We start from the raw sequence: 140,303 nt of genomic DNA on the forward strand, positions 1-140,303 counted from the left end.
GCCAATTCAAATTTCACTTGTGATATGATCATGAAGAAACCATTCTGGTTCATGACGTGCCATAGTGTTTGTTCTTGATTCAAAGAATCTAAATTAAGAAATAAGAGAAATTAAAGAGGTTAAACATTTGAGAAAAACAAATAATTTGTTCCTTTATTTTTTTTTTTGCTTTATGATATGGTGAAACTTGCCGGCATCTTTATATGAAGTCACAACATTAAAATCATCAATTAAATGTAATCTAGCTTTTAGATATATCCGAACTGATCATTCATTTCTCCTTAACAATTTTTCAAGAGTAAATTATTAGAGCTATCAACATTTGGAGGATGCATGCTTGGCGAACCCTACAAATAAGAGTTACAAAAATTCATGCGAGTCCAAGCTAAATACAGATTCCGGTTCTTCAAAAGTGTAGACAAGCAACTATAAGGGTATTTGAGAGTGTTTTTGTGATTATTTTTAGGTGCTTTTTTAAAAATATTTTTAGTTTTAAAAAATATCAAATTGATTTATTTTAGTGTTTTTTTAATGGTTTTGATGTATTGATGTCTAAATTGAAAAAAAAAATTTATTTTAATACATTTTCAAAGAAAACCTTATTTTAAAAATCACTCTATACCTCAATCTCAAACATACACTAAAAGCAATAACAAAGTCGAACGACAAGGCAATAACTCTATCATTAATAATTCAATACTACCAACAACAGGAAAATGATTTGCTCATATTACACTCTGGTTATTATAAGATAAAAAAATTGATGGAATTTTAGTTTCGTTTGATATGGTTTTTATAAATTGATTTTTTAATATTTAACTCGTAAAAAAATCATAAATATATATATTTGATTAAAAATAAATTTTCATCCAAGCTAAATACAAATTCCGGTTCTTCAAAAGTGTAGACAACTAACTGTAAGGGTTTTTTAGAGTGTGTTTGTAACTGCTTTTAAGTGTTTTTAGTTTGAAAAAATATCAAATTGATTTTTTTAGTGTTTTTTTATGGTTTTGATGTGTTGATGTTAAAAAAATCTATTTTAATGTATTTTCAAGCAAAATATTATTTTAAAAATTACTCTATATCACAATCTCAAACACACACTAAAAACAATAACAAAGTCGAACGACAAGGCAATAACTCTATCATCAATAATTAAATACCACCAACAATAGAAAAATGATTTGCTCATATTACACTATGGTTATTATAAGATGAAAAAATTGATGGATTTTCAGTTTCATTTGATATGATTTTTATAAATTGATTTTTTAATCTCTAACTCATACAAAAATCATAAATATATTTGATTAAAAATAACTTTTCATTTATTTCAAAAGTTTGTTACAAAATCAAGTCAAAATTTCTAGGTGACCAATCACGGTATAAAATTTAAAAATGATGGGTCAAAATTGTTAAGTTACCAACCTCAACATGAAAAAATAGATCCAAATTATTAGTGGCCAATCTCAGCATGAGATTTCAAAATAATTGGTCAAAATTATTAGGTGGCTAACCTTAATATGAAATTTGAAATAATGGGTCGAAAGAAAGTTGTCATCGGACTAATAATCTTTACTAGAAATAAAAATAATGTTCGAAAGAAATTTGCCATTAGATTGATAGGCTAAGCTTAAAAATGTTGTTAACTTTGGCTAATGTATAGGTAGAAATATAAGGGAAGATTCCAATCATGACATGTAGGTAGGTTGGCTAATGTATAGTCTCCATTTTCACTTGGGTAAATATATGCAAAATAATTTATTAATTTATCATACAATTCAACCCCCTTTCCTTCGAGTACTAATTAACCAAATTTTAAAAACAAGCTACACACTGAAAACTTTATCATACTAGGTTATAATGATAATTTATCTTGGAAGCTTATAATGACCGGACTTCTGGTGATGTAACTTATGCTTGCTTTTTATATGAGTTTATTAACTTCATTGACAATAAAATGATAAGTATTTTTCTATGTTGATTGTCCTATCACCCCTCTATGATATTTTATGCACAACAAGTTTGCTTAATGATATTATAAAAAGACCCTTAGAGGAAGGTTCTAGTCATGATATATAGATAGGTTGGCTAATGTATAGTCTCAAAAAAGGTCTCTTATCACTCGGGTAAACAAATCTTAAAAAATTGACCTAATATTTAAAAGGTGTAAAGAGTATAAATGAGATCAATGCCATATTAACTACTAATCATAATCATATAGACTTTTAATTAGAGTCCAAGGTTTCATGAATGCTAGTATGGGGTGGAACCTATTGGGACACCACTAACTCTTCATTTCTAACCTAAAGCAATGAAAATGGCATGTAGTGGATGCGTGAGCATAACTTCACATCCAATCCACATATATAATAAATAAAATGTATAAAATAAAATGCAGGAAATAATAACACATAAATAGATGATTATTGAATCAAACAAATTATGTAAAATAAAGAACCACAAAACAAATATTAGAACAAAACACATCATTTTCTTATACAAACAAACATAGCCTAACACTTACTAAGTCTCCCCACCATTCTATAGCAGGGGACATCTTATAGAGCCAAATATAAAAAGGGATTAAATTAGAAAAAGAAATCACCAACTAGTTTTATAGTAACTAGAAAACCTTAGAAGGTCTTTTAAAGATTCTAGGTAAGGAGCTTGTTATGTAATAAAAAAAAATAATATAATTCCCCTATACATCCTACCTAATGTCGCACCCGGATATCTCGGCAACCCTAAAAATTTTGTCAATTATGAAAAAAGAACAGATATCTGGCATTCTTTTAGGGGAAAACGTCTTGTTTAAGGAGTCACCACCTAGTATTATAGTCACTAAAAACCCTAACTGGTCAACAGAGATTCTATGGTACGGGACTAGTTATATAAAAGGGAAGATATTATCACCCCTTAAACGTTCTGCTTGAGGCAGGCTGCATTGCTGGTTTTGTCTTAAATTGCTAATATTTTGTTGGTTTATGCTATGATGGTTTACTTGTAATATTCCTGACTCTGACACCAGTGAATATTCAACTACGGATACTTTCAACTCTGGCGTTGATAAATATTACGTGGCTATAAAATAAATTTAGATAAATATTTTTATTCTTGACTCTAGCGTCAGTGAATAAACAAATAAAATAAATTTATTTTTACGCATGCACATATTTTTATTATTTTTTTAGCTAAATAAAATAAAATACAATAAAATAAAATAAACATAAATTTAAAATAGTATTTTTATTCCTGACTCTGACGTCAGTGAATAAACCAATAAAATAAATTTATATTATTTTTCTTCATGCATATTCATATTTTTTATTTTCTATTTTTTTTATTATTTTTTTTGGCTGGAACCCAGCTCAGCCCATAAGGACTGGGCTAGTCCAGGCAACCTGGCCCGGTCATTGGTCCAAGCCAGCGACCCTGCTGGGCAACATGAAGCACGCGTTAACTAAATCACGCGTGCATGAGCAGATAAAGGAATTAAGTTAGAGTGTACAGTAGGAAGTGAATTAAAATGAAAAGCGGGGAAAGAGAAGCTTACTTACCTGGTTCTGGAAACACCAAAGGCAGTGGCAACAATGGTTCTGGTCTCGGTGGCTTTCCTCTGCTTATGTTCTTCCCTTCTGCTTGTCTCCTCCTTCCTTTTATGCTCACTGTTTTCTCTCGGTGTCTCTCTCTATTCTCCTTCTTCGTCTGCCTCATGCTTCGTTCATCTCTTCTCTGCTTCTGGTCTTTTTTTTTTAGAGATGAAGGAACGAAGGTGATGATGATGCCGGTTCTCTCTGGTGGTTCTTCTTTTTCTGCTTGTTTTTTTTTTGTTTTCTTGCTCTGTTTTTCTTCCTCTGTGTTGGGTTCTTTTCTGCTTGTTTTTCTTTCTTTGTTTTCATGCTCCGTTTTTCTTCTCTGTTTTTGTCTTCCTCCTCTCGGTTCCGCTCTTTTTTTTTTTCCAGTTCTTCCCCCAGTCCTTTTTTTCGTGTTTTTTTTCTTCGTCCTTTTCGTCTGTCCCTCTCCTGATCTCTCTGTTTTTTTTAGCTTCCCCCCCCTGTTTTTCGTCCTCTAGTCCCCCCTGTGACCTTTCGTTCTCTGGCTTTTATAGCCAGAGAACAATGCCGTTTCTTCCAACTATTGATTGCAGGCGTAATGGTGGCGGTGGGCGACCGTTGAAGAAGATGAACAGCGCATCCCCTCAGACGGCGCCGTTTTGGTGTTAATGATTATTTGCTTTTTGGCCCTTGAAGTTTTAAAAGTTTTGTAATTAAGCCCCTAGTTAAATTGTGATTGGACCCCTGCATTTCGGAGCCTTTTACAAATTAGTCCTTGGACTTTAATCTGTTGCAATTGTGCCCCCAATTAACCCAAACTTTGGTATTTCTTCAATTAAGTCCCTGAATAAGTTAATTCCAAGCTCAATTAAGTCTAAAACTTGTCAACTCTCCAATTAAACCCTTGATTGGATTAATTAAATTAATTCCAAGTTTAATTAAGTCACAAAACTTATCCAATTAAAGCCTTGGCTGGATTAATTAAATTAATTTCAAACTCAATTAAGTCTAAAAACTTATCAATTCTCCAATTAAACCCTTGATTGAATTAATTAAATTAATCTCACGCTCAATAAAGTCTCAAAACTTCCAATCGTGTTGTCTTTAACCCAAATTTTAATTTTGTTCATTCATTTCATTTTTATTTGTTTTTCTTTTTTATCATTATTTTTTCATTTTGTTTCATCATTCATTTTTTTATTATCATTTTTGGTAAATAAAATAAAATAATAACGGTCAAAATTGGATTATGACACCTAAGATAAGTTATATTGTTGTTTATAAGAAAATGAGAAGTGTTTGTTGTTCTCCAAATTGTCTAAAATGACATTTTATTATAAAATCTAAACTAAAAGATTAGTTTTGGATTTAGGCTTGAGAACAATATGATTTTTTTGCTTAAAAATTAGTTGGGCATTAGATATGTATGGATGATTAGTTATTAATAGGTATTGAACCCACAAGGATTAAATGGATTTGAAGGCATCGCTCGTTCTTGACGGGCCTATGTTGGATCACATTGATCTAGCCTAAGTCCGTTCACAACATGAATACATGTCAATATATATTCACCAATTCAAATATTTAATAGTCAACATTCAAGGATATAAGCCAATAACAGGTCATCTATCATAGGTTGATCTCTAAAAATAAATAATAGCTTATACATTATAGGAAATATAATTATACATGCATAAAAGTTGTAAATTAAGATTGCAACGTTGATGAAAATATTTCAAACAAAAAGTCAATTCATATAAACAATGTAAATATGTATTTGTGGATTCAAATATGTGATAGTCATCCAGAGATTAGAGCTGATAAGAAGTCATCTATAATGGGTTCAGTTCTCAACAATGGATGAAGCTGAATGAAGACCGTCTCTCACTATTAAATAAATAAGTAAATAAATCAAAAGACTTTGTTCTCGTCTTCTACAATGGACTAACCATATAGTTTGAGAGTTGACAGCAAATGTATTTCACTTTAAAGTAATAAATAGATAGAAGCACAAGTGCCATCTAAACCATTTTCTTTTTAGTACTTATTTTCCTTGATACAAAAGATGATGACAATCTCATATAGCACATACTAGATGAATTCTAGGGTAGAGTTATAAAAGAGATCAAAAGAGAAGGGTCAGTGGGAAATAGGGAGATGGGTGTGTGGATATCCGAATGAATTTTAGGATTTTGGTCTTTTAAAGATAGTTTTCTATTTCTACCTCTATTAAGTTAACAATATATTCTAAAACCAAAATCAAACCAAATCAAATTAAGTTTTGGTTTTGTAATTGTTTTTTTCCTGGATTTCTTAGTTTAATTGTTTTTTTAGTTTTTTTTTGCTTAACCCTAGTTTAGGAAAAAGTTAGACTCCTGGTAAAAAACAATTTAGGACACAGGGAAGGCGAGTGCCTATTAGAGAAAGTTCTAAAGGTGACTAAGTTTTTTTCAAAGACTATTTTTTTTCATGGTCTTTTTTTTTATTCAATTTTTTTATTTGACTGTCTATGCCCCATTAAATTCTTCTTTATCCCCATTGGTGAATTGTGGAAATTATTTTTTTGATAAGGTCCACACCTTCCCATATTGCATCAACAAGTGATAACCATTTCCAATGAATGAAAATATCATGTTTTCCTTTTTGAATTTTGATCTAAGATGGCTTGAGGAAGGTATAAAGTTTCAACAATATCATTTAACTTTAGAAAGCTGAGTTTGGATGGAGTTATTAGACCTAATCATTTTATTTGGAAAAGAAACATGAAACATTGGATAAATATAAGACCTCACTAGTACATAAATTAAGATTATAAGCTAATGTACAAGCTAATGTACCAATATTTTAGAACTATGACTGGGCCATAATACTTTGTAGACAACTTGATATTTCTCCTCATGCATACAAATAATTCCTTATAAGGTTGCAACTTAAGATATACCATTTACCCAATAAAGAATTATTTTTCCCTATGTTTAGAATCATTTATTTGCTTCATTATGCATTGAGCTTCTTTGATTCTCTCTCTAAGCACCTTGATAACTACATCTCTATCTAGCAACTCTTTATCTACTAGTGGAAGTCTGGATGTTCTAAAAACATAACTTAAGAGAGTGGGAAGAGGTTAATTAGTCTTAAATTATTATTAAGTATGGTTTTTGAGAAAAATCATAGATGTGAGATTTATTTAGAATAGAAATTCACAAAAAAATATTTTCAAACAATTAAAAAGAATAGTGAACCGCTAGATTTAATTCACTTGAATATTGATGATTTAAAATTAATGTGAACAAGAGGTGGAAAAAAGTAATACATTACTTTTATAGATCATTATACAAGGTATTGTTATACCTATTTGCTTAGATGCAAATATGAAGCTCATGAAATGTTTAAATATTATAAGAATAAAGTTGAAAAATCAAATTAATAAAAAGATAAATGTAATAAAAAAGTAATACAGGTGGAGATTACGAAGCACTCTTTTGGTGAATTTTGTTTTCAAAATGGTATTATTCACCAAACTACTACTTATTCACCCCAACAAATGACATTGCTAAATGAAAAAAATAGAGCCAAAGACTAAAGAAAATAATGAATACCATGTTGGTTAGTTTTAAGAGCATCTTAAAACTTGTAGGGGGAGATGATTTTGAGTGTTAATTATATACTTCATATGAATTGTGAAAAGGTAAAAACCTTCATATAAATGCCTCAAAATGTGAGGATGTCTTGTAAAACCTACAATACTAGATCTCAAAAATACAAGATAGGACCTAAACTTATGAATTGTGTTTTTATTCGATATGCTTACAATAATATTGTAAATCAATTTCTTGTATATAAATCAAGTATTAAGGATATTCATCATAATGTTATAATGGAATAAAATAATGCTACATTCTTTTTATATGATTTTCCATTTTAAAAAGCACAAGAAATTTGTTCATTTAATAGAATGATTGAAGTTAACTCAAGTAGTCATCATCAATTAGAAGATCATGAAGTTAAGCAAAAAATGATTAAAATTAAGAAAACAACCTAAATATCTATTTAGACTTTATAATATACTTGTTAGAAAATGAACCTCGGAGCTACTATAAGGCAATTTCTTGCCTTAAAACTTATTAAAAGAGGGACGTCAATAGAGAAATTAAATCCACTATGCACAATCATATATGAGAACTACTAGACCTTCCACCCAAAAATAAATTATTAGATTATAAATGGATCTTCAAACAAAACATGAAAGTTGATAAGACTACTAATAAAAACAAAGTAAGATGTGTTTTTAAATTATATAAATATTAAAAGCCCAACCCAAAATACAAGCACGAGCCAAGCATGACTTAATCCCTAAACCTACTTTTCTTAGGTTATCTGATATCTAAAAGATTTGGTGTTCTTTAAGTCTAATTTTAACTCTTTATCTTTTTTCTATCTAAACAACAAGAAAATTTTGTTTATTTTCTATGAAATTGAGGGTTTTGAATTTCACAAAAGCATTTTAATTAAGAGTTTTTTAAGATCAATTTCTCATTTACTCATAATTTATTTTAATCATGTTAAAGAGTTTTTGTTGAAAAATAAATTCTAATAAAGTTTCAACAAGTGAATTCTACTTTTAATTTGATTTCAAATATGCTTATTTACCATGATTTAAAATAAAATTTCCAATGGTTTTAGGCAACATGACATTTGAGAGGGAATCTTATTGTTATTACTAGTAGTGATCTCATCAACACCAGGGAAATCACACCTGCAACAAAGGAAAAAAAGAGCACACACAGAAGAAGATAAACAAGCATGGATATAATAATTATATCCCAGCTAATGTTTTATTTCTCAGTCTTGTTCCAACCTTCACGTACCACCATCTTCATTTATAGCTAGCTTCTTCAATTCCACTAGCTCATGCATGGTGTTGTTTTTACTGATAAAAATTTTCAACCGCATACTGGTGGCCAAATTAAAAGGCATATGCCGCTGCAACAACCTACGTCGCCGATTAAGCATGGAGATGTACCTGGAGGGAGGCACTTGTCTGCCGATTTAGGCATCATCACATTTGAGAGGGGAATGTTCTTGGTATTACTAGTAGTGATCTCATCAACGCCATCAGAGGTGAGTGGGATTTCCCTCATAGAGAAAGCGCAAGGAGAAATAGTCGCCATGAAGAGTAAGGATACTATCAGAAACAAACTCACTTTCTTGCTATCCATCTCTCCCCCACACTCGCACACAACCGCTAAGCTTTTAATTTACTCACTCACTTGAAGAGTAAGCTTTTGTTCTTGAATGCATGATAGATGTTGCATGCAGAGACTTTATTATATAGCGGTGTGATGATTTTTCCGCTCTACAAATTGATAAAGGCACTCAGCTCAATAGAGCAATTCTGCAGCCCACGTTTAAGTGATATATACAGCAAAGTCATCTAGAAGAGGTTTCATTTCAACTCATTGTTATACTTATCTAGTTAGTTATACAGAAAACTATACAACGTCGACCTAGCTGCCTCAATAAATTCACTATGCTTCAATAAATTCTTTAATCAAGTATTTGATAAATATTAAAAATAAATAAGATTTTATTAAAAATTAAATATATTTACATAAACGAAATCAATATTATATATAACTATCTAATTGACTACATAGTATATACACTACCAGTTATTTGGTTATTGTAATTTCTCATTGAAAACAAAGTTACAAGAATAAATCATCAAATAATAATTTTACATCATTGGGCTAGATTTTATAAATTTTACTAATAAATAATGATGTATTAGTAGTAATTATATTGTGGACAAACCTTAAGCAGCCGTTCAGTTTTTGTGTTTGGATAAATTTTTTGCATCAACTTTCTCTCAAAAAAAAATATTAATCTCTCAATTAAGATATTTTGCCAAACAAATTTGACAAAAGAATGTTATATTTATTTATAATGATGCAATTTTTTCAGTAAAAAAGGATATAATTTGGATGGAATTCATGATAAATATGGATGAAAATAATTAATTGAGAATTTTAAAAAAAATTGAGGATCAAAATTTACACTTAAATTTGTTTGGAAAAAGAAATCAAGATTAATTCATTCTGTTTGGGAATGTGGTTGCGGCTGTTTTTTAAAGTGTTTTTCGTGCCGAAATGCATTAAAATAATATTTTTTTTATTTTTTTAAAATTTTTTTTAAGATTAGCGTATCAAAACGATCCAAAACATAAAAAAAATTATTTTTAAATAAAAAAAAATTAAATTTTTATAGAACACAATTAACACACAACATTATCAGAGACAAACTCACTTTCTTGCTATCCATCTCTCCCCCCAGAGTCCCAGACTCGCACACAACATCAAGCTTTTAATTCACTTGCAAAGTAAGTTTTTGCTGTTGAATGCACGAGAGATGTTGCATGCAGAGGCTCTATTAAATAGCGGTGTGATGATTTTTCCGCTCGACAAACTGTTAAAGGCACTCAACTCAATACTGCAATTCTGCAGCCCACGTTTAAGCGTTGTCCACCACTGGTCACCATCACTTCTGGACCACAGTAATATATACAGCGAAGTGATTATCTCGTTTAAGTTATGCCTCGAATATTTCAAGAGGTTTCATTTCAACTTACCTAGTTATACAGAAAACTATAGACCCTAGCTAGTGTACACCGACCTAGCTGCCTCCATAAATTCACTATGCTACTCCTCATTTTGTGCAAGGGAGAGATATTAACAATAGATGTGGGGGAAATATTATTCCTTCACGCAATATAAACACGTACTCATGGATATTGTGAACATGAGTTTTTTTTTTCCTTTTTTAATTTAATTTTGCACTTTAAGGATCTAATTGAAGGCTAATTTACTTAAAATAATTAAGAATAGAAAAAATTAAGAGATAAAAAATCAAAACAAAATTGTTGGACCCTACTTGGCAATAAGACCCATCAGTGATGGATCTTGCTGTCCAACACGACCCAACTTTGAATATTTTTTTTTTTTACTTTAACGTGGGTATCCGGGCCAGCTTGCGCGCACCTCGACTAATCCCACGGGTCCTGAAGTTAACGACTATGTAAACCTCCAGTGACCATCATATGAACAACCACATGGCTCGAACCTGAAACCACAGAGAAAGCAAATCTCTTGATCCCAAGCTTTTACCATTGAGTCACCACCTAAATGGTTCCCAATTTTTGATCTTGTTGCTTAGCTTTGAGGTCTAGCGGGAAGTATGACTTATTAGCTTTGGATGCTGCTGTCCAACAGAACCGAATAATGTTGGACTTTGCTAGGAGTGGGACTCGTTAGTGATGAATTCTGTGGAGTACGAACCAATATTCTAATTCCTTTAACATGTATCCAGTCACTTAAAAAAAAAATTAACACTCACAACTTTGAATTGTTTCAATAAAAATATTTAATACCAAGAACCTGAATTTTAAATTGAAAACGATCAACACATGTTTCATTAGTTTTCAACCTATCTATGCAAACTTCCAGCAAGGGTTTGATAAGTTTCTTAACATAAAAAAATATTTAAATGTTATTAATATATTTTTTATATAAAAATTAATTTGATGGGATCTGATTGACTTAGCAAATTTAAAGACAATACAGATAATTGATAAAAATATATGACTTAAAAAAATCAAGGTGATATTTTAAAAAAATTATTAAAACGATAACATATTAGATTGACTCGGATTAACTTGGGTTAACTTGTCATATCTAGTACCTAGATCATAAAACCCTGATAACTTAATATGAATAAAAAATTAAAAAATTAAAAAATCTAAATTAACTTAAAATTAAAAAATAAAATAAAAATAAAAAAACAAGTTAAATCAACTCAAATTAACCAATAAAAATATAGATCAGTAGGTTAGCCTTTTCTTGTAACAAAAGGAATCAGGCGCCTTTCTTTTGTACCACAGTATAAATAATGTAGATCCAATTTTGCTTGTCAAATTTGGCTGCTCTTCGCTTTTTCAACTAGCGAGTAAAATTACTTGATTTTTCACAAGGGTATTCTAAACATGAAAAATATTTAAGGAGAATATTTATAGTAAATGCTTGTGGAAGAGACAATTAACATTCATGAATTGGACTGGATAAAATAATGAATTGAAAGAAATAATTTTTTTATTAGCAAAAAGTAGTGTTTTGTAGCCCAAAATATTAATATACTATAAACCCAAACTCATACCCAGGCCCAAGCTTGTCCTAAATCCTACGCATGAGCACAAGCACGAGTTGGGTCGGTACATGCGTGTGTGAGTTTAAGTTCAATACTCGTAGAACTTATCCCCTCTAAAATAGTTTTTCATAATCCAAAATATTAATTTCTTATAAACCCAAACTCACATCCAGGCCTACGCCTGGCCTAAATCCTAAGCATTAGCACAAGTATAAGTCGGGTTGGTATGTGCGTGTGTGAGTTTACGTTCAAAGTTTATTTTGTTCAGAACTGATCCTCTTTAAAAACTTAAATACTTAACCATATGGTGACCCAGTGATAAGAGTTTGGGACCAAGAGGTTTGTTCCCTCTGTGGTCTCAGGTTCGAGCCCTGTGGTTACTCATATGATGGCCACTGGAGGCTTACATGGTCGTTAACTTCAGGGCCCGTGGGATTAGTCGAGGTGCGCGCAAGCTGACCCGGACACCCACGTTAAACTAAGAAAAAAACTTAAGTACTTTTTGAATTTAATTTTAACCTTTTATTTTATAAATATCAATAAAGTCTCGCATCGACCCACTAGACAGAACAAGTTCCTTAACTATGCTACTCACAACAAATTGCCTCTAGACTTCAACTCTTGATCTCCTTTTCTATCTTTTTTTCACATATTTTGAGGACAAGTTTCATTCTAGCTGGTGAACAATGGTTGCTTAGTTGCCCGTGTCGGATCAAACAAATGGTGCTCTTGGCCATAATCGTTCCAATTAATTCAACCCCTGCTTCCGCATGATTTCAAAGGACATGATTCCATAATGTTATAACTATCCTCACTGCCATATGAGATTAATTCTCATGTATTGAAGGAGCACACCACTTCTCTCTTTCTCCGATCCCTTTTTTCTCTCCTTGAGTTCAAAAACTTCATGCCATCATTCATACATCAAAATTAAATTCACTCTTCCAATTCAGTAAACAAATATATATATATATATATATATATATATATATATATATATATGCAAGTTCTATAAGAATTAAATTAAGTAGAGTGAGAGCATATTCGATCGCTCATATATTGATTTCCGTCGGCCGATAAAATTTTGCTAAACAACATGACATTTGAGAGAGAATATTATTTTTATTACTAGCAGTGATCTCATCAACACCAACAGAGGTGAGTGAAATCACACTTCCAACAAAGGGAGAAAGCAAAAGCACACACAAGAAGATAAAAAAGCATGGATATAATAATTATATCCCAGCTAATGTTTTATTTCTCAGTCTTTTTCCAACCTTCACGTACCACCATCTTCATTAATGGCTTCTTCAATTCCACTAGATCATGGTGTTGTTTTTACTGATACGAATATTCAAGCGCATATTCCTGGGAAAATTCTAAGGCATATCCCGCTGCAACAACCTACGTCGCCGATTAAGCATGGAGATGTACCTGGAGGGAGGCAGCTGTCAGCCGATTTAGGCATCATCACATTTGAGAGGGGAATGTTCTTGGTATTACTAGTAGTGATCTCATCAACGCCATCAAAGGTGAGTGGGATTTCCCTCATAGAGAAAGCACAAGGAGAAATAGTCGCCATGAAGAGTAAGGACACTATCAGAAACAAACTCACTTTCTTGCTATCCATCTCCCTCACACTCGCAGACAAACACCAACCTTTTAATTCACTTGTAAAGTAAGTTTTTGCTGCTGAATGCATGATAGATGATGCATGCAGGGACTCTATTAAATAGCGGTGAGATGATTTTTCCGCTCTACAAAATTGATAAGGGCACTCAACTCAATAATGCAATTCTGCAGCCCACGTTCACGTGTTGTCAACCACTGGTCATCAATATGGTTAAAAACACATTTTTCATATGCATAGAAAATACAAAATAAATTCAGATCATAAAATTATAAAATCATAAAAAATTTTAAAATATATTAAAAAAATAAAAATTCATACTTTAAATAAAAATGCATACATAGTTCAAGAACCTTAAAATACATGCAGCATGGTTCAAACACCCACATTAATTAAAAAAATAAAAAATAAAAGTTGGTAAACTCAAATAGAATAAATAAATAAATAAATGCTCACAAAAAAATGTTATTAACTCAAAACTAAATAGGTGAGCATCATCAAATTATATAGAACTATCATAAATAATGATTTTTAAATACAAATAGAAACAATGATTGATTGAAAGTGGTGTTTTTTTTTTTTTTTTTTTTTTGCAGTTATTTAAAGACATTTTGAAACCAATTATCACATACCAAAAGCAATTATACATCGTAGATTCAATCGAGCGTGTTTGACAGTGTGGTTACGGGTGTTTTTTAAATAACTTTTCGTGCCAAAATACATGTCAATGATGTTTTTTCATTTTTTAAAAATTATTTTTGACATCAGCACATCAAAACGATCCAAAACATACAAACCATATTTAATTTTAGTAAAAAAAAAATTCAAATTTTTTGGGAACACAGCCGCAGCCGCGTTCCCAAACGTTCATTAAAGGGTTTTTTATCAAGAGGTTTCATTTCAACTTATTGTTATACTTATCTTATACAGAAAACTATAGACCCTAGTGTACACCGACCTAGTTGCCTCCCATTTTCAAAATTTCAAGAAAAATTAATTTTTGTTTTTTGTTTTTATTTTTTAGTCTCTGGTTTGAGAGATAAGAGAAAAATTTATCACATTCAAGCGATAAAAAAAAAATCATTGCTGATACCGATTCTTGCCATCAAAATAATCGGTCTTAGTGTCAACAAATTTTATTTGGTGAGAGTAGTTCCACTTAAGTGTTTTTTTACCTTCAAATTACCTAAAAGTCATATATAAGCCCGAGAAGATTTTTTATTTCGGATTGATTTTTATTTTTTTATTTTTTGAGGTCATGAAAAAATTTATCAAGGTGTCTAAGGTGTTTTCTAGGTGTTTTAAATCAAAAATAAGTTCTATAACAAAAAACACCTCCTCTAATTTTCATGTCATCATAGTGGCCGGAGTTTGGGAAGGCATGAATGATGCGTCGTCTGCCATAGCAGGGACGCATCATCTGCTTACTTTTAAAACAAAAAATAAGGACGGACGATAAGTCTTCCGCCCTTTAAAAAAAATTAAAAGAAAAAAGATTTAAGTTAGCTCAAGCGCCCTCCACCACCCAAGCCAAGTCTGCGTACCTAAACCTCTTTGTTTTTTTTTGTCCATTAATTATTTTTTTTCTTTATAGTTTTTTTCCTTCCAATTTCATCTTTTAATTTTAGTTTTTTTATTGAATTCTTTTGTTGGCTTTTAAAAAAAAAACAAATTTAAAAAAAGGTTATGATGTTTTTTTTATAGAGATTAAAAAGTTGTTAAATTCAACAGGGTTCATGACACGGATCGTGGGTTTGGTTGGATAACATCGATTATCCTAGGGTTTTTTTTAATTAAATATTTTTAATTTTAATTTTATCTTTTAACTTTGTTTGTATTTACTATCATAAAACATGTAGGAATAAGCCTATAATTTTTTTTTTTACTAAAAAAAAATATTCAACATGTGTGACTCAAATAACTAGTAAAAATACTAGTAAGTGTTGTGCATGTGTATTGAATCATACCTCAAATGTACATTAGGGTGTGTGAATGTATTGAATGGCATGATGAATTAACACCGTCATTGCTAAAAAGCTTGTAATTCACTCGTAAAGTATGTTTCTGATGTTGAATGCATGATTAACGTTGCATGTAGCTAGAGACTCCATTTATTTATATTTGTTTCTACAAATTGATAACGACTCAATAATGCAATTCAGCGGCGGTCCACAAGTGATATACACGAAGACGTTGTCACGGTGCTCAATTTCCAATGGCTAGCACAGATCTCGAGGAGATGGGAGAAAGGAGGAAAAGAAGGAAGAAGAGGCACTAACGACACACGTGTCTCCTCACATGGAAGCAGGTGTCGCGGTGCTCCTAATACTGTTGCAAAAGCCATTGCTCCACCAGCGAACGGCGCTTCACACACTGGTGACACATCAGATAAGCTAGTTTAATAACTTTTGTTTTTAAGAATAATTCAATCATTTTTAAGAGTAAATCAGTGATTTTACCATGTTTAAAAAAGTAAAAAAAGATGAAAAAATTATTTTAACCCCGACCAATTTAATAATAATAAATGAACCATGGTAAAAAGATTGTTCTACCCCTGTTACCAAGTTTATTGAGTTTTTTTACGAGGAAAAATGATCATTTCCCGTTCCAATCTATTCCTTTTAGTTTTTTTTTTATTTAATAATAACTAGGTCCTTGACTATTTTTTAAAAAATATTTTTTCTTGGACCATATTTTAGTTCCCTAACCAAAATAGGTTTTTTTACCCCTGACCAGGCTTGATTTAGGTCCCTAACCAGTTTTTCAATCTGTTCTTTAGGTTCGAGTTTAATATCGGAGCTTAAAAATTGATTCAATATTCAGCCAAGCTGAACAATGACACAAATCATCAATATGTAGAGTACCAAATCCATGTTTGTTTTTGGAGAGTGGTTTTCAGAAAATCACTTTCTAAACTTTCCTGTGTTTGTTTGTTATTAGAAAAGTTGATCAACAGAAAATATTTTCCAGTCAAAGAAAAATTTGGCTTGGTTTCCAGGAAAGTGTTTTCCTGTAAAATTTGAGCAGAAAATACTTTTCGGAAGTTATGAAAAAATTAGAAATGTCATATTATTTGCTGATTATATCAAATTTGGTCCTCAAACTTTTGATTGCTATATATATTTTTTAAAAAATATTTATTTTTCAATTTCATCTCTTAAAATTTAATTTTTATATTAACTTTGGTTCTCATTTTTATAATTGTTATTTGTTTTTCCCTTATTATTTTCTTATTGAAATTTTTTATCTATCAAATTTGGTCCTCATTCTTTTGACTGTTACTTATTTTATTTGAAATAATTTATGAAATGTTAATTATTATTATTTTAATTTCTTCATCTTTTATTTTTATTTTAGTTTTTAGATTTGATTTCTATTATTTTGATTATTATTTATTTTATTTGAGATAATTTATGAAATTATATTTTTTTTAATTTCATCATCATTCAACTTTTTAATTTGTAAGATTTGTTCCTTATTATTTTAATAAACTTGAAAAAATAAAACATTAATAAGTTATTTTTCAGCTCATTTTTCATGACATAACCAAACACTGGAAAGTGTTTCCAACTTATTTTTCATTACACTACCTAACATCGAAAAATAATTCACTTTTCTGGAATTCACTTTTTAAAAAAAAAACTACTTTCCAGTAAACAAACGGTCAAGTCTCCGGAGCAGAATACAACCTTGAAAAAATTCGCTATGGAATCTATTTTGGTTATAACAAAACTCGAGAATTCAAAGACAAAGCAAAGCATAAACTCAAAACTTGTCACTCCGAAAACAATGTGATATGCCTGGCTTAATCACGAAGCTATTGAGCACTTTAATCCTATTCTATAATCCAAACATCAAGATTCAACAATAAAGGTTTTCAGAGGTTTTTAACAATTCTCGCAAGCAAGTACACCAACTGTAGGGCCAATTCCTACACTGACATAAGCATCCTTGAAGAACGACAAAGTCCAGGTTGCAAACCACTTTCAATAACGACTCATTAGCTCCATCTCCTCCGGTCTTCCTCTTCATCCACCGGACTATACCATGCTGGTCGACGTTTTGTGTTGCTCAACCTGTAGTTCAGGAGCAACTCTTCATTACAAAGCGCCCTAGTGGCAACTAAAACCAGAGTCTTGAGAACAGGAACATCAGATACGCTATTTTTGGCACTAGATTTGAACCAAAAACTGCCAAATCTTCTCATATTCACTTCTTCATGATTTCCAAAAGATACGTTTGGTATAAAGGTCCTCATATCCTTCTCAGTCAGTGGGAAGTCATAGGGGCAAATCATAACATTTGGATCCATACCCTTCGCTGGGTGGTTAGCAAAATGAGCCAATGCTAATGGGTTTCTCCGCTCCAAGACATCACCAATAGAACCAACTCGTGTACCTTCCAAAGGTTTACTCAGCATTCTCCAGACCCGGTCTTGACCTTTCTCAACACTTTGCACATTAGACCTGATTTCTGGCACAGTTAAGCCATCCCACACTTCGCGACTTTCACCCCCAGAACCCCAAGGCAGGGCATTGATCACAGTCCCATCATATCTAGTGATCAAATATGGGTTCTGGGCATCAACTCTTGGGTACCCTGGGATATACCGGTAATAAGCAGGGCTGTATATGACACCAGGGTATATGGCAATCACAGTGCCCACATCAGCCTCACCACTTAAAAACAAACCTTCTCCAGCTTCCTTGTGGGGTATCAGAGATGGCTTGAGATCAAGTGTGTAACCAATTTCACCCCTTAAACTCTGTGATACTTTGCTACGACTTAACTGCTTCGTCTCAGGTATAGCTGTTCTGAAAAACATCATTAATCAAAATTGAATGATAGAAGTTTAGTTATAAATAAGCGTTCATGCTTCTGATAATATTATTATCCCTCAATTTGCCCCATTCTGTTCATGTCACTGAATCACTCTTTTAGGAATCAGCATTACATAACTTGTCAATTGTTTTTACTGGATGAAAACTTTTTGCTTTCTATTATTGAAATCATCTCAGAACCACACCATTAATATGATAAAAGAGAGAAATAAAACGGCATAAATAAACAGGAGACAACAGTTGTCTGGAGCACCGAGCCAGAAACAGGAAATTAGCAAAGTGACAGGCACAATGTAATATCATCTGAATAATTTAAGTTATAAGGTTGCTATTATTTCATAAATTAACTCTGGAGAGGACTATCTGTAAATTAACAAGTGGGATTGCTCACATAAACTCACCAGGACGGTCAATAGGTGGACCACTCTTGCCAACAGCAAAACTAAGGCCACTACGCCGAGGAGCAGCATTTGATTGTGCAGGAGCTTCATCCTTCTTGCTTCTTTTTTCCAAATCGGGAAGAAGAATTTCATTCATAGCTGAGCAGAAGTTTGTAATTTGAAAGTGGATATTTTCTTGAACCTGTTTCTGCTGATCAGCAACAGAAGCTTTACTGGCCATTTCAATGATCTCCTCCGCGTCTGCCTCCTCAGCATTTTTCCCCAAACGATTGTAGCTGAAAATTTTAACTTCATTAACAACTCAAGGTACTCAATAGAACAAGCAATTCCAGGTTTAGATATAATAGGTGATGTTGGTCGCACTTAGTAAACATAAAGCTACATGGTCTTGAGAATGCAGCGATTCGATACAAAAAGAGAATCAAAGCATATGAAACTTGAGAGTAAGAAAAAGCAAAGAAATCTCAAACATAAAATTCAGCAGAAAACTTCTCCAACATTTCAAAGAAAGAAAGTCCACCAACTATCAAATTTGAGAATAAGATCAAAACAATTATGAAACCTGAGAGTAAGAAAAAGCAAGGAGATGCACTAATTTTGAATTTTTTGAACTTCAACTTCCATTATGAATTTTAAGACTTTCTGATAATATTGCTTCTTGAAAACAAAGACTTAAATATTTAAAAAAAAGAAGGAAAAAGGTAAATCAGATAATCTCTAGCAAAGATTTCAGGAGCCAATCTAATGCCCACAATATATTGAAAGAACCCTTGTTCAGGCCTGCAAAATCTACACTAAGGTAGCAAGATACACCCAATCACAACTTGGAAAATAAAGAAACACACTAACCTGGTAAAAAGAAAGAGACGATTCATGTCCGTTTCAAATTGAAACTCCCTTGGATTTCTAGCAAATGTGGGACTTTTGGCTAGAGTTTTCACAAACTGTAACAAAAACACAAAATGAAACAACCTTGTTGTATCAACATTGAACAAAGCGCAGAGCAATTCCATGACACTCCATTTTTAGTCCCACTAACTAAAGACCAACAACCTCAAATGTCAATTGACAACCCCTCTACTTGAATCCTAACTTTCTTCTAATTCAATCATTTGTTATCAATCTTTACAGATGTTACTACGCATTCATTGACTAAATGTTCCATAACAAACAAAACCCATAATTATTTATCTCAATTCACACAGTTTTTTTTATACATTTCCAAAATGGGTTATTCTAAAATGTCTTGATTATTCAAAATCTAAAACTTTACCTCCATCCTTGTCAATAAACATGACCCTGAATCTACCCAATATCTAACAAGACAATCATTGAGAGAAACAGATTAAGTTATGCCAATGGAGAGAAAGAAAGATAGAAATTACCTCTTGAAATTTGTTAAAAAGAGAAGCCATTGAAGAAACTGCAGCAGCAACTGAGGAACACTCGCACTCTTGCCTTCTGCCTTGTTGAATGAAAAAATCTCAGGCCGAAGTTGTGTCCATACATGCTGGGCCAAATTTCTTTGGTAACCGGAACCCCAATGAGTAGGCTTTTCAGCTTGGGCTTTCCTTTCTTTCTGTCTTTTGTTTGTTTGGTATGTTTGTTCGACTACACGCGCATGTTAACACTTTAATTGAGCCAAACACAACCTTAAACCATCCACTATTTTTTTTCTTTTCATTGTTATTAATTTTATAGTTTAGTTTTTTATTTTTTCTATTCTTTTAAAAATTACACTTAATATCATGGGTCAACTCAATTTTTAAATTTAAAATTTATCCTCATATATAATATAAAATTAAACAACTAAAATTTACCATTAAAAAAAAAAAACTTCATCAATTAAAATCTAATTTATTTCTTCTCTCATTTCTAAGAATACCATGGCGAACCATTAGTCATCCCCTTCTCCTCCATTCTTTCTGTCACCAACCAAATCCCCCCCCTCTCCTTTACTGCCTAAACTGCAGAACCAAACTCCCCCCACTCTTTTCTCCTTCATTCTTTGCATCACCGACCAGACCTCCTCTCTCCCTCACTACACATCCTCAAACCATTCACAGCCTATTTGTAAATATAATCTGCTTTGGAAGCATTGTAAACAAGCCTAGGGTTTAATGCATGCTCTGGATTGATATGACAAGATCCATAAGAAAATTCAAGGTCAACATGCTTCTATGGGTCCAAGAGGCTAGAAAAAATGACCAAATTAAAGGTCAATGGGCTAGAAAAAAAAGACCAAATTGAAGAATTGATAGTTCTATCAGTATCTTTTTTGTAAAAAAAAAAAAAAATGTTAATACGAAGATAATATATTTCTCACTTGTTGTCATCAGGGTAGATTTAATGGCAGCAAGAGGCTAATTAAGATGGGAAACATTCATATAGGCAACAACACCACTAATATATGGACAAGACATGGATGTACCAAAGATAATTTTGAAATTCGCACTCCTAATATCCATGTGGTTGTTAGAAATGAGATGAATTTGAATTATTATTTTTTTGTTGGAATTGCTTCTGCAAGTTTTCCGACTAATAATTTATATAAGTTTCCACGATATTGGTGTGAGTTTGTTACATTTTGCACATTCTACACATGTTATAATAAGAAGTTGCATGTCATGAAAATAAGAAAAAAAACAATAACAATAATAGTAGCAGTTGTTATTGCTATTATTGAAGGATTGAAGAGCAAAATCAACACGTGATTTATGTCGTTAAAGTAGTTAAGCTAAATTAGTTAGTCAATTGAGATTAGTTGGAAGTCAAGTTAGTTGAAGATTTATAGTGTATAAAAGTTGTAACATGCATTTTGTTAGGAACAAGTAATAATAAAACAATACATTTATCTTCTTCTTTGTTCTCTCCTATGTTATCTTCTTCTCTATTTCTCTCATTTCTTTCCTTGTTAGCCAACAACTTAACAATTAGTATCAAAGCCTAACTTGGGCATAAAGTAAATACCTTGACTCAAAATGGTAGAAAATAATAAGATGAAGATTGTTGAAGAACATTGTAGGAGATTTGAGAAAAGATTGCAAGGCCTTCACCAGGAATTTCAAGAATCATTGGTTGATCAACAAAGCAAATGGAAAGAACAGTGCATGGAGCAAAATAAAAGAGATGATCAAATCAGTTCATAAATTGAAGCATTATCAAATCAGTTCCAACCGCTTCTTGCTACTCAAATGGTAGGAAAAGAAATTAGAGCCAGTTCTAGAGGAATCTTAAATACTCCAACAATGAAAAAAGAAATTAGTACCCACAACAATCAAGAAAGAATGTTACAAGAGATCAAGAACAATGTAATGGGAGATTAAATTAATAATCAACAACATCACAAGATAAAGTATAATCCATGTTTTCCAAGGATTAATCTACCATCATTTTGGGGAGATAATCCAAGTGTTGGTTAAGAAAATGTAGGAAATTCTTCAAGATCAACTTAATTTCTATACAATATTGGGCTGAGATAACATCTCTTTACTTAAAAAGGAAGACATAAATTTGGTTTGAAGTTTACATATGTAATATTGAACGCTTGATAAACTAGGATGAATTTTCAGGAGCTGTGTGCAATAGATTTGGTAGTAGAGATGATATAGTATAGGAATTCAATGAGTTAGTGCAAAAAGGCAATGTGTATGAATATGTAGTGAAACTTGAGGAACTAAAATATCTGATGCATGCATTGAACTCTTCACTTCCTGAATTCTACTATATTTCTAGTTTTGTTAGTGGATTGAAAGAAGATATTAAACTAATGTTGAAAATACTTAAACCAATGGCATTGATGACAACTTTTAAACAAGCCAAATAGCAAGAGAAATCAAACAATGTTTTAGCAAGGAAAAATAAGTTTGTGCCAAGAATTGGTGTTGCAATTAACATAGGAAGACCACCATGTAATTTTCCAATTAAACATGTTAACCAATACAAGAATGAAGGTCAACATAAACAAAAGAATTACATATGATTGAAGGTAATGAGGATGAAGGTGAAGAATTTCTAGATGCTTAAGTAGAAAATAACATTGAAAATATAAGAAAGAATAATAAAATTGAAGAATATGGCCTGTCCGTAAATTTTTTAGTTGACAATTATGCTCATAACACTATTAGAATTAGAGGAAGCTATCAATGAAAAGAGTTAATTATTTTGATTGATAGTGGAAATACATATAACTTCATTGATAAGTAGGTTACTAAGGAAGTAATAACTTTCATTGCTAAGTCTTTAATATTAGTAGTAATTGTAGCTAATTACAGTCTTATACTCCTAGTTTTAACTTTTAACGGCTTATGCAAAACTTAATGCTTTGTTTTCCCCTTTATTATCTTCTTTTTTTTTTTTTTCTTATTTCTTTCTTTGTTAAGCCAATAGCAAAGCTTAATTGCAATAATGTTGAGCCACGATTGATGGGATTATTAAGATAGATTTTTTTTTTTTTTTAGTTTAAGATAGCTTTTAAGCATACGCTTAATGTGTTGTATAAAGTAGGCCATATAAAAGAGGCATGGGATTGTTAACAAGGGTAAGGAAATTCCAGGAAGAGTTTGAACTATTCTAATCAATGCTTTGAGGAAAGCAGACAATGTAGATCTGGCTTTGAAGTTGATGCATAACAAGATTAGGATTAGGTATTCGAGATCGTTGAGTTTAGAGAGATTATTTGATTACCCGAGCTTCTTGAATATAAGATGATGCAATTGAATTCAAGCTAGTGACTAGGGCTTCATTTTTGTCAAAGAAAAGAAGAGTTTTTTTAGTGCAGTTTCATTCTTTTAATGTAATAATCATTAAATTGAATATAATTGTAAATCTGTAAATAATTCAATATTTTTGTTTATTTTTTTTTTGTATGCGTGTAAAGTGTTATGAACTTATAAAGTTGAGGATGTTCGATATAATTTTTGAAATAATAAAGACAACGTGTAAAATAAAATAAAATATAAGATGTTAAGGGTAATTTTCTCATGATTTAGTATATTTATCCATTCTCACTATGAAGAATTAAAAAAACCTATTGCAACTAAAAGGACCTGGTTGTAAAAAAAATTAAGGGAAGTTTTTTACTGATAATAATTATCATAGATTATGGAAATTTTTATTATTAAATCCATAGTATTATATCATATTCAAACCATAACTAATAATAAACTAGATTACCAAAAAAAATATTTAGAGATGTAATATCTCGCTTTTTCTTATTTAAACTAAAGTTTGAGTTTTTTAAAACTTTGATTTTTTTTTTAATCAAATAATGCTAAGTTTCAATGTAAAATTTTGAAACAATGATAATATGGTAAATAAATAAATTACTTGCAGGAGAAGTCACAAATTTGTTGACAAGAAAATATATTTATTTTCTCCTCTACTAAAAACAATATAAATATTTTCCTCTCTGCTAAAAACATTTTGATATTAGAATATAAAGTGTTTTTTTAAATATTTTTTTGTTTGAAAATATATTAAAATAAATTTTTTTATTTTTAACAGCAACAAATCAAAATCATTTTAAAACATTGTAAAAAATTATTTAAATCATTTAATATTTTTTTTAAGATAAATTTATTTTTTAAAAAAACACTCAAAAAACAAAAATCACCAAACTTCCAAAGAGTTTTAAATGTGTAAGCGTACTTGCTTTTCAATTAATATTCTTTTACATGACTAGTATTGGAACTGCTGCATTTACCAAATTCTCTCAGTAGTTCTCCATTTGCAATCTCATTGACTCTTTTAAAATGACTTTACATGAACAGATGAGTTCTTTATTGGAGCTTGACATGAGAATGTCCCACAGCTTGTGGTTCCAATTGCAAGGGCTACGAAATCTCACTAGCATTTTCTATATGATTATTAATTATCGACATATTAGCACAAAGGAATTGTCTCTAGAGATACATGGATGGAAGGATGATAAGATGGAATGCGATCTCCCACTTGGGGCACTACAAGGACATGCTCAAGAGCCACAGAGGCTCCAACTCTGCTGGTAATTTTGTAACTCAAACTATTATATATTGTCTGAAACAATTTTGTATTTTCAGTGTATAATCATAACATGTCAAGCTTCTACAATGTAGTTTTTTATGAGGTTCAACACAGAAGCTTGCTGGTACGCCAAGGAAAAGTCTAGCTTCTCTTGAAACCCATTTTCGATATCGACTCATGTTCTCCATCACCTCCGGTCATTCACAGGAGTACACCATAGTGGCTAACACTTCATGTTTGTCAACCTGTAGTCTACGAGCACTTCTTCATCACAGAGTGCCCTAGTAGCGACTAGTACGAGAGTCTTGAGAACAGGAACATTGGATTCACTGCTTTTGGAACTGAACCAAAAACTGCCATATCTTCTAATATTCACTTCTGGATTTGCAAACGATACATTTGGTATATAGGTCCTCATATCCATCTCGGTCAGTGGGAAGTCATAAGGGCAAGCCATAACATTTTGATGCATGCCCACTGCTACCTGGTTGGCAAAATGAGCCAAAGCTAATGGGTTTCTCCTCTCCAAGACATCACCAATAGAACCAACCCCAGTACCTTCCAAAGGCTTACTCAACACCCTCCAGACTAGCTCTGGACCATCTTTACCAGTACTTTGCACATTAGGCATGATTTCTGGCACTGTGAAGCCATCCCACACTTCACGAATTTCACCACCAAAACCCCAAGGTTGTGCATTGATAACTGTCCCATCATGTCTAGTGATCAAGTACCGGTTCCGGGCATGAATTCTTGGGTACCCTGGGATGTACTGGTAATAAGCAGGACTGTGTATGATGCCAGGGTATATGGCAATAACAGCGCCAGCATCAGCCTCACCGTTTATGAGCAAACCTTGTCCAGCTTTTTCATGGGGCATCAGAGATGGCTTCACATCAAGTGTGTAACCAATGTGATCCTTTAAACTCTGTGATACTTCAGCATGACTCAACCGCCTCATCTCAGGTATAGCTGTGCCAAAAAACATCATTAATCGAAATTGAAGGATATAAGTTTAGTCACAGATAAGGGCTTGTGCCTCTGACTGTACCCCTATCCGTCAATTCAGTCCTTTCTGTTTCATGTAACTGTACTCTTTTAGGGATTAAAAGCTCCAAATGGCATTGGGTATGGTTCCAGTGATATTGAGCAATACATAACTTGTCAATAATATATACTGGGTACTCTATAATCAAAATTATCTCAGAGCGACACCATTAATATGGAAAAGAGATTACCATAAAGGCATAAAACAAGCAACAGTAAGCCAACATCAAGAAATGAGCAAATATGTGACAGGTGCAATGTAAGATCAGCTGGGCAATTTAAGTTTCAGGGTTGGTATTATTTTATAAATTAATATGGAGACGACTTTCAGTAAATTAACATGTGGGATTGAGCTCATAAACTCACCATGACGATCAGTAGGTGGACCACTCTTGCCAACAGAAAAAGCATTTGATTGTGCAGGTGCTTCATCCTTCCTACTTCTCTTTCTCGCATCAGGAAGAAGAATATCATTCATAGCTGTGCAGAAGTTTTTAATTTGAAAATGGATGTTTTCTTGGATCTGTTTCTGCTGTTCAGCAACATAAAATTTATTGGCCATTTCAATGATATCCTTTGCGTCAGCCTTATCAGCATTCCTTCCCAAACGATTGCAGCTGAAAACTTTACCTCTCATTAGAAACTCAAGATACTCAAAAGAACAAGCAATTACAGATCTAATGTTGAGATAAAGCTACATTGAAGATGAACCAATTTAATACAAAATAAAAGAACCAAAGTACTTGAAAAAGAAGTTTCAAAATTAAGTTTTAGAATATTTCTCCAACACTTCAAAGAAAAGAAAGTCGAACAATTGTCAAATTTGAGAGTAAGATCAAAGCAATTACAAAATTTGAGAGCAAGATCAAAGCAAGAAAAAACACTAAATTTGAACTTCTGAACTTCGACTTTCTGATAATATTACTTGTTGAAAACAGAGATTTAGATTAAAAAGAGAAAAGAAAAAAAAATCTTGCAAATCAGATGGTCTATAGCACAGACTTCAGGAGCCAATATAATTCCAACAATATTTTGAAAGAACCCAGCCTACAAAATGTACACTAAGAGAAGCAGCATACACCCAATGACAGCATAGAAAACAAAAAGACACACAAACCTGGTTAAAATAAAGAGACGTTTAAGGTCCTTTGTACTTGTAGCATCTGTGGGACTTTTGGCTAGAGTTTTCACAACCTGTAGTTAAAACCCAAAAAGGAACAACCTTTAATCATTTTATCAACAATGATCCATGAAGCCACACCTTTCACAAAACAATGCATGGAGCAATTCCATGAAACTTTATTTTTAGTTCTGCTAACTAAACACTAACAACTTCAATCATCTATCTCCCTCACTTACAACAACAAATGTCAATTATCAACTCCTCTACTTAGATTCTAACTTAAAATTAATTCCATTATATGTAATCAAACTTCATGGATGCTACAATGCATTCAATCACTAAAATATTCCAGAAACCAACAGAAAACATAAAGTAATTTCTTCTATACATTTCCAAAATGGGTTCTTCTAAAATGTCTTGATTACTCAAAATCCAAAATTTATTTCCACCTTTATCAACCATCAACCAACATGATCCTGAATCTACCTAAAAAAAATCAACTTTGCATACAAACAAAGAGAAATGGGTTAAGTTATACACCAATTGAGAGGAGAATAGAGAGATGTATGTAATTACCTCTTGAAATTTGTGAAAAAGAGAAGTCATTGAAGAAACTCCTGCAGCAACTGAGTAACACTTGCTGTCTGGTATTGTCTTGTGCTTCGTTGATTGAAAAACCTATGTGGGTTTTGGAAAGGTGATTTCCTTATAGCCATTTACATATTTCATTATCTGACTGATGTTCATGATCATGATTAAAAAAAAAAACACAAATTTGATTGTTTGTGAATTAGAGATATTTTGATATTTTTAAAAATCTTGTGTGTGTGTGTGTGTGTGTGTGTGTGTGTGTGTGTGTGTGTGTGTGTGTGTGTGTGTGTGTGTGTGTGTGTGAGAGAGAGAGAGAGAGAGAGAGAGAGAGAGAGAGAGAGAGAGAGAATTAAATGTGTTAATAAATAAATAATAAATAATAACTAAAATAAAAAAATAAAAAAATTAAGAAACAAATACGAATCAAGATATTTAATCTCGCAAAACATATGTTTACTTAGTTGTCTTTTCTAAATTTATTTATTAAAATAATATTTTTATTTAAATAAACGATAATAGAAATAGAAACATAAATTAAATTAATTGAATAAAATAGAAGAGAAAAAAACATCAAGGCTACACATATTATAAATATTATCTAAAAATAATTTTTTTATTTTCAAAAATAAAGTTCATCTATATAAAATATTAAAATAAAAAATTATAGATGAATCATAAAAACTGTATAAAATTTAAATGCATAACCTAAAAAATATTTTCATTTAAAAGAGGTTTTCTAAACAAAATAAAAAAGAGAAGAGTATTAATTTAAATATAAATAAAAAATAAAGAAAAAAACCATATATAAAAAAGCATTAATTTTAAAAAATAATTAGAAAGAAAGAAAAAAGAGCAAAGATCAGATGCTACTAGGTCTGACCCATTTTGTCAAGGCCCATATGCGAGACTGCCCTCACATGCTCGTGCAACTAGGCTCTCATTTTTTCTGGGTTGCAAATGGAATGGACAACATGTCGTTCGCCCAATTTTTTCTGAAAAAACAAACTACGTATCGTCTTATTTGCCCATATTTTAGTCATTCTAGTGCCTGAAAAATTGGAGCTTAACCTTTTTACCCAAAAACCAGTTTTTCAACTCATTTTGACCCAAAACACCTTTGGAATCATTATAAATCTGTCTATGGCATCAAAAAAACCAAAATATCGTCCCAAAAACCAAAATCAACCTGAAATAAAAAAATCAAACTAAGCTCAAATATGTTTTCTCATGAACTTAAAAGGTTAGAAAAACACCTAATATAAACTTCTCTTGTCAAATGAAAGCATATGACATAAACATTGACTATTTTGGTGACATAAATCAATGTCAACAACTTTTCTCTCTCTACCGTAAAGATCTGGTCACCTCTCTCTCTCTCTCATTTCTCAACCAGGAACTAAAAATAACAAAACTGAACTTTTATATCAAAATTGAATTTGAAAAAAAAGATTTAGGCATCAAAATCGTATAATTTATATTATTTTGAAAGTTAGATTATCAAAGTGTATCTTTCCTCAAACTTCTAGAACGCCACCTATATTTGACGACTTTTTTCATTTCGATCTCTAATTTAAAAACATCTAAATTTAAAAACACCTAAAAAAATTGATTGTTTTTAAATTAGAGATATTTTAATATTTTCACATGGTGTATTAATTATTATTAATTTATTTTGTATTATTTTTTCTATTCAGCATTTTAATAAATAGTAAAATAACTAAAATACTTTCAAGAGTAAAAAAAATTAAAAGTTTCAGGTAGGGGTATTTAGGTATTTTTCTTTTTTATACATAATAGAATTACACAAGTAACCTTAGATCCAAGAAATTTTATTCAATAGGGTTAAGGTTATTAAGGTTCTTTAGCCTCGTTTTTTTTTTTTTGTTAATTGTTGTTTTGGTTGAGGGTAGTAACATAATTTAAAAATAATATTTTTAATTTACAAAAGTTGTCGGCGCGTGCTGTTACGCACCAATACGTTGGAGTCGTCGTGCACTTTGGGTGGCGTGTGCGGCAGCTCCTGATGGAAAAAAATTGGCTTCAACCATATCATTTTATTCCTTGTCATCTCTTCTTCTATTATAAGTTGCGCATATCGTCCAAATAAGTTGGTTTATCACTCGTGATCCTTTCTTTTCTTTTTCCTCTTCATTTCTCTCTCATACCATGATAAATACAATATGGTCCTCATTGTTATTGGTATTTTAAATTCAATCCTTTCAATTTTGATTTTTGTATATTTATCATTTTTTGGTTAAATTTTTATTTGTTTTCAATTTAACCCTTGATTTTTAATTTGTATATATAATGTTTTTCGATTTGGTCCTTCTACTTTTAATTTTTTTTTCTTTGCTCTTTTATCAAAGTTTTAATGTCTTCAATTTTATCATTCAAATCAAGTTTGTGATTATTTTTTTCAATGATAATAATGATTTCAATTTGGTCCCTCTTCTTTTCAAGGATAATAATGACCCTTTTGTCAAAGTTTTCATATAGTTTTCAATTATGTCTTTTTTTGTGTTAGGAACATGTTCTTCTCTGTCAAAGTTTATGTAAGAGAGAGAAATTTTAATTGTCTTATTTGTAAAAAGAAGCAGTCTAGAAAATGAGTAAGTAATATGGTTTGTGTATGCATTCAAGAACATGTTTTAGAGATAAAAATCTCATGAGTAGTCACAAAGACTAAAGAATGATTCCTGATCCTTTTAGAGATAAGTGATCACATACACCTGTAAAGAATCCTAAATCCTTTTAGAGACAAGTGGTATTGAGGAGCTAGTTATGGATCCCTGATACTTTGAAAGATATATGGTCATAGAGACCAGATGAAGGATCCCTGATATTTTTTTTTTTTTGAGATATTGGAGACACATATAGAGATTCAATAGATACTTTTCCTAGAGGCACATTTAGAGATTTTAATGAAGATTTTTTTAAAAGACATTGGAGATATGGAGAAAAATTATTGTTTTTATTGAAAAGTTCAAAAGATAGAGATACAATTAATAGAGATTATTTAATCTTAGGCAAATCATCAAGTGTGTTAACTTCTTTCCTTTCATGCTTAGGTTTTTTTTTTCATGAACTGCTGAAGGTAATCTCATATGATTAATCTTTCTATTTCTTTTTTTAGAACATGACATTCATCGGCTTCATGTCCACGGTCACTATAAAAAAAAGTCAGAATTTATTTGGACTCTTTATGTTTGCATCACTTTTCATGGAAAAAAGGATATTGGATATTTTTTCCTTTTAATAGTAGCTAGCACCTTGGTCTGTATGATCATCAATGAAGTAATCAAAACCTTACGAAATGTCAAGCAATCATTAATGTGTCCTTTGACGCTTCTTTAAAATGCTCTAGTTAAATACTATTGATATTAGAGAGACTCTACTTGATAGAAGTGCGGGTGACCTTGGATGGTTAATGTTCAATCTTAGAAGCTGATCTTGTCTTGTGTCTAAGTTTTTTTTCTTGTTAGGGAGCATGAGAATAAGAGTTAAAGGAGGATTGATGGAGATAACCAAGTTAATTACTATTATTTGTGGATGAGTTCTTTCTATAGTGAGGGCAGCTCCTTCAAAGAGTGGGAGTATCGTGCATATTTTGCATACTATTTTGTTTTATTCCTTCATGAAACCAAAGTTATCTTTGTGCATCTAGCGCATGTAATGGAGTTGTGTGTTGAATTTCTTATTGATGGAATGAAGGAGTGTAAAACTATTATTGTATGGCCAAAACAATATTTTTTAACACTTGCACTTGGTAACTGAGTTATTAAAGATTTTGGGGGAGTTGGGGTCCATATGGTTGGGAGATTAGTTACTTTCCCTTGTTCTAGAGTATATTCAACCATGAAAAGAGTTTTTATAAAAAGTGAAAGGGAATGAACTAATTTTTTATTCAATTTCCCATAGATGGTGTCATTGATGACATCAAGAAAAACTTCACATAGAAATTGGATTTTTCACGATATGTGAAACTAGACCAAGAAGTGGGAGTTGGGCTTTGTGTTTTGGCTTCTATCTGAACTTAAGTGTTCCTAAAAAAATAAATCCCTCATGAAATATGGAACTCTCTGATGATTAAGTTAGTAACTATATAAGAGAAATAATATAAGAGAAAATTGAGAGTAAGTGTCATGTAAGAGAATATATGAGTGTAATGTAAGAGAAAATTGAGAGTGAGTTTTGTGGCATGGGAAACTTGTTCAGTTTACCTGGTGATCTAAGGTATTTATAAACCTTGATTATGTTAACTCACCTTGAATGTGGAGAGTGGGGTTACAATTGATTTATGGAATGTTGGTGTCCACTATCGGTTATAGTGTGTGACACTGTTATTGGTTGAGAAGTTGGTGAATGTCAGTGACATGTTGACGAGAAATCATCATTGAAAAAGAAAAGAAGCGCCTGATTTTCATATAACATAGAGCACGTTTATACCATGACTATTGGTTAAAAATATAATGATAACCCTTCATAAAAGTTTGTACTTGCATAAAGTTTGCCGGTAAAGCATAGAAAATTTTGTATGTATGGGCAATGAGCGGTTTACGACACCACATTTTGATTTCTTGAAACTCAAGAAAATATTTAATGTTGCATATTGAACCATTTATAAAAAAAAAAAGTGAGGAGAAGGATAAAAACTAGTTGGTGAGGCAATGTATAGCCATTTGAGCTTTGGCCCAAAACGATATTATGTTGGTGGTAACTATGTCATGCATAGGATATGTAAAAGTCCCATGCATTGTCATTTACATTCCTAGCCATTTGTGTCTAACATTTCTAGCCATGAATGGCTAGGATGGCTTAGAGCATCCCCAATGGAAAATGCTATATTAAAGAGCCAAATTGATAAAAATGACTTTTTGAATAGTACAAATATAATTTTTTTGTTTATGTGCATTTCAACGGTAAAAAGCTATTTAGAAGAGCCAATTATATTTTAATATATTTTTTGTTAAATTAATTTTAATATAATTATATAACTAATTTAGATATTTTTTATATAATATAATTATGATGTTATTAATTATATAATTAATATGAGTAATTTATAAAAGTAAATATAAAATTAATGAAGTAATATGAAAGTTAAAAGATATAATTTTAAGTTAAATTTAAAACTTTTAAATTTAAAATTTATTTATATAAATATTTTTAATTTTCAGTTTTATATGTTACTGTTAAAATTTTAATTTTTTAAAAGTAAATTCAAATTCAAACTTTGAAAAAAACCGCCAATATTTAAAATTTTGATTTTCAAATTTATTTAAAAAAATTCAAACTTTAAAAAAATGACCACCAACATTTTAAATTTTAAAATTTTAAATTTTGAAAAAATAACCGCCAACATTCTAAGATTTCAAAATTTGAAAAAATAATCCATCTATAAATATTCTCATATACCTAAACATTGTTTCTCATCATTTTCTTCTCTCCAATCTTTATTATATTTCATTAAAATCCATCATGCATCATTCTAATTTTAATTTTTATGATGCTTTTGATTTTGATGATGACACTCTCATGTTCGACTTTCAAGTTGCTACCGTAGTGGTTGCTGAAGAAGAATCGAATAATCAAGGGCGAAGAACAAAGTATCGTGGCTCTTTTCTTGGTCACAATATTGTCAATCATAATAGAAAGGAAGGTGAGTTAAGGCTATATAATGATTATTTTGCTGAAAATCCTAAATTCACTTAAAGTCAATTTCGAAGAAGATTTAGGATGAGTGGTCGTCTTTTTCTTCGGATCGCAAATGCAGTGAAAGCTCACAATCCATATTTCAAACAAAGGACAGATACTCTTGGTGTTCTTGGTTTATCTTGCCTTCAAAATGTAACTGCAGCTCATAGGATACTTTCATATATATGGTATTCCTGCAGATCTTACTGATGAATATCTTCAAATTGGGGAAACCACAGCGACAGAAAGTCTTAGAGCTTTTGTCAAAGCAATCGTAAAAGTTTTTAGTGATTGGTATCTATGGGCACCAAACGAGGCTGATATTTATCGATTATTATCAATTGGAGAGCAGCGTGGATTTCTAGGGATGTTAGGGAGCATTGACTGTATGCATTGGAAATGGGAGAAATGCCCAATTGCATGGCATGTGATGTATACTGGTCATTATCGTGAACCAACTATAATTCTAGAGGCAATGGCTTCACAAGATCTTTGGATATGGCATGCTTTTTTTGCAATGCCTGGATCATTAAATGATATTAATGTTCTTGATCGGCCACCTATCTTCGCTGCACTTGCTGAAGGTCGTATTACTCCTGTCAATTATACAATTAATAGGCATGAATATACAATGGGATATTGTTTAGCTGATGGGATTTATCATAATTGGTCAACATTTGTTAAGACAATCCCAAGACCATTAGGAGCAAAGAGAAAATATTTTGCAAGAAAGGATGTGGAGCGGGCATTTGGGGTGCTCCAATCTTTTTTTGCAATTGTACGTGGACCTGTTCGATACTGGGATGAAGAAACGCTTGCAAATATTATGAAAGCTTACATAATAATACATAATATGATTATTGAGAATGAAGGAGCAATGAACCTTGGATTTGACCATGAACGTGAAGTCAATTCCTTTATATCAATGTCACATGGTGAAATACCAGAACTATATGATTTTCTTCAAACTCATAATCGAATCAGGGATAGAGCAAGTAGCTCTCAACTACAAGAAGATTTGATTGAACATTTGTGGGAACAATATGGCAACGAGTAGAATCATTAGATTTGAACTTCTTATGTTATCATAATTTTCAAGTTTTTTATGTTTTTTTTCATTATGGTTGTTATCTTTTAAGTTAATTAATCCTACTTATTATTGTTAAGTGTTAGAGGAACTTCAAAAAAGTATTATGAATTGATATCAATTTTATAACAATATATTTAAAATAACCAAGAATTTTCTACATATTTAATTAAAAATACATTAATTACAATAAATCAATCAAGTTAATTAAAAATTAAAACCTCTCTTTGGCATAATTTCTAACTTTCTATTTTGAAAATACGTTGCAGAAATTGGATCCAAATTAGAAATATCCATTTTCATAATATGTTCTTCTTTTTCAATCCTGTCCAATTCTTGTTTCTCTTGACTTTGTTGAATCATCATGGCTTGTTGCTCTAACATAATTTTCCTGTCTTGTTTCTTCTGATCCTCAATTTCAACTAGAGTATCCCTTAATTGTTGTAAGAGATTTGTTACAGTTACCTCCCCAACTTTATCTTTTCCTTGTCTACGTTTAAGTCGTTCCTTTACAGCCTTTTGACCGATTGGTCTATCTTGATAAATCAATGGTTCACTATCTTCTCCTAAACTAACAGAATCAGGGGTAGATGGAGTTGATGAAGTCGAACTTGCATTGCCATGACTTTTTTGTTTCTTGTTTGACCTTTGATATTGACTTGCACGCTCAAATTGTCATTTAGGTTCTTTTCTTAAGATACCCCAACAATGTTCTAGTTGAAATCGTTTGCCAACGCAAGAAGCATACATTTGCCGAGCATCATTAATCTAGTAAAAAATTAAAGAAATTCAATAATATTAAAATATGTGTTAAATAATTTAACATAGAAATGAATATTAAAATTACCCTTGATTCTTCGGTCATTCCACTTTGCTGACAATTTTCACTTTGAGTAACAAATCCAACAAATTTACCGACTTCTCTATTTATTTCTTGCCATCTACTTGAGATGCTTATTTGGGAACGATTATTCAAGTTTTCTCCATTCTCTACAAAGTAAGCATATACTCGAGCCCAGAATTGTTTTGTTTGTTGTTCAACTCCTGTAATTGGATCCTTGCTTGTATTTAACCATGCAGAGACAAGTAAACAATCTTCATCTGGTGAGAAGTTTTTACTTCTTTGTGATATTTTTATTGTATGGACATTTAAATTCGAGTATGTTAAGTCATTAATTAATTGATTAGAATCACTTGGTTGAGAGAGAATATCTTCTGACTCGCTCATAAAAAAGTTGGTAAAAGAGCTTGAAAAATTTAAATTCATCCACATTAAAAAAAAAAAAAAACTCAAGTTAAAACCTTATAAGAGGGTGTAAAGGAAGCTTACATTCAATGTCTAGCAATTTTGTAGTTTCCATACATGTGAATTAATAATAAGAATTGTCTTCTACTTGTTCTAACATTAATCTAATCATACAAACATTACAATTTGACCATTTTTGGGAACTAAAAGAGGATTGATATATTGGTTTAGTTGCATTTTCAACAAGAGAAAATATAATTGACCTCAAATTAAAACAGGCAATCAAAAATAAATTTAAGATATGTCACTCCATGTTTTTATCATTATCAGCTACTATCATTACTTCCTTTCAATTTTGTCAAAGATAACAATATAAATAAAAATTGTCTTCCTTCACCCATATCAAAAACATAAAATAACAAAGAAATAAAAATCATCACAAATAGCAAATTAACAACAAAAGGTCTCAAGAATCAAGAGATGCAAAAGAAAAATTAGAAAAAGTCTTTAAGCAAACATGCCTTTTGATTTCAGCTAATTAACACAATCGATGTTATTAATTAACCGGGGGACAATTGATTCTTGTTTTTCTAAATTAGAGAGAAGGGTGAGGCACAATGCAAGGTTTTGAAATTTATAGGTAAGTTTTCTTCCTTTTGTTCTGCTTTTAAAAGAAAAAATTAAACGTTGTTCTCTTCCTTCTGTTCGTTCTGCTTTTAAAAGAAAAAAATAAACGTTGGCCAACGGATATAAACCAAATGAAAAAAACGGTAGCCAGTACTGTCATTTACTTTTGCCTTTTGCTACAGAGAAATGTAGAAATGCCACTTCCTGTCTTTAACAGCTATTTTAGATGTTCATTTAGCAGACCGGTTGGAGTGTTTTAGAAAAAAACATAAAAGCTAAAAGTACAAAAAACAAAAATTTACCTATTCTTTTAGCTGCCCGGTTGGAGATCCTCTTAGAATTTCTAACTAATATTTTTTATTATTATGAAAGAATTGTGCACCATCACATACATAGCTTGAATAATACTCACATTCAAGGCATACGCTATGATTCCTTAAAGAAAATATGTTCTCTCTCTTGTGCATTCTCAGATGTCAGATTGGGGACATGGTTTTGCCTCATACCAGCCTGAGAGGTCAATTCTTGCCGATGAAAGGGTGACATGGTCACGCAGGTAGATTTTCTTGTTGGTCTAAAAAGTTCAAAGGAAACCTTAACTTCTCATCAAATTATTCTAAGTTATGGAATTCCTAATCTTGTACCAGCCAGCTTATTCCTAATAGTTAAATAGTACACGTACTTGCTAAGTTTTAATATCAAAAGGTATGATAATGGAATTATTTTTTATTGTTTATATACATCAGCTGCTTATTCAATTAGGTACGTTATTTAGATTATTTAAAAAAAAAAGATTAGGTACTATGTTAAGCCATGTGGTTGGAGTGGATCATATTATAACAAGATAAACCTATGTTGTAGCTCTTAATTAGGTCTTGAAGATGACCTAAATTGAAATTACTAAGTGGTTGGATTTGATTTTGGTAGGCCCTTTTCAAACTTATTCAAGTTGAAATTTACAAAATCTAAAACCAAAATCCAGAAAATCCACAGGTTCAAGTTGTCTAGACGAACTACGTGGGGCAATAAACATGGACATGGCTGCTGATGACCAAAATCTATGTGCTCATCAACCCTTTTTTTTTTCTTTTTTTGTGATAAGTAACTTGCTTTAGTGAAGCTGGGAAAAGCTAGAGGAAATAGTTGTGTTTAGGTTATCGGTCACCAACAACTTCCTAGCCTCCAAGAATTCTTCTTCCCTCGTAAGAGTTTCAACCCTATTTGTGACACCATTCGCTAGAGGCCAAAAATATTCCATTTCAAGAAAATAAAAGGAACGTCAACATGGCGAAAACCATCCAATGCAGTGAGAGGTGGGAGAATTATTCAGTTTAGTCACGTAAAAAAGCAGCAGGAGCCCACACATTTTCAGCTCACCAATTCATACCTATTGAGCCAAGAACAGCTAGCACGCCAAGAAAACACAAACAGATTGTTCCCTTATAACACATGACCTCCTGCTATAACTATAGACAACCATATCATATGTACAATAGTCCTATTCCCCATCATCCCAACACCATGATCAGCCCGAAGAACAACAGCAACAACCTCACCTCCCTTTCCTCCTCCTTGTCCAGTGATATTGCCGGAAACTTCATTTCGCCGCGGCTGTTTTTCTTGCAACAGATTCAAGTTTTAGAGCTCCTCCTTGCTCTTGTGGTCTTCATCGCTATTCATTCTCTAAGGCAGAAAAGGCGTTGTGGACTGCCCGTATGGCCTGTTCTAGGCATGCTACCATCTTTGGTGTCTGGCCTTCATTGCAACATGTATGAATGGATGTCCGACGTGCTTTGTGATCAAAATGGGACTTTTAGGTTCAAAGGTCCATGGTTTAGTAGCCTCAATTGTGTAGTGACTGCGGATCCAAGGAATCTTGAGCATCTTCTCAAGACCAAGTTCCCTAATTACCCTAAAGGCCAATATTTTCGCGACACGGTGGGTGATCTTCTCGGTGGAGGAATATTCAATGCTGATGATGAGAAATGGCAAAGGCAAAGAAAGACAGCAAGCATTGAGTTTCATTCAACAAAATTCAGGCAATTAACTACTGAGTCATTGCTTGAACTTGTCCATTCTAGGCTCTTGCCAGTTCTAGAAAACGCACTGAACAACTCGATGTCGATTGATATACAGGATATTCTACTGAGATTAACATTTGATAATGTTTGCATGATAGCATTTGGGGTTGATCCAGGATGTTTGCGTCCAGGTTTGCCTGACATACCATTCGCTAGAGCCTTTGAAGATGCAACAGAAGCTACTCTCCTACGTTTTGTTACACCAACATGCATATGGAAAGCTATGAGGTATCTTGATTTGGGGTCCGAAAAGAAGCTGAAAAGATCAATAAAAGATGTGGATGAGTTTGCAGAAGATGTCATAAGGACAAGAAAGAAAGAACTCTCTATACAGAGTGAGGATGATAAGAAGAAGCAAGGATCAGATCTTTTAACAGTGTTCATGGGATTAAAAGATGAGAACGGAAAGCCATTTTCAGACAGATTCTTGAGAGATATTTGTGTGAACTTCATTCTTGCTGGCAGAGACACTTCTTCAGTGGCAATGAGTTGGTTCTTTTGGCTTCTTGATTCACATCCAACGGTAGAGGAGAAGATTCTTGCTGAGATTTGCAAGATAGTTAGCGAGAGAGAAGAGTTGGACACCAAAACTCCATTAGTGTTTAGTCCGCAGGAGATAAAGAAGATGGACTATTTGCAAGCTGCTTTATCTGAGGCCTTGAGGTTGTACCCTTCAGTGCCAGTCGACCACAAGGAGGTAATTAGTAACAAACTTAATTTTACCCAATACTCATATTTTCCTTTATTCATATATAGTTAAGATAAGGATTATTCTCTTCCTTTATCTCTAGATTAATTGGAATTCATGTTTCTTGCATATTTTATCATTTAACATATCCTCATGCAATCTTATAGAATGGCAACATTTCTTAGAGATGATGCATGTAGGTACGTATATATTTTCTAGAGCATTTCTCCCCCTTGAAGATCTGGCATGCATAATCACCCTTCAAGGCAAGCCTAATCTTTTCTTTAATTTGTAAGTAATGGTACGTGCCAATGGACTGCACACCCAATCATTGTCCAATTGCAAGGTTTATATTCAACCAATCAAAAACCTTCATGTAATATACCATAAACTCAAGCATATCTCTTCGAGAACTTAGCTTGTGTGTGAAATGGACAGGTTCCTTGCTTGAAGGGCGACAATACTTGGTCAATTCCTTGGTGACCTGACAGTATGTTTGTGTAAAGTGGCTAAACCTTGTTTGGTGAGCATGAAATACCAGTTAAGTAACTCATAAAATAAGGAGAATTTCGAGGTCCTAGAAATAGGTGAAGATTGAACCAGGGTCCCAGAGTTGTTTTCTTCTTGAAAAGAGAATCATTTTTTCTTACAACCCTCTTGGTAAGAGGGTCCCTTCTACTCACACCACTTACAAATTAAGGATATGAACACAACCTGAACAAATTTAATGCTGACCCCAGAATACTTGAACCGTTAACAAAGTATACTAGTTTTTTTTTTTTTTTTCAGGAGGTAAGGAAAAAGGTGAATGACAAAATACTGTTTCATTTTCTTTTGCTAGTTTGTAATCAATCACTCATTCAGATTCAATTTACGCTCCAATATCTTGTAGGTTGTCGAGGATGACATTTTTCCTGATGGAACTGTACTAGAGAAAGGTACAAAAGTGATCTATGCAATATATGCAATGGGAAGGATGGAGGCAATATGGGGAAGTGACTGTAGGGAGTTTAAGCCAGAGAGATGGATAAGAGTGGTCGACGGACGATTCATGAGTGAATCAGCCTACAAATTCACTGCTTTCAATGGTGGTCCTCGACTATGCTTAGGGAAAGATTTTGCTTACTATCAAATGAAGTTTACTGTGGCATCAATCTTATTTCATTACCATGTGAAGGTAGTGAAAGATCATCCTGTTGTGCCCAAGCTTGCTTTGACAATGTACATGAAGCACGGGTTGAAGGTAAATCTAGTCAAGCGTGAGGAGTCTATGCTTCAAGAATATCTTAATATCAATTAGTAATGTCACAACAAGAACAGATGCTTATATATATATTATTAGTAATGATATGTTCTTCCATTGTTTATGTAAAAACATACTACTGTTATCTGCAAAATTTATTTATATGACTTGTTGAGATTTGAGAAAGTGTAGAAGGAAAAGATGGAGCATTTTTAGTTTAGGAAACTACACTTGATCAATAATGGATTTGGATTTGGATTGTTCTTAATACAATCCTTAATCTGAAGAATTATATTGTGTTGTGTTATTGCTGATGTATTCAAATAATAAATTACAAGTCGATTTGTAATTTCTTGTCACAGGTTATGCATGTACGTGTGTATATTTTGTGTGTTTTCATGGTTTAATTTGGATCAAATCTATTTAATCCCATAGGCCTTCTTCACTAGAAGACCAAAACATTACAATGTTAACAGGTTAGAGTTGCATTCTTTTACTTTTTCAAGTTTCAGAATATAGAATGTTGGACAGAGTAGTTAATTTACAACTTAAACAGAGCAGAGTGATAATATGATAAGGTAAGAGTTGTTTACCATATGGAATCTTAGGGTATTGTTTTGGCCTGCAGTTGCATCCCTAAGCTTTCAGTGCTTACTGTGATGCAACTGACATCCTCAACTCTTCCTAATTAAGCCCTAAGCCTTACTGCCTTGGGATAAAGAAGTGAACTTTGCTCCAAGTTTTGGGGAAAGGAGGGGCACTTTCAGAGTAGTACAAGCACAGGGGGATAAAAAGGTTTCACGCCACTCACCATGAATAATAACTTAAACATTGAAGTTTAGGTTAGTTTAGGCCCAACAAGGCTCCTGATGAAACAAAAAAAACCCAAGAATCTGGGGACAAGCCATGGGAATCAATTTCTATACAGAACGACAGACAGCTATTCAACTCTTGCGTAAACAACATGGTGCGTTGGTTAACCATCACCTTCATTTGTCTATACAGATCACTTGTTCTGGAACGGGATGAATGCATGCCTCATCACCTCCATTGCTAAAACAAAGTACTCATTCATTTGTTGTGATCTTTCACTGGAAAAACCCTCGGTAATTAATACGTTTAATAATGTACCAGTACATCTTCCAGATTCAGCGGCAGTTTTGGCCTACTGGAAGCCGCTGCACAAAAAGAAAACTGCAAAGAAGAAGGTATCCTGCTTTATTCAATATATAAGATAAAACTGTAAGTCCAAAGAACTTGTGTCATCTCCCAGCCCTCCTCTTCCTAGCCTAGAAAATGCATCAACGATCAGATGCCTAAGTGTGGCGTGTATTTTCAAATACTAGCCGAAGACATGCTACCTGAAGAAATGATGAGTAACCATGAAAGCTGTAGCAGATTTGTCTAGATTTGTCGAATTTCATCATTCCCGCACCAAGCACATTGATGTTCGATTTCATTTTCTCTGAAAAATTATAGATGAAGGGGATATTCTACTACAAAAGATTGTCACTGCATACATTTCCCCTGACATGATGAGAAAAGTCATTTCAGGAATTAAGTTCCAACACTGCTTGGACTTGGTTAACATCTCTCAGTGTTCACTGTTCAGCACCATCATGGTACATGGAGTCATGTGGCGCAACGAAGGTAACGTTGATGGAAAAATCTCACCAAGGTAGAGATCATTTGTGGCAGATTTGTCTAGATTTTCCCTCTTCCTCTTTCTCCATGTTACGCCAATCTCCGACCATCAACTTTCATATCCTCCAACCACCTAGTCAATATTCTAACTTCAAACCTCCACCCAACACTCATAATGGCACCAAACTTCATTTTGTCCCTTTAAATAGGAGGCTCCCTCCATTGCTGTAATCGTCCAAAGGTGAAAAGAAAAGAAGTGGGTTTATATGTGAGAAGTGAGTAACTTGTAAGGGAGGAAAGATATGAAGAGCTAGGTTTGACTTTTGTATTAGGGTTTTGGGTTATGTTCTATAACTTGTTTTTGTGGAATTTTTTATTATTATTATTATTAAAAATAACTGGGTTATTTTGGGTTTTTTATTTATATATTTTTTTTAAATTATTCCAATCTCATAACTTGATTTGTATATTCGGCAGCTTCATCCAAGCAGACTCGGGTTTTTTCTTTTTCCTTATAATTACTATTTTTTTATCCTTTTATATGTTAAGTTTTATTTTTTTTAATTTTATATTTCAACTAATTTTTTGATCAGGATTAGATTTTAATTTTTTTTAGTTTAATTAATTGTTTTTGGTTAAATTACTCGGATTATGAGTTTAATTAATGGGTTAATAGGATTGAAATCTTTTTTTTTTCTTATTTTTATTTATTTTTTCTTAAGAAAAGTTTTTGCATTAACTTAATATTATTTTTAAAAAAAAATATTGAACCCGTAAGGGATCATGAATCACTTGTGCTGCCTTTCACAGTTAATGATATGGTCAGAGTCATAAAATAAATGGAATGAAGGTCAAATAAATGCTTCTACGCACACTCAAGTTTTGTCTGGGAAACAATATGTACCATGCATTATATCAAATGTAATTAATGCTGCCTAATCCCACTGCTCAAGTCTATATAACTTTATGGAAGCCTATTGTACCATCTGGCTTAACGAGGTCCTCTCCTCTCCATAGTTAAACAGCTACTTTTAGAAATTGCCCCTGAAACATGACCAGTCATGCACAAGCCGGATCATGAGCACGTGCTGCACTGCATGAGGCCAGATCAAAAAATATATATATAAAAAAAAAATCAAGTTAATTTGAATTAACTTACCAAACAAAACCTGTAACTAAATTATGAGATTAGAATAATCTTATAGAAAACAAATTAAAGACAATTATGAAGCAAAATTCTCATTCAACTCAATATTGAAGCATGAAATTGAATGGAAAAATCAATTTTTTAAAAAAAATGACTTGATTTAACCTGAATTATTATGTCAAACTTTGTAACTAAAGTCATAAAACCAGGACAACTTCATAAAAAATAAAATAAATTACGAAGCATAATTATCAAACAATAAGATACTGAAGAATGAAAATAAAAAAAAATTAATTTAAAAAAGAACTAAAAAATAACATGAGTCAACCTGGATTAATCCTTCAAACTTGTGACTAGGGTCATGAGATCGGAATAACCTCAAAAAAATAAAACCAAAATAAAATATGAAATTTAATTCCCAACAAATAAAAATATTGAATAATAAAATTAAAAAAATCAATTAAAAAAATAAATTCAAGTCAATTAGAATATTCTATCAAACTTATGACCCAAATTACAAGTCTCGGATAAACTCATAGAAGACCAGTCATGAAATCCAATCATTTTGAGTATAAAATTAAAATTGAAAAAATAAATATAAATTAAAAAAAAATATTATTAAAATGAATAACGCCATGTGAAGTGATGTAGAGTAAAAGCCAGAGTCTTTTTAGTATTGTTTTAATCATCATGACTCTTCTTGTAGTAGAAAAATTACAGTTTACTTTTCATAGTTTACACTTTACTTTTTTTATATTTTGTGTGTTAAAACAAAAGTCAACAAAAATAAGTTTGAAATATTTACAAGATTGTTATTCTATTTCAATTAATGAATAAAAAAGCTTTTATATTAAATATTATAATTTTTTTAATAGATCAAACAAAGACTCTAGCCACCACCTATCCATTTCTTCTCTCTGAAATCTGGTTACCCAAACACAACAAATCCTTTCTATTAAAGCACCCTTTTGAAAACCACTGGGGGCTTCTATCTACTCCTATTAACCAATTTTTCTCTACACCAGAGAATTTAAAGCTTTTTTAATCCTCAATACAGAGCTTATTTTAAAATTATGAGAAAACTATATAACTTTGCACTCTTCTTTTTATTATTGAACATTTTATATAAACAACCCTAGACAAAAGGTGCTCCATGAATTTTCAAACCATGAATGACTTTATCATGTTTTAATATGTTTGACAGTATGGTTGCGGTTGCTGTTGCTTTTCAAATAACTTTTTGTGCCGAAATGCATGCCAATGATGTTTTTTCATTTTTTAAAAATCATTTTTAACATCAACACATCAAAACGATCCAAAACATACAAACCATATTAAATTTTAGCAAAAATAAAATTAAATTTTTTAGAAACGCGGTTTGTACCAAATCATACACAAGATCAGCCACCCGGTAGCCAAAAACAAATTAACCCCTTTGAAAGATCCAATAATTTTTATATTAAAACAAATACCTGTCATATTTTGGGGGGATTTTTAATTTCCATAGCCATGGCTGCATATGAGTCACGTTTTTATAGACATGGATTCACGATACGAAGACTTTTAGATCTTTCGTTGCCTTCACATCATTTTCTAGCGTATACAAAAGAGCCAGCTTCAAACAAATTAAACTCTTAATCAAAATTAATTAGTGTTTAGAATACGTGGGCGTCGAGTTCATTGAACTCCATCCAGTTGGATCCAGTCCTTGCAAAACAAAAGGAAAAGGAAACATCATGCCATGAAATGACAAGGGAAAGATTGATATTATTTGTTATTTTTAATTATTTTTATGTTGGAGAAACTTAATATACAGTTTGAAAAGGTCAGATTGAAGCTTATATAGGACCACAGAGATCTCTTAGTCCCCGTCATGATATGGTGGCCATCAAATGTTTCATGTTTACCTCCTTAAATTTCTAGAAATTAGCTGTCATGTTTCAATACTGGGGCACGATGTTTCTAATTAAAATTTGTCATTTCAATCCATATAGGTAATAGCCAGTGATAAACGCTAGGGATCAAGAGGTTTACTCTATCTATAATCTCAGGTTTGACCGTTGTGGTTGCTCATATGATAGCCACTAGAGGCTTACATGGTCGTTAACTTCAGGGCTCGTGGGATTAATCGAGGTACGCGCAAGCTGGCCCGGACACCCACGTTAAACTAAAAAAAAAAAATTTGTCATTTCAGCAACATTTAATTATAGATGTAACTCTAACTAAATCAGTGGTTAAAATTTTCTACTAACCAATCGTTGTGCTTCAATAATTAGCAAATTGGTTATACTTATGTCTTTTTCTTTGAGCATTACTACGATATAATAAGAAATTTTTGATAAATATGTCAATCAAACTTCAATTATAGAGATTTCTTTCTAAAATCGAGGCATGATGCTAGGAGTGACACATCCGGCTGGTATTGGGCGTGCATACTCAACACCCTTGCTGCCCAGCAATCTTGCTGCTACAAGTGACACACCCAACACCTTCATGTACTTGGGCTACCACACTTGAGTTCCATGTGCTTGAATATAAGCAATACACTTTGGATTCATTTTCACCTCTAATAGGCTTAAATATCTTGTTCAAGTCTAATATTCTTTTGAGAATTTTTTTCAATACCCCACCTGAGTTCCATGTCCCTCGATATTTTATATTGATCTAATACGTATTATTTTAAGTAAAATATTGTTCAAAATACTACATGAGTGAAATTACACTTCAGATCCTCCTCGTCATAAAATAACAAGACCCATAGGCTATAAATAGATCTTGAATCCTTCAAACTCAAGATTCACAATCTCTTCATTCTAAACACTTTCAACATGTATATTTTCAGAATACATCTTTCTACAATATCATTGTATTTTCTCTATCTAAAAAGTTGCTAATTTAAACATACGAGAGTTCTCAGATCCATCAAATAAGACTTTTTGCAGATACCAGCTACCTTAGCTTACCAGGCACCACCAGCTACCACCCATCTGAGTTTTTCGTATCAAACCACCAGATATCTTTAATAGAAAAAATAGATCATATTGCTTGAAATAAAATATTAATTAATTATCTAATATATTTAATCATTTTGAATTTTAAAATTCATCTATATGTAATTAAATGGAATATATATGAAATGCTGCTCTCTTTTTTCATATTTTGTTCCGTGAGAGGAATGTTTGTCGTGTTAAGAACTTTTAGATGATACGATCAACGTAACAAAATCTCTATAAAATTTGCATTTGGGTCCCTTTCATTAGTTTTATCCATATTCTATTATGGCACAGTCTAGATAAAATTAAACACATTCTACTAGAAAAAAATCAATATTCACACGAAAGCATAGTTATCAAACTGTTATTTAAAAAAAATGAAGTATAACAAAGTTATTTTGATTATTTTTCTTAATATTAAAGATTAATCTAATTAAATTTAGATGGTAAATCGAATTAATCAGATTTAATAATTATGCATAAAATTTCTAATACAAGAAATTAAACCATACTAATTAATCATATAATATGATTAATGTCTTTTTCGTTACAGTTATAACTTCTTTTTAGAAAATTATGGTCATCTAGATTCGATTCAAAATGCCTCAGCTACCTTTTTAAAAGTAACAGTCATGAATAATTGAAATATTTAGGGGTGTTTGGCATTGGGTTGAATTTATTTTATGTTAAAATTTAAAATTTTTTACTTTAAATTAAATTTTTTTTTAGTATTTTAAATTGTTTTAATGTCAAAATTAATCTTTTAAAAATAAAAATATTATTTTAATAAATTTTTAAATAAAAAATATTTTAAAAAATAACAATTGTTAAAATCTCAAACAACCGCTTAGTTATTCAACTAACTCTTTTTAACCTATTTTGCTTAGCTACTTACTTGAATTGAAATATTAATAATATGATATATAACTGCAATTTCCCTTCTGTAATTGCGAATATTTTTATAGGAAAAGGAAAAGGAAAATTGAAAATCAGAAAATACGTGAAATCTATGCAATTCATTCTCATGAAGTGGATAAATCGGTCTCAGATTCAGATCACTAGAAAATTTGTGCTGGGCTTCATACTTGTCTGTCTCGCGCGCACGGATAACTATGAAATCAAGCACGACACCGTTTGATGCCTTTATTGTTTGCCATGGCTAGATACGTATGCTGTAATTTACATTTAATTCGAACCAATTAAACCCTACATTATTCTAGTTGTAACTAGATAATTCTTCATGCTATGTTGTCGCCGGACAAAAAACAATTCACATGCAAAAAAATAATTTTCATGCCGAGAAAATTACTCGAAAGTGTTATTAAATTTAATTTAATAGGGAAAATTTAAAATCTTCCAACTAAACTCTTTTTCTAATTTAAATTTTAAATTTTTAAATTAAATTATATAAGAGTTGTCACTATTTAACCTAGTCGACTTGAAGGGTTAAAAAAACTTGGATAATTGATAAAAATATAGTTTAACTTTAAAAATATTTTCAAGATGACGTCTTTTAAAAAAAAAATATTGAAATTGTGATATATTTGATCAACTCGGGTCAACCGCTCAAACCCGTGACCTGAGTCATGAACTTCATTGAGTTTAATAACTTTATTTTAAAAAATATATTTTTTTTTATTTAATTATATAATAAAAAATAGACGCTTGTAAAACCAAACACCAACTCAATAACATGACGTTTTTTTTCTGAGATCATGATAACCTAATAAAAAATAAATCAAAATAAATCATGAAGTCTAATTCCCAATAATTATGCTTTTTTATCATTTTTATATTTAATAATATGATAAAAAAAAATAGATGCTCAAAAAACAAACACCAACCCAATGTTGGTATGTTTTTATAAGATTGCAATAACCTCATAGAAAATAAATCCAAAAATAAATCATGAAGTGCAATTCATAATAATTATGAGTTTTTAATCATGACTATTTATTATTTAATAATGTATAGAAAAAAAAATATGATTGCAAACTTAAGTATCAACCGCTTGCTGGGAATGTTTTTCTTGACCATAATAACTTGTATAAAAAAATCAAAATAAATTTTCAATTTTAATTTCTAATAAATATAATGTTGAAAGATAAGAATGAAAAAAATATAATAAAAAAATTAAAAATATATATATGTTATTGTTCTAATGAACAGTAACATATTAGGAGGAGAATAATAATTTCCCCTCCTCAATTAATTCATAAATACATATGATTCTTGAAATCTTGTCAGACTTCTTTTTTAGTCTGAGATACTTTTTTTCTGATAAGTGAAAGATATCTTCTCTCTTTTACACAAGGGGTTTTTAATGCCATGAGAGAAAGAAGACTTTATATTCCTCCCCTCCATCTAAGGGTAAGAACGAGGGGCTATAAATACTCATTGGATATTTAGAGAGAGACATGTTCTCAATCTGTATTCTATACTGCATATTTATATTTAGAATCTCTCTTTAAAAAATCATTGTATTTTTTTTATCTAAAAAACATTAACTTAAACATCAGAGAGTTCCTAAATTCACCAAATAAATTTTTTTGCAAATATCACGCATCAGCCACCTTAGTTAATAAAAATAAATTAAATCATGAAAATTAAAAAAATAAATAATTATCAAAAACATAAAACTTGCACCCAAACCACTTGAATTCTTTGAAACATCATCGCCTACATTAATCAAATGAGAGGAAGAGGACATATGATTCGTTGAGAGTTTGACAAAATAAGCAAGACATGCACCCTTGTGGTTCGTTTTTATTGTGAAACAAAGACTAGTTTGTGTTTCTAATAATTACGTGGAAAATAAAATGCAGAATCTGTAAGCGCTACCTGCTATTTAATTGGCAAGAAATATTATAATACGTATGTATCCTAGCTAAGAAGTGTGAGATCAATTTCATGGGCTAATGGGCGCACGTTATTCTCAACTAAATTAATTCTCTCCGAGTCTGATTTCAACTACTGATTGACTCATTCTTAATCAACTGTTATTAATATTCCATATTGCAAATCTATCAAGCTATGGTGACTTGAGAGGATTCACGTAACATAAAGTACACAAGCAATTCCCATGCTCATTAAATTATACGTACGGTGCAGTGTTCAAGAGGGCAACGTTGAAGGTGAAGACGTGGACAAGTGAAAACGTGTGAGACCAACAACAAGGCACCGAGTCTAAAGTCGTCCCTACCCGACCAAACAAAGCTCCCTTCACCTTAAAATCATTATCTAGGAAAAACTCAAGATTTTAATATTATTTTTTGGGTTTACTTTTCTTTAAATCGTTACTTTTTCTTGTTTATTTTCCTTTGTTGACAATCAAGGGACGGGGACTATTTACTATACTTGTTCTTGATAGTTTTTATTGGCCTTCCAATAAAACAAAGTTAATTTAAATGAAAGGAAATAAATTGTTTCATATTAGTAGATGAGTATTATATACAAAATTAACCAAAAAAAAATGAAATTTAGGACATGAAAAACAAGTCATACTTGATTGCTAGAAGAAGTACTCTATAGGCTGCAAGATTATATAAAACAATGAATGAGTTAACATGGGTAATTAGAAGGCAAAAAGAAGGTTATATGCTCAAAGATTCATAAAACAAGGAATGATATAAATTAAAATAGTAATTACTAGCTGTTACCTTTAAATTCTTTATTTAAATAAGGATTTTAGGGGATGAAAAAAAAATCAACAATAACAATTTCTATGCAATTTAACCAAATTCACAGGGTCTTCAAAATTTATCTATCAAGTAGGGTTGTAATTACCAGTAAGCTGGTAACCATAAGCTTGTAATCGATAGGCAATAGTTTTCATACAAAAAAACAAAAAATATATATGTTTTCCTATCAAGAACCTTCATTACGTGGTTGTACTCATAACAAGAACACGTCTATGAATGTAAGTTGTTTTTATTTATAATAAACTTATTTGTTTTTGAATTTAGGTTATCTTTTATTGACAATATTTAATTGTTACAATTTTAGTTTGATTGTAAGTTTGAAATTGTTGGTTAAAGTGTAAAACTTTATTGAGTGACTAACTCTTAGTGCTCAACTTTGAAATTCAAAATTCTCTTAATTGAGACACACATAAAAAGAACCTAAAATAATTGGTAACCATAATGGAAGTGTCATATTTGTTTCTTTAAAACTATAGCATTGAAAAGAAAACAAAAAGTACCAAAAAAACTTATAAGAAAATGAAGAATTGGTAGAGATTATGTTGAAGAAGGAAGTAGATAATTAATTCTTCAAAGAATATAGCCTGGAAGGAAGAAAAAATTCTCTGCCAATAAATAAACATACAAAAGAAGAAAATTATAAAGAGGTAGTAGTTCATATTATTATTCAGAGGTGACTAACTTATTAGCTAGAGGAGTAAGTACTAAGAAAATAAAAAAGAAGATAAAAGAGAATCATAAGTAAGTTATATTGGTTTAGAATATAGAAAAGAGATATCTAGAGTTCAAAGAAGAAATGTTGAATTCAAGTCAAGGATAAGGGATTGAAGAAATTGAGTGTGATCCAAGACCAGAATCATGTCAAGATATAAGAGAACAAGAATTAAATGAGTTTTAAATGAAGAGAAAATTAGAAATTAAAAAATTCAAATCATTCCAAGAAAAACCAATTGATATAACAGTAAATAAAGGTATTAAAGTTTCTTCAATTGCCCATTAAATCCTAATTTGAGAAATATAATTGTTTATATATTGATGATTCTTATATATGGTATTTAAGGGTAAGACATATTAATAAGGAAAAAAATTGAAAATAATGGTAAATATAGGTTTAATTCCTAACATCAACATACAATTTCATGCTTGTGAGCCATGCATTTTCATAAAATGACAATACTATCCTTTTCTAATAAAATCTAATGAACCTTTAGTTATTGTTCACTTTGATGTATACGGTCCTTTGAATGTTAAAACTCATAAGTGTTTGGAACATTTTATCACCTTTATTGATGACTTCTCTCATTATAATTATATATATTTGATGCATAAAAAATTTGATGTTTTGAAAAAGTCTCAAGTTTATAAAAATGAAGTTGAAAATCAATTAGGAAGGATTATAAAAATTATTAAAACTAATTATAGTGGAGAATACATGTTTGATTTGTTTAAAGAATCTATTTTATTGTTCATCATTTTTTCATGCCTTATTCTCTACAACAAAATAGTGTAGCTTAAAGACGCAATAAAACTCTACTTGATATGGTAAGATCTATTTTATGTCTTTTTTTTAGTTTATATTGTTCAAGTGAAGCCATAATCACTACTCGATATTTGTTAAATTTGGTTCCTACTAAATCTTGTAATAGAACTATATATGGATTGTAGACAGGAAAAAAACCAAACCAAAACAATTTTAAGAGTTTGGTGATATTCTGCTCGTATACTCGTCCCATCATATACAAGAAATAAATTAGATAGTAAGACCATTAAGGACAATTTTATTGGATACTGTAAAAATTTAAAATGTTGAAAGTAGAGATGCAAGATTTTTAGAGGAACAAACTTGATAATGGGAGTCCAAATAAATTGATAAAATTATTTAAGATTACTAAAAAGGATAAATCAATAAATAACAAAAACAAAGTAGATATTAATATAGAGATTTTGGCACAACCACTTGAAAGTCCTTATGATACACTTGGTAGAATTTAATGAGAAATAATATTATCTTTTAAGTCAAAAGATTACTTTATTTTATTGAATAAAAAAGAGATTAAAGATTCTTTAACTATTCATAAAGCATTAGCATCATCTGAATCGATAAAATAAAATGAAGCTATAAAAGAAGAATTAGAATTTATAATTAAAAACGATGTGTGGTTGTTGGTAGATTTACCTAAAGATAGAAAATCCATAGGTTATAAATGAATTTTTTTAAAAAAATATAAATATGATGCGTTAATTGATAAATATAAAGCAAGATTAGTTGCTAAATATTTTACACAAAAACCCAGTATAGATTATGAAAAGACATATTCACCAATTGTTAAATTCATTCGATAAGAATTCTAATGTTTATTGTTGTTGTGTTAGACTTAGAATTATTTCATATAGATGTCAAGACAACTTTTTTAAATGATAAATTGAAAGAAGAAATATTCATGCAACAATCTAAGGTTGCAAAATTAAAGGTAAATTAAGAAAATAAGGTATGCAAGTTTAAAAAATCTCTATATGGTCTCAAGTAATCTTCAAGAAAATGTTACTATACTTTCCCTAATGCTATTATTAAATGTGGTTTTATAGTTAATGAATTTGATCATTCTGTTTATCATTGAAATTGTATGGATATTTTTATATTTTTATCTTTATATGTTGATGATATTTTGATTGTTGGTAATGATATTGCATATATTAATAAATTGAAATATTTTTTGAAATCCCATTTTAAGATGAAAGACTTAGATGAAGCATCATATGTATTGAGTATCCACATTATTAGAGATAAAAAAAATGTAGAACTCTTTATCTATATTAAGAGAAATATTTAAATAAAATATTAAAAGAATTTTACCTGGATCATAATTCTAACCCAATGGATACTTTTATTCATAAACAAATGAAATTATCTAAGAAAATGTGTCTTGTTTATAAAGATAAAAGGAGAAGATGTTAAATACACAATATGCTTAGGTTATAGGTAGTATAATGTATGTCATACTTCGCACAAGATCTAGTCTTATAATCGTGGAGTTATTCGATCCTGATCTAGGTATAACCACACAATGAAAGTTTTTTATAGGAAAACATATATATTTTATGTTCTTTTTGGATTATTTTTTTTTTGTATGAAAACTAATATTTATTGATTACAATTACGAGCCTACTAGTTATAGCCTACGGGTTATAGCATATTTCAATTATTGTTTATTGACGTTAATATTTAAGTGTTGCAATTTTAGTTTGATTATATGTCTAGAATTGTTTGTTAAAGTGTAAAACTTCACTTCTCTTAGTTGAGGCAAACACACAGAAACCCGAAACAATGAGTGACTTTAGATTTTATCCAAATAAAAGGATTTTTGTGTGGTTTTTCTTGTTTTTATTTGATAGCTTTTGATTTATATTTTATAGAGGAATTTGTTATCGTATTATGTAAAATATCTAGAGAAATAGTGTTATCTTTAATATTAATGCTTCCAAAAATTAACTATTTTATCTTCCACAAAATCCTAGAATACATATAAAATCTCACTTAAGTGCAACTACCTAACAGTTAGTTTTATCAAGTTGATGCATCCATTTGGCCACTTCGTTCAATGGTTTTTTAAACTATAAAATTGATATATCAATTATTTACATGAAATTTCAGAAGTTGAATTACTAAAATGCACATATGAAATTTTATACAACTTAATATTTTTAGCTAATAAGATAGTAGTTCAATTGATATTCATTATCTTTTTTTCTTTTTAAAAAATCTTGAATTTAAATCTTTTATTTATAACCAAAATTTCATACGATTTGGATTTCAGTTAAAATTTGTCTTCACGTAATTGTATTTCCAATAAATGATTCTACAAGAAAGATTTTCATGTAAAATAATCAGTTTACATATATATATATATATATATATATATATATATATATATATATATATATATATATCAATTAGGTGGCCAAGTGGTAAAAGCTCAAGACTAAGGGATTTGCTTCCCCTGTGATCTCAGGTTCGAGCCATATGGTTGTTAATATGATAGCCACTAGAGGCTTATATGGTCGTTAACTTCAGGGCCCGTGGGATTAGTCGAGATACACGCAAGCTAACCTGGACACCTACGTTAAAAAAAAAATTACAATCGAAATATCCAATTTTAATAAGTGTGTAAAATGAAATGTTTATAATTCAAATACGAGTAAAAGCTAGTCGGAAAATATTTTAAATGCAAGCAAAAATAATTCATCTAATTACTCTATAAAACTTTTAGACAATAGACCATAAACATAGGAACCATAGAATGCTTACTTAGATAATGGTGACCCAAGTAACTAACCGTTCCCAGCAGCATTCAATATTCAAAACTCTCCATATACCGGCTTCATCCACCCCCTCTCTCTCTCTTTCTGTCTCTCTCCTCCCATGGAGCACGTTAATATCACACCAAACCTCAAAGAACAATCCCATCAATCCAAACCCAAAAGGACCAGAACAATAATCAGCCGTTTCCTTGGATTTTTTGGATTTTCTAGGAAACCAAGATCATTTCCCGAGAAAAAACCCAACAAAATTGATATCCTCCCAGAAAGAAAGAAATTAAAGAGACAAAGAAGTTGGTTTCCTTGGTCATGGTTTTGCATCAAGAGCCCAGGCACCAAAACTGTCCCCTTGGACTCTACCGTGCCTGACAGTAAGAGAACTTCTAATGCTTCAAAGTCAAAGCGTCAAAAACCCTTAACCAATCACGGGACGCCCCGTCAAACTCCGGCAAGAGTCAGTTCAGATCGAGCGCCGAAAGAGCGACCGGAGCAGGTATGTGAAAAACACTAACCAAGAAAAATTAGCAATGGCGTATTTTAGCAAAATTTAGCCAACTTTGGCGTAAGTTAGGATAACTAGAAGGTAGTTAATTATCATGTTCTTTTTCAGACATGGTACAGGTCTGAGCAAGACATCATCCTCAAAAATGGGAAACCTTCGGATCACGCGGAAAATCCAAAGGACGGCACGAGTAAAAAACGGCTGTCCTTTCGCCGGAAAATAGATGCTATCAGAAGCGGCACGAGCCAACCCGGTTCACCGGAAGTCAAGGCCAAGTCCATTCGAATCGTATCGATAACCCGATCAACATCCTCCCCCTCACTGCCACATGAAAAATCAGCAACAGTGCCAAACACGCTGGGGAGATCCTGGGTCATGGCTGGGAAGCCCCATAAAGAAAATGATCGTCCAAATGGGAAGAAACTTGACCCGTTGGTCGGTATGTCGATTGTTGTTATGACCTTGATGATAATGTTGCTATGGGGTAAATTATGTGCCATTCTTTGTGCCTCCGCTTGGTTCTACTTTGTCCCTCGATTAATAAGTGAAGACGACGTGAAAAATGGTTCGATTCAAAGAGAATTTAATCTTGATTCCGAGGACTATAAGAAGAAAGTGGTCTTAGAGGGATTCCTTGAGCGCAAACGTCACTCTGTGTTATGAGTTTTGGTTGCTTAGATAAATTTTTCACTCTCTCTTAAATGTGCATATTTCTCTTTTCATAAATATTTTTGAATCACCTTGAGCATTTAATTTTCAAGAATTTTTTTCCTGTTTTTCAAAATTCTTGATGTATATGACTTACATGTTAGTTATGGCGATGTTTTTTTCTTGGTGGCATTTTGTGTGAATTAACTGTAGAATATGTCTAAACTTGTCAAAAAAATAGTCAAAGTTCTAGAAGTTTGCATAGTTTCTACATTTTTGTTGTTTTTTGATTGGCTTTCATACGTATCACGTGATGTTGAAATTACTAAAATGTTTCTTGCCATATAGAGGGTTCGGCGGCTAGCTCGCGGCGGTCAGTTATTGCTGCCTATTGCTTGGCAACACCACCAAACCACTAGGGGATTAAGAAAAGACAAAGGCAAATCAGTAATGTTAATTTTTGCTGATGAATTATATTTTAGTCCCTATAGATTCATAATGTTCCACGTTGGCTCCATCGTTTGACCTTCTTCAAAGTTGATCTCATGGTTTTGAAAACGTTTCAGATTGGCCCTCCACGATAGAATAGTTAACAAAACGCAATGGAGCGCCCTTTCCTTCATCTTCCATGCTTGCCATAGCCACCATCGAAGTTCTTAACTCAAAAGGCTCATAGACAATAGAGCTCCCCTTAGCATTCATTTACTTGAAGGATTAACATGGTAAAGTTTCAAATATAGAGAGTGAAGAGGAACATTTTTCAATCAAGGGGCTAGAATAGTTTGCTCGATTTTTTTTTTAATAACCGTGGGTGTTCGGGTTATTTACGCGCACCTCGACTAATCCCCTGAGACCCTGAAGTTAACGGCTAAGTAAGCCTCCAGTAGCCCTGAAATTTGTGGCACTCGAACCGGTGATCTCTGGAGAGCAAACCTTGAGTCTGACGAGTTAAATTACACCCCTCAAAGTTAATTTGCTTGATATTTACTTATATAGCTTATGCCTTATTTTTTATGGGCTGGTATTTGGTATATATTTGTGTTTGTCCCCTTTTTTTTCCAACAGTTATCCGAATAAATTAAACAAGCTGCTTTTGAAAATATGAACAAAACATAGAGTATTTCAAATGGATTTGGTGGTACCAACTCAATTTTTGTTTTAAAAAAAGCCCAAATGGATAATGTGATTGCGTTTGAAGTTTGAGTATGTAAAAATGATAAGAGGCCATGCCTTCCACGCTATCTCTTTTCATGTCGTCTTGATAAAGAGATCAAATCAAATGAAGACCTTTTGCTAATCTTTAGTTAGGGTCTTAATTAACTTCTTCTAAAAGAGGAAAAATGAAGGGGACTATACTTAAGTAGCGATTTGTACATGCATTGAGTATTAACCGAAAAAAAAACAAAGGAGAAGAGGGTTTTACTTTACCTCTTCTCACGTTACATTATTCACGGGAATAAATTTTTTTTCTTTTGTTTGTTAGCTTTTTAATCTTTATTTTTTATACATTTTAATTTTATTTTTTAATATTAAATTTATTGAAGATTGAGTTTCACAATTTTTTCAATTTATATTTTATATGATTATCTCTTTCTCATGACTCGGATAACGGGTTTAATGGGTTGACTCAAGTTTTTTTTTCTTTTTCTAATTGATTTTTTTCTCAATTATATCCTTCGACAATGAGTTGATTAAAAATTAAATTTTGTGATTTATTTCGATTTTTTTCCTAAGAGATTATCCCCATCTCATGACTTGGGTCACGAGTTTGGCTTGTTAATCCTAGTTGACTCGAATTGTTTTTTGTGTTTTTTTCATTAATTTTTTTTTAATTTTATCTTTCAACATTGGGTTGATTGAGAATCGAGTTTTTTAATTTTTTTTAATTTTTTTTTACATTAGGTTTTCTAACCTGGATTGTGAATTTGACATGTTAACCCAGGTTGACTCAGATTATTTTCTTGGATCCTTTTTTAATTGATTTTTTTTCAGTTTTGTCCTTCAGCATTAGGTTTATTGAACTTTATAATTTTTTTATTTTTTTTATAGGATTATCATGATCTCTTGACTTGGTACGTGAATTAACGGATTGACCGGAATTGGTCTAATATATTATCATCTTAATGTATATTAAAAAAAATTTCATCTTAAATATTTAATTTCAGTCAAATTATATTTTTACATGTTATTTGAATTGTCTTTGGAGCCACCAAAATAATCAAGTCACATTAAATTAATCATCACACGATTTAAATTGTTAATATTAGAAAAATATTAACAATGTACAAACATTTTTTTATATTAAAAAAATTAATTTAACTTACAGCACGGGTCATAGTAATTATCTAAGCTGGATTGAAAAAAAAACTTTCACCTTTGGTCATTGTCACTAACTTGTCGCCAGCATCTCTTATATCATATTATATTATTATAGTGTAAACTAAAACTGTTGCTGCCTTTATTGTAACAACTAATAATTTTTATTTTTTTTTTAGTTTAATGTGGGTGTCTGGGTCAGCTTGTGCGCACCTCGACTAATCCCACGGGCCCTGAAGTTAACGACCATGTAAACCTCCAGTGACCATCATATGAGCAACCACATGGCTCGAACCTGAGATCACAGAGAGAGCAAACCTATCAACCAATAATTATGTAGATTGGAAGTGTAATTCATAAAAAACAGTCTGTTCCTCAAATATCTTTTAAAATCATTTCGATTCTTAAAATTCTCAAATTCATATTTTTAATATCCATTATGTATCCTAATATTTTATTAAATCTTAAACAAATATGTACAAATCGGCCAAAAATTCTTTAAATATTACTCAGGGCCAAAAATAAATATTGTTTACCCAATAACTCCAGTATATATCTTATCTTGATTAAAAAAAAAAAAACCTAAGAGAAAATATTAGATTGCTTTGGAAGTAAGAGTGATAAAATTAAAAACATGTAAAGGTAAACATGCAAAATAAAACAGTAATAATTGTAAGGAAAAAAAATAAACATAATAAAGTCATTTACATAAAAGATAAAGCATAAAATTGTAAATAACTCACAAAGTAAATTGCAAGAAAGCTTAATTACAAGAAAGATAAATTGCTGAAAAGCTTGAAAGAAATTAACTTGTATTAAAATTTGTATCGAGGTAGTTCAAAGAATTACAATGAACCCGTTCCTTTTAATAATAATTCTTAGACCTAATTTTTTTTTTTTTTAGTTTAACGTGGGTGTCCGGTCCAGGTTGCGCGCACCTCGACTAATCCCACGGGCCCTGAAGTTAACGACGATGTAAACCTCCAGTGATCATCATATGAGCAATCACAGGGCTCGAACCTGATTTTTATCCTATAAATTAGGAAAAATAATAGACCTAAAGTGATGCAAGAAGTCCTACCTCGTTCAAACCCACACCTGATGACTACAATCCCAATCAAACCCATAATTCATGGCTAGAACCCCATTGAAAACCACATTGATGACCAACTTGATTCAAAGCCACGATTGATGGCTAACCCCGTTTTGTTTTCAATGCTAACCAGCTAGTATAAATAGATAGCCACTCTTCCATTTATGATCCATCAAGTGAGTGTAGTGTAGTGTAGTGTAGTGTGTGATAAACACAAGAAAGAGTTACAGAGATTCATACCTATTGATTATCAAATACTGGGGTGGTGTAGAGTTCATTTGTTGAGAAAAATATTTAGTGATAATATTGGGTTCTTAGTGTTAATATCTTTTTTTCTAAAATTTTGTCTTTTGGTTATATATTTGTCTAGGTATCTCTTAGTGCTCTAGTTTCGAGCATGACTTAGATCTGAACCTGGATCTAAGTTTATTGTAAAATAATATTTTAAAGAACACTTTTTCCTTGTAAATTTTGACACAGCTTTTTTAGTTAAAAAAATACAAATTAATATCTACTGTATTCAAATTTAATCTTAATTTATAATAATTAATCAAAAATAAATATTTAAAAATAAATTATAATTACTACCATGATTAATTTCTCAACTTTTATAACTATACCAGTAACGCCACCGCTAGCGAGATTTTAGGTCAATCATAATTACACCCCCGCTATCTTTCAAGTTTTCAAGGGAACAATATGATTAATTTTTTAGAAAAAAAAAAAATTGGTAAAATTGGGCCCGGGCCCAGTATTCTTCTCAAGTCCGGATCTGTGATTCGGCCCATAATCTTTGTTGTTTAACTTTAAAGAAGCTCCAAACCCTAATCTACTCTATTCATTCATCTCCACTTCCTTTGCAGCCAGAGCTCTTCCGCTTCTCCGCCTACAATGGTAACCTTCTCCCCCATCTCAGATTCTCTTTGCGGCAACATTTTTTTTCTTGATTGTTGCATCTGGGTTTTCTGTATCTTTCATTTCTGAGGTCGTTTAACTATAAAAAGATGGAGGCTGTGGTTTTGTTTTTTGAGGTTGAAACTGTGATTTATAAAGTTTAGATTCATTAGTAATCAAAGAATTTAATGTTGTCTGCTTTGTTCGAGATTTGGTTTTGTACTAGTGAGTTGTGTGTGGTTTTGTTTTTGTTAGAGATTTGGCTTTATGCACGTGTTAGTTGCAGATGAGCTGTGTTCTCTAGAGACTTGTGTGTACGAAAGTATTGCTCTTAGTGAAAGTTTGGTTTCAAGGAGAGCGGAAACTTTTGGGAATGGAGGGCTTGTGGGGCTGGTGGTTATAAGTATAATGAGATGCATGATTGAGATGAACGGGTGCATGGATAGAGAGAGAGTTGGAATGATTTAAAAATATGGGCTAATGAGAAAAAACAGCGGTTTTATGCTGATTCAAAATATAGTAAGAGTGAATTTAACGTTTGAGACGCTGCTTGTTTGATGGAAAGCCTGTTCCAGTTGCATTGTATTTGCACCTTTTATTTTAAATTGTGGTATTTGAGAATTTGTCTAAGAGGTTGCATCATATTGTTTTCCTTTATTCTTGTTTTTTTATTGATTAATGATATTTTTATTACAGGTGAACGTTCCTAAGACTAAGAAGACCTACTGCAAGAACAAGGAGTGCAAAAAGCACACCTTGCACAAGGTCACTCAGTACAAAAAGGGGAAGGATAGCCTTGCTGCTCAGGGGAAACGTCGTTATGATCGCAAGCAATCTGGTTATGGAGGTCAGACAAAACCAGTGTTTCACAAGAAGGTTTGTTTTCTTATTCTTTCCCGGAACTTGACATACATGAAGTCCCGCTAGGACAGGGATCAGTTTTTGAGTTTTCTTACCCCATATTGTAATTTGTAATTTGCTTGTATTCAGTGGTGGGAAAAATATTTTATGATGTTTGACTGTGAAATCTTGATAGTGTATGTAAACACCACCAGAAAACATATTTTTGTAGTTACAGAATATTCTCTCTGGAGGCCTGTGATGATTTAAAATTTGCCTACATTGTCTGATCATCTAACTGATGACAGAGACATGAATTCGTTCTGAGGCCTTCCTCCCTTTTTTCCCTGTCCTTGTTGGTTGATATTAAAATGAAAAATGGTTACGTTGTACTTGTTATACCACCCTAAAGCTATCTTTTTATTGTATCTGAATTCTCTTTAGAGGCCTATGATGATTTGAATTTGCCTACATTGTCTGATTGTCTAGCCAATGACTGAAACATAGACTAGCTCTGAGGCCTTCTCTTCCCTCCCTTTTTCCCTCCATCTTACACGCATAGTTGAGTTGTTATATTGATTTCTTTTCTCTGAACAGGCAAAGACAACAAAGAAAATTGTGTTGAGGCTGCAATGCCAGGCATGCAAACACGTGTCTCAACATGCAATCAAGGTTGGTCATGCAAGTGATTTTTTATTGTGGTTTCTTACCTTGTGACTTCAACTGTGCTAATGTTTGTTACTGCCAATGGTTTCCACAGAGGTGCAAGCACTTTGAGATTGGTGGAGACAAGAAGGGAAAGGGAACATCTCTGTTTTAAGTGCATCATTTTGTTCTTTCAGGATTACTTTTAGGTGTCTACTATTTCTAGAACCGAGAAGGCATTATGTGATAGTTTTGTTTTATTTGGTTTATTTAAGACTTTGTATCGGTGAAGAAGTTTGAGGTCATTGTGGAATATTGATTATGATGTTAATCAATTTTGAGCTTATAGTTTGCCGTTGTTGCTTAACGAAATGGACCCAGTCGTTTCTTTAGTGCATTCATAAGAAGGGAAAACGCAGTTGCTGGCTTGAGAAGGGGTGAGCCTCGGCAGTTCATAAGAACTAATGATCTTGATAAGGCAGAGGAGGCGACAGTTGCACCCTCACGCCTATTATCAGTAGAACTACCATTCTCTTAGCTGACTGGCTAGCTAAAACTGCCAGGCTCAAGCAATGCCCTTATAACTGGGTTTACTCTCCCCTGATGTTTGGTATTTATTGCTTGAGATGAATTCAACTTCATTTTTCGCTTAAGTGCAGCTATAGTCAGTCAAGAAACTATGTTGCAGGTCTGCACCACTATCAGCAGTGGGCTTCTGGTCGTGATTTCATGGGAATGAAAAATCGTGGTCCCAATCCCCTCTGACAAGGTCCCAGGCTTCCCTATCCTCCCTAACTATGCGTTCAAATCCGAGTGCGCTAATTTTCATTTACAAACCAGAATTACCAGCATCTTAGAACTATTCCCATTTTTCTCACCTGTTTTCACTATTTTAAAGTTTATACAAAATATGCTTCACTGATATATGAATTCCTAGCATAAACTCCATAGAGGATTGGTGCTGTCCAGTAACCCACCTCCCAAGGACAGTAGAAGCTGAAACAAAAGGCTTCTTCCTTAACCCAGTTAAATGGTGAAGAAAACAGTGTTGAAGAAACTGATTGGCATGAATCTAGACTCCTGGGTCGTCAATGAAGAAGCTAACTCCACCAAAATCATATGGCAGTAAACTTTTGCCGCTGAATCACGCTGTCTCCAGGGTTGATCTTGTGTAGACATTCGGGGTGCAGATTATCTATTCAGTCGAGAAATAAAAATTAGAAACAAATCCACCATGAACATGCCAATCATGAAGACTTGTATGAAGTGGAGTTAGTATGAAATTCCTCATGGTTAAATTCTTATGATTGAAGGAGATGTTGGATTTTTCAAAATATATATGTACATCAAAAATAATGAATTATAGATTTTTCAGGTGTTCTAGGGATTTGTTTTTGATAGATTTGGAGTTATTTAGGGTTTGTATGAAAATTACTTTTAAGATTATTTTTTCTTTTCGACTTTGAATAATTACTTTAAAATTGAGTTGTCATAAACTACAATTCAAGTGTTTTGTATAGAAAATACATCCTATATATAGAAAAACCTGAAAACCCTATAAATGATGAAATATTAATTTGCCCCTTGAATAACATAACGCATATTATTTAAATTTTTTTTTTATTCAATCAGATCCATACTTGATTTTTCTATGTCTAGAATTGTAATTTCATGTATAAATTACATTATAATCCTGAATTTATAAAACTTATTTATAATCAAGTCATATTTGATTAATCATTCCAGTTGAATTTCTAATCGATGATTTTTACGTATGTAACACATTAGGCTCTCTAATAAATTAGCCAAATATAAATTACAATTCTAAATAAAATAGAATTAAATTTATTAATAATTTAATAATTTATTTATTTATTTTTAAAGATTAAGTACAATGTTTAGCAATCTATCATAATTTCTAAATATTAGGAAAATCATAAGTGGTTTGACTTAACTTTAAAATAACTAGTTTCTCAGTGTAATTATTATCTCTTCATCAATAATGTTTCGATTTAGACATTATAACATATAATGTGTCTATGTCAAATCATGTTTGTTTTCAACATTATAATTATTGATTTTTCGAATAAGATTTCAAACTCTTTTCAAATCTTTTTCCACCTTGTGCAAGGATTTACAATCAATACTATTTGAGAATAGATGAAACATTTTCTCTAATTAACATATGGTGATGAATATTCTCTTACTCACTCAAATACCTTCATATAATTCGTGTTATACCCAATATCTTCCCATTTGTCACTCTTACTAAAATAAAGTGTAACATGATCAAAACATAAAATTCTCTAAATAAGATAATTCAATGATTTTAAGTCTAAAGATCACCTACACAACCGTCACGCGAGTCTTTCCATAAACACATGTGATTTCTTCAAATGAAAATCTCATGTGGGTTTTAAATTCATTAATCAAATATTACATTCATTAATCAAATGTTTGATGAATATTAAAGATAATTAAGTTTTTATTCAAGGTTAAATATGTTTACATGAATAAATTCAATGCCACATATAACTAATCAATTGGCTACGCTAATGGGAGATTTTAGCATCGGAGAAGATAAAACACAAATTATTTTTACCAATATCATAAATTGAACCCACAATAAATATTAAATTGGAGATTATTATTTATGCATCATTCTTAATCAAGGTCAACCAACGAAATGACTGAAAGCCCTTGCTCAATATATGTTTGGGAGTGTAGTAAAAAATACTTCTTAAATGAAAATGTATTAAAATAATATATTTTTTTATTTTTTAAAATTTATTTTTAATATTAACAAATCAAAATGATAAAAAAATATAAAAAATAATTTAAAACTAAAAAAATTCAAAAATATAATTATATTACAATACCAAACAAAACTTTAACGATATCGAAACACCTAAAAACCATTCACTATTTTACAGGCAAATGAACTCACTTGACATTGGACTTACAAAGGCTATGATGATAAATGCATGTCAATGAATTACAACACACACACTTAATATAAGGTTTTTGCTTCCTTGTTCAACTCTTTTAATTAAATGATATATTTTTAGTTGTATTATTAACTTGTAATATTTCTTGATGCATAAGTTTTTTCTTTCATCCACAAAACTTATTTATCAAATATATTTTGAATTGAGAAATCATTAGGCAATACTTTGGGCTTAATTGTCACATCCACCCATTAATGGGCCAGGCCTCTTTCATCCCCACCAAACCCAATCCAACCAAATTCAACCCAACGTCATGTCGCTTAAAGCCAAAGATTCTCTCTCTTTCAGATTCCAGACTCCACCCTCTCTTCATGCCAAAAAAAGGACCTGCACAACTAAATTTATCCCATTCAAAACCCCAATAAAAATTCCTACTTTAATTCTTAACTCGAATTGAAAATAAATTCCCATTTTTATGTTACAGTTAAATCCATAGTTTTAAAACCCGGCTTGACACGATAGATCGACCCGGAACTAAAACCAGACAGGGTTTAAAAAAAAATAAAAAAAGAAAAAATCTAGTGTGACCCGACAACCCGACTGACCTGGTTGACCCGGCAAGACCTGATCAAAAATTCAGTTGCAACCCGTTGATTATTGTTTTTTTCTAGTAAAACAACGTCGTTTTGATTTTTTTTTTAAAAATTGACCCAGGTGACCCGGTCCAAACCTGAAACCCGAGCCTTGAACCGGGCCAAGTCTAAAAATAATAGTTAAATCATCCATGGATTATATCTTTTTTGACAAGCAATATAAAAAAGGGTCATTTTATTTTTCACAAGGTTTCTTGCTTGATTATTTTTATAACCATTTCATCTGCTCAGGGAAGACCATAAATGTATAGTTAAATACTTTTAAAATAAGCTTATAAATTAATTATACAATCTCCTACAATACACTAATCCCACCACTCCTACAAAACCAAATCTCTTAATGTTATTAAAAAGATCTTTTTATTTTTGTATTTAAAAAAAATTAATATTTTTTATTTTTTTATTTTAAATTAATATATTTTTAATACATACTAATATAAAAAATAATTTTTTTTAAAAATAATTTTTTTAATATATTTTTAAATAAATTTTTTTAAAAAAACAACAACCAACACTTAAACATAACAAACCCAATCTCCTAAACCCAAACAAAATCCCCAGTTTCTCTCAAACCCTCATTTCCCTCACTTTCTCCAATTCCAAACCCAAATCAACAGCCATGAAAGCCCTCTTCTCTACCACCAAGCTCATCACTTCCACAGCTAAACCAAAACCCTCTTTTCTCTTGACCCCCAAAACCTCTACCACTAGAGCTTATAGTCTAATCCCAATGGTTATCGAACACTCTTCAAGAGGAGAAAGAGCTTATGATATATTTTCTAGGCTTTTAAAAGAGAGAATTGTCTGTATTAATGGCCCAATTAATGATGATACTTCTAATGTTGTTGTTGCTCAGCTTTTGTTTCTCGAGTCTGAGAATCCTTCTAAGCCTATCCATATGTATCTGAATTCTCCTGGTGGACATGTTACCGCAGGTGATTTGATACTAAAAAATGCTGAGGTTTTGATTTTTTTTTAGATGGGCTTTGGCTTAATTTGCGTTTGGGGCGTGTTATCGTCTGTTTGGTTTTGTGGGCTGGTGTAATTTTAGTGTTCTGTTACAGTTTTCTTGGAATTGTTGCGAATTGATTTAAAATGTGATCTGATTTGATTCTTGTTCAGGTTGTTTATTACTGCAATGGGTTTTTGAGCCCGTTAGTGTTGTAGATTCATTTTGAATTATATTGAGATGCGTTTTAGCATGGATTATTTAGGATTTTGATTCCGTTACAAAGGTCTGATCTTTGTTAGTGTCTTGGATTTTGACTTGGAAAGTTTTAGGTGCAGATGCCTGATTTTGTTAATAATTAAGGAGTTTGAATAGTGTTTGGTTGTATCGAGTGTAATTTGAGCTTTTAGGTTCTTCATGGAGCGGTCACTAGGATTAGTGAATTGGCAATTTGTCTTTTGGGTTCAATTTAGTGGGTCTAACTAAGTGAATCAAATGATTCCTGATTTCCTGGTTGAAGGGGTGGGGCCATAAACAGCAGCCAGTTGTTATAATTGGGCAGGATAGTAGGTGATTTCTTTTGGTGCACTTTGTTTCTGCTTGCTTACAGTGCCTATAAAGAAAAGAATCATGGTAGTCATGGGCTTTTTTTCTGTCTAATTGCTAGTGTTCTTGTATACCATTGGAAGTTGTATTACACAGTGGAAAAAGGTTCTTGATGTGCCATTTGACATGCTTAACTGAATGATCCAACTGAAATGCTTAGCTTATTATGCGATGAGATATGCTGCTAAGAATTGCTTGAGGTCATACAATGCCTTTCCTACTAAAGCCAATTAGTTTGAATTATCAATGTACTTCTCTGTCTTTAGTTGCTTATAATTATGGTTGTGTGGAAGGTATTGAGTTAATTTGTATTTTGTCTATAGTATTATGAATGCAGTCAACGAACGCAATACCTGTCATGAGAAAGAAGAGGGACTACACCCATTAGCATTCATCCCAGCGAACGTCAGACTTTCCGTGAGCCTAGACAGAGGTAAACGATCGGGTCAAAGGAATGAGCCTATGAAGGCAGAGGTTTGTTTACCAGCTGTATGTAATATGAGTGAAAGCAAGGACAAGGACCATGAAGCCAGGACGCAAGGAAGCGGTAGAGAGGAGGGGGTAGAAGGAAGAGAGCTTCTAGGAATAAGTGAATTTGACTTCATACCTCGCTAAGTTAATTGAAATAGGGCGTTAAGCTCCTCTCTTTGCGGAATTACCGTCGATTAAAGAATATGTTATTCCACATCTGTGGAGCATCTCTAAGGATGAGTAGTTTCATCAGGAACGGAAGGAAGGGCTTTAGCGTTGGGCGAGCAAGGGCATGAAGGAGAAATCCTCTAACTTTTCTTAAGGCAGCCTATTTTTTCAGAAATGCAAGAGAGAGGGCCCAGAGAGAGTTCGCTAATGTAGGAGTGTGCTGCCTAGCAAAGTAGTACTCTTAGCAACTAGCTTTACTGAAAGCCTTAGTAAGTCAGTCTAGCAACTTCCTCTTAACTTAAGAGGTAGGTGATTATATTGAGGTCATTGGAAGAGCAGTTTACTGTTGGGACTTTTTGACTGTTTGTGTAATTCTGAAGTAGATAAATTTTATCAGTGGTTTTGTTTCCATTTCCCTTTAGATACTTCCCAAGTGAGAAAGAACTGTTGAATTACCTCACATAATGCACAACTAATGATTTTGATGCAATAGCATGTGAATACTTGTCGGTATAAGACATGTGGCAGATGCTGAGGACTATTTTCCTTTTTCCTCAAGTTTTCTAGTCTGTTGGTGCTTTTGGACTTCAAATTTAAAAGTACTCTTGGCCATGGTGTATATCAACCAACAGAACTTATTATTTAACTTGCAACTGGTTCACAATTCTATCAAGATGTGGCGATTATGAATTACTGATTGCCATCCAATCTATAGAATGGAATTTAACTGCTTTCACATAGCAGGTCTTGCATTGTTAAATGTAGCATTGGAATACTTGTAATGGAATAGAGTGTTGGGATAGCTAAATTTATTGTCAATTCGATTTAGGCTGAATTATTTATCTTGTTTAAATATATGAAGTTTTTCAAAGTAAGTAATCTTCTGAGGCATGGCTCAGGTTATAATGTCAATCGTTGTGCTGTTCTTTGCAGGTCTTGCTATTTACGATACAATGCAGTACATAAGGTCTCCAGTTAATACCATTTGTTTGGGTCAAGCTGCATCTATGGCTTCTCTCCTTTTGGCTTCTGGGGCTAAGGGTGAGAGGAAGGCACTTCCAAATGCAACAATTATGATTCATCAGCCATCAGGTGGGTACAGCGGACAGGCAAAGGATTTGACAATTCACACCAAGCAGATAGTTCGGGTCTGGGATGCACTGAATCAATTGTACTGCAAGCATACAGGGAAGCCAATTGATGTAATTCAGAAGAATATGGATAGAGATTATTTTATGACCCCAGAAGAGGCAAAGGAATTCGGAATTATTGATGAGGTGATTGATCAAAGACCCATGACTCTGGTGACTGATGCTGTTGGCGATGAAAGTAAACAAAAGGGTTCGAGCTAGGACTAGAGGGTAAGATCTCAGAAGAGAGGCATTGCTATTTTATTTTTGTGGTGAACTTTTCCTTATTTATCTGATGATTTTGTTGGTTATAAAATGTGCTATTTTCTTTGCTTATCATGATTTTTGATTGTGTTTGGATTCGGTCTTGCAAAACAAGTTAATTAATTAAATGGCCACGTTAGCTTTTAGGCACATAAATCTTGAAGAATTCAATTTTCTCTAGTGTTTGATGTGCATAAGATGATCTGAAATAATCTTGTGCTTGACTTTGTCATAGAAATTATCGATTCTTGTTGCATATCTTTCTACACAGTTGCTGCCACACCTGTAACGCACGCAGAGGTTAAGCTTTTGAAATATGATCAAATGATGCTGCAGAAGTTCACATGGTCCTCTTGTGATTTCAGCATTAGATGATTAGGGAATCAGGAATGTGGGTCTAGGATGAAGAACCAGGTCATAGTAGTAATGAGACTATTTGTTTTTGCGATTAAAACTGCGGGGTGCGTTTGGTTTAAAAAATATTAAATCAATGTTTTTTGTTAGTGTTTTCCAATGATTTTGATATGTTGTCAGAAATAAAAATAAAAATCTTTTTTTGATTTATTTTTAAACAAAAAACACTTTTGAAAATCACCATGATACTCTAAACACACACTAATTAGCAGCTTTTATGACACTCTGTAACATGAACCTAACTACTGCATGAAATTAAAGAAATGCAGACGTGAGCTGAGTTTGGATGATGGGTTAGTAGATTTTGGATTGAAGGTTTTTGATGACCTACTTGAAACTTGATCAAACAAGAACATTCTTTATCCTTCTCTGCACTCCATATGATGCATTGGAAAATTGGTTTCAAATGGAGGTCTGAGGGCAGTGTAAACTCTGCTTTTGACTAGTAGAACTGACAGAAAACCAATCAAATTGTTAGTAACCTGATGCATGTATCCCTCAACAAAATTTTAAAGAGAAAAGGGCTGTAAGATTTGGTTTAAATATGTTGATTCCCTGTGTGTTATCATTTTTAGTGCAAATTTTAATTTTAATTTAAATAAAAGGTTGGATAGTTTTTTTTTGGAAATAAATGTACCGGGTCGATGGAGGATATCGACTTCATTTCTTTGTGAAAGCCTTGAAGGATATCCATTACTGGAAACAGAAAAATCTTGAAAAAGAAAATCAGACTTTATTTTGATTTAGTTTCTAGGATGATAGATTTTTTTTTTTATCCGAAAGGGATTTGTAAAACGACATGCAATCCAAAGAATCATATTTTGTCCATACAAATGCTCTGCAAGGACACAGACATAACAGATGATAAAGGAGTTCCTTATTGAAAAAATAAAAAATAAAAAATAAAATAAATAATAATAATAATAATAAAATTGAGTTAATTATAACTTAATCTCTATAATTGACAAAACTATTCACTCAATCTTCACAATTTCAAAATTATATATATATATATATATATATATATATAATTCCTATATTTTAATTAGTTCATAACTTAACACCTTAATTAATTTCACATTTGTTTCTAAATAGAATGAAGAAAAAAATAAATTAGAGCAAATAAAAGAATTGTTAGGTAATTTTAGTATTTTGTTCTCTCAACTGTTTAGATTATGTTTGAAATTTTCTATCCAAAATGCAATTGAATGAAATTGATGGTATTTAGGTAGTTTTAGACATAATACATGTTTTGGATCAAATTTTGAATTACCACGTTATTTTATTTTTATATTTTTTTAATAGAAGACTAAAATATTGTTTTGACTTTTATATATATATATATATATATATATATATGTATGTATGTATGTATGTATGTATGAATGTCAGGTTTAGATTGGATTAGATTAACTACCTTCATGGTTTTTTTATTTGATTACATGTCTATTTACATATATTTCATATTTTATTTGGTTATCATAAACTAATCTAGTTTTTATTGGATCGATCAGGCAAATTAATTTATTAATTAATTTAATTTCAAACTCAAAATGAATTATATCGTGGGTTAATTATATGAACAACAACTATAATTTTAAAATGTTTATTTAAAATGGTTATAATATAAACATTTACATGTTAAAATCATTAGAAAATGCTTTAAAAATCAAATGCAAAACGTATTTTTGTAAAAGCATATATATGCTATGTTAAAATGAAGTCGATTTATCTACAGTTGGATCCTACTAAATTAGGAGTAGAAAAATAGAAAAAAATGAATTATTTTTGGAATAAAAAACAGTAAATTAATCGAGGAAGGTTAAGAGTTGCTAAAGAGAGCATTTGATTATTTAAGGAGACCTGTTGATTAGTGTTAAGAAAAATATAAGGAATAAGTTATAATTAACTTAATTACAAAAACCCAAATTCCTTTGCCCAACCCAACAAAGGCCCAAAATATCTCTCTCTTTCTCTCTCGACACTGCTTCAATTTCTCTCTCCAAAACCTCCACAATCTCTCTCTCTCTCCTAAAAAATCCCAAATGCACAACCCTAGCACTCCTCACTCTCCTCCTTCGATACCTTAGCACCCCTGTCGCCGGAAACCTAACCGGCACTACCGCCGGCACATATCCGGCGAGAATTATTCGTTTGACGTCCTTCTCTATTCGATTCGATTCGAATTCTCCATTTCAATTGGCTCCCCTGTTCTTCCTTTTCGAATTTCAGGTTTTTTCCCTGATCAATTACCACCACCACCACCACCACAAAGAAGAAGCAGAGCGACACAAGTAACCGCCTATGGCTCCGGGGCGTAAAAAGGGAGCGAATAATAAGAAAGTTCAGTTGCGTTTGGGTGATCTTGTGCTTGCTAAAGTCAAGGGTTACCCTTCTTGGCCTGCGAAGGTTATTTCCTCCTAATTTTAAATTCAATTTTTATGTCTTAAAAACTTCTTTGTAGTTTGATTTCTAATTCTACCACCTGCACTTCCAGACCTTATTGTTTATCTTAAGAATTTGGTTAATTTTTTCTTCCAATTTTGATTTTTTCGGGTTGGTTTAATGGGTTTTAGTGATGGGCTCTGAAGATTAGTGGGTTCAGCTCATTTGTTATGTGAATCAATGTGGTTTTCGTGGTGGGTTTTATTTGTATTCTAGCCATTTTAAGTTGTAAATTATTACAATTTAAATACGGGTTTAAATTGTGTAGTTGGTTTTATTTTTGTTTCTTTACTGATTTTAGTTTAATTTGATTTGGTGTCTGTTGAGCGCTTTAGTTTCGCTGCTTGTATTAGTGTTCTAGTACTTTACAACGTATATCATTCCCTGGTATTTTGATTAATTTGGAGGGCATGAATGCTGGGTTTAATTGATTCATGGATTGGTATAATTTGCGTGCATTTGATTAGATGATGATTGTGTAATGATTGTTTCTGTAATTTTTGTGGTTTTTGGTAACAGAAAGATGTTGGTATTATCTGGGTGAAGGCGTCTTCCTCCAACGATTGTAATTTATTTTGTTGAGCCTTTGAGAGTTTGTCATTTTGGTTAGTGCTTGAGCTAGATTTCATGGGTGTTTGTATTTCAGATTAGTCGGCCTGAAGATTGGAAACGAGCCCCTGATGCTAAGAAAGTTTTTGTCTATTTCTTTGGAACTCAAGAAATGTAAGTTTTTCTTTATGAATTCCTTATTAACAAATTTTACATGTTTGTTCATACATGGAGAAGGGTTGAGAATGTGGTTATCCTAGTGAGTAGACTGTGCAATAGTATGGGGCTTTTATGTTTCATATCTATATTATTTTGAGATAAGTAGAGTACAACTTGTGCTCTATTTCTCAGAAATATGGAGTTGACAGTTATCTTCCTCTGCAACCATTTTGATGTGGTTTGAAAATGATAGTTGAGGTCTTTGAAAATAAGATTTTGGGACTGAATGTTGTTGCTATGAGTACACAACCTGGGAAATTTTAAGTACAATTAAGAAATTCTTAGCCGAGTACTATTTTGGAGTTTGATTGAGCATCTAGACCTATGTTAGCTTGTCTTCATCCTGTCATTCTAATTTAGTAAAAATTAGCTATCGAGAAATGAAGGAAAGGAATTGAACATTTACTAGGTTTTAGGATGGGATAACATAAAAATTTGCTAGTTTATTTGCTGCTGCACTTGACTTGATTGAGCGTTGGAGACTTGATTGTGTACATGGATTAAGTTAGTTGCCCCTTTTATTAGAGCTTATTTCTTCCCATTGCTTGCTTGTTCTCTTGCAGTGCTTTTGTTGCCCCTTCTGATATTCAGGTATTCACAAATGAAGTAAAGAATAAACTGTCGGCTCGGTGCCAGAGTAAGAAAGATAAGTTCTTTTCCCAAGCTGTGAAGGAAATCTGTGCAGCTTTTGAAGAGTTGCAGAAGGGAAAGTCAAGTGGATTGGGAGATACTACTGATAGATCAGCACCAGGATCTGAGGCTCCATCTGTTGACTCAATGGAAGAGGATGAGGCAGAGGATGACTTAAATGAGGACATGGGTAAAGTTGGACAAAGTGGAGAAGTGTGGAATTTAAGACGTGAATATAGTTCTAAGTTAGAGCGTTGCTCCAGTAGACGAGATGAAGCTGGCTCCGAAGATATGAAGCCTTCCGTATCAGGTGACGCAGATGACAGTTCATCCCCAGGTATATCTTCTGAAAAGAAGGTTAAAATGTTTGATAGTGCACAACCACAAGAAGTATTATCTGCTTCCAGTTTGGATAATGTTTGCTGTGTAAAAGTTGAAGCCTCTTGTAATGGAAATCTGGATCTTAATTGCAATAAGAACCTGGGTACTGGTGAGGGGGCGTGGACAAATCCCCATGAGTCTAAGACAGTGTTTTCTGGGGCTGAGAGAAAATTGGAATGTAACTCCAGGGAACAAGTTATAGGCGGAGAAAAAGGCAAGCTTGCTAGTGGCAGTATAAAAGATCCCCCCCCAGGCCCTCCTAAATCAGAATTAGATGCCAACGGTGGTAGAAAAGTAAAAGAACTATCAAAAGTCAAGAAGGGTACTATGGTGTCTGATGAAAAACATGAAAATAAGGTTTTTCAAAAGAAAAGGCGTGCCCAACCTGATCATGGAAAATCTGAGCTTGAAGCAACTGAAAATGCAAATCCTGCTAAGAAATCAAAGCGTGTAGATGTGGCAGATGATATTACAAAGGGACCTTTCTCAGAAAACATGAGTGTTTCACCAAGCTCAAATGTTGTTGATGACCAAGCAGCCAAACGGTCCATGGCACATGGAAAAAGGGAGATCCTTTTGGGATTAAGAGCCCGAAGCGACAAAGCTAAATCAGATGCTTTTGCCCAAACTAGTAAAGTTAAATCTAATCTTTCTTCTCAATCAGGTAAGGTCAAATCTGGTACATCTGCCAAGATGAGTAAAGTTGATAGTGATGCATCTGCCCAAACAGTTAAAGTCAAAAGTGATGCTTCTGCACAATGGGGTAACACTAATACTGATGTATCTGTTCAAATAAGTAAAGTCAAACTTGATTCAACTGCTGAAATTGGCAAAGCTAAACCTGATGTTCCTGATCCAACGAGTAAAGCTAAATCTGATGTTTCAAATGATGAAGCTGTGCTGCCTGTATTAAAACGTCGTAGACGGGCAATGGAGGCGATGTGTGATGCTGCTGCTCTCAATTCTGATGACAGAATGGAGAAAAATGCTCTCGAGCTAAAGAGTGATATGGTTTCTATTAATGCGAGGGTTTCCATTACCCAACAGCCCAAAAGGCGAAGAGCTGTTTGCCTTTATGACAATGATGATGAAGATGAGGAACCCAAAACTCCTGTTCATGGAGGGGCTGCCAAAAATGGCAGAGAACCTGTTTCTGTTTCTGATGCTTCCAAGAGAACTAATGCACGAATTGAAAGTTCTGTTAATCAACAACAACGAAACTCTATTAACGCTCAGACAAGTATCAAGGATTCTACTGGTTTAGAGAATATCCATTCCAAGGAATCATCTTCGCTGTTACAGAACAATCCTCGTTCGCCCAGCTATCCAAAAACTGTGAAGAGGAATGATACACATATCTCTCCAAGTCCTGGCAAATCAGAGCCTGAGCAGTTACTGTCAAAGGAGGCAAAACCAATCACAACTACCCCTAAGAGGTCTCCTCATCTGCTTTCTGCCACCAAACCAATTGTGGAACAGCATAAAGCTATCAACCCTGCAGTTAAAGTTTCCACTCCTGGCACTCAAAAAAAGGCCCAGGCTGGACCTGGCAAGGTTTCAGGTCCTGTTTTGGATAGTTCAAACGCTTCTCAAAATCTTGCGCCAAGTCAAAAAAGTAGAGCAGCTTTTTCTGGGGAAAGGCCAAAAAGTACTCCTAAAGCAACTTCACAAATGAGTAACCTGACTGTTCCAATGGGTGCTTTATCAGAGTATGATTCTTTTCCTGGTGAAATTTATCTGTTTTTTCTATATTTTTTTAATTCAGCTTTATAGAAATCACATTTTCTCGCCTAATTACAGACTGGAAGTTGGTATGGATGACAGACCCAGCTTTTTGGTCGATTCTAAGACTCCAGATTCTGTTACATCTATGAAACATCTCATTGCTGCTGCTCAAGAAAAAAGGAGACAGGCTCACTTGCAATCCTTTCCTCTTGGAAACCCTGCCTTTATAGCTCTCAACAACGCTCAGGGAAGGAGCCCCAGCTCCTCACCAAGCCAACTTCTTTTGTCTGGTACTAGCAATGCTGCACAGGCAGATATGCAGGGCTTTTATCATCGCACAGATTTAGTTTCTCCATCTACACATGGTCGCCAATCAGCATCACATGACCAAGTGGAAGGTGAAGAAATCGAGGAGCGGAGAGTTAGTTCTGGACACAGGGCTGCTGGAGGTTCACTGAGTGGTGGCACTGAGGCTGCTGTGGCCCGCGATGCTTTTGAAGGGATGATAGAGACTTTATCAAGGACGAAAGAAAGTATTGGACGTGCAACTCGCCTTGCCATTGATTGTGCCAAGTATGGCATTGCAAATGAGGTGGGTTTGCTATCCTTTTATCATGTTATTTTCTGAATTGGCTCTTAGAAAAAGAAGAGCTGTGATGAGTTGCATGTCTCTTGTTCTTAGTTGTCTTTTCCTTGAAATTCTCTTGTTCTTAGTTATCTTTTCCTTGAAATGTTAGTTCCATTGTGTTTACTTATAGTTTTATTCCACCTGATTGTTACATTTCAAACCTGCCTGTGTTGTGTTTTCCTTGCTGAGGATTGTGTGGCTTGAAAAAATAATGGAAGAAGGCTGCTTCATTTTAAATTTTCTTTGAGCAAAAAGACTGTAGATAAGTTCACTTCCCATTGTATTTGGGATCCTTATGGTTGGGATACATTCATCCATTATGGTATTCTTTAAGTTGTGATCAGGGTTCTTGGATTCCCTTTCTATATATTGAGTGCCAACATACACTTTTTTCATTTTTCATAGTGTTGCATGATGGATCTTCCATTTTCTCACTGAACCTCATCTTTTTTTTCTTTGTTCTTTTTTCTATCATGATTTTCCTAGGCTCATGATATTATCATTTTCTTGACAAAGTATAATTGAATCAGTTATGGAAATGGTTCTGTGATTTGGTGCTGAACATGTTAATATGGTCTTGCAGGTTGTGGAGCTTTTAATCCGAAAATTGGAAAGTGAGCCCAGTTTCCACCGCAAAGTGGACATATTTTTTCTTGTGGACTCCATCACCCAGTGTTCACATAATCAAAAAGGTTGCTTCCTCCTGCTCAACTTGGATTCTATCAATCTTGCTCTTTTAACCCCTATAAATATTAGAGGAGCAAAGAATGTGTTCATTCCGTATCCACAATCATCAATAATGATGGTTGCCATAGTTATGTTTCTGATTTTGTTTTCCTTTATTCAGGTATTGCTGGAGCTTCGTATGTCCCTACAGTGCAAGCAGCATTACCACGCCTTCTCGGCGCTGCTGCTCCAGCAGGAGCTAGTGCTCGGGAAAATCGTCGTCAGTGTTTAAAGGTTATTTTCTTTTTATGTTACCATAGAGCCTCTTCTTTTTCATCAGAATAAATCTTGATCTATTGCTGTTTCCAGGTCTTAAGATTGTGGCTTGAGAGAAAAATCTTGCCTGAATCTGTTTTGAGGCGCTATATGGATGATATTGGAGGTTCAAATGATGATACCTCTTCTGGATTTTCCCTCAGACGTCCATCCCGAGCTGAACGAGCTATAGATGATCCAATCAGGGAAATGGAAGGCATGCTTGTTGATGAATATGGAAGGTGTGTTTTCTTAGTTATTCGTGCTATTCTTTTCAATAATATTTCGGTGGCATTTTTCTTGTCTCTTGAAGAACATTTGGCATGGTCCTACATACTGTTATGGAAATTCGATGTGTATATGGTCCATGACATGGTTATGTTAAAGAATTAGGATTTGAATAGAGTTGGAACATAACATCTGAATCAACCTTTTTGTTGGAAAATGTAACATGCCCAAATGCATGTGAATGTTAGCACAGTTCTTGCCTAGGGAATTGAACTGCATTCCAGATACTTGATCTGCCGTGTGCCATCACTTTATGATAAAAAAAAACAAATGAGCCATAACACTTTTTTGTATTTCTGCTTTATTTTCTTTCTAAAAGAAAGTGCTGTATTTATAGAATGACCGTTAAGCATTTGCACAAAAGGTGGGGTATGAAATAACTTTTGATGATTAGTCTTTAAGCAATACCATACTGAGTACTATTGGAGATTGGAATGATGTGTTTCCCCTTGTGCTGAAGGCATTATTAGGTAGTCTTCTTGGTGACCCTTAGAGGTGATACGGGTTATTGGAATATTCCTCATCTATCCTTATGTTTCAAGGGTTATGCTTTGCTTTCATGTTTTAGAGCCATTTACAATCACCAGTTGTGGGTTTGATATGTCCACTTCTGCTTGTCCCTTTTAATATCATTTATGAAAATTGTAAATTTAACCATAAATCAGCATTATTTGGTGTAGCTTCACAAAAGGAGAAGGTCAAGTATGATTGCCAGAAGGTATAAATGAACCACAAGCATGAAATTGACTTGAACTTATAACTTTTCAGTAAAAAATTAAAGTTGATACTCTTTGAAGAACTTAAATAATCCTGGAGAATGAGGTAATGTAGCAAATGCTAGGGTGGTGGATGTCATTCTTAGAACCTACTGTGTGGAAGTGCAGAAGACAATAATACTATAGGTAGTTTTGTACGATTTCGAATGTGCAGCTCTTGTTTTTAGTTTTGCTAGCTAAACTCAATTATTATGTTATGCAACCATTTGTTATTATCATTGCAAAATTTGTTTAAAGCCTCGCATTTCCATATGGCTTGCCATATCACATGCATTTCTTTTGTCAATAGAATTTTGTTTTAGATGAAATATGAAGTTGATCAATGCAGTAATTTCTTTAAAATTTTACTGTTGTATTGACTTTAAGATCCATATTGGTTTTCTTGGCTTTGGTACCAGTAATGCTACATTTCAGTTGCCCGGCTTTTTATCTTCTCATGTGTTCGAGGATGATGACGAGGACTTCCCTAGCAGCCCATTTAAGGAAGGTGATGGTGCGTTGGGAGTGACAGGATCAATCCATGCTTTAGGAGATTTAGAAATAAGTACTGCTACTCCAAGTGACAGGCGACATTGCATCTTAGAGGATGTGGATGTGGAACTTGAAATGGAAGATGTGTCTGGACACCAAAAGGATGAAAGACCTTCATCCACAGGTGGTTCTTTTGAAATGGAACCACAGCAGCATTGCTCAGATGGGCCAGAACCTGCATTAAATGATTCTGCTGAGTTGCTGCCTCAACCAGATGATTCTCCACCACCGCCTCTTGATTCTCCTCCTCCACCCCCGCCTTTGCCTACCTCTCCACCGCCACCACTACCTCTATCACCTCCACCCTCAACATCTCCATCACCTCCACCTCCACCGCCGCTTCCACCTCCACCTCCACCTCTTCCGTCGCAACCACCACCTCTTCCGTCGCAACCACCACCTCCTCTTCCTCCTGTGCCAACTATGGTACTGCAACCACCTGTACCAACTCAACCTTTGTTACCAGCCAAACCAATACAACCATCTCATTCATCCGTACAGCCCTCCCCTCAGTTGGCATATCAACAAGCTGTACCTCATGAATACTGCACTACACCCAATGTATGTATTTTGGCTGTCCAGTTACTTTTGTGAATGTGTTAGTTTGTTTAACCGTGACCTGAATTCTCTGTTTGCAGAGTAATCAAATTGTCCAAATGGCTGGCGGTACTCCTCATGGGAATCACATGTTTTTAAACCCTCAAGCTCCTCAACAAAATCCACATTTTCAGCCGGTTAATGCACCTTTTCCACAAAGACCACTGCATCCAAACCTGGCACAAACTGCATCTGGTCATTTCTCATTTACAAAGCCTCTAATTCAGCAGCATCCTCAGCATCCTTATCCCCGTCCATACCCTATGCTATCACATCCTGATGGACGGCCACGATTTGCTACTGATGAACAGTGGAGGATGCCTTCAAGCGAATATGCAGATGGTCAGCATGGTGCATGGATGAGTGGAAGAAATCCATCACACGCAGGGCCTTCTTTTGGCCAGGAAGGTACATGCAATTGTGTCCCTGTAATTAGAACACTTTTTTTTACCTGAATTTCCTTTTGCTACTTGTGCGCATACATATGTATTGCTAAGGCCTTGATCTTTCTTCGAAACAAAAAAATATTGAACCAGTCAGGAAGGTTATCGATTCAAATTTTTTTTGTACAGAACTGCCTGCACGATAAATTTGTGCTCTTATCTGGATGGGATTGATATTATTTTTTGTGATGTTAATTGTGGATGCTGAACCACATTAATGTTAATGACATGACATGACATTTCAATTTAAAATGTAGTCTGACTGCTTGAAATTATATCTGTGAGAGGCCAACTGAATGATTGAACTGTTTCTCACTCGTTTAAATTCATTATTTTATTGTTAAAGTATGATACCTCCTAATGAAATGAACTTGTATCATTATTTACCATTAAAGTATTGATCTCATGGTTATTCATATTCATATGGAATGCCATATCAAGTTTGCAGATGCTTTTAAAAAAAAAAAGCAAAGAGAAAGAAAGAAAGAACTGTAGGCAGGCAGATGCTTGCTTTCCATCATTTCTCATGCAGGCTACATGTCTATGCTGCTTACCATATTAGTTTTTCCTTTGATGAAACCTTTTTCAGCATGATGCTTGTACAAGTGTTTAAGTTATATTTTTCTAGGATTTGTGGCCTGAACAGAAAACATTGTCAGAACTAAGCTTGATTGATTACATATTATTAATTTTTTTAACTCTGTTGGTAAGTTTTGTCCTCGCGTTAATTTTTTTTACAATCAGTGCCTTGCACTGCAAAGATGCAAAATGCTTTTTCTAGTGTCTAGCTTGTGCTTGTTATATGAAGGTAAACTTGTCTGGCATGCTAATGTGCAGGCATTGCAACTGAACCTCTGAACTTGTTTATTTCTCTTTTGGCATGTTTATAAATGGGAGTTTAGGAAAGTTTGTTTTATATCCTGCATTTTCTTTATGATGTCCTTTTTCTGTGATGCACAGGCTAATAGATCATAAAACATTTTCCCTTGCAGGTTACTTTCGGCCACCGCCTCCAAATAATATGGGATTTCAGGTTGCTCCCACCAATAATTTACCTGCTGGAGCTCCCATTCCAGGTGAGTTTGCTTTGTGAAAAATTGTCTCATTTTGCTCACAAGTGACGTTCGTACTACTGGAGTAAATGACCTCAAAAATTACAATTGAACAATTGATTTCTATGATTGTATTATTTTAGGTCATGGTGTTTCACAGATGTTGCCATGTAGACCAGACATGCCTTCCCTTAACTGCTGGAGGCCAGCTCAATAACAAGTCTGAGGGCTTCTTAAGTTTTTGAGTAAGTTTATGTTCCTTCTCATTTGTGTTTGTGGCTGAATTTCTAAAGTAAGTGTTTCTGGTACTCTTAAAATTGCATTCCAATTTTCTTTCAAGAACAGGTCTTCTAAGATTTTAAGCCTTAATCTTTGCCACTTTTTTAGTGTGCTAACTGAACTGAAGTGGCATCACACATTAGTGAAACATCCTTGTCACTTTTGGTGTGATTATTGAAGGGTTTCAAATTTATGTTTTTCCAATTATTTCTCATTAAACTGGCAGTCAAATGTTTTTGATTGCCCATTTAGTGCAAATTTCTTGTGCAATGGCACCACTAGGGAGTACAATATATAATGGATGGCTTAGTGAAGCTTATTACAAGTCGGTCTCTTTCTGATGGTGGATATATCTGTGTTTGTTGACTTTTCCAGCGCTGTGATCCTGAAAGGAGGAAGTACACTTGCATTATATACGCCGCAAGGAAGGTTCCATTTTGGACTTACAACTACCACTTGAAGGCAGTGCTTGAACCTTGTGGAGACTCTTGGCAGGGCTGTGTATATTGTAATTTTTCCTGACAAATGTATCCCGGGAACATTTGCTTCCGAGTGTAGGACCATGTTTCTGACTTGGTTAGTACATCTGTTTCTTAACTCTTGTAATTACGTTAGGATATAGAGAGAAATTTTTTAAGCCACAAGTTTGACCAATGGTAAATTTATTGATCCTTTTAATGCGTTACTTTTTTGTCTTGTTTTGCTTCACTATATCTTAGTTGTTTTCTGTAAGTTTTTTTTTTTAAGTACAGCAAATGCATGCACTATCATTTCCTTCTCCCATCTTGGGGGCATGCATGGTCTGATCAGAGATCTGGATGCATGACTAAATGCCTTTTGGTGCATTGTGTAGCTCATAAAGCTTTTTTTTTTAAGTTAATTTTGGTCTATCATTGACACATGGCCTTGTGCTTGGGAGAAGGATAGACTTAAGTAGGACAATTCAGAAGTCTATTTGGTTTCCAAGGCAGCTAAGCAAGGCTTCTTGGGCCAGTTCTTGATGGTGACAAAGGGATTTGATTTGGTTGGGTGGTTAGTGTATATCCTTTTATATTGGAGGAATTGGGACATGGTTGTAAATGAGTGGCTCGGTTATGTATTTTATGAATGAACCTCTAGATTTTTCCTTTCTGTTTTCGTTTTGGTTATATGATGTAAGTAGTTCAACTTATGGTTTAAAAAATTCACATGATGTGGTGGCAGTGGGCAAGTTGCAGGCATCCTCTCTCTTTCTACCTTCATTTCCTAGGTGAACTTTGGAATCCCTTTTGAATCAGAAGTGTCAGCTCCCTTTTCATTTAAATATAATCAAGTAAAAAGCTGGGTGTTGAATTGTCTTGAAGTGATTTAGAGGGAAAAAAAATGAATAGCAAAAAAGAATCCCAATAGAAGACAGTGAAGGAAGTAAATTGAAATTTGAGATAAAACAATTATTTTGGGAGTTTATGGACCAGATTGACAAGGCCAAGTCTAAAAAGAAATTTGTAAAATAATCCAGAAGCATCTGATATGAAGCCTGAAGTTTTTGTTTTCTTGTTTTAATTATTTTCCTAGTTAATTTTGGATTTTAATTATTTGTTTTCTATGTAGCTTAGAAATTTTAATTTAATTAGTATTTTACTATTTAAGAAATCTTAATGCTAGATTGATTCTATTAATGAGGTAAGTTTTAATTAAGAATTCTTTGCTATAAAATATTTTAGAACTAATATAAATAGAGATGTCTAGTTTATTTTATGGAAAAAAAAGTTATTATTCAGATTTAATAAAATAACAGAGAATTTTCTCTAGATTTCTCTACGGTTAGAAATGTAACCTTATGAGAAGTCTAGTTTTATCTTCTCTATACGCCCTGTCAAGTGGTATCAGAGCGGGTAAACATTTGGATCATTGGCGAACCGTGAAGAGAATCGTGGAGCATTTGGTGACAACCATCTTCATGATGGTGATCAGGGGATGCAGGCTACTTGGGATAAGTTAGATTGCCATTCAGTAGGGATAGCAACTTTAAAGGGGCGAATGCAAACTGAGTTTGGTGACATCAATGCAAGATTTGATGACCTTACAACCATACTTGAGGCACTAGGGTTGTGCGCAAACATGAACCGGGGAAGAAGAGAGGCATGCGCCGTGGATGAAGCCCGCGACCAACCTGTCCTTGAACTAATTCGTGCAAATCCTCTTGGCCAATATGACTTAGTATTTATCTGATGAAGAAGATGTATTTAGGCTAATGGGAGCACATATAGGAATCAAAAGGAGAGGAACGTGCTTGGAAACTTACCTCGGGGCTGACCTTACCTTAAACCTATTCCCAAAATTCCATCTAAACAACCTTTTAGATATGTGAAGGGTTTTGGTGAAGATGAACTTAATGGAAGCCATGAGACCTTGTCAGATCAAGAAAAACAACCACAACCTAAAAGACAAAAACAGATCAACGTAATTAAATGTTAATATGAGCAAGAATCTTTTGATAACGAGGATGTTTTAGGCAAACTTGATGGAGATGATGAAGGAAATTTATATGATGATGAAGATCTTGCAAACAAGAACATGGAGAATTTCTTACCAGTCTTTTAGAAATATTATGAAAGATTATTTTAGTGTTTCTTTAAATACAATGATTGAAGTATTGGATATAGATGATGATGAACTCAAGTTTTAAAGTAGAAAAATATAGGAAGAAACTACAAATGGACTTCATAGGAACAAAAAATATAATATCATATATGAATTTTTTCTTATTATACATGCACTATAAGTTAAATTTTGAAGCTCACTGGTCAGACATAGTACTTTGTTAATAAGTTAGCTATAATATTATATTCAAAGTATTTGTTCCTTTAGGGTGGAATAGTTTAGTTTCTGACAAATAACTTGAGGACAAGTTTTTCTCAAGTGGGGGAGACTGGCGTAGAACAATTATCCCGGAAGTTTATGGACCAGATTAACAAGGTCAAGTCTAAAAAGAAATCCGTAAAGAAACTTGGAACCATCTGATATGAAGCCTAAAGTTATTGTTTTCTTGTTTTAATTATTTTCCTAGTTAATTTTAAATTTTAATTATTTTTTTCCTTCTTAGCTTATGACTTTTAATTTAATTAATATTTTACTATTTAGGAATTCTAATGCTAGATCGATTCTATTAATTAGGTAAGTCTCAATTGAGAATCATTTCCTATAAAGGATTTTAGAACTAGTATAAATAGAGAAGTTTAGTTTATTTTATGAAAAAAAAGACTATTATTCAGATTTAATAAAAATATCATAGAGTTTTCTTTAGATTTCTCTATAGTTAGGTCTATACGCTACGTAAAATTTGATGTATAGATCATAGCATGAAAATTATGGATTTCAAATCAACTAACTAACAACTGTCAATATACAAACCTTAGCTCTGTCAGGTACTTTTTTGTAATTTTAACTCTGGGTCTATCATATTTCTTTTTGCTGCTTTTCTCATCAAATTTTCTCTGTTGCTCAACTTCTCCCCAACTCTCTCAAGAATTGACTTTTTTTTTGTGTGTGTGTATGAGAGTGAGAGAGAGAGAGTTGACTGTCAAGGCTTTAGATCAGCTAATCTTGTCAGTTTTAGTTCATCATGGATGAAGGACCTGATGGCTTGATAGTGAATGAAATCGGAAAGGAATACCGACATGGTTTTACTTTGGTTCAAAAATAGCCATTGAATATTGGTCTGAGCTTGCTTGCTTGGTGTTTCATGAACAAAAAGTTTTGTTTTTTGGTTTTGCTTTGTGGATCAACAGATGTTATAGATGATTCTGTCAATGGCACATTTCTCTTCTACTTCCATGCGTTTGTTTTCCTCTAATTCAGACTTCCTATCTTGCATATTCCCTTATTTCTACTCTTTTCTTGGGAAATTGATTTGGTTATAGGAACTTGCACTTCTTTAGGAATATACCAATGACAGGGAAGCACAAGAACTTGCTGTTTTCTGTTCCTATTCTCAATTCCTTTCACTTCTCCCTCAGACCTCGTATTAGATTCTGGACCTTAGAGGGGTATAGTTTCCTATGGCTGTTTCTTTTCTTATTTTGCCAGGCCCTCACCTTGTACGTGTTTCCTCCTGGTTGAAGCTGAGTTTCCATCTCAGATTCAGGCTTTTGTCTGGAGTAGTTTACTCAGCAAGAGTAACACTAATGATTTAATGCAGATATGAAGGCTCAACATCTCTTTCTCCTGATATATTTGTTATGGTGGTGGGGAGACTGGGGACCACCTTTTCTTCTGTGTCAGTTGTACGAGATATGCTAGGTAGTGTCTTTGAGGTTTGTGGGAGACTATGGGTAGTTTCAGGCTCAATGGATGACATTGCCTTTTGAATTCCTGAAAGGCTTTTCATTGACAGTAAGATTCTTTGCAATCATGCTATTTGTCTGTGGGGTGTGGTATATGGAAGGAGTGGAATGCTAGAATCTTTAGTGACCGCTAATTTTGGAGCTACTCTTGCATGCTTTTGCCTTCAATATGCTCCTGTTCACCAGGCCTTTAAGGGAGTCTCTCGAGCTGATATCCAAGGAGACTGGAAACTCTAATTACGAGCTTCTTCCTCTTCCTGATCATATTTAAGATAAGACATCCTCAATAATCTATATTCAGCTCTGAAATTTTTGACTTTTATGTTACGTTAGCTGGGAAGTTACTTCCATTGACTAGGCTGAGAGGCTGTATCGATTTTGCTACTCTAGAGCCTGTTGATTTTTTTCCTCAGGAATTCAGGGTTTGAGAAAATGTTGCAGATCTTTCTCATGAATGTCAATCCAATCTTAAACATCTATTCAACAGCATCACTTGCAAGTTGCCATTTATTTTGAAATTTAATTTCACAAAATCTTGCACCCTCAGAGTTGGATTTTAAGTTGGTGAGGTTTCTTATTGAGAACTGAAAGTTAGAAATCATAAGAAAGAACGGGCATTTGCTTTCTTCTTGAGGTGGATCATTTTGCTTGTAAATAATCCTTGTATATCTTCACCTGGGATGATATTCTGAAAGCTCCCTTGTCTCTTGTAAATAGATGGCACAGGTTTCTTTTAGCTAAACTGGCAGTGCCAGCATTCTAGACATTATTTTAGGTGGTTTTCTTGTAACCTTGGTAACACATTTCAAAATGATTCACATGGAATAACAACTGGAGATAAAAGAAGGAAAGAGAGAGTTGATCCTGTGTCTGCTGTGTGTCCTTTTCTTCTTAATTTTGTGTTTGAAATTCTCATACTGCCTCGAAGGGTTTGGACCCCCCTGGCTTTCTGCAGTTGATGAAGGGGATCAGTCCACTGAGCATGAGCATGTTTGTGATGTATATTATGCAGTCATATATATCATTAAATTTCAAGGGCTGTTCACTGTTAGAATTGAATGATGACTGCAAATTGTACTGTTTCAGGTTTAAGCAAACAATTAAGCTGAATCTGCTCATTCATTACATCTCATTATGGGGAATAAAGTTCAAACTATATGTGGGAGAAAACTTCTGCAAAATTTGAGGTAAATATTTGATGTGGACTCTCAAAACCAAAACAATGCTCATAATTTTGTATTTTTTAGATAGGAATAGTTTTTCCTCTTGGTATCTTTAAAAAGTAAAGGTGTCCAACAAAATGCTTCAATTTATTTTGAAGAAATAGCTTATTAGCTTACAAACAGTTAATTCCATATGTGAATATCTTTATGACCCCTCTTACGTGCTGTATCATCATCACAATGTGAACAGTTGCTCATTTTGAGAATTCAATTTACTTTTTGTTGCAACCATTTATTTCTAGTGATTTTTTTTTTCACTGAGATTGTCTGATGAATTTTTTCTATACTTGCTTGCTATCTGACTCCTACCAACAGTTATGAATGTAGATGTTATTATTACCTAGGAGAACTGACGAATTGCCGTGATATACCTCCTGACGGGATGGCTTAGCTAATTCCTTTTACAGAAATCCTCTCCTTACAATAGGAACCTTGGGCACGTATCAGGTCGTTTCCATAGGGTAATCTTGGAAGAGTAACGTGAATCTGCTTTTCTTCTTTTTTCTTGTTATATTTAATGACCCCGATTATGCAGTACGGAAGAGAAATGCGTCTTTATATATATATATATATATTCGAGTGTTATTCTCTTTTGCTGATTATTAACTGTTAATACATGCAAGGAGTTTGATTGTTAGGGATTGATAAAAAAAAAAAAAGGAAAAGAAATGAAAAATAACGTCCAGATGGCTGATGTAGCTTGATTATTTGTTAGCTGGTGAGAGGCACAACTGGTGGTAAGATTAATTTTGTGATATAAAAAGTGGTTCATAAAGTTGATTTCAAAATACTTTTACAATTGCCTGAAAGGATAAATCTAATTAGCATATTGATGGAGAAGTAGAATTCTTGGAGATACAGTGAATAGCAAGTATCTCCCTGTGGAAGCCTTGGGACATTGTCATGGATGCCTGGTATGTTGTATGAGCTAGTGTGCCAAAAAACGAGAACCATACCAAGACTATTATACAGTATTAGGTTGCCATCTGATTTAGGGGTAGTAGGCTACTAGAGGTGGTGGCAAAGGCATCGAAGCAAACTTGTGGGCACCTGGTGAGTATGATGCAATTGCATTATGTGATGGATGTATGTGGTAGAGAGAGATTCTGGAACAGCATCTGCGTGTGGAAAATCTGAATTTGATGCTCAACAGTAAGAAAGTATATGAAGAGTCGAGATGCTGATCTTAGCTCCAAGACCCCTCCCTCGTTCTATTTGTTGTTGTGGTTAAATTTCCTGCCTTCAGTCCTTTGTCCTCTGTCTTGGGCTTTAATATGCGGAGTTGGAAAATCTCCAAGAACAAGTACAGTAACCAGCCAAAGAAATGGCGAGAACCTAATTTTACCTGAAAGAATATGGAATAATATAAATATTGAAAAGAGGAATACGGTGGCAGGTAACTGTTAACTTGTCTGGGTTGGTTGCGATGATGCTTTGCCCAAGCAGTTACTGGATTCTATTTTTCTGATGGGCAAGGAGACAGTCTCTTTGGCAGTACAGAGATATAAATCCAAAAAAATGGATTGTGACGATAAGGCCGAAGGAATGGCTTTGAATTCTAAATTAATTCTGAATGGTCTATCATAATGTTGAATGGTAATGTTCTGGTAGTACTCAAAATTCTCTCTTTAATTTGAGGTCCACTTTATGATGCGCAACACCACAATGCTTAAGGAAACGGTTGACAGTTCTTGAGGGCTCGTTTGGGCAGAGTACGAAAGCCAAGTTCTTCATGGGCTGTACGAAAATTAGAGCTATGCCTACCATATGAGACTGATCCTGATGAAAGGAACCTCAACTGAACAGGCCTAATATTGCAGCTGACCTATCCCACTGGCTACGCAAACACGATATAGCGAACACAAAGAAAGGAAAGAATGGCTTGAATGAAAGGAACCTCAACTTTAGCAGGGAAGAGGAAACATTGTCCCCCTCAATAACTGTTCCGACAAGAGGTATTAAAGGGACTGTCATCTTCTATTTAAGATAAATCAATGACAAAAGGTATTGATGCTCTATTATCAAATCCATTTTTTTTCTAATACACAAGGGTGGATTTAATTGTTCTCACCAAAGTAAACATAATAAATTAGGGGTACAATTATATGTATTAACAGTTCTTGGTAACATAAACTAACAAAAACGTATTATCTTATTTGATTTTTTTTTCCTGTCACATCTCTTTCTATTTACCTTCAAGAGCTACTCAGCAGACAAAATGTTGGATCATCAACGAGTTAATTGAATATGATATCCGATGCTAAACTAATCAAGTGCCGTTTTGTTTTTCCTACCCGTTACTGGTTTTGGCAATCCATCGAAGATTGGTCTCGTTATGGCTGCAGCGGATAAGGCCTGTAAATCTGGCTTCAAATTCCACTTCGATGTTGGCCACATGGAAGAACTAATGCTGTCATGATCATTCAGACTAGTTGCGCTTGATGACTTCCTTACTACGAGAAATCCATCAGCCAAATCTCCTGGACCCGTTTGAGCAGAGGTCAAACCACCTGCATCAACATCTGTTGTGGTCCGATTTCCCGCTTTAGGTCTCAGAGCCAAGCCCTTTCCAGTGATTGTCGAGAAAGCAGGCCCGGTGCTTTCCTCTCTAATCAGCAAGTCAGTGTAAATGGAAGTGAAATCAGCTTCTGATTTCTGACGCCTTCTCACCAATTTCTCAGACTCGCCTTCCTTCACTTCATCAAGGTATAATTTGTCAACCAGTCCATTTTTCTCATCAAGGAACCCATTAGCCAAGCTTTTAGTTTTCCGATGGAGGCTCAGAGGTGGATGGGAAGCCGGTGATGGTTTAAGATATGGACCACCTTCTGGATGATGAGAATGTCCGTTCCTGTAGACTGCCATCTCAAAACCTTCAGGTATCTTCTTTTGATCTTTTGGCTTAAGCCCATAGTAACCTTGTAAAGAGCTCATAGCTGGAGAAACCTTACACCGTGAAGACTGAGGCTTCAAAGATTGAAATGAATCAAAGAGATCGGACTGCAGACCACGTGGCGGGGTCCATTCATAACTGTTCTGTCTGCAAAAAAGTTCAAGTGTCATAATTTGTAGATTTTAGGCTGAACTTGGGGCTGTGATCCACCCCAAAAGAATCTCAATGTTAACACAGTTTTCAGCAATTCAAATGGAACACTGAATGCTATCAGGTTTCAACTGTAAGTGCATTTTCCGCTCAAATTTAAAAACCATCTAGAAAGACCAACTACATCACTTGACTTAATCATACTAATCTGGAATAGGCTAGGATTCTTACCAGTATTTCAATCAGTTTTAGAAAATTTTCTAGCAGTTGTGTGGTGTTGATACTAAATCAATGTTTGATGATAAGATGACATCCATTTTGTCAAATAGGTTTTGTTCTCATACCCCAAAAAACATCACAGACTTCATGGCAAATATATGAAATGTGAAATCTCATGAAAATAAGGGATAAAAGGTGTCATATATGTCAGATGAAGGTATATGAATTTTAAGGATTCAAAATAATGATGGTTCATGGATGATGCAAATAGTAAAACCGCGAGTGACACCCAGCACAACAGCTTAACTGAAAGGGGAGAAACCTGGCAGAGCTTTTGGGAACAAGGCTGCAAAGGTGATACCAATGATACATTAACCTGCTATTACTATTTATGTTCAGTTATCCATACTACAAGACAGTTACAATTTTGACTTGAGCTAATTATTTTTGCTATACTAGATCTGAATTACATCCCCTGTTCAATCATTTTGACTTGAGCTAATTATTTTTGCTATACTAGATCTGAATTACATCCCCTGTTCAATAATTTTGACTTGAGCTAATTATTTTTACTATACTAGCCAAGACTAAATATTTGTAATTTATCTAATGAATTATAGTCACGGGAGGCAAATCATTTTATCCATCAAAATAGGATTACCAAGATAAAACAAAAGAGAACACAAATCTTATTCAGTTTTCCATGAAACCAAGAGGAAATGACACCACCAGACCACATTGCATCCTCCCTTTCTCATGTGAATCTCACATGCATTTCCTCCCCCCCTAAATCTTATATTTGTCTGTTCTTTTTTCCATATACGATCCTTTTCTTTCTCTGATATGATTTGAATCCGATTCAATCAGAACAGATTTGAAATCTGCAATTCAAGTATTTCATTATCTTACTATTGAATTGGATTTAATTCAAAGATACAGCAGGGAGTAGCGAAAAGATCTGAAAATGCTCCCCAGATCACCCACCATCCCTTTTTCCATCTTTTCCCACCGGTTACTGCAGCACAGAACACACCTAGATCCTAGCCTGGCACTGCAGATTCTTCCCAGTGACACTTACTGCAAGAAACCTAACAAGTAGAGCCACATCTTTCAAGACCAGTTCCTTTAAATGCCACAACTGCCACGTGCCACAAGAATAAAAACTCTTGCATCTCTCCTACAGCCCAAAATGTACGTTATTGTATCACCATCAACAATACCACGTCACCATTTTTGCTAATGTAAGTTATCAAATTCTAGATTCTTACTTCATATCCTCTTGAGCATGTATACTTTGAAAGTCCACATGAATCGTGGCCAATCTATATATGAAGGCCTCTGCACAGTCATAGTTTCATCCAAGCAAGGTCCTTGGAGGGTAATCTGAAAAGGCAATTTTTTAATGAAGTGGTCCGACTCTCAAGAATTAAACCTGCCTAGGACTTTCAGTTGTGCTTTGCAAACTATGTGGCACTAAAATTTTACCAACGCATCATAAGAAGTTCAAATGAATCTCTAGGCTGGTTGGTTAGGACTGCAATGGGGTGAGCCAGAAAAATAGGCTGGAGCTTTCTGGTTGTACTAACCAGTACAAGGATCACACACTTTCTACACTTTTAAATACCTTGTTTTAGCAATTTGGAGAGTCATGCTAGTGTAATAGTAAAAGAAGGTTCAAATGAAGGTAAGTTGAGAACTAAGAGCCCACATGTTTTTTGCACACATAATGATGGGGAAATTCAAATGAACCAGAAATGGAAATTTAGAACAGACACAGCTTCAAAAGGAACAAATACATACCCTGGAACGTCAGAACCATTCGATAAGAAAGATGAGGGTTGATGCCTTCCAGGAAGTGGAATCTGGAGTGACTTGAGAGCAAACATTTGAAGATCCGTAACCAAGCTATTCATCTTTTTTATGTCAGCAACCTAAATAATTAGTCACAAACAAGCCAAAACAATATTAACTTCGTTGCCATCTAGTTAAAAGTTCTCTGAAGGCAAAAAACAAATGTAGCAATATACTGTTCTGAAATCGTGAGCAACATTTTAACACCCAAAAACTCAACACACACACACACACATAGATAACCCGAAAACGGCAATAATTCCAAACATAATCGATTGGTCAGTAAAGGTAAGTTTTGGCAGTGATGAAACTGATTATTCTGCAATTCTAAACAAACCAAACTGATTATCCCGCAGCTACCTCCCCTCCTCCCTTCTATTTTTTGTAATGAAAAATATTAATTAAACCTTGATTAACAGGGGAAAAAAAATCACATTTTGCACAGAACCCAGATCAAAATAAAAATAACCCATGGATGTATGAAGGAAAAAACCAATCAATTAAGTAAAAAAAAAAACCTCAACGCCGTATTTAATAGCAACGCCGGCAAGTGTATCCAGCTTCGAAACCGGATGTTCAATGAATCCAACGCCACTATTTGAAGAGGTAGAAGCAGACAACATCGTCGTTGCTGTTGTAGTTGATGATGGCGACGGCATTGTAAACCGATTCTTCCCTTTACCATTACTTCTGCTATTACAATTACCAAAGAGATCAAAAACTTGATGATCTATCTCATCCTCGTGATTAGAAAACTGACCGTACTTGAGATTCTGTTTCTGATTAATGTGATGGTGAAGGCGATGACTGCCGCCGTTACTTTCCATCCGCATCTTCATCATATCCCAAAAAAAAAAAATCAGATCAGATTGGTTGACAGTTTGATTGATCGAGTCGAGGATGATTGAATTGAACTCAGATGAGAAACATTAAAGAATACTTAGTCAGGGAGAGAGATAGAGAAGAAAGGGATGCGTGTGAGATTCGCGTGAAGGAGGAGGGTGTGATTGTGATGTGCTGTTGATTTCTCTTTTTCTCTGTAACTCTAGCGGTTTTCCAGGGAGAAAGGAACAGGTTTAGTTAGCTAGGATTCCTAATTCTTGGACTGGAGCTCTATCCAAATACAGACCTCTTCTTTCTTAAGGATATAAAATTAATTTCTGCTTGGGAAAAACTACTCTGCCCCCTCCTCACATTTAATATTTTAAAATTATATTAGGTCAATACAGTATTTTAATTTCGATGAAAATAAAAATAAAAATAAAAATACTCTTCTATATAGTATGACCCAAACGACAAATCAATTCATCATAGTGTACATAGATTTCGATTTTCTTCTCTCCCTCTCCACAAATATAAATTAAACACAAATCAAAACAAAATCTTCTCTTTGTAGGAGATCAAATATCAAATTTTATCTAGCTACATTGCAGTGAGACCATGATACTGACTTTATGTTATACACAGATATACTTTTCATTTGCAAACAAGTTTTCAATATTGACTTTCAAATTCAAGATCATAGAGACAATCGAGGTTTTTTTTATGATGCTTTTACATTTAAAAACGTTGTCTTTGCACGAAGATGAAGAAGAATTTTACATGTACATTGATGCATATATGAAAGATAATTTTTTATATTTTCAAATGCCCGAATAATACTTAGGTAAATATAATAGTAGGTCTCGTGATACTAAGTATTTTCATGTTTATGATGATGATGATGATGATGATGATGATGATGGGAGTAATAAAGTAGTTTTTTTAATTAGTGCATATACTATGAGTGAAGATGATAACAATATTGATATAGATGTTGATAGTGTTAATTTAGAGTGTTATATTATTGATGAAAACGAGTATGATGGTGATAATAATAATATAAATGATAATTTTATTCCATCACAAGATAAGAAGGTTTGAATTTGTGAATACAATTAATGATAATGATGATGGATGGATGGATGGATTTACATCATTAATAATGATTTTTTTTATGGGAAATACATCAGGTGATGGTTGCCATTTGAAGGGTATGTATGAAGGAGTGTTATTAGCAACAATTGCATTAAATGCAAACAATAAATTATTTCTATTTACATATATTGTGGTGGAAATCGAAAACAATGACACCTGGAGATGGTTTCTATATACTTTGTATGGTTCCATCAAATCCAAAATTAACCACGAGCCATTATACATAATGCCTAATAAACAAGAGATATGATGAACTTTATATTTTTTATATAACTCTATATTTGCTTATATTTTTATGTGTTTAATATTTTCTATAGAGTCCACCTAAAAGTACTACAAAGATTTTTCCTAATGCAATACATATATACTATGTAAAGGCATATTTATGTTAGTTTAAAGAAGGGATTTCATAGGTTAAGATTAGGTTTTAGAATGCATTTAAATCCTGATATTTGTATAACATTGGAGTGAAAGTTGAAAATGTAACAAATAATTTGGCTGGGTTATTTAACAATTGGATAGACAAATATTGAATTATATTAATTATGATGTCACTAAAGAAGATTAGGTTGGAGCTCTTGTCTAGATTCCATAATAGGTTTGTTATAATTATATGTTGGGAGACAAAAACCACTCTTTTTACAAGGAACATGCTTGATAAAGCTATGAAAAAGTCATGAAATATGAGAATGATTCCACCGAGTGCTAATGAATACCAAGTATTCAAATGATAGACTAGACTTTTTATTAATTTATAGAAGAGACATTGCTCTTATGGTTAATGAACATTAACTATATTCCATGTAGACATGACATTTCTTGTATGCATCACAAAAGAGTGAGGTAATGCACCCATTATCAGAGGTTGATCTTGATCCATACATAAGAGAGGTGATTGTTTTACCTCCATCCTTAAAAGAGGTGTGTGGGTTAAGCAAGAGATAATAGAATAAGAGACCAAGGAGAAGAGTAACCTAGGACCTTAAGGAAAAGGTCTTCGACAATTAGATTTAATGTCTACAATCTATTTGGCCATAACTTGATAACTTGCGAAAGAGATAGTGTTGAATAAGTTAATGTTTAATCTAGTGTAAATATAAAGACCGGAGATGAGGAAGGAGCTAGATGTAGGAGAGGAGCCAGTGATGGAAAAAGTGTCAGTGGTAGAAGAGCTAGCACAAATTATGGTAGAAATAGCAATGGTGGAAAAGGTAACTAAAATGGCACAAGTCATGGTAGAAATGGCACTAGTGGTTCTAGAAGTGACATCAGTAGTAGTGGTGTAAAACATGTGATTCTAGAAAATATGCTTCACTTTTAATTTTAAATCTAAGAATATTGATATTTGTTAATAACTATTCAAATACTTGCATAATAAGTTTGATAAGTAATGCTTGTATATCCTCTCAACCCTTAACCTAAACAAGTTGTATTCAATGAAGATTGAAGTTGGTGTTGTTAATGACCTTTTGTTAGTGATGTTAAAAGGTTCGCCTGAGTTTTTTTCATTTTTTTTTCTTCTTTAAAGCTAAAGTTTTTTTTTTTCAGTTTTATCATTTATTATTTATATTATTAGTGATTAAGCTTTGCTTATTTTCTTTATCTGCCTTTTATATGATTTTTGTTAACTGTGTATTTCTTGTCATTTCCTTTTCTTTTCTTTTTGTTTGTCCATATATTACTTTTTTTTCCTCAGTTGTGTCTATTGCTTGGGTCATATTTTTTTTAGAAAAATTTTAAATACACTTCCGTCATAAAATTACAAATATTTTTTAATTTTACACTTTTTAATTTTTTTTTATCTTTCAAATTTAGTCTCCATTCTTCTTATTGGTATTTGTTTATTTGAGATCATTTTTTAGATTTTTTTACATTTTCATCCTCAATGGTTTTTTTTTTTTTTATCAAATTTGATCCCCATATGTTTTATTTATATATTTTTCATGATTTCATCATTCAAAATTAAATTGGTTGTGAATTAAATTTTTTTATTTAACCTGGATCTAGGATTTCATAGGTTCGAGTTTTAGAGATTAAACCAAATTTATAAGATTTTCTCGGGTTTGCTTAGTTTTTTTAAAAAAACCTGATTTTTTTTTTCATTTTTTTTAGAGTTTTGCTTTGTTTTTATTTTCGGCTTAACTTCTTTAGGGTGAATCTCGGATTCATGACCAAGGTCACTGGTACCAAAGGTTAACACAGGTTGACTTTAGTTTTTTTTTAATTTATTTATTTCAATTTTATCATTCAACATTTGATACATTGACAATTGATCTTCGTGCTTTTTTTTTTTCCCTTTCCTTTCATTTTTTTTCTTATTTTTGTTTCTACATGATTATCTCAATCCTATTATCATTATAACAGAATTTGTGAGTTAACACAGTTTAATTGAGTTTTCTGTATTGTTTTTTTTTTTCACCCTTAAACATTAGATTTTTATATTCCAAATGAGATTATGTCAGAGTTTTTAAACTTTTTTTTTTGTTATCATTTGTTATAATTTTTATTTATATTATTTAAATTACTAAGGGGTATAATGGCTTAGATATCAGGGTTTGTTTTTTAATATTTTTATTATGAAAAAAAGCCACAAATCTAGATCTAGTTGAATACTATATTGTCTTTTAGTTTAATTTTTTTTTATGACAACCGACTAAGGCGTGTTTTTATAACGCGTGCTTTGACTTAGCTTTGACCAGCACATAGAAAAAGGTTTGCTTTGGTTTAGTTTAGTAAGTGGAATGGTGTTCCAATGTGAAAAATGATTTCAACTGATTGATATTACTTCTAAATTATTTGATATTTCATCTATTTAAATTGACATGATTTTAATAATTTTGAAAATTGAAAACAATATATTAAAATTCTATCAAACTTACAGGAATAATTAATTTTGAACATTAATTATGAAATGGCTCAAATAATTTCTATGAGCAATTGGAATCTACACAAGATTCTAAATGCCGAGATTCATATATATTAGCTAAATCCCATACCTTTTAATAATATTTTCGATTAGTTTTTATATTAAGATTAAATCTATTTTCAATCAATTGTTTTTTTTTAAAAAAAAAACTATATATATATATATATATCTTAATATTCTTTTAAATTTGAATTTTAGTAAAATAAAAAAAATAGTCAATTATCATATGATTATAGATATAGCGGCAAAAATAGCCCCACCAATAATTACCACTATGATTTAAAAAAAAAAACAAATATATAAAAGATTATGTCTTTTAGATGCGTGTTAATAAACCGTACTTTTTCATTGTTTCATGTTTTATTATATTAAAGGTTAATAATGTTGAAAATTTTGTTACAAAACATACGAGTATAAATTTGACATCAAGTTAAAAGTGGGATTTATTTACTTTTGAGATTATAACTTTATTAAAATTTAATCTTTAATATAAGCTTTTTAACATGGAATATCAACATGATTTAAATAAATTATAGATGGATGAAAAATTAATCTTAAATAATCATTACTTGACATGTTTTGGTGAAACTCAAATCCTTTAAAACTACATCCTACATTGACAAGTTTTTCTTGTGGCTTTTTTAGCTGGAAGGCGAAGAGTTAATACTAAGTTCTAAAGGCATCTAAGCTTCAAAAGGAGGAGGTCCTAATATAGGTTTTAGGCTTAAACTCATGCACACGCGAACCCAACTCAGGTCGGGCCTGAGCTTGGATTTGAATTTATTATAAAATAATTTTTTAGACCACAAAGAATATTTTTTGCCAACCTATATAATTATGGGCTTTTGGATTTGAGTTTATAATTCTTTGGCTCATAAATAATTATTTTTTTCAACCCATGTTTTGTCTAGTCCAACCCATTAATGTTAGAACCTAAACATTTTTTTATCTATAAAAATTCAGATTTATGGCCAAAATGTTCATGTTTAATTCATGATTTATGATGGTTAATAAAAATTCATAATAGTGAGAATTAATTATTGTCATTACTAGAATGAACTTTTTATATTTTTATCTTTTAAAATCCACTATAAAATGAGAGTAAAGGAAAAGTTTAGAACAATTTTTTTCAAGATTTTACAATTCTTCCTCACATCATTTTTAGTGTTTTTCTTTTCATTTTAAGCTTTGGTTTTTCTTTCAAATATAGAGCTTACATTCATTTTGTTGAGAGATAATCGAGTCCATTAACTTTGATTCATAGATCTTGTTTAGAAATGCATCTAAATAAAGTGTTGTTGTTGAAATCTTGGTAGACTTATTGAAAACATCTCAATTGCATCAAATGAGGAGTAATGAAATCTTAAGGATAAATATTTCATCCTTGACAATAATAAAAATTTTATTATTTTAAAGTGTTTCAACAAGTAAATATCATTCTTTGTTTTCAATATTTTTTGGATTACAATCTTATAATCTTAAGGCTTTATTCTTACATGTTATTTTTTTAGTTATGCATGTATTTTTTTTTCTTTTGTATATGATTTTTTTTTTCATTCTTGTTATAATCTTATCATATGCTTTGATAAATGTTAAACATATTTTAAAATTAATCTTTAAGAAATTATTTGGAGTTTATACATGTTTTGCAAACTTTTTGGTACGATTAAACATGTTATTTTGATATAATGCATGTTTAATATGATGTCTTTTAAAAAAATAAAGTATTGAATTTTTATCTTACATAGTTTAAATATTTCTTGTTTATTAAGTTGCTCTATTTCAAGTTTGATTTTATATTACTTGCTTATTATGGAACCAAAATAATTATTTATAAATATTATTGACTATTTTTTTATATTGATTATATCATGTATTCTACTCAAGATTTGGTTGTCTCAACTAATAATGATTTGACAAGTACTATTTCGGTAGTGAGGATTCTACCATCACCTTTTTTGATGCATGGTAAGAAAACTTAAAAGTTCAATGGATTGAACTTTAAGAGGTGGTAGCAAAAGATCTTATTTTAAATTACCACTTTAAACTCGAAAAAGTTCTTGACTTAAAAAATGGCAAATTTATTAGATGATGAATCTGACCTCACTACTGTGACAATTGTAGATATTTAGAATCACAACGATTTAATGTGCAAGAACTATATCTTAAATGAGTTGGACAATACATTTTATGATGTGTATAGTTCAATCAAGAGTGCAAAGACATTGTGATAAGCTTTGGACAAGAAATACAAGGCTAAAGATGTCAGTATAAGGAAATTCATAGTCAACAAATTTCTAAATTTTAAAATGATTGATTCAAGAATTGTTATGAGTTAAATTCAAGATTTTTAGCTCATTTACATGAAATACATGTTGAAGGCATGTCACCAAATGAATCCATCTAAATGGCTGCACTCATTAAAAAAAAAAAATTCACCATCTTGGAAAGGATTTAAGAACTACCTTCAGCATAAGGGAAAATATATGATAGTTGAGATCTTATTTTAAGGTTAAAGATAAAAGATGACAATAAGTTTTTCAAAAGAAGATCAAAATCTTTCGATGCCTCAAAAGCAAACATTATGAAATCAGTGACAAAGTTCCATAATAACTATCAAAAGATTGCTATATATATAAAAAAAAAGGAATTGTTGAAAATCCAATGGTAAATGTTTTATTAGCAACAAGAGTAGGAACCTAGCTAGGGATTATAGAAATAAAGGCGAACAAGAAAACCCTAAGAAAATGATTGTTAAAGTCAATATCACCGAGGTTTATCACATCACATACGAAGCTAACTAAAAATTTATCGAGAGAGCTTGTGTATAATTTATTGAGAAAAATAGTCTTAAAGCTTATAAAATTCAATGAGTGTAATGACAGTAACCATACCTAGATAATTAAAAACCCCAAGACCTGATTGGCATGTTTTGATGAAACCCAAAACCCTCTAAAAACTCTATCATGTATTGGAAAGAAACAATTTTTTTCTTATGGCTTATTTAATGGGAAGGTGAAGAGTTAATATTCGGTCCAAAAAGCACCCAAGCTTTTAGAAGGGAGAGGTCCTAAGCAAAATGGATTTTGATCTTAAACTAATACATATATGTGCCGACCCAACTCAAGCTTTAGGTTGGGGTTTTTTATAAAATAATTTTTGGGCCATAAAAGATTTTTTTTTACCAACCTATATAATTCTGGGCTTGGATCTGGGTTTATAATTCTTTGGCCCATGAATAATTATTTTTTTCAAGCCATGTTTTGCTTTGTCCAACCCATAAATGTTAGAACCTAAATAGTCTCTTCCATAAACATTTTCTATAACTCAGCTCAAAAAAATCATATTTATAGCCAAAACACTTAGGTTTAATTTAGGATTTGTGGTGGTTAATAAAAGTTGATAACAGTGGGAATTAGTTTTGGTCGTTACTAGAATTAATTATTATTATTTTTATCTTTTTAGCTTCTAAAATCCAATATAAAAAGGGAGTGAAAGAAGAGTTTAAAACAATATTTTTAAAATTTTATACATTTTTTTCACCTCATTTTTAGTGTTTTTCTTCTCATTTTAAGCTTTGATTTTCTCTCAAATCTAAAGCTTATATTAGCTTCTTCCTTTTTTAGAGATAATTGAGTCCATTGACTTTGGTTCATAAACCTTATTTAGAAGTGCATCTAAATAAGATAATGTTGTTGGAATCTTGAGAGACTTATTGCAAATATTTCAATTGCACAAAGTGAGGAGTAATAAAAACTTAAGGACAAAATATCTATCTTTGATAACAATAAAAAACTTTATTATTTTAAAGTGTTTCACAACAAGTATCCTTTTTTTATTTTTATTTTAAACATAAATATTTTATATTATTAGTGCATGCTAAGACTTTGTTTTGAAACTAACCTTTTCTTTTATATCATAGACACACTCCTGAATACGATTCACAGGTGGACGGTCACTTTCAAGAGTCAAAACACGGGGAGAAATCCATCAACTCGAGGTCCTCAATCAATCACACACTTACATGTAGATTGAGAAATGCTAGTGGTAGGATTCAAATCAGGGATGTCATCTCCCCCTAGTTGATTCCTTATCACTTGACTATTACTAGTTGAGGTAGTGACTCACTTGCTGTTTTGAAATTAATTGTAAGTTTGAATATATGTTCAATATGCATGCTAAAATTCTATTATTATATTTGTAATGAAAATATATTTGTTGTAATATATGTATGTGTGTGTTTAGAAGCTTATAATCCAAACTTGTATGTTCTGTAATTTTATCTTGAATTACTTAGAATAGTTTCTGTTTATTAAACAAAACAATTCCTATTCATTGGTTTAATCAATTCTAATATCTATTGGATTAAAACCGAATCTTTTTACCATCTTTCATTATAATTATAATTTTATTTTAAAATCACAAGAAAAGGAGGTTTATGCCTACAATTATTCTTGAGCTTCTAAAGGTTTCTCGATTAATATATTACATAGATGCATGCCAAACATAGTCTAATAACTAGTATTTTAGTCCTACTGTCCACTAACATGCCATTTTCTATTAGGCTTTGAAATGAAGTTTGTCAATCCACACAAAAAAGTCAATCATTATACGTATACCAAGACTCGGTGTATTTTTATATTCACTGAAAAAAGAGCAAGACATCCATGCCGATTACAAGATCTATGAGATATATTACACTCTTCAAAGCGGTGGGTGATCCCATCTTTAAACTAGTACCGAGGCATGCAACCTGCAAGTGAAGAAAAGGAATGAAGAATCATAAATGATGGCCCGATAATAGAATGAAGATGGTTGTGAGTGCTAGTAAATTTGACAAAAGAATGAAGACGCTAGCTGCTGCATGTTAACCAGTTTTCAATGCGGTAGCTGGTCTGGTGGTATGGCATTTTCAAGTTATTCTATGACCTATGCGTGTATAGACACGAGTTCCTAGGTTAGCATAGAGCGGTCATTGTTCTTGTCATAATAGCCTCTCTACTTCTTTCATCCCTCCAAGTGAATTTATCTTGTTGAATCCTTGCTTGCCTCCCTCTGAGTTTCAAAATTGCAACCTGTTTCTTTTCAGAAGCCAAGGCTGTAGGCATGGCGTGAGAAGTCTTTCTAGCAATTAAGTTTTTGCCAAACATGTTCATTCTTAGCATGGAGGTTTACTCAGATCCATGCCGACGAGAAAAGATTTGATTGCAATGATCAATAGGGTTTCATTTCTAAACAAAATTAACTAGATAAAATGCAACACACACATGGCTGACCATACATGTTGCCAATAGCTGAAGTTCTTCGATAAATAATTTAGGGAGAATCTCTCACTAATTTGAGAGTATGGTAGCTTCATTTCCCATCACAACTAATGGATCATAATGTCTTAAGTTATTGGGAGAACATGTGAATTAGGTAGTGGTCCAACTGCTCGAGAAGTCAATTCCTGAGTTGGTTATTTGTTAACTACAAGGCTATTTTCATCAACAATTTCATGAAAGTCAAATCTACGGAGCTTAGACTTGTGATCTTGATAGATGTCAACTAATCGATGCATGCTTTTTATTCACTATCCCTAGCTACTTAGATAATCTTAAGATGTGCATGCTCGTACTAATAATGAAAAATGATAGGGATTCTGATGAGTTATAATATGATTAGAATAAGATTGATTTGTTGGATAATTAATTGATTTTTTAGTTTAATTAATTTGATTTATTCTTCATAGTTAAGATATCTGATAACTTGATATGGAAAGTCCAGGGGGTTGGTAATTGTGGTGATCGATAGTTATAGTAGTAGCAGGTGGTGTCTGGTAAGCCAAGTGACTGATAATTGGTACCTATAAAAGATCCCTTTTAATGGACGTGAGGATTCTCTGAAGGTATAGTTAGTAAATTTGTAGAGAGAAAAAGTGCAATAATATTTTAGAAAGATAGATTCTAAAAAGATATATGCTAAAAATATTGAGAATGAAAAGATTATGAACTTTTAGCTTGAAAGATTCATGGTATATTTATAACTCATGAATCTTGTACTTTTACTGAGAGGAGGGGTTAAAGTGTAACTTCACCCTTATAATATTTTGAGTTGTATTATACTCAAAATAATATGTATAATATCAGTGAAAAACACTGAGGGACCTGTGTGAGATCCTAAAAAAATTCTATGACGAGTGTTGGGTTTTGACAAGATACTCGAGCCCATTAAAAATAAAAAATGTGTTCAGGCGTGCTACCTAAACTCAGGCATGTTGGGCACAAAGTATACACCTAATCCCGAGCACGTTGCGCTCAGGACGCGCCCACGAGCCCAAAAGGATGGCACCCCTGCTGGGCAGCACACCCAACCAAGTTTTGGGTGCACGCCCATCACCTAAGGTGGTGGGGTGCATGCTCAACAGCTAGCTAGTGTGCTGGGTATAGGCATAACATTGGGCATACTTCAATATTGGTGCACGCACATCTCAACATGAGATGTCAAACTCATGTCCCTGGCCAAATATAGGTTCGGGCTACTATGCTCGAGCTTTTTTTTTTTTTTACCCCCAACTACATATTCAGTTTAGGCTACCAAGCCTAAGTTCAAGAAGTATTTTTTGAACCTATTTTTGGGAATTTTGTTTTTGGTAGATATAGGTTTTTTTTCTATCCATTTTATTTGTATCAAATCCAAACTAAATAAGAACAACAACTAGAGTAAACTCCTTGACACTTGACAGTCCTTTTGGAACGGAAAAATCGAGGAAGATCGAGTACGCTGGCGCAGATTGAAGCTTTTGTTCAGTGAGAAATTTATGTGAAGACAACCCTAAATTTTCCATGTAAGAATCATAGGTTATCATACATGGTAGCTAAATTGTCATTTAATAATCAGTGCATCATCACTAAAATCTTGGAATCATTTTTTTTTCTTTATGAGAGAATAATCAAAGACAAGAATTACCAAACTTCAAATATTTAGTTTTTAATGATTTTTTATGAGTGGTAACAAAACATGTGATTCCTACATGTCATTTAACGGATATGTCTGGAACCAATTTAATGGATAGTTGTTCATGTTTCAAGTATTGGAATCAAGAGGTTTACTTTCTCTGTGATCTCAGGTTCGAGCCCTGTGGTTGCTCATATGATGGCCACTGGAGGCTTACATGATCGTTAACTTCAGGGCCCATAAGATTAGTCGAGGTACGTGCAAGCTGACCCGGACACCTACGTTAAACTAAAAAAAAAAAGTATTGGAATCCAAAAAACAAAAAAAAAAGGTCTCATGGAGGTGTTGATCAAAACACAGATTATAGTTCATGGGGTTTTTTTTGCTGGATTAGCCCGATTTATTTTGAAATGATAAAAATAGAGCATAGAGCATAGAGAATAGAGCAAGCAGAAAGAAGGGGAACACACAACTCGGTTTCTTCCACCATTTTGGTGCTTCTTTTTTTTTCTTTAGGGTGTTCAAAACGGGGACAAAGGCCCTACGCAACAAGACAATAGGTTATGCCCAAAACATATATGAGCCTTGAATTATGACAGCTGAGAGTGAGACTTTGTGTTTATTTATTAAATCCAGTTAAAGTATTAGATTCCAAGTCACATGGATTAAATTGGATTAACCGGAAAAAAAAAATTATGTTTAAGATTTTAATATCTCACATTAAAAAGTTTTGAAATAATACATTCAGATATAAGCTATAAAGAAAATATGGGGCATGGAGTATAATAAAATTATCCTACATTGAAAAGTTAAAAATAATGCAAGTGAATGCAGCTATATATAATTATCACACATTGAAAATTTACGAAATAATGCATGTGGATATAGCTATGTATAATTATCATACATTGAAATATTATGAAACAATGCATATGAATATAAGCTATAAAAACAAATGTGAAGTATAGTACAGTATCTCACGTTAAAAAGTTAAAAAACAATTCATATGAATGTAGATCATTATAGTTATTCAGGGCCAATTGTAAGCCTGAGTTTTTATGAGTTTACACCAGGTCAAGGCCCCGAGTCCCAAGTCAACCATTCAGGCCGGATTAGGTTTCATAACTATGGAACTTAGCATTGTGATGCATTGTACTTTTTAAAAATATTTTTCAATTTAAAATGCATCAAAATGAATCTTGAACCTTGCTATTGAGTGCCGGGCACCTGCATGTATTGGGAACTGATTAGAAGTGAACAAATGAGGTTTCATTTTATTCACTCATACTTGATCTCAGCAGACCACTAAAATCAAACTTTGAGAAAGATCAAAGACATTACAATATAAAATAGGGAGAAAAGGAAAATGGAGACAGTAATTGTGTGCCATCTAAAAACACTTACCTAGCGACATTTGTTCAGCTGTTTTGCTCCTTTTTTCCAATATATCCAAAATCTTTAGGTGGCCATATCTAGAAACAAAATGAAAGGGAAAAAAACCATGAAATTTAGTGCAAGGAGATAAGCCTTTATGAAAAATGATAGTCCAGCGGTTGCAAAAGGAACAAAAATCCATAGCTGTCAGCTCCGAATAAGAGTATACTTGGTCCATTTCCTATCACAATCAGTGGATCATAATATGTAAAATAGTGGTAGAGCACGTGAATCGGTGATCCAGCTGCTCATGAAGTCAACCTGAGCCTTGATAATCATTCCATTCACACCACTTCGTTATTGCAACAAGTTAAGGGTGAATTTATCTTAATCCACAGAGTTCACACTGATGATTTCACTAGATATCAACTACTGCATACTTTTTACATCACAATGCCTATTGCCTAGGGCGGACTGCTTGAGAAGGTCAGGCTAGAAAGCGATAAATTCAACCATGGTTTGATATAATGCATTTTTCTCCACAGTTCAACACCATTTAAGTCAAAATAAAACGTAAATTTCTTTGTGAAGATTACTGAGACAGTCTAGGAATGACTTGTTGTCATGCAGCATATAGGCTGTAACCAATATCACATCATGTTTAGCAAAAACTGAACTAAACCCTGTATCTCCTGATTGGGCTGCCATGTCAATCACTCTTGGGAGTAGATGGTGTTTCATCTTAGATGGCTTTCCTTATTCCATGTGGGTCAGGAAAACAAATTTAGAAGTTTCTACCAACAACAACAACATCGGTTCATATTACTTATAGAATATTTCATCAAGTTCCCAGGTCATGATTAACTAACCTGCATTATTATAGAAATTTTCCACATAATACATTGTGCATTAGAGTAAGATACAGGATCATTTTCAGTCGACCTTTATGCCTTGGAAAACAAAGATAAATGGTCACTTTTCGGACCTTCTAGGTCTTAAATCAGCCATTACTCAAGGGTTTTTTTTTTTTGGTTCATTGTCTTCATCCTAGCCCTCATAATTTCTTGAATAGCATTGAACTAAAAAAACAAAAAATCTCGATTGCACCCAACTGACACAAGAAAGCTCAATGCTAATTGGCAACTCATGCCAGATAGGTCAAAGAAGTTATTTTGCACATGGTTTGAACATTAATGCTGATAACTCACACATTCCTCATAGGAAAACAAAAACAAATATGCACTATAAAGATTAACAAATCTCAAAATTCAACAAAAGCACGCTAAGGAAGAAAATAGGCTTACCTTCCAAAGCATTTTCCCTCGAAGAAGGCCATAAGGAACTGCTCCAAAGTTTCTTGAATCCTTGCTGTTATATATGTTATCTCCCTCTACCCAAATATGCCCCTTAGGAACCTAATCAAAGAGAACAAACATTTTTCATTTTGTAACTAACAATCAACAATCTCTAAAACAATAAATTGCAATAATCCACAAATCCAGCAAAGCAAAAACATCAAATAGTATTGACTAACCAAACCACACTCTCCAAAACCCATTAAGCAAACATCAAAAATCAACAAAAAAAAAAAGCAGCAGCAGCTGCAGCAGAACCACTGAAAACCCACTAACAAAAAGACATCACACTAAGCTTTAACAACAGAAGGCAAAATCTATAAATACCCAACAAAAGAAACAACACATACCACAATAGTCTCAGTTCTATCACTGTTCTTGGGTTCAACAACGTAAGTAACAGAATCACCCTCGACACCTATAACTCTTTTAGTCATAATTTTTCTTGGCTCCACAGGTGATTTTAAAATAACAATATCTCCAGCCCCCACTTTGCCAAGCTTGTGAGAAAACCTCTCAGCCAATGCCCAATCACCAGTAAGATTAAAGGTAGGGAGCATACTTGGTCCATAGAGCTGAAAGACACCAAATCAATGCTTAGATTCTAAAAAGAAACAAATAAAAATCACTACTTTATGCTTATTTATACTTACAGAAGCAACAGTGAAGACATGGGTGTTGGTGACATGGAGAAAGCATAGACTTTTGGCTACCAAGAACATCTTGCTGAATGCTTCTTTGGCAATAATGGTCAATTCCTTCAGATTTCTGAGGCTCATTTCTGTTCTCTTTGTAAAGATTGCTCCTTTTGATTTGAGACTTGAGAGTTAGAGGGAGGAGAAAGTCCGGTGCTTTATCTGTACATAGTATACTTTTACAATGAAAGAAAGAGGGGAAGACCGAGATTTCTCTTGGGATTGATGGGCTGAGGGCTTGAACAGAGTAGAAGGTTTAAAAAAGTGACGAGGGGCCACCTTAGATATGTAGATAGGAGGAGGCAACTCAAGTGAGAGCATCTCTGTTGGATCAAGTGTATGTCAGTCACTCTAACCATGTTTGTGTATGGTCTTTTGTTTAGAATAAAATTACCTTAAATGTTCCCGGGGTGAGCTTTTGGTTATGTCATGCTTTATATAAAATTTAAACATACAATCTATTTAACAAATAATGATATCTTAATGTTACGTTGCTCTTCTGTCTGTATGATAATTTACTTTGTTTTTATATTTTAAAGTGTTTTAAAAAAAATTAATTTTTTTATTTTTAATTAATAATATTTTGATATTTTTAATTTATTGTGATATACTAATATTAAAAATAATTTTTAAAAAATAAAAAAAAATAATATTTTAATAAATTTCTCAATAAAATATACTTCAAAAAACCATCAACATCACATTTCCAAACTACCGAATTCTTCTGGATGAGTGGGTGGGTCTTTTAGTTAATAATTCATTCGTATGGATCCACTTATAGAAGACTGGACATTATTCGGTAGATTTGGTGAATATCCTTCTGTTTTATGAGAGACGGGTATTGATTTAGTCAAATTAGGTTAAAACACTTGGTTCAGTCTTCTCTACTTCCAAAATCTCTTGAGTTTGGAGCATTCAATGGAAATCTTAAAGCTTTAATAGCCAGAGTGTCCTCTTGACCATGGCGGACCAAGTCCAGATTAGCTCCACGTAGAACCTTTATTTATGCTTCTGTTGCATAGCAGATAGTTAATTCTCTGGATGTCATCAACTCTAGTCTTTATCAAGCTTTCTTTATATATCTAACTGCAACTTATAAATGAAATTAAACCTAAGTTTTGCAAGGAATGAGAATATAAGAACTTGTCGATTATCTTTTGTAACTTTATCCTGTTGTTAGAATTTCCTGAACATTCTGTAATGAGTTCGATATATTTCAGAATCTCCACGTAAACTGGACTTTCAGTACAGGCTCTATGTATGAAGACTCGGTGTGGCCATATTGTTTGCTTCTTTTCGGACACCCACATGATTGATATTTTTATTCAGGTTAAAGGGCTTCCTGCATCTCAATCAGTTGGGACTAGTATGGGTTGAGCATACGAATTCAATAGAAATCTGAATCCTTCTCCACATCAAATCTAAAGTTGTCCATCTATGTCCTAATGCATGCTAATTACTGCCTTCGTGTAGGCTTTATACTTTGAAGCAACATTTGTAATGAAATGTAGCAGCAATTCGCATATATTAGTTGCATGAAAAAATACATGCATTGTTAAAACTTTGTTCCTCTCTTTACAGCATCAAGTACTTTACGGATACAAAATTGCAGCATCATTGAGAAACCTGCACACAGACGAATTCAGGAATTGGATTCAGCGATTCGGAAAGCATTTCTTCTAGATTTTTGCATGGCCATCAAATCTGAGGAAATCTACTCGATTTTACACTCAATAGAACTGTTAAGAGTAGATGGAAACTTGACAGGAAAGGGACAATCCTTTCAGTTACCATGAGAAAGCAATGTCTTTATCCAAGATACCGAAGCAAAACCCCATGATTTCCCAGCACAAATCCTTTCGTGTCATCAATAAACCTGAAGAAAAACGATTATTGGTATGAATAGTTTGTGACTGTCTCTGAGTGCAAAGTTAAACAGGTAAAAGCATTACTCGGTAAAGATTGGCAGCATACTGTCAGCTGCTTTGTCACGGGTCCATGTCTTGCCACCATTGGTAGTTCACAACAGAATCCCGCTGCCCCCTGCTGCCCAAGCCTCTTCCTGCGCAAAGAAACCATTTACAGTATGAAATATAGAAACTTGGAAAGAAGAAGGAAATGCAGGTCATATCTAAAGCTACAGGATAATTTCAGATACGATTCTAATTGGGATGGAAACTAGACATTTGTACATTTCCAATGATATATGGTAGGCCCACTAATTCATTCGTGCGAGAAAGAATGGCGTGTTTAAAATTAGGCCTAGAATCTAACATTAAAGTGCAAAAAACGGAAAAAAAACATTGTTTCCTTGAGAGTTATGAATTTCATTCATTACAATGAGTTCCTGATGCTATTGAAAACTTATGTGGCAGCCTTCAACTTATTTATTTTATAAGGATTCCATACAATGAGTGTTATCAATTTTTTTATGGGTTACATATCCACGTGATCATGTGATTCGCATCATCTTTTTTTAAATTAGAAAGTACCCAACTTGGTTTTTTTAAATAAGATAACTAGGAGATATGTTTGAACTCAAGACTTCTAATATCTTAAGTTGGTTAAGCGATAAGAATTTCTTGTATGGAGATATTGCTATATTTTTACAAGTAAATTACAATTTAATCTCTGTTTTTTATATATAATTTTGTAATTTAGTCTTTGTTTTGAAAACCAGAGTTGATTGTATTTTTTATCCTTGAAATTTAGACCAAAGGACTTGACTATTTTTTCACTAAAAGATAAAAGCACAAAGATAAAATAATAGTTTACCTAGTTTTTATCTTTGTGCAAAGGAACGAAAATCGTACTCATCAAAGAGGGGAGAGCGTTAATCAACATTGATAGGCAACCAGCCTAACAACGAATTCAGCACGAGGGATGGTGGTGGAGATGATGGTAATTGATAATATTCGACGGAACCAACAAGAATGGTATCTAGCTAGCTACTAAAGTACTGTAATGGAGACTTGCCTAAAATAGATGGTGCGCAGAATGCTCCAAATTCAGCTGATGAAATAGCCCACTTAGCAAGAGATTGAGTTCAGGGAAAGAAAAACAATTACAAGAAATGAAGACACGTGAATCGAATTCAGTGTATAAGCATGGTATTATCCTTTCAAGGACATCCAACGAAACTGAGTAAAACTATACGTTTCTCTCTTTATCATTTTCTTATGTACAAGCGCAAGAAGCAACTATTCACAAGGAGATTGGAATGAGAACATGATATCTATACTCCAACTCTCACTGAAACAACTACGTATCAGAACAATTTGTCTTTCCTAGTTTTCATCTTTTCCCTCGTTTATGAGAGCAAAATGATTTCCGATGAGAGATGGAGGTCATTCCGATGAATCAAGGTGTAAAACTCTAGATATATGACAAAAATCTCACTTTGTTTAAATTGGCCGAGTTGTTATGGCCGGAAAATTCTGATAGTTTTTGCAACCTGAAGCCTACAAAATGGACACCTGGAAACAGCGGATGAGCATCTGCGACAAAGTACATGACCACATGGAACTATCGTCATGTCAACTTCATTGGTCAAACACACCCGGCAAAGCCATGCCGCTTTCGCTGTATCAGCTTCTTTTGCTGCCACATCAGCCTTTTCCTGCAATGTCCCGTATCAAGAATTTATCAACATGAAATTTTCATTATATATCTTGCCACGTGAAATTGTCAGTTGAGTTTTCTGAAGAAACAATTTTGTTGTGAAATTTAAACTCCAAACCAGAACTGATTTCTATAGATACAATGACACTGAATAGTCACAGTGAGTTTTGAAATTGCAAGTCACAAACCTGCTCAAGCAAAAGTGCGGCCTGAGACTCTTTCAATTGTTCTTGCAGAGTTAATGTTCTTTTTAAAAGAGATTGCTTTTCGACATCCACGCTGATCCCTGCTTCAGAAAGCATCTCATGAACCGCTTGAACAAGTTCTGCAGGTGACACTCGGTGGAGCTCTTTGCCACCCTGCAGTTGACATTAAAAAAGTATCTTCAGCTAACTACTTGAATAGATCCAGCTAATACAATTGACCAATGCTCAAAATCATTACCCATGGTTTCCATAACAGCCTTACCTCGCTAAATACCAATGATAATTAGTTTTGAACAATCAAAATAACATGCTATCCTTTGCCAAACATTTTAAATCGAAGGAAAATTTGACCATTAATCATTTGAAGATGCTTTCTTTCAATTTTACATGCACAAAATCCTCGAAGACAAAAATGACCACCTTTCCTCATCTCCCCTATACTCCCTACCTTCTCTAAACTCAGAGAGAGAGAGAGAGAGAGAGAGAGTAATTACTGCTTATAACAAACTAGGAAAGTCAATAAAATACTATATTAGTCTGGCAACCTGATAAGACTCGAAAAATCTAAATGAGCCTTGAATGGGAATTGAAATCGACTACATGCAACATGAGTATAGCATGAATGTATCCATAAAATTCCAACAACAATAAGATTAGTATGATATCTCGTGCAACCAATGAAAATCTAAGGTCAAGAAGTTGAATGCCCGCACCTGAGAAGACCTTGTTCTGCCTCTTCCAGAACTTTCCGGCACATCATTGGCATTCCTCTTATTAACTACTGTATGACTATCATCTGGTAAAGTTGCTGAGGAAGTAGCCTCATTTCCCATTGATATGCCTTTAAACGAGAATACTTGTGAAGAAAGAAGAGGCTCTACAACCCCTGGTGCAGTTTCCACCTTGAATCTGTAGAGTGCTTGGCCAGCCGATGGTCTAACATCCTCTGGAACTCTACCATACTTCAACTTCTCTCCATTTTGAGACCGCCATGCCACTAACTCTCCTCTATAAAATGGTCTTAACGGATGAAGTTGCACTTGAAGAGCATCGGGAGGAAGTAGTTCCTTGCCTACCAGTTTATTACTTGTGGGTTCAATGTCTCTCTTGTCAGAAGAAAGTTTCAGAATATTGAGAATTGCACTTTCCGAGCCTTCAGGACATAAAAATAGGGTTCCTATAGGTAATGGGGTAGGGGAGCCTAAGACCTGGCTTACAACAATTGCAACAACATCAAGTACAGATACATAAGTAGGTGGTTCAGCAACAAAAATAGAGGTCCTTGATCGGTTCATAAAGTAAAGAGTACGATGCTTGGATCCGTTCTCCCAATCTGGAATAATAGAGTCCTTAGCTACAAGAGTGACGTCCAAAGACTTTGGAAGGAGCATAAAATGAGTTTGGAGGATTTTAACAAACTGCAGCTTTTCAGCAACAGATTCCAGTAAAGTTCGTAATGTTTCCAAAGGTACAGTATTTCTTGCAGGGATGTAATTAGCTATGCTATTTACAAGAGTCCATACAGCACCCTGAAATGATCTGCTCAACAGTTTCTCTCTGATGAATGCCACAGAGACGGATCCAATATATTCCAATGTATGCAAATCATCTTCTTTATCAAGTTCCTGCAAACAGAAACAGATCTTGCCAACTGAATATAAAAGTTCATCATCGGAGATGTATAAAATTGAACTGCAAACAAATTCAAAAGAAACTTTCAGAAAATCAAGTAATTTACCTCTATTACAACATCTGATAGCTTTCTGATGCCCAAAACTATACAAATTCTCTCAGGAAGATCTCCATGAACAAATCTTAACCTGGAAGTGTCAATATATTTGACATATTGGGAACCATAAGAATCAATATATACACATGATTTTGCATGGACAAGTCTACATCCATCATCTGGGACTATTGCATCTAATGTCCAGTTTTTCCAATCAACCATGTTTCCCTCAACAGTCGAGTCACAGAGAAAAAACAAAATTTCCATCACAGCACGGAGTTCATTTGGGTTTAAACGCTGATATCCACATGTCTTTTGGAGATCTATTAGAAGATTCTTTGCAGCAGCAACTGAAAGCATGTCCTGAAGTCCCACTTCCTTGAGAATTTTCACAAAGGGAAGATACAAAGTAGGAAGTTCAAACGCAAATGGTGACAGATTAATTGTCAGACGCACAAAAAGAGAGTTTGCTGTGACCAAGCGTGTTCCATTGGCAGCAGGCAGAAATGCCACTCTCTGCAAGTTTTCTCTATCTGCATAAACATAAATAAAAGATAAGGAGAGAGGTGAACAGCTAATAATTGGGCATAGGCACCGGTAAAAAATTTCATTTAACAACTAATGGTATGTCTATAAATTGTAGAAATTTTGATGCAGTACGATCAAAATTAATAGCTTAATTCTAGCTAAAGAAGAATTATTTAGAAATCATATGAAAGTGGGTACTATCCATTTGGATGATCCTACCACTGGTAGATGATAAATTGTAGAAATTTTGATGCAGTACGATCAAAATTAATAGCTTAATTCTAGCTAAAGAAGAATTATTTAGAAATCATATGAAAGTGGGTACTATCCATTTGGATGATCCTACCACTGGTAGATGGAAAACTGACAAATAAGCCATAGTTCATCACGAAACTTAATAAACAAGTTATTACCACAGACAGTAACCAAGAATCATTTGCTGGATGGTAAGCAGCATTTTTTTACCTTCAAACGAAAAAAGGTTATACTTATTTCCATGTTAATACTAACTTTTCAAAAGAATTCCACAAAAAATATCATTTATGTAAAGGATTTGGACCATGTATGAAGAAGTTAAATAGCAGGAGTAACAGAGGAGTACCTGAAGAAGAGAGGGAACTCCAAACCTTATCCAGGTACTTCAACACTTCACAAGAAGCTTCATCAACTGCCATCATGCCTGAAGAAGTTGGCCAGTGAGCAAGAGTGTCTTCACCTCCATTTCTTCCAATCACCTGAGATGCATCCATGTTACTTACATCTGCACTGGCATGAACTAGCACTCTTGGAAAAACATGGAAGAACAATATGATCTATTACCTGCAAATGCTTTAGGACAGTAGAAAAGGCTGGAGGGCTCCTCAGCTGGAGCCCTCCCCAGGAGTACTCAGGTGGCACAAAATTTTGTCTAGAGATGATGGGAGAAAAACTCCAAGCCAAAGGCCAATCTTTTGACACAATAGCTTCACTATATGAAGTAAGCACTTTCTTGCCACCAGCATTAGGAAATCCTAGTTCAGCAGGTACACAAGCAATCTTGCCAAGTTGATTGCAGAAGCTGTTGCCATAAAGGACAGCAAAGTTTGAGAGCACGGCTTCAACAACAGATCCTGCTAATGCCCATATCTCCACAGTAACCTTATCGCAGCTGTGACTTACATTGGTCCCGAAATCATCAAAATCCCCTGAAGATTTCATGCACTCACTTCCAAGGAACTCTACTCTTTTAGCGCATTCAAGTATTACATCTGCTTCTGCTGCAGTTTGAAGACCTATTTTTCTTAAAATGCGAAGCCACCCATCAGTACTAAACCTTTCTCCAGGAAATTTCTTTCTCTCACCAGAGAACACAGATGTTAATAGAGCATCACCAGGATCAAACAGATCCTTGGGCCTAGAGCGATCTAGGGAAAATTCATCTGCATTCCTAACAAACTTGGTCTCCTTCAAAACTTCAAGTAAAGAAGAATCTGCTTGGAGCTCTTGCCAATTTGCGTAAAGATATATTAATATATCCTCCTGTTCAGACTGAGGTTTGCCTTCAAAATCCGGCAATCCGAACCTCATCAAAATCTGTTGATCATGCAATTCAGGAACCCCAAGAGCTCGTAATAATGAACACTCAATTGAATCAGTTGAGTAAGAGAGACAATGCTCATCAGATGGCTTAAGGAATGAGCTAGAAGAGATCATACAGTGGTCTTGGGCATGCAATCGTGTATAGGATCCCACAACTGTTTTATATATAGGCAAACCACGCAGTACTTCAAGTTCTTCAGCTCTGTACGTAGAACCATTATAAAGGAAATCCTGAGCAAAAAAAGTAACAAGTTCATCACTATCTGAAGCTGAAAATGATGCAAGTTCAGGGAAATAGCCAGCATGTTTTGCTGCAACAAGCTTGGAAGCAACCACTTCTCCCAATGACTGACTAGATGCAGGGAGGCAATTGCATGAAACAGCACAGTCCATGAAAGCAGTGTCAAAAATAGGTACGTTGCACTGGTTCAGCAGTGACAACAGCCAAGGATACCTATTTTTGGCTACTTCAAAAGCAGCAATGTAAGACTGGACTGATTCAGATTCAGATTCAGATTCAGGGGTATGATTTGTGGACAATCCAGTCATATCACTTCCTGTGCTACCTGCATCCACAATACCATTTCCAGAGGATGTTTGTTTAATGGGAGGAATGAAGACCAGATGACACTCCTTTACACGGCATAAGATGGGCCTCCCAAGAAAAGCAGGAATTAGAGGCCAATCAGAAAAGAGTGAGAGGTCTCCCGAAGACGCACCAAAACACTTCCAAAACAACCTTAACCATTCATGAGAAGGACCCCCTTCACCACCAGAACTCGAAGTACTCTCCCATGAAAACCATGGAACCATATTTGACCCCATTACATGATTCACCCAGTTCTCATGAAAAAGTAATTTCATATGACTTGCCAGTAAGTGGAGAGAGAAACTCTTCAGTCTTAATAATGTTTGTATGGCATTTCTTGATAATATATCAAACAGGAAAGATCTATCCAGTACTTTTGGATGGATGAACTTTGCTGCCAAAGACATCATCAACACCTGTTGATCCTTGTTCCCAAACCAAAGCTCAGTTACCCCGAACCTAGTTAAATGATTAGTTGCAGTTGGGCACGGTAACCCTTTAAGCTCAGCAGCTATTGATAGGATCTTTGGATCTACATTTGCACCAATGCCATCTAAAATGGCATTCCGCTGAATTAAAGGCCCTCCAGCCCTGCCAATATCTTCAACAACTCCCCGGCCAAAATCAAATAAAGCCTTCCCCAAACTTGTCACCATTTCAAGAGCATCTCCTGAACTGTCTGCACTCTGAGCAGATGAGCCATGAAAACTCCGTAGATTAGGCAATGATGATGAAGCAAAACTGCTGCTTGCTTCACTAGTTGCTCTATGCATGGTACTGGAGTTGAGAGAGTTCAGTGTTGCATCATCTCTATCAAAACCAGATGATCCTGGAAACTCGATATCAGATAAGCAGTACTCAAGAACATCCACGTAGGTATCAACTGATCGAAGAACAATAGAAGTTGATGACATCTTAAGAAGATCCCTAACCATTTTAGGTTTTATTTCTCGGACTGTAACCCCCACTGCCTGAATTTCTGTCACCAACTCCCATGGTACAGAAAACACTGGATAATGTTCCTTCACAAAGCCACACACAGTAGCTGGAAGTAAACTACCACCCACACCATTCCCAGGCTGTGAAAGAAACATACCCTCTCCACTCTTAACCAAGTTTCCTGAGTAAAGCTGCCACAAAGGAAGATCAGCAACCCGAGCATAGAATGGCCTTATTACTTCTTCAATCAAGCATCCCCAATCTGCTTTAGGCACTTCTGTCCTTATTACTTCTTCAATCAAGCATCCCCAATCTGCTTTAGGCACTTCTGTCGATACTAAGGCATCTCCAGGTTGATTAACCATCGCAAGCCCAGTAGACCTTGGCCAGAAGGAATATATTAGATCGCCATATGCCTTCAAAGACAAAGAAACTGCATGACCTGCATTTGATTCAATAGCTGAAGTCAAAGGATCTTTTCTTAATTTTTGCATTTCCACCACCATTTCAATGTAGGAATCACGAACACAAGACATCAATTCTTTGTTCCAAGCTTCAATCAACTGATCTCCAGCGTCAGCCTGTGCTTCTGAAGCTACCTCCTTCTGGTACTTAAAAAGAGAACGACCACTATTATGACGCACAAGGAAACATCCAAGGACAGTGACAGGTAGTGCTATACTACCAGATAAAGGAAGAGGGGACATGACAGAGCTCTTTGGATATAGATCACCAGGACATCCATCTCTTGAAATATGTGCTGCAACTCCTGCAACGGGAGTCAAGTTGTATGCAAGATATCGCCTAAGTGAAACAATGCAAAACAACAATGAGGTTTCAGTCCAACAGATTTCATTTCATATAAACTTTGGCAAAAGGGAGGGGAGGGGAGCGGAGACTATGCTCCAGCTGATAATGATGAAATTACTATGCATTAATGGATAAGATTGCCTAAAGAAAATCTCTACCTTTGCAGAAGCTCCCGGAAATATCCAAATTAAATTAAAAAGACATGAAAAAAATTTATATAAAACGATGCTTTGATTTTCAAATTCAGCAGTTGATCAAAAAAGAAAGTGTCAGAAGAATTTTGCACCTAGCATACCTATCAAGAGCCATATTTCTTGTTTGCCCGGAACCCAGGCTAAGCACAACAAGCCATCGATCAACAACTCTAGCAGATCCTTGGTATAAACTTACATCTATGACATGCAGTTTAACCGCAGCATTTGAGCTACTAAACAACCTTGATAATTGAAATTTCCTCCACTTCTTTTCCGAAAATGGATTCCTCATGGTAGCAGATGATAAATCAACAGAAACTGAATAGTCCTGGCAAGGTTTGGCACAGCCTTCATCCCATGTGTAGAGAGACACCTAAAAAAATGTATCCAGTGTTTCTATATGTCAATTTAGGGTTTACTGGGAAAAATATTAACAAAATGGAAAAAAGAAAAATTAAATCTATATAACAAACATTGCAGATTTAATTTTATACGATCAAAATTTCGAAGAGGCTACAATTTCCTTAATCTCTGAATAATTACAGGAGTGCATTTATGTTTAAATGTTATTGCACCTAAGGTTGTAAAGACAACTACATGCCAATTCCCACGTCAAGTGAACTGTGAAGGCAATGATTGGTAATCCAACATGGGTAGGGTCTTCCCCATTTCGTTTTGATCCTATCGCTTTGGGCAGCTCTTCACTGTTGGATCTCACCAATACAGCCATTTGAGCAGGGTCCCGCAAAGTTTGGAGAAAAAAACCAGACAAGCCTATGCTTAGTAAGTAAGCTTGAGCCGCGTGAAAGGTTGCTTTTCTAATGAAGACAATGATTGGTAATCCAACACGGGTATCGGAAGAAAACTCTCACTAACCAATTGATGATGACAATGATGATGATGACAATTGCAAGTATATCATAACATTCATAAATTACCATCTCTTAACTCAAACAAACAAGGATCCAATTTCAGAACATGATATCTTTTGATACCTCTCAGTATCCAAACGAAGATCATTTTCAGAACATGATATATTTTCATGGGTGCCAATGTTTATCTACAAGCCCCTAATGGGGTAAACCAATGATCAAGGACGATACCAAATCAATATTCCAGTTGAAGATTACTTGTGATTCAATTGTCTTGTTTTACCTGTATGATTTAATTGATTTCTTAAGTAAATAATTGCATGATGTATGAGCTCCTTGAGCAAAAACTAAATGTCCCTGCAATTCCACCTTCTCCATACATGGCAGTAGGTTACAGAATATGATCCAAAGACAAGAAAATGGTTGACATAAATCATGGTTCATTATTGAATACAAAAGAAAAAAGAACAATTAAAAATATTTCCAGAGTAAAGTTTGCAACTAACCACTGCAAGCACACGAAATCATAACTGGCTAAACTAGAATTAATACCTCCAAAACTGACTTTAAGAAAATAAGTGTTCTGGATGCGTGCTCCATAAATCGATCACATATTTGCTTTACTCTCTTCAATCCCAGTTCAAGTCCATTCCCAAGGCATTCTGATGATAGAGGCATGCGGATAATGGTAGAATCTAATGATGACCATGGCATGCCTTCACCAATTAACATAGGTTTAAATTGATCACAAAAACGCTCGGTCAAATTAGTACCTGGTACCACATGAAGACAAAGTCAAAATAGAATCTTGCTTACTTCACATTTCTCTTCCTAAAAGTGGTATGTGCTTGAAATCAAATTTAAAACAAAAGGAAACATCTTAAAAAGGATAAAGAGGGGTTGGGGACATCCATGAGCAAAGCAGTAAAAAACACTAATCAACCTAGCCTACTCTGTGAATAAACGAAATACCTGCCAATGAAAACATTTTTGCAGCTGGAGCATGACTTGAAGGTGCACCAAGTGCTAGACCACAAGGATCAAACATGTAAAAGTAGCCACCAGAAATAATGGACAGAAGATTAGATACAAAGTAACAGCTAAGAAGTCCCAGCCCATAATTAACTGTATCACCCCGAAGTCTCCATGGAGGGAGAAGCTGGAGGCTGCCTACTTCCTCTCTATTCAAGCTGACACCTTCCAAAATGGCAACTAGAGCAGGCCCTTGAAATTCACCTGTACAAACCACAATTCTGAAACCAATCCTCCGAGCAATGCTCCAATGCAAAACAATAATAAGCCTAGACAAAAATCCAGGCAATAAAAAATAATGACTCTGCCTGATAAATCAATGAATTGGAGAGATGGGCTAGATTTGTTAAATTGGGGAATTTACAGTTCTAACTTCTAAATCTATTTGGAATGCGTATAATGTTTAGGTTTGGATATGGCAGGAAAATAATGACTCTGCCTGATAAATCAATGAATTGGAGAGATCAGGCTTCATATTTTTGGAGACAGGCTAAATATTGAGATTTAAGTTTTGTTTGCATGGTTGAATGTGCTTCTTTCTTTCTTTCTTTCTTTTTTGTTTTTCATTGCATGTTTTAGTTATTGGAGAAAATGCTGGTGTCTAGAAATATATAAATTGTTTTGGGTTTGTAGATGGTGCTTTATGTAAGAGATGAAGAATATGCAAAAGTTGAGGTTTACATAGGCACAATGATGTGACGAGTTTAAAGGCTGATTAGCACGTGGGAAAAGGGGGAACTCGGCAGAAGCCAGGTTGCCTTGCACAATAACTCAAGGCACCATGGCGATAAGATTTGGGGAAAGTGAAGACGAATGAAGAGCCCATAGGTGAAGAAAGCAAACACATACCAAGCACCCATGTCTTCAAAACCCCAAGCAATTTGAAAAAATATTATGATACTGCCACTGCTTATTCAACGATAACTCATAATGAAACTTCAAATCAAAAACTCATAAACTAGTGAGGACTCAAATCAAAACTCACAAACTAGTGACTCAAACCAACAAAACCATATAAGGTTTCCTTCAAATTTCAATGAACTTCACTTATGGGATTTCTAGAAGAAATTCTTTAATATGTGATAAAATTTTCTATGAATAATACAGATGATGCAGCAAAGAGTTCCGAGGATGTTCAAGAACACGTACCTAAATTGTGCTGCAGCAAAGAGTTCCGAGGATGTTCCCTCTTGTCAAAGATCAAGTGTAGCTTTTTAGCTTTGCAGCAATCTGCCACCTCAAGAAGGTCAAACAACAAAAAATCATTGTTTCCATACAATGCTAAAAGTTCATTTAATTTAGCGAAGTCCATGCATGGCAGATCTTTAGTCATATCATCATCTACCAAAGAGAGGCATCGAAGTGATTTCACCCCTAGTCTGTTTGCCAGATCATTGCTGATGCTTGGATGTACAAAATGCTTCTCAATCAGAGTGTTGTTTTCTATCCATGGTGCATCATTGTAAACAAGATCCCCAGCACACATCAGAACTCCAGAAGAATCTGGAATCAGCAATGCTGAATTAGAAGCCTCAAACATTGGCTTGTCTGAGAAACAGTCTGCAACAGCTTCAAGGACACGATGGACAAAACTTAGCTGATCAGTTGATAGGGGAAAGCCTTTCAGATTATTTTGTAAGCGCTGCAGCACATGAAAGTAATCCCAAATATCAAAACTGAGTCTCACACCTAATCCCAAGAGCAATTCTCTAAAATCTGATATCTCTGATGGGACAACATACAAATATGGGGTAAATTTAACTGGTGAATCAAATGCAAGTACATGTGGGGGTACAAAATCATCACCGATCCAAACCCAAGAAACACCGCTAAGAGCTGATTTCATCAGTGTGAAATCATCAGTACCAACATATTCTTGTAATTTGGAATAAAGTGCCAGAATTCCATTCTGCACTGCATCATTAAAATCAGGTCCTATAGAAGACCCCAGCTTAAGCTGCTCATAGGACTTGGATAGCTCAGTCAATTGCATAGTTAAAACATTTATGTCAGGACAATCCATCCAACCAAGTTTGTGTTGTAGATACAGGGAGTCGCAATCACCATCCAGTACATGCATTGTGCAGGACACAACCCACATTTGAGATTTAGGTCTCACGTTGCTCGGTGATGCTACTTGGCTATTAGAATTTAGCCATGGTAGTCCTTGTAGAGGTGGATGAACACAAACAGGGCACCAAGATATGGCCTTCATTTCAGACCAAAATTCTTCTTCTGTTTTATCATCAATCAAGTTCGCTAAGAAATAGTCAATCTCCAGATCATCTATAAACTGATCCTTATCTCTCTCAGAAGAGTCAAGATATGCAAGATCACTGTTCCAATCACTGCTATTCTGACATAAAACAGTTTTCTGCAATTCATTGCGGTTGCATTCTCCCTCCTCAGCCGAGAGCTTATATGCAAGAGCATCCAAAAGGGCAACCAACTTCCTTCCATAACTCACTGTTTCTGAGTCCCTAGATTCATGCAACATTGAAACCGATCTAGCACAATCAAGAAAACCAGTAAAACCCAGATTCTTTTTAAGTCCAAGTTTAACTAGGGTCTCCAGTGTTTCAGGATCTGAGAATTCATTAGAAGGAAAAAATGCTTCTCTATGGAGCACCTTTCGTAGCTGGGGAATACGAGGATCATAGAGCCTGCAAAAAACATTGCAGAAAAACAAAACAATCATATGGTAAAAATTAAGCTGCAAGTAGAGGAGATAGAATTGCTAGTTTATTAAGCTACTAGTCTGCAAAAATTAGCCCAAAACTTTAAGCTTTTCTTTTGGATAAAAATATGGTTTGAGAAAAAGTAGTGATACTTATAATCACAACAGCTCATACAGCAAGCAAGAGCCAGTTATAAATTACGAGTGGGCCAATTGTACTATACTGTTGTTAGGAGTAAAATAATCAATATATAATGCATAAAATGGGGAACCAAATAAATCAGTGACATAATATGAATAGTTTGATCATCAAAAAGCCTGCTTAAGATTTTAACAACTTGTACTCAGAGATATATGAATATACATCTCGTATCAGTGATTGGTAAAATACATACCTTGATGGCTGTTGCCATGATCCATTGGCTGCCAAAACAAAAGGTGTCATGGAAAGTGCAGATTTGATGGAAATATCATCTTCAATCAAAAGCTTCACGTCATGTAGAATAGCTGTAAGAGCCCCCTGATGTGAGATAAATTCTGACATTCGATTGAGTACATAAACTTTGTAAAATTCCACTCTTGAAGGCTCTTTGATCTCTAAATACCTTCTTAGAATAATTCTCTCTCTCTCAGAATCAGCACGAACAAAATCATCATCCAAGAGATCATCCCGAACACCATCTGGTTTAAGCCATTGGTTAGGTTTGCACAGACTAACAAGTTTTCTACTTTTGTATGCCTCGAACATAGGAAGATGTTTGATGATTTCAATATGGATGTCAGTCATGCTCTCTTCAGAGAACCACTTGGACTGGAGAACAAAACTCCGTAATTCATGCAGCTCCCCTTCTGATGCATCATTAAAAAGCCCCTCGATGTTCTCTGGCTTACCGGCAAGTGCCAGAAATGCATTTAAGATGCCTGCTGCTGTTGGGGGCTGTACAAAATTTTCCAGCTTTGGATGTTCTATTGTTAAGCCATGCCTCAAGAAGAGACATCCTACTTTCAATAACAAAGACAACATGTTCTCACTCAACCCATCATCTTTGACCACATTTGAATTTGGAACTAACTGCAAAAGAATATTGTCTCCAACTGGCAATATTGGCCACTTAGCAAATATTAAGAGGTCATCACAACATGAATTTAGATAGCTCCACAACAATCTTATCCATTCTAAACTTGGGTGGCCCTGATGACCGGGAGTCCAAACAACCTTACTAGAGAGCTGCCATTCTGCTGGAAGTAATTTCAAAAAGAGTTTCTCGAGCAAACTGCAAGACAAAAAAGAAATATTTGACTTCTCACTCTCAGCTAAATCACATAACTTTCCGAAAACAGCTTCTGGAATTTCACGATCCACAAGTTGGTGGGGAACTGAATCCTTGAGAAGACCATGTTCATCCCCCCGGGCAATATAAATTCTTTCACCAGTCCCATTCTTTTCAAATGTAGCAAATGAACCATCAGATAGAGGTAATAGTGGTAAGCCATACAAACTATCAACCTGCACAGGAACTTGTAAATCAAGTAAACAATATTCAAGGGTCACAATCATGCCACCTCTGTCCTTAAATCCACGTCTCCGCCGAATCAGCAGAGTCATTAAAAACTGAGGGTTCAGAAAGTTCAATGATGAGCAGGCCTCCATAAATTGCTCTACAAGTGGCTGGGAAACAGTCACCAGAGGTAGACCAGCATCTGATAATGCTTCTACAAGCTCATGTACCTTATGAAATGTAAAATCAGGAAACAGTGCTTGTTTGGCTGATATCCACTGGCCTTCTCTAGCTTTTGTAAACAATACACGAAGACCAGATTCAGCAATAAAAACGTATAGCTTCCGCACCATTGATGCCCAAGGTTCCACTCCTGTTTCCATTGGCCAAAATGAAAAAAATAAATCACATGGGCCAATCTCTGATGCAATTTTTTCTAGCAAGTAACCATAAGCAGGGGCAGCAACATCTTCAAGGATGTAAATATTCCAGTCTGATCTTTTTTTTCCACCCCCTGCCATGTCGTTACCAAACCAGATGTCCCTTCTGTTGGATGACAATGCAAAGTAGGAATTAATATGAGCTGGAACACCAGTACTGATAGGAAGTGGCAGAAAGCAGAAGGCACGGCCTTCGAAGTTCTTCCTATTTTCAATGGAAGTTGTAGAAACTTGAAACGTTTCAGAAGTACAAGCACCCTCAATGTTTGAGATGTCACTTAATTCCCCATCCATCACCTTGACAGAGTGTATATAAGCAGCAACAGAAGCCCAGGGAATTGATTCATGAGAATCATTAGCAACTGCAGTGAAGGTCTTAGCACGAACACTGCCTAAGCATTCACCAGTTATCCAACAATGAGACATGACACCAGATGAATTTTTCTCTGTCACCACAATCTTCTGACATTTGTGAGGCAGATTTTTATCCACAGACTTGCTCAATATTTTCAGCAACTGATCTTTATCCAGTCCACTATACTGACTTCCATTGACAAAGCTAAACATATCATTCACAGCACCTGATTCCATTTCAGGCTCAGTTATGCAATTTCGTTGCACACGATGTAGGAGTTGCATTTCAGAACCATTCCCTTCCTTCACAAAAAGGGAGATATTTTTCACATTGCGTAGAAAAAGCAAAGCATCAGAAACAACCCCAGAGAAAGAAGTAAAGAGGGACATGACATCTTCTGGTGCATATCCTTCTTTCTTTATCAGACTACGCCTAGCAACAGTAGAGCTCCTAAGGGGGAAACGGAAGAGGGTGCCGGGAAATGGATGCTGCAAATCACATCCAAAGTGTAGAAATGGAGAAAACTGATCTGGAAATTGTTCCAGGATCTTTCTCCCTGTGAACTTAATTCGTAAGCCAGGGTGTGAAGGAGAAATGCCAGGCAAATTACAGGCGTGAGGATCAAACATAACGACATTTTCCCCAGAAACAAATGTTGGAATATCTGTAAAGTGATAGACACAATTAAATCCAAGTCCAAATCTTCCAATTGCAAAAGGTTTTTCTAGTTTGCTTTCTTGACCAATACGTGAGATTGCATAAAGATCTTGTGAACTGAACACTGAGTTGTTGAAACAATACAGTGCAGGACCTTGCCAATCAGCCATTTCAGGAGACAGAACAGATGAAGTACCATACTGAGTTTTATCCAAAAGAAATATCACCTCAGAAGCTCCAGCATCCTCAGCATTCTGAACCAGCTCGAAAAGAATCCCAGGTCCATCAGCATACATCTCAAGTATATGTTTAAGTCTTGTTGTTAACGCTTCATGCTGTCCAAAGGCTTCAGCAGCACCAGATAAACTCAAGTTCATTGAATCAGAACTCTCTGCAAGCAAGATCCTACGAAGTGAGCACACACCGAGCTTTTCAGCTACTTCATTAGAGATGTTCCCATGGACAAATTTATGAACCGCTCTCTTTGCATGTAAGGCCACAGTAGATGCACCACCAAATGAACTGTCAGAATTATCTGAGCCAAGCAACCAGGGGGCATCGTTATAAACTAGATCTGTGGCAGGGAATAGTCTTCCTGAAACATCAGGTAAATAGATCTTGACTTGTTCATGAAACTGGACTTCAGCCAGATGCTGAACAATCAGCATGGCTGCCCTAATTTCCTGTGCATCAAGAGGAGAGGAAGCTTTTCTCACAGCCATTCTGCCCAAAATATTTGCATAATCCATGGGCTTAAAATATTCTCGAATGTCAAGCTCCAAAAATAATTCTTTGAAAACAGCCAGATCCATGGGTATAACGCGTATATAAGGAGCCAAGTGAAGAGGACCATCGAGAACAACCTCATCTGCAGTAGCAAAACCATCTCCCACCCATATCCAACGAGATCCTTCTAGAACAGCCTTCACAATATCCATCTCATCCGAACCAATCAAGCTTGTCATTATCGAGTATATTTTTGGCATTTCCAAGGCTAATTCCTGCCGAAGCACCTGATCATTCACAATCTCATTGTTCTTTCCAAGCTCTAGTAACTGGGCAGCAATTGCACTGCCTCCAGGTGGAGATAACCATCCAAGATTGTATGATAATGCAGTGGAAGAGCATTCTCCATCCAGTATCCTCATGCTAGCTGAAACAAGCCATAAGTCTGCCTGTAATCTTACAAGCTTTGGAGGAGCAACCATGGACGTCACAATAGGCCATGGTAAAGTTTTGAACGGAGCTGTAACCATTACTGGACACCAACAAATCATCCGCAGATCATTCCAGAACTTTTCAAGGTCAGATTTCAAGCCACGAGGCCTAAATGCAGTTGCAGCTCGTGAAAAAATTCTGTTCACAGTTCTTTCATCATCATTTAATTGGTTGGGTAGCCACTTCATTGCATTTACTTCCAAGTAGGATAGAAGCACTTTGCCTCTAGAATGTGCTTTTTGCTGATCCTCGTGCATTAGTCGTTCCACTTGTCGAGCACTTTCTATTACTGTCTCAGGAGAAGCAGTTGTTTTGAGACCCAAACCATGTAGCATGTCCAAAATGTTAGGTTCTTGGAAAGCACCACAAGGGAAGCTATCAGATTCTTCTAATAAAGCCCATAACTCTTCATTACGAGGATCATATAGCACTGAAGGATGCTTCAGAGTACCACTAAATGTTGGCACAAATTCCAAATTTCTCAAACATTCCCTGAAAGATGCATCTTCAACGCAAAGTTGTGGCAAATTTTGCAGAACAGAAAGCATAGTTCTGTCTCGAACTTCAGGTTGCAAGATTCTAACATTATTGAACACCTGCTGCCGGTAGAAGTGTGCCTTCCCCATTCTCTCAACTCCATAATACCTTAACAAAATATCTTCTTCGATATTTGAGGAGCTTGAAATAAACTCATGGCCCAAAAAATTATCAGGAACTTCTAAAGGAGGTAAGTACTTTTGAGGATTTTCTAAATCAGAGAAAATGGCACCTTCAACAGATCCTTCACCGTGAACTCTATAAATGGGAAGCCTCCTGCAATTCCTTATGACGAATCCATCAATGCAATCTCCCATGTACCACTTTGGAGCAAGAAGAAACCCACGAAGCTCGTCTCTGTCTTCAGGCCTCAAATTGTCAAATGAAGTTTGTGCAATGCCACCAGCTGAAGACACAACATTAAAAATTGATTCCACTACCCCTGCACAATCAGCATCACATACATAAAGCGACAAATCTGGATGTTCAACTCCATAAGCAGGATTTAGTATCTTGCATTCAATCTTAACAAGGATGTCTCGGATAAAAATAGGAAGTTTATCTGCATTAATTAGTTTCGACTGTCTAGAAGGTCTGTACAGATGTCCAGTTGTGGATGGCAAGATTGGCCAATCTCCAAACAAGGATAATTTTTCACAATGATTTCGGAGATATTGCCAAAACAGCTCAAGCCATGATGATGTCGGATGATCGTGAGAAGAATCTGGGTTCCACAAAACCTTGCTTTTATATCTCCAATAGGCTGGTAAGAAATTAGGGAAAAACTTGAGAAAATACTGAATGCTGAATATAGCAAGATTTGATTTTGATGACTTTGCAATGGCGGAAAGTCTGTGTAGCAAGTTAGGAGGAATATCACGATCAATTATTTTATCGGAAATTCGTTCAAGTAGCATGCACTCTAAATCATTGCAAATGAAAAACAAGCTCCCTTTGGAAGCTTCAGACAGTAATCCAAAGTCACCATTTGCCAAAGGAAGCAGCAGCAAATTGCTTGCATTCTTACCAACATCAGCATCAATTAAGTCTTCGAGACAATATTCCAACAATACAAGCCTGTAAGACTTGTTCAACGACCCAACACTCTTGCACTGCCTAAGAAAATCACGCACTGTATCAGGAGTAACCACTTTCTGCTGAAAAGCTGAAGCGTATTTCAGAATCATATTAAACAAGACATTGGGCAAATGGACGACAGGCATTCCTAGCTGCAGAAGGGCCTCACCAAGTTCCTTGCTTTTAGGGAACTCTTCATCATGAAGGAAGGCTTCAACAAGAGTCACCCACTGTCCTCCTTCAACATCTGAACGCAAAACTGGTGCATCACCAATTCTTTTGTATATATGCTCAACTAAAATGCTCCATGGCTCCTCAAAAGGACCAGTTGGCCATAGAGAGTAGTAAGAATCAGTCGATCCTAGTAATTGTTGCACACCAAGCAGCAAATATCTAAAAGCAGGAGCCACGACATCTTCTAAAAGAAGCCTATTCCAGATGGAACGAATTTTACCACTTCTGTCCATGTCAGCTCCATACCAAATGCCACGACGGTTTGAAGAAACCTCAAAATATCCATTAACTTGCACATTCAATCCAGTTCTTACAGGGAGTGGAAGAAAACAGAATGCCCGACCCAGCTTCAGCTCATCATTCTATTAAAAATTACATTACAACAAAATAAGATTTTGATCTTGTGAAGGAGAGGCCTAAAAAGGAAGATAGTGAAGCATTCAATGAAATAAAGCATCATGTCAGCTTTCCTTAAGAATAACTCATCAATGGAAGAAAAAATGACAAACAAACGAGGAGGGAAAACAAAAGGAAAAAAGAATAGAGACCATTCAGTTTCCTATCCAATTCATGAGATATCATGAAGGGAAAAAATTTAACTGCTCAACTTAACAAGCCATAGTCCCAGCTCAGAGTCCATTAAATGCATTCGTCCACAGTTCTAACATGTAGCAATATTCTCCGTTAAGTAATTTATTCTCGTACCTGAGCTTAACTAGTTTCATCTCTAAATCTAAACACACAAAAAGAATATCTACAGTTGTTACTATACTAAAAACATAAAATTGAACTAAAAAAAAGTTGGTTAAAAGTCTAACTAAAAATAAATAACATTGTCTTCAAACGCAAAGAAACTTGAAAACTATGAATTCATAGATAATATGAAACTTACATCAGACAAACCATCAGTCAAGCAAGCAGCAACAGACGCCCACGGCAACAAATGAATATCATAATCTTTAGATGCAGTAGCTGCAAATTCCCCAATCCTGCTATTCGCTGACCCCATACTTTGAACAACATAAAACCTATCACTCCTCTTCTTCACTTCACTCCCACCATCACCAACAACCTCCTCACTCTCAAACTCCACCAAATACCCATCCTTCATCACATCCCCCTGTCCACCACCGTCCATTTCCTTGGACATTCTCATAATCGCCTTCCGATGCCACACAACCTCATCACTCACATTCCCAACACGACATGAATACAATTTCCTCTGCCCCACATCTCCCTCGTCCCAAACAAACATTTCAACACTCAAAACATTCTTCAAAAACAACAACGAAAACACCCCTTCTTTATACAACTGTTCAAACATCAAAATCACATCATCTTCGACATAAGCCTGCCTTGACAACTTACTTTCTCTAGCTTGATTCGAATCCCGCAACGGGAACCGAAACAATGTACCCGAAAACCGATTCTCCATGTCACAACCAAATACGGCATAAGGCTCAAACTGATCTCTATAAAATGACATCGCTTTAGTGCTTACAAAATCAATACGTTTACCAGGATTGGAAGAATTAACATTGGGCAAATAACCACCTTGAGGATCAAACATGACAATGTAATTCCCACTGACAAAGGAGGGCAAATCGGTCAAATGATAGACAGAATTGAAACCAACACCAAACCGACCCGTCTTAGTAGCTTGATTGTGCTTAACACTACCTCCGATGCGCGAAATCGAAGTGAAATCCTCTTCGGTGAAGACGGCGTCATTGTAGGAGAGGAGGGCCGGGCCTTGGAATGCAGAGAGAGAAGGAGAGAGGAGTGAGGTGGTAGAGTGGTGGCGCCGGTCGAGGCAGAGACGGACCACGGTAGCGCCGGCATCGTCGGCGTTTTGGATTAGTTCTTTGAGGACTGTGGTGCCTTCGGGGTAGTTTAAGAGGACTTCTCGGATTCGGCGTGTTAAGTCGACTTTTTGACCGAAGTCCTCTAGAAGGATCGTGGAAGGTGAAGATTCCGGTGACCGAAAGGACATTTTGGTAGCGGTGGTGGTGGTTAGGTTTTTCTTGTGAAAATTAGTCCATGAATTTTGAGAATTTTGGGGTTTTGGTTTTTCTTCCTTTCACGTCAAGGTAGTGATTTTGTTGATTCATTCCAAGGGAAAAAGGAAGGAGAAGGGTGTAATGTGTAGACTGTAGTCGTCGTTGTCGCTGTCGTTGTTTTTTTAACTGTTATTGTACGTTCAACGTTATGGTCACCAAGGTCAAGAAGCTTTACCCGCTCTCCGCTTTGGAAAAAAAAACAAATTAACCCAAAAAAACAATTTACAGCATTATCAGGGTGTGTTTTATATTAAAAAAATGATAATTATAAAAAATATTATGTAGTTTACTATTTTTCGCAATGCATATATTTTTTTAAAAATTATAATTTGCATTATGAAGTTTATATATCCATAACAGTTTATATTTTCAAGTTAAAGTGCTAAAAAAATCAACAAAAAATATTAAATTATTTATAGAATTATTATTTAATGACTTAAAGAGACTTTAAAAAATAAATATTACAACTTTATCACTAAACTAAAAAATTCCTAGTTACTGTGACTAACTTTTTGTTCTTTTTTTTTTTTTTAATATTGAGCAAACCCACAATAAATTATTGAAGCCATTGTTTTTTTTTCTTTTTGTTTCTCGTAAGAAATCTTATATATTAGTGTGGTTACGATTATTTTTAAATATGATTTTTATTTAGAAATATATTAAAATAATATTTTTTTTATTTTTAAAAATTATTTTTTAATATCAGTGCATTAAAATGATCTAAAAACACCTAAAAATATTAATTTAAAATTAAAAAAAAAATTAAAAATATTTACGAGGATCAAATTTTTTCTTGACTGACAAGAAACTCAGTCAACCACTGTAACATTTCTTGGTGTAGGGCTGAAGAAACCAAGCGTGAGCTTAAATAGTTTTATAAGGATAAGGTAATGATAAGAAACAAATCTTTTGATTTAGGGTTTCATTATTGTGTTTGAAGTATTGGTTTGGTGGGTTTTAGGTTTGGATTTAGGAAAGTTATGGGGTTTTGGTTTTGTTGATGCAAACCAACTTTCTTTGAGAGGGGATTGTTCTCAATAAAATTGTGTGGTTTTGTGGTCAACTCTTGGATTCCTAAACAATGGTGGCATTGTTAAATTAGTCATAAAACGGTGATGGAACAAGAATAGAATGTGTATTTATTTTGAGTTTTTTTGTTTGAATTGCTCCATCAAAAATTATGCATTCAAACTAAATCCTCTTCTTCGGTGTATATAGAGGTCATTTATTATTTAGAGTTATATTCTCTTAAAGTTAGTTGGTTCTTATAACTCAAAACTTTTATTTATTTTTTTAAATACTTTTAAAAACAAAAACATAATTTTAATACATTTCAATCATTCACATTCCTATTTTGTAATTTTCAACATCATTTCAAAGAAAAATCAAATTCAAAGATATATTTTTTTCAACGCATTAACGTCTATTTCGTATTTTTTTAACTACATGCTGGTCCCGCACCGCCCTAGTCCTCATATTTTGTTTCAAATTCAATTTTAGTCCCTCAACCCTAAATTTTTATACATCAACGTGATTTTAATTTATTTTGACAAAATGAAACATCAACTGAGCCTTGACACAAGAACCCTATATCCAGAGTCAAAACAAATTGCAAAATAAATTTCAAAATAAAATCAATGTGAATAAATTAAATTTAAAAAAAAAACACTTCCGCATATCACAATAATATGATACCACAGCGACGAAGAGGGCATGCGAATGATGTAACTTAATAACCCCTCGCACAACAATAAACACTTGGCTGCAGCTTCCGCATAACACAATAATATGGTACCACAGCAACGCAGCCAAAAGGATGGCACAGAATTGTTACTAGAATCGGGAAGCAGAACAAGGCAGAAGTAAACTCAGAAAAGCATAATGTAATGACTGAAAATATGATAAATTTACGCATAACAGAGTTGCTTTAGTCATACTGGCCCTCAAAGAGATTTGCCAATAGCCAAGAAAAGAAACATCCCCTAAATATTAAACAAATCGTATCAAAACAAGTTTAAAAAATTTCTTCTATGACGGCACACTACCAAAATTAATAGTACTTCAAAGGAGTCCAGGCGATGCCCTCAAAATCTCCATCTGCTTCCCTCAGTCCTCATCATTGAATTTCTTCTTTGTTCCTGCATAGGAAAAAATATAGAGGGGTTAACAGAGCAACTCAGGATCTAAATCTATGCGAAGTTGAATAAAACAATACTCAGCCCAAAAACTGTTTAAGCTATACAAATTTCACCACGAAAGCATATGCACTTCTACATGAGATTTACAGTCAATCCAAAACAAACCGTTGTGTTCTTGAAATATGATGAAATTATGTATGGATGCTTATTGATTGAATGTCCAAAACAACAGAAATTACATAGTTACCATACACAATCCTCATTGTTAGCGCACTGATTCAGTTTCAGTGATTCAGTTTCAGTTATTTAGTGCCAAACAACAGATATTCAGTTCCTTCAGATAAAAATAAGGGATTTGTGAACATTACCTGAAGCAGCTGCGGTCACACTGGGTTTATAAGGTGTTCCACGTCCTCGACCACCCCTTCCACCACGTCCACCATCAAAACGACCACCACTGCTTCTGCCACCACCAAAACGACCACCACCACTGCTTCTGCCACCACCAAAACGACCGCCACTGCCTCTGCCGCCACCAAAACGACCACCACTGCCACCACCTCTGCCACTATCCCGACTGTCACGGTTATCAGTCCTTGGTTTTGCTTCATCCACAGTTAGGTAAGATTCTCCAAGTTGACTTCCATTAAGCTCAAATGCTTTGTTCATAGCATCAGCATCATTGAATTCTAGGTAAGCCATCCTGAAATTGGTTTCGTCAAGAGATAGGCACATGTCAACATACCACTAGCCACTACATGGTTTAAATTAAAATAAGATCCGAAATAATAAACAAAATAATAAGGAACGCATCATTCAGGGGAACAGTTAATCTACTGGTAATCTTATTAGGAAACATGGACCAATTACAGGAATAGAAAAGGAACAAACCCTTTAATAGCGCCAGTCTCATAATCTGTGGGAATAGATATCCTACTAATCTCCCCACAAGAACCAAAATGCTCCTGGAGAGAGCTCCTAATCTGTAAAGATTTAGATTGAAAACACCATGAGCACTTCTCTTAGAAATTTCAAGACTTCAAAACTAAACCTTAAAAGCCATCAAACAGCAGGACATCATTACCTCATCCTCTGCACCAAACTTGTCAAATCCCTTAACAAATATGGTTTGGGATTGACCTCTCCCTCCCTTCTGAAATGAGTTGCTGTCTTTGCTATATGGTGTATTTGAGGTCCGTTCACCCCTTTCACGAGCCAAATCAAGTCTGACATCCCGGCCAAGCAAACTTTTACCATTAAAATTTAGAGCCTGTAAAGGAAAGGAGAAAAAATAATTTTTACATTAAACACATTATCGATACCAGAACAAAACAAAGTGAGTTGGATTTCCAAAAACTGAGACTATACATGAACATTGAACAAGAAACAAAGAACATTATCCTCCTCCAAAAATATACAGATTTGGACCACATGAAAACTAGCTCAGTGCATATTACCAAGGACAACTGGAAAAAAATAAATTAAAAAAGAAATTAAAAAAAATGTAACCTTCAGCGCTGCTTCAGTTGTGGTAAACTCAACATGTCCAAATCCCTTGAACCTCTGATCTGCATCTAAGGCGAAGCGGACATCAGCAACTTCCCCAGCCTCTTTAAAGAAATTTTCCCTGCAGCAAAAAATTAATCAGATTGGAATTATGCAAAAACCTTTAATAATGGCAGGAGGCTCAAATATGAACTTACACATCAGCACGTTCAACTTGAAAAGATAGGTTGCCAACAAAAAGTGTCTTTGATCCAGCATTCTCAGATGTAACTGGTGTAACAGGTGTCTTTGGCTGCAAAACAAAAAAAATATTCAAAAGACATGCACGCACTATAAAACAAAAAAGCGAAAACCAAAAGCAAAATGATGAATTACAGTTTTGACATAAGACTTCATATCAGCATCAGCCATTTCTACATCAGTGTCCTGTTCCAGGAGAACAAACCAATTTATCTCACACTAATGAGTGTAAATATACCATGTATCATAATTGAAAAAAAGAAGTACCATTACATTTTTCTTTGGAGTCTTCGCTGGCTTTTCATCCTCGCTATCTTCCTCATCCTCTGAGCTAGAGCTCTCCTCTTCACTGCTACTTTCCTTTTGAGCAGTTGCTTTTGCCTGTGCACACAAAACTTAGCTTGTTGAATGAAAGCATACAGCAAGAAATGATAGATCCCTAACTCTAAGAATGCAATAAAAAACTAGCCTTTGTATTTTTTGGTGGCTCATCATCACTTTCTTCAGAATCATCATCTTCTGAATCATCTTCATCCAAGTCCATTTTATTCTATATTTTGAGGGAGAAATTGGAAGATTAATGACAACTACACAAAAATAACAAATCATAACAGACCACAAACACAAGAATCAACATGATATTTTCAAATGAGGTTTTGGAATTTTTGTTTTTTTGGGTGTTTTTCAATTGTTTTGCCACATCAAGACCAATGAGATGCCCCCAAAAGAGCACCAACTTGATGCTTCCCCAGCCTAAGAGATCCCAGGAAAGTATCCTGCAAATGCATTATCAAACCAAGCCTAAAGGCTGCTGTGCTTCAACATTTGAACACATGAATAAAAGGCAACATATGGACATGTTTGTAAATGTCTAAGCACGCACATGCATATGCAAAATTACCTGCTTTGAATCCTTTGTTTCAGATGGCTTTTTGGAAGTAACAGCTGCCTTTGGTGCAGGAGTCTGCAAGAGAAAAGGAGAGATTTTATTGCACAATAAGAAAGATCCACAGTAATAAAAGTTACAACAGAGCAACATTCAAAATTGTCCAAAGAGAATTTAGTTTTCAGGTATCAAAAAGCTGTTGTTAGAAATACACTGATAAAATCAAGGAAAGAAGAAAATAAACTTGCATTGTTCAATTAATGTAATTGAGCTACATCAATGTTAATATAACTGAAAAATAATTGCTAAATGCTAGCTAAGCTAATAGAAAGAAATACAATAAAGTGCTCACGTCATCTTCATCAGACTCATCAGAATCACTTTCTGAACTGTCATCCCCACTCTTCTTTGGTTGAACTTTTGAAGCAGCTGGAGTTGCAGATTTGGTTTTCCCCTGAAACAAAAAATGTTAATGCTGTCAGAACTATAGAAACAGAATTAAAGAATATCCTAGGTATGCAATCAACTTAATTGTTAAGCTAAATCATTGTAGTTAAGCATCAGCCAAATCCATATTTAAGATTCTATATGCGTAGGGCTATGAGACCTCATCTTCAGAAGACGATTCATCAGAATCAGAGCTACTATCATCAGAATCATCACTAGATTCAGCTTTCTTCTGGGCAGATGTTGCCGGAACCTTCTTAGGAAGAGAAGCCTTTGCTGGTGTACCCTACATGAGCAAATGGTAAAACAATTAAATACAAAATATCCACCAGACCCCTATTGTAAACAAGATTTAAATATCCACAGCATCCACATCACAACAAGAAAAAAAATTAGGCTTCAGTTTCCTTGGTGCAAGCATAAGAGGAAAGGGGTATAAAGAGAAAAGGAAATGTGACACTCACTGTTTCCTCGTCTGAGGAGCTATCATCCTCGTCTGAGCTGTCACTTGACTCATCTTTCTTAACTGGTTGGACTTTCTTCCCTACTGGCAAATTCTTGTTTTTAGGATCCTACCGTAAAACAAAGGAGAAAGTGAGAACAGGGTATTTAGATCAACAGGATTGCAAAGATAGTGAAAATAAAAATCATAAATTGTTCTACTAGCATTTTGCAAAACATATAGGAAATTTACCTCATCATCAGAAGATTCATCCTCTGACTCAGAACTGCTGCTGTCATCCTTTCCTTTCTTAGCAGCAACACCATTAGAACCATTTTTAATGGCAACAGGCTCCTTCTTGGCAGGAGGAGCAGCTTTGGCAGGTGGCTCCTGGATTAAAAATTAAAAATCAAGAATTCAAGTAGCACAAAGTGAAAAGCATCAACTAAAATTCGTTCCAGTGCTCACCTCATCAGATTCAGTATCTGATTCAGATTCGCTGGAATCTTTGACAGGTGGTTTATTAGACTTCACTGCCTTCTTTGGTTGAACCTTTACCTAATAATTTCCAAAATTATGAACCCAAAATCCATATATAACACAATTTATACAAAAATATAAAACAAAATCGACATCTTATTTTCATCAAAACTACAAGCACACGACCATGAAAAGCGCATGGGATTTATCAAGTTGAACCAGTTTGTACCTCTTCTTCCTCGGAGGAGTCATCAGAATCACTAGACTCCGCTTTCTTCTTTTTCTGAGTCTTGGTTTCCACCTTCACCTTTGTCACAGCTTGAGCTACTCCATCATTTTTCTTCTGCTTTTTTGCACTAACAATCTTCTCTATAGCTTCTCCAGCTTCCCTCTTGTTCTTCCCTACAAACCCCACAATTTCAAAAGCCCAATTACTCAACAAACAACAAATCTCAAACATGTAACAACTGCAAGCAGATAAAATACAGCAAAGAACCATTCCATTATTCCAAATCGATCCTCAGTAACCACAAACTCGTCACCACGCATTACAAAATAGTTATGAAAGAAACTAAACGACCAATATAAAAGTTAAACGAAAAACAATATCAAACAACTTTTTTGTATAAGAAAATAACACAAATCATTCTATAAGAAACCCTTCTTTCTCAGTATATCTATAGAGAAAAACAGTCAATTACTTCAAAATCCCTACACAAAACCCAAAATCAACAATCAAACGATAAACAGATCATACCACACTAAACCAGCCAAAAAAGGCCACACAAACAGTAAAACAACGTAGCACAGTAAACCATGATGTACAAAGCTTTTACCTTTCTTCTCAGCCTTGGCAGGAATTACAGCAGGAGCTGCTTCAACCTTGAAAAAGAAAAGAAAAAAAAAAGACACAAAACCGTGATGAGAGGAAACAAACACCAAAAGGATTGATATTTCAAAAACAAACTGTCAACAAAATCACAGAATAGAAGAAGAGATAACAAAAGAAATCATACTTTGGTAGCTGACTTCTTGCTAGATTTGCCCATTTTTCTCGATAACCTTTTTCGGTAAGAAAAATCTAAAGAACGGCTCTACAAAACCCTAGCTTTTCAGATATTTTGTAGGGTTTTGAGAGTTGTGAAGATGCGGTGCTTAAAGAGTGTGTATTTATACGCGTGTCGGGTGTGAGAAGCTGTTTGTTTAGGGTTTAGCAGTGCCCGCCAGTGTATATTATCATGCGGTGGAGTACCAGGTCTTTTTAATTTACACCGTTTAATTTCATGACTTTTGACTTGATTGATGGCTCGGATTTGGAAAGTTTTTAATTTCCTGAAATGGGTTATTTTGGGCTTGCTTATACATGGACTTGGAAATAAATGGGCTTGTTATCCAAGATTTTGAACAATTATTAGCTATAAACTAAGAACAGGTTTTATGCAACCCTTATAAAATTTTTCTTTTTTTTTTGAATTTTTTTTAATTAATTTTTTATATATAATTTCATCATTTAATATTATATTTTTTTTATTTAGTTATCATACTCTCTTGACTCGAATCTTAGGTTTAACGAGTTAACCCGGTTGTCTCAGATTTTTTTCGTTTTTTTTATTATTGTTTTGTCTAATTTTGTCCTTTAATATTGATTTGATTGAGAATCAAACTTCATAATTTGATTTGTTTTATTTACTTTTCATTAGGCTATTTTGGTATCGTGACTCGATAATAGTACTTAACGGATTAACCTAAGTTGACTCGGGTTATTTTTTATGTCTTTTATTTTATCATTCAGCATTGAATCGGTTAGAAATTGAGTTTTATAATTTATTTTGATATGTTTTTTATGAGAATATTTTAGTCTCAAGATCAAGGTCATGGTTTTTGGCATTTCAACCCTAGTTAAATCAAGTCATTTTTTTTTTATTTCTAAGAAGTTATACCGGTAGTTATACTAGTCTCATGACCTGAGTTACAGGTCCTTTAACATTGAACTTGCTTTTTATTGGATTGTTCTCGTCTCAAGTCCCAGATCGCGAGTTTAGCGGGTTAACTCAATTGACTTAATTTTTCTCTATTTTTTAAATTGACTTTTTTTTCTTCAATTTCATCCATTAATATTGTGTTTGATTTGGGAATTAAGCTTCATGATTTGTTTTTTATTAGGTTATCCTGGTCTCATGGCCCGGTAATAATGCTTAACGACTAACCTGGGTTAACTCGACTTATTTTTTATGTTATTCTTTTAATTAATATTTTTACAAATTTTATCGTTCAACATTAAATCCGATATGGTCAGCTGAGAATTGAGCTTTATAATTTGATTTAACTTTCTCTTTATGGGGTTATCCTAGTCTCTAGACCAAAGTCGCAGATTTGATAGGTTAACTCAAGATAAATCATGTTATTTTTTTCATGTGAGTATCTATTTTTATTGTTATTTGATTAAATAAATAATTAATTCCAATAAAAGAAATTATTAAATGCAGTTGGATACATGACCCATGTTACGAGATCAAATATCTTGATCTATATTTATCTCCTAATTTTCTATTTTAATCTATGGTTATCGCCAAGGACTTTTTTATGTTTATTAACGTAGAAAATTATTTATCTATTTATTATTTAATTATTTCTATTTATGAGTAAATTTTTTTTCTATAAATAACACATTAAAAATGCATGCACATCCATGTTTTGAGTTAAAATAAATTTTGATCCAACTCACGAGAAAGAATGGGCCACATATCTAGTATCTATCTATACATCATATAGAATCTCAAATAATATAAAACTAGACTCCAACAACTTGCATTGCACAGAGGGTTAGATTATTTTTTTTGCGCAAAAAACTATGTTCAACTGCCGCGAGCGAGTGTTATAAAAGAAAAAAAATATGCAACTCGGATCATAAACCTGACCGATTCAAATAAGCTAGTTTTAATTTAATTAGATGAAAAAAATAGGAAACAACAATAGATAAATCAAATTAAAAAAAAAAGTGATAAGGATAACACGAGGAAAAAAATATTTTGTTCAAAAGATAACAAATGATGTATCTTAATTCATAACTCATTAAATACAAAAAAAAAAAGATATAAGAAAATTGGTTATGATTAACTCGAGTTAGCATGAAAAACTTGTAAGTTGTAACCTTAATAATCATGGCTGATCTAACTCAAAGTATCCCGTCAAACCCGCAACTCATATCATGAGACTAGAATAACTCAATAAAAAATAAAAGAGAATTATAAAGCCCTTTAAACCAATAACAAGGATCATTATATCCAAATCACTGATGCAACCATATTATTCAATAGTTTCACCCATATTTAACTAGTGTTTTGCCTATGTTTTATATATAAAATGCCTTGATATTCTTTGTTTTATGTTTTGAAGGCACTTTTGGATGAAAGATGCAAAAAGAAGTAAATTGGAGATAATTAACAGATTTGACCTTCAGTCGATGTTTTGTGCAGAGCGTGAGCTCTAGAGGTTGAAATGAAGTGATTCCAGTGGCATTAAAAAGCTAACATCCATACCTTTCTGGAAATCTAAGGCAAGAAAATAAAATAAGGAAGACCATGGAAATCGCAGCCTTCAAAGTCAAATCTCGCAATCTGCCAGTGTTGACCTTCGGCCATTCCAACTTGAATATCTGGAGCTAAAGAAGTCCAATTGATGCAAACTTAATGTTTTTGGATTCATGACTCAAATTTCTATAAACGCTCCAAATTGCAGCCAAAACCGATGTCATATGAGGGAGATATGATTTTTCAAAGATGACATCTGAATTCTGCCAGCAAACAGGTTTCGTGAAGAAACGAGTCCAAATTACGTTCCGAAGCATCTAAACCGATATCCAAGTTTTTATTTTAGCAATTTAGCTCCTCTAAGTCAAAGCTTGAAGATTTCATGCAAGACTATTTCTCCTTTTTTAGGAAAATAGTTATTGAAGTACTTAAATGTAAACAGTCTACTTAATGGAGGACTATTTTGTAAAATAGAGACCTAGGGTTTCCTAAGATATAAAAAGAATGAGAGAAGAGAAGGGGGGCAGCCAACCAAGAAGAGAAAAACGCCCCCTTCCTCTAAGAAACCCTAAATTATGCATTATTCCTTCTTTTTGATTAGTTGTTCAACAAACATGTAAGGCTAGACACTTTTTCTTGGTTGCAAGGACACGGAAACTTTCAGATTTCAAGAACTGTGAGATTTATTTTACCTTTTCTTTTCAGTTTATATGATGAATATGTTTGTTCTCCTATGCTTATTTTTCCTATGATTGTTTATTTTAATTGCTAGAGCGGACTCTAAGTTATTATTGTAGACAATCTATTGTTAAGTTTGATATCAAAACCGGAGTTGTGGTATATGAACTTGTGAAGCAACTGAGTTTAATAATTGTGGCGGATCTACGTTATTAATCTTAGGGAGAACATTCAATCAAATCAAACATAGATTGCGGACAGTTATGTTTTCTTGATTAATCAACTTATCTAGTTCTTAAGGCTGCCATTGAATTAAATTACTAGTGCGGACACTGTGGTTGTTTGATGGTTAGGGCTAGTTATACGGCGGATCCGTTAACTAACCAATGTTAAGAAGAGATAAATATTCAGAATATAAATTGATGTTTCGTTTCCATGATCAGTTCTGATTTCTGTAGGTGGATGTGTGCTTGTGACCAAGGTTTGTTCTCTTGATAATTTTCTGATTTTATTAAATTTAGTTTCATAGTTTTCTGTTTTCTTTTGCTTTAGCCTAGATAACCTCCAAACCCCCCCCCCCAAATTGCATATCATCTAGCATAAAAATCTGACTTGAATCTTCCTCGTGGGATCGACCCCTTACTTGCTCTATACTATCTTGTGTGTTGTGTTTGAAGTTAGGGTAATTAATTTGTGCGACCGCGATATCGCAACAATCATCATATTTGAAAAAATCATGAAGTTCAATTCCCAGTCAATCAAATATTGAAGGATGAAATTAAATAAAGGATTTCAATTATACAAAAGGATTTTAAAAAATAGCAATTAAAAGAATGAGGATCAAAATTCAAATACCAAATAAATTTATATTTAATAGAAAGGTGAAATTATAAAGAAAAAACAATTTAGTAATAAGACAAAAAAAATCAAAAGAATGAGAATCAAAATTGACATAAAAAATGAAAAAACAAATATGATTGGAGGGCGAAATAGAAAAGAATAATAACTTTTTTTAAAAGGACAAAGAAAAAAATAAAGATCAAAACAATGAAGAAAAAATTAAAAAATATAATACCATCAATTTGCGTTGAAGAATGAAATTTTATTTATTTTTTCTTGACTGGTCAAAAAAACAAAAGTATGCAAAAATAATAAACCTAGAAATAATAAAAAATTGAGAAAATCACTAAAATCAGAGTAAAAACATGATTTTTTAAACATATTTTTTCTTTTGCAATTATTGTTTCCTATTTAG

General features: G+C 33.8%; 12 protein-coding genes and 2 non-coding genes across 22 annotated transcripts; 8 read left to right on the top strand and 6 right to left on the bottom strand.

Annotated features, from left to right (window-relative positions):
* Positions 1 to 17,076: 17,076 nt before the first annotated feature.
* LOC7477159 (uncharacterized) lies at positions 17,077 to 20,181 on the bottom strand. 2 transcript variants are annotated; one of them, XM_002307131.4, is made up of 4 exons: positions 20,014 to 20,181; positions 19,478 to 19,572; positions 18,629 to 18,903; positions 17,077 to 18,195 (listed from the first exon to the last, which is right to left on the bottom strand). In XM_002307131.4, the coding sequence occupies exons 1-4, from the start codon at positions 20,041 to 20,043 to the stop codon at positions 17,387 to 17,389; spliced, it is 1,209 nt and encodes a 402-aa protein (XP_002307167.2). In that variant the 5' UTR covers positions 20,044 to 20,181; the 3' UTR covers positions 17,077 to 17,386. The 2 variants fall into 2 exon arrangements, with proteins under 2 accessions (XP_002307167.2, XP_024456660.2); XM_024600892.2 differs by having other exon boundaries at positions 17,077 to 18,200; positions 18,619 to 18,903.
* A 4,418-nt stretch (positions 20,182 to 24,599) lies between these two features.
* LOC7486376 (uncharacterized) lies at positions 24,600 to 27,592 on the bottom strand. The gene is made up of 4 exons (XM_002307132.4): positions 27,378 to 27,592; positions 26,796 to 26,872; positions 26,045 to 26,295; positions 24,600 to 25,603 (listed from the first exon to the last, which is right to left on the bottom strand). Exons 1-4 carry the CDS (start codon positions 27,405 to 27,407, stop codon positions 24,855 to 24,857), a joined length of 1,107 nt encoding a protein of 368 aa, XP_002307168.3. The 5' UTR covers positions 27,408 to 27,592; the 3' UTR covers positions 24,600 to 24,854.
* Positions 27,593 to 32,927: 5,335 nt separating this feature from the next.
* LOC112327556 (uncharacterized) lies at positions 32,928 to 36,606 on the top strand. Its single transcript, XM_052452942.1, has 3 exons — positions 32,928 to 33,051; positions 33,287 to 33,864; positions 36,520 to 36,606. The coding sequence occupies exons 1-3, from the start codon at positions 32,928 to 32,930 to the stop codon at positions 36,604 to 36,606; spliced, it is 789 nt and encodes a 262-aa protein (XP_052308902.1).
* A 734-nt stretch (positions 36,607 to 37,340) lies between these two features.
* On the top strand, positions 37,341 to 40,417 carry LOC7486378 (cytochrome P450 86B1). Its single transcript, XM_002306344.4, has 2 exons — positions 37,341 to 38,824; positions 39,708 to 40,417. Exons 1-2 carry the CDS (start codon positions 37,496 to 37,498, stop codon positions 40,113 to 40,115), a joined length of 1,737 nt encoding a protein of 578 aa, XP_002306380.2. The 5' UTR covers positions 37,341 to 37,495; the 3' UTR covers positions 40,116 to 40,417.
* Positions 40,418 to 53,838: 13,421 nt separating this feature from the next.
* LOC7477161 (uncharacterized protein At5g23160) lies at positions 53,839 to 55,146 on the top strand. The gene is made up of 2 exons (XM_002306345.4): positions 53,839 to 54,353; positions 54,471 to 55,146. Exons 1-2 carry the CDS (start codon positions 53,964 to 53,966, stop codon positions 55,023 to 55,025), a joined length of 945 nt encoding a protein of 314 aa, XP_002306381.3. The 5' UTR covers positions 53,839 to 53,963; the 3' UTR covers positions 55,026 to 55,146.
* A 4,025-nt stretch (positions 55,147 to 59,171) lies between these two features.
* On the top strand, positions 59,172 to 61,149 carry LOC7466878 (60S ribosomal protein L44). The gene is made up of 4 exons (XM_002306346.3): positions 59,172 to 59,313; positions 60,010 to 60,189; positions 60,751 to 60,825; positions 60,914 to 61,149. The coding sequence occupies exons 1-4, from the start codon at positions 59,311 to 59,313 to the stop codon at positions 60,971 to 60,973; spliced, it is 318 nt and encodes a 105-aa protein (XP_002306382.1). The 5' UTR covers positions 59,172 to 59,310; the 3' UTR covers positions 60,974 to 61,149.
* Positions 60,404 to 60,487, top strand: LOC112327667 (small nucleolar RNA SNORD34). Its single transcript, XR_002982091.1, has one exon. It is a non-coding gene; the product is annotated as a small nucleolar RNA SNORD34 (small nucleolar RNA).
* On the top strand, positions 60,597 to 60,678 carry LOC112327669 (small nucleolar RNA SNORD34). Its single transcript, XR_002982093.1, has one exon. It is a non-coding gene; the product is annotated as a small nucleolar RNA SNORD34 (small nucleolar RNA).
* Positions 61,150 to 64,914: 3,765 nt separating the features above from the next.
* LOC18099086 (ATP-dependent Clp protease proteolytic subunit 2, mitochondrial) lies at positions 64,915 to 68,059 on the top strand. The gene is made up of 2 exons (XM_024600542.2): positions 64,915 to 65,334; positions 67,527 to 68,059. The coding sequence occupies exons 1-2, from the start codon at positions 65,019 to 65,021 to the stop codon at positions 67,943 to 67,945; spliced, it is 735 nt and encodes a 244-aa protein (XP_024456310.1). The 5' UTR covers positions 64,915 to 65,018; the 3' UTR covers positions 67,946 to 68,059.
* A 2,280-nt stretch (positions 68,060 to 70,339) lies between these two features.
* Positions 70,340 to 85,970, top strand: LOC7492077 (ENHANCER OF AG-4 protein 2). 3 transcript variants are annotated; one of them, XR_002981847.2, is made up of 14 exons: positions 70,340 to 70,810; positions 71,493 to 71,569; positions 72,178 to 74,334; positions 74,426 to 74,942; positions 75,562 to 75,670; positions 75,826 to 75,938; positions 76,014 to 76,201; positions 77,422 to 78,115; positions 78,193 to 78,559; positions 79,587 to 79,670; positions 79,790 to 79,891; positions 80,301 to 80,501; positions 85,337 to 85,437; positions 85,789 to 85,970. XR_002981847.2 is itself a non-coding variant. In XM_002306348.4 (12 exons), exons 1-11 carry the CDS (start codon positions 70,706 to 70,708, stop codon positions 79,861 to 79,863), a joined length of 4,485 nt encoding a protein of 1,494 aa, XP_002306384.2. In that variant the 5' UTR covers positions 70,340 to 70,705; the 3' UTR covers positions 79,864 to 79,891; positions 80,301 to 80,610. The 3 variants fall into 3 exon arrangements, 1 of the variants encoding a protein (XP_002306384.2); XR_002981846.2 differs by lacking the exon at positions 85,789 to 85,970 and having other exon boundaries at positions 85,337 to 85,704; XM_002306348.4 differs by lacking the exons at positions 85,337 to 85,437; positions 85,789 to 85,970 and having other exon boundaries at positions 80,301 to 80,610.
* Positions 85,971 to 87,468: 1,498 nt separating this feature from the next.
* LOC7492078 (uncharacterized) lies at positions 87,469 to 91,737 on the bottom strand. The gene is made up of 3 exons (XM_024601296.2): positions 91,105 to 91,737; positions 90,536 to 90,666; positions 87,469 to 88,513 (listed from the first exon to the last, which is right to left on the bottom strand). The coding sequence occupies exons 1-3, from the start codon at positions 91,426 to 91,428 to the stop codon at positions 87,739 to 87,741; spliced, it is 1,230 nt and encodes a 409-aa protein (XP_024457064.2). The 5' UTR covers positions 91,429 to 91,737; the 3' UTR covers positions 87,469 to 87,738.
* Positions 91,738 to 103,339: 11,602 nt separating this feature from the next.
* Positions 103,340 to 106,186, bottom strand: LOC7486379 (uncharacterized). Its single transcript, XM_002307135.4, has 5 exons — positions 105,808 to 106,186; positions 105,505 to 105,729; positions 105,104 to 105,214; positions 103,830 to 103,897; positions 103,340 to 103,652 (listed from the first exon to the last, which is right to left on the bottom strand). Exons 1-4 carry the CDS (start codon positions 105,931 to 105,933, stop codon positions 103,844 to 103,846), a joined length of 516 nt encoding a protein of 171 aa, XP_002307171.1. The 5' UTR covers positions 105,934 to 106,186; the 3' UTR covers positions 103,340 to 103,652; positions 103,830 to 103,843.
* Positions 106,187 to 108,913: 2,727 nt separating this feature from the next.
* On the bottom strand, positions 108,914 to 128,792 carry LOC7486381 (uncharacterized). Of its 2 annotated transcripts, XM_052453379.1 has the most exons (13): positions 127,534 to 128,792; positions 121,020 to 127,003; positions 119,097 to 120,610; positions 117,888 to 118,151; positions 117,468 to 117,688; positions 116,145 to 116,416; positions 115,362 to 115,843; positions 112,753 to 115,310; positions 112,535 to 112,667; positions 111,415 to 111,938; positions 110,390 to 111,301; positions 109,659 to 109,829; positions 108,914 to 109,468 (listed from the first exon to the last, which is right to left on the bottom strand). In XM_052453379.1, exons 1-13 carry the CDS (start codon positions 128,632 to 128,634, stop codon positions 109,271 to 109,273), a joined length of 14,334 nt encoding a protein of 4,777 aa, XP_052309339.1. In that variant the 5' UTR covers positions 128,635 to 128,792; the 3' UTR covers positions 108,914 to 109,270. The 2 variants fall into 2 exon arrangements, with proteins under 2 accessions (XP_052309339.1, XP_052309338.1); XM_052453378.1 differs by having other exon boundaries at positions 112,753 to 115,843.
* Positions 128,793 to 130,580: 1,788 nt separating this feature from the next.
* LOC7486382 (nucleolin 1) lies at positions 130,581 to 136,023 on the bottom strand. Of its 5 annotated transcripts, none has more exons than XM_052453035.1 (18): positions 135,857 to 136,023; positions 135,677 to 135,722; positions 135,070 to 135,242; positions 134,829 to 134,918; positions 134,613 to 134,750; positions 134,388 to 134,490; positions 134,079 to 134,203; positions 133,824 to 133,925; positions 133,487 to 133,549; positions 133,055 to 133,135; positions 132,853 to 132,966; positions 132,721 to 132,771; positions 132,543 to 132,637; positions 132,349 to 132,466; positions 131,924 to 132,109; positions 131,731 to 131,822; positions 131,208 to 131,542; positions 130,581 to 130,839 (listed from the first exon to the last, which is right to left on the bottom strand). In XM_052453035.1, exons 1-18 carry the CDS (start codon positions 135,887 to 135,889, stop codon positions 130,808 to 130,810), a joined length of 1,977 nt encoding a protein of 658 aa, XP_052308995.1. In that variant the 5' UTR covers positions 135,890 to 136,023; the 3' UTR covers positions 130,581 to 130,807. The 5 variants fall into 5 exon arrangements, with proteins under 5 accessions (XP_052308995.1, XP_024457486.1, XP_002307174.1 ...); XM_024601718.2 differs by having other exon boundaries at positions 132,859 to 132,966; positions 134,079 to 134,204; positions 134,383 to 134,490; XM_002307138.4 differs by having other exon boundaries at positions 134,079 to 134,204; positions 134,383 to 134,490.
* Between the last annotated feature and the right edge of the window lie 4,280 nt (positions 136,024 to 140,303).

The sequence above is a fragment of the Populus trichocarpa genome, chromosome 5 (assembly GCF_000002775.5).
Source record: "Populus trichocarpa isolate Nisqually-1 chromosome 5, P.trichocarpa_v4.1, whole genome shotgun sequence".
NCBI classification, from domain to species: domain Eukaryota; kingdom Viridiplantae; phylum Streptophyta; class Magnoliopsida; order Malpighiales; family Salicaceae; genus Populus; species Populus trichocarpa.

Bases quoted from the DNA above. Each gene is read 5' to 3' on its own strand.
- LOC18099086 (XM_024600542.2), top strand. From the start codon at position 65,019: ATGAAAGCCCTCTTCTCTACCACCAAGCTCATCACTTCCACAGCTAAA. The intron at 65,335-67,526 runs GTGATTTGATAC...TGTTCTTTGCAG, and splicing joins TGGTGGACATGTTACCGCAG to GTCTTGCTATTTACGATACA.
- LOC7492077 (XM_002306348.4), top strand. From the start codon at position 70,706: ATGGCTCCGGGGCGTAAAAAGGGAGCGAATAATAAGAAAGTTCAGTTG. The intron at 75,671-75,825 runs GTTGCTTCCTCC...TCCTTTATTCAG, and splicing joins GTGTTCACATAATCAAAAAG to GTATTGCTGGAGCTTCGTAT. The intron at 78,560-79,586 runs GTACATGCAATT...TTTCCCTTGCAG, and splicing joins GCCTTCTTTTGGCCAGGAAG to GTTACTTTCGGCCACCGCCT.
- LOC112327556 (XM_052452942.1), top strand. From the start codon at position 32,928: ATGTTCGACTTTCAAGTTGCTACCGTAGTGGTTGCTGAAGAAGAATCG. The intron at 33,052-33,286 runs GTGAGTTAAGGC...GTATTCCTGCAG, and splicing joins CAATCATAATAGAAAGGAAG to ATCTTACTGATGAATATCTT. The intron at 33,865-36,519 runs GTACGTGGACCT...GTGCATTCTCAG, and splicing joins TCCAATCTTTTTTTGCAATT to ATGTCAGATTGGGGACATGG.
- LOC7486381 (XM_052453378.1), bottom strand. From the start codon at position 128,634: ATGTCCTTTCGGTCACCGGAATCTTCACCTTCCACGATCCTTCTAGAG. The intron at 112,668-112,752 runs GTAATAGATCAT...GATGCATCTCAG, and splicing joins CTGTCCTAAAGCATTTGCAG to GTGATTGGAAGAAATGGAGG. The intron at 109,469-109,658 runs GTTTGTGACTTG...GGGACATTGCAG, and splicing joins CCGCACTTTTGCTTGAGCAG to GAAAAGGCTGATGTGGCAGC.
- LOC7486379 (XM_002307135.4), bottom strand. From the start codon at position 105,933: ATGAGCCTCAGAAATCTGAAGGAATTGACCATTATTGCCAAAGAAGCA. The intron at 105,215-105,504 runs GTATGTGTTGTT...CTCTTTGATTAG, and splicing joins ATAGAACTGAGACTATTGTG to GTTCCTAAGGGGCATATTTG. The intron at 103,898-105,103 runs GTAAGCCTATTT...TTTTGTTTCTAG, and splicing joins GAGGGAAAATGCTTTGGAAG to ATATGGCCACCTAAAGATTT.
- LOC7477159 (XM_024600892.2), bottom strand. From the start codon at position 20,043: ATGGCTTCTCTTTTTAACAAATTTCAAGAG. The intron at 18,904-19,477 runs GTTAGTGTGTTT...TAAAATTTTCAG, and splicing joins CGTCTCTTTCTTTTTACCAG to CTACAATCGTTTGGGGAAAA. The intron at 18,201-18,618 runs GTGAGCAATCCC...GATGTTTTTCAG, and splicing joins GACCGTCCTGGTGAGTTTAT to AACAGCTATACCTGAGACGA.
- LOC7486382 (XM_002307138.4), bottom strand. From the start codon at position 135,889: ATGGGCAAATCTAGCAAGAAGTCAGCTACCAAA. The intron at 135,243-135,676 runs GTAAAAGCTTTG...TGGGGTTTGTAG, and splicing joins TGCCAAGGCTGAGAAGAAAG to GGAAGAACAAGAGGGAAGCT. The intron at 133,136-133,486 runs GTAATTTTGCAT...CTCAAAATATAG, and splicing joins AAACAAAGGATTCAAAGCAG to AATAAAATGGACTTGGATGA.
- LOC7486376 (XM_002307132.4), bottom strand. From the start codon at position 27,407: ATGACTTCTCTTTTTCACAAATTTCAAGAG. The intron at 26,873-27,377 runs GTAATTACATAC...TTTTAACTACAG, and splicing joins TTTTTCACAAATTTCAAGAG to GTTGTGAAAACTCTAGCCAA. The intron at 25,604-26,044 runs GTGAGTTTATGA...TTTTTGGCACAG, and splicing joins TCCACCTACTGATCGTCATG to CTATACCTGAGATGAGGCGG.
- LOC7492078 (XM_024601296.2), bottom strand. From the start codon at position 91,428: ATGATGAAGATGCGGATGGAAAGTAACGGCGGCAGTCATCGCCTTCAC. The intron at 90,667-91,104 runs GTTTTTTTTTTT...CTAATTATTTAG, and splicing joins CTATTAAATACGGCGTTGAG to GTTGCTGACATAAAAAAGAT. The intron at 88,514-90,535 runs GTATGTATTTGT...ACTTTTTTGCAG, and splicing joins AATGGTTCTGACGTTCCAGG to ACAGAACAGTTATGAATGGA.
- LOC7486378 (XM_002306344.4), top strand. From the start codon at position 37,496: ATGACCTCCTGCTATAACTATAGACAACCATATCATATGTACAATAGT. The intron at 38,825-39,707 runs GTAATTAGTAAC...AATATCTTGTAG, and splicing joins TGCCAGTCGACCACAAGGAG to GTTGTCGAGGATGACATTTT.
- LOC7466878 (XM_002306346.3), top strand. The intron at 60,190-60,750 runs GTTTGTTTTCTT...TTCTCTGAACAG, and splicing joins AACCAGTGTTTCACAAGAAG to GCAAAGACAACAAAGAAAAT. The intron at 60,826-60,913 runs GTTGGTCATGCA...TGGTTTCCACAG, and splicing joins TGTCTCAACATGCAATCAAG to AGGTGCAAGCACTTTGAGAT.
- LOC7477161 (XM_002306345.4), top strand. From the start codon at position 53,964: ATGGAGCACGTTAATATCACACCAAACCTCAAAGAACAATCCCATCAA. The intron at 54,354-54,470 runs GTATGTGAAAAA...GTTCTTTTTCAG, and splicing joins CGAAAGAGCGACCGGAGCAG to ACATGGTACAGGTCTGAGCA.